Source organism: Anolis sagrei, chromosome 4, assembly GCF_037176765.1.
Source record: "Anolis sagrei isolate rAnoSag1 chromosome 4, rAnoSag1.mat, whole genome shotgun sequence".
NCBI lineage: Eukaryota > Metazoa > Chordata > Lepidosauria > Squamata > Dactyloidae > Anolis > Anolis sagrei.
The window spans coordinates 3474480-3596375 of record NC_090024.1 but is presented as its reverse complement, the minus strand read 5'-3'; the positions used below and the strand labels follow the sequence as shown (position 1 = coordinate 3596375).

Genomic DNA, 121896 nt, shown 5'->3' with positions numbered 1-121896 from the left:
CAGAAAACATAGTATTTTCGTTGGTCATGGGGGTTCTGTGTGGGGAGTTTGGCCCAGTTCTATCGTTGGTGGGGTTCAGAATTCTCTTTGATTGTAGGTGAACTACAAACCCCAGCAACTACAACTTCCAAACATCAAGTCTGTTTTACCCAAACTCCACCAGTGTTCACATTTGGGCATATTGAGTGCTTGTGCCAAGTTTGGTCCAGATCTATCATTGTTTGAGTCCACAGTGTTCTCTGGATGCAGGTGAACTACAACTCCAAAATCCAAGGTCAATGCCCACCAAACCCTTCCAGTATTTTGTATTGGTCTTGGGAGTCCTGTGTGCCAAGATTGGTTCAATTCCATCATTGGTGGAATTCAGAATTCTCTTTGATAATAGGTGAACTATAAATGCTAGCAACTACAACTCCCAAATGTCAAGGTCCATTTTCTCTGAACTCCACTAGGGATCACATTTGGGCATCTTGAGTATTTGTGCCAAGTTTGGTCCAGATCCATCATTGTTTGAGTCCACAGCGCTCTCTGGATGTAGGTGAACTAGAACTCCCAAATTCAAGATCAATGCCCACCAAACCCTTCCAGTATTTTCTGTTGGTCATGGGAGTTCTGTGTGCCAAGTTTGGTTCAATTCCTTTCCACCCGCTACTAAGGAGGCTGTCGAGGTCCTGAACCGGTGCCTGGCTGCTGTGACGGTCTGGATGAGGGCGAACAAATTGAAGTTGAATCCAGACAAGACAGAGGTCCTCCTGGTCAGTCACAAGGCCGAACAGGGTGTAGGGTTACAGCCTGTGCTGGATGGGGTCGCACTCCCCTTGAAGGCGCAGGTTCGCAGCTTGGGTGTGACCCTGGATTCGTCGCTGAGCCTGGAGCCCCAGGTCTCGGCGGTGACCAGGGGAGCATTTGCACAGCTTAGGCTCGTGCGCCAGCTGCGCCCGTATCTTGGGAAGTCTGACTTGGCCACGGTGGTACACGCTCTTGTCACATCCCGCCTAGACTACTGCAACGCTCTCTACGTGGGGCTGCCCCTGAAGACGGCCCGGAAGCTGCAATTAGTCCAACGCGCGGCAGCCATGATTCTAACAGGAGCGGAGCGCAGGGAGCACACAACTCCCCTGTTGCACCAGCTCCACTGGCTGCCGATTTGCTACCGGGCCCAATTCAAGGTGTTGGTACTGGCCTATAAAGCCCTAAACGGTTCCGGCCCAAGATACCTAGCGGACCGCATCTCGGCCTATGAACCCACCCGGACTTTGAGATCTTCCGGGGAGGCCCTGCTCTCGATCCCGCCAGCCTCTCAAGCACGGCTGGCGGGGATGAGAGACAGGGCCTTCTCGGTGGTGGCTCCTCGGCTGTGGAACGCCCTTCCTGCAGATGTTAGGCTGGCCCCATCTCTCTTGACATTTCGTAAAAAGTTGAAGACCTGGATGTTCGTGCAGGCGTTTGAGTAACTGTAGTGCAATTTAGGTAATTTGAACATAGGAACGGACAATGGACGACGAATTTGGATCACGTTTTGGATGATGAGGCGATCGGGGGTGGGTTTTACTGTGATAACTATGTATTGATGTTGTTAATTGCTAGTAATAGAATTGTGTAGTTTAATTGTCATGGTATATTGCTTGCTGCTGTTTTTAGTGTGTTGTTGTTTACTGTCTGGAAACCGCCGTGAGTTGCCCTCGGGCTTGAGATACGGCGGTATACAAGAATAGTAAATAAATAAAAAATAAATAAATAAATTGGTGGAGTTCAGAATGCTCTTTGATATTGTAGCTGAACTATAAATCCCAGCAACTACAATTCCCAAATGACAAAATCAATCCTCCACCCAACCCCACCAGTATTCCAATTTGGTCATATAGGGTATTTATGCCAAATGAATGAAAATACATCTTGCATATTAGATATTTAGAAAACAATTCCTAACAGGAGCAAAATGACAGTTGTGAAGTCGCACCGAAAATAATGTTATGTTTGGGGGTCACCACAACATGAGGAACTGGTTAAGGGGTCGCGGCATTAGGAAGGTTGAGAGCCACTGATCTAGGAGGATCTTTCAGCATTATAATTTAGGAGTGATCCTAGGTTGGAGGTTGAGCTGAGAGCCACACATAGTGGTCTGATGAGGTCTTTGGCCTCACCGAACTGCATCTCCCAGGAAGCCATAGCATTGAGCCCTTGGGGTCAGACGGCCTTCACTCTCCAGTGTTGTTATTTTCCTGCAAGGAGAGCAAGCAAGGTTTAAATTTAGTGATTCCACGCCTGGCTTCTCACCCCTGGAAGCAGCTGCTGTGGCGCCAAAGGTCAAGCCGGCCTGAGAGGCCCATGTGACGCCCGCCCGTCCCCTCCCTGCCTCCCTCCGGCCGCCTGAGTCCTCCTTGCCCAGCCCTGGGAGTCAGTGTCATTGGCCTCAAGCAGGAGGAGGAGGAGGAGAGGCTGGAAGAGAGGACCTCCATCTACCTGTCCAAGCCTCCAGGCCCCACGGCTCCGAAAGCCATCAAGGTGCCCCACCTGAGCAGGTGAGCCTGGGTTGGCCTTGCCAAGGCAATGGGGGGCAATGCGCCACGGCTCCCTCTGCCGCCTGGAAAGGGGAAGGCAGGCTTGGCGCATAATTGGGAAATACCTGGTATTTCCCAATTATTGCTTTTTGCTTTCTGCTTTTGAAATGCCAGGAAAGGAGTTGCAAGTGGTTTTAGGCGTCTACTAGCTGTCCCCTGCCACGCGTTGCTGTGGCCCAGTCTGTGTATATGCATTTCGTCTGTCTGTGTATATATTTGTGTATATATGTGTGGTTTTGCACATGCATTGTAATGTTGTGGGGTTTTTTTTGGCTTTTTAAGTCCCTTCTGCTGTGTTTTTCAGTGCTTTTATGAGTGATGGTCAATGGTCAATCATTGGCCTGATAGGTGTATTGAGTCTGACTGTGAGAGCCGTTCAGCAGTGGAACTCTCTGCCCCGGAGTGTGGTGGAAGCTCCTTCTTTGGAAGCTTTTAAACAGAGGCTGGATGGCCATCTGTCAGGGGTGATTTGAATGCCATATTCCTGCTTCTTGGCAGAATGGGGTTGGACTGGATGGTGGCCCAGGAGGTCTCTTCCAACTCTTGGATTCTAAGATTCTATGAGTCCAAATTTGGTGTCAATTCGTCCAGTGGTTTTTGAGTTATGTTAATCCCACAAATGAACATTAAATTTGTATTTATATAGACTAGACGTCCCCTAACATACGTTGCTGTGGCCCACATGTATGGGAGGTTTGGCCCAATTCTATTGTTGGTGGGGTTCAGAATGCTCTGTGATTGTAGGTGAACTATAAATCCCAGCAACTACAACTCCCAAATGTCAAGATTCTATTTTCCCCAAACTCCACCAGTGTTGACATTTGGGCATATTGAGTATTCGTGTAGAGTTTGGTCCAGCTCCATCATTCTTTGAGTCCACAGTGATCTCTGGATGTAGGTGAACTACAACTCCAAAACCAAAGGACACTGCCCACCAAACCTTTCCAGTATTTTCTGTTGGTCATGGGAGAACTGTGTGCCAAGTTTGGTTCAGTTCCATCGTTGGGGGGTTCAGAATGGTCTTTGATTGTAGGTGAACTATAAATCCCGGCAATTACAACTCCCAAATGTCAAGATTCTATTTTCCCCACACCCCACCAGTGTTGACATTTGGGCATATTGAGTCTTCGTGTAGAGTTTGGTCCAGATCCATCCTTGTTTGAGTCCACAGTGATCTATGGGTGTGCCAAATTCGATCCAGATCCATCATTGTTTGATGTCTGGATGTAGGTGAACTACAACTCCAAAACCAAAGGACACTGCCCACCAAACCCTTCCAGTATTTTCTGTTCGTCATGGGAAAACTGTGTGCCAAGTTTGGTTCAATTCCATCGTTGGTGGGGTTCAGAATGCTCTGTGAATCCTGGCAACTACAACTCCCAAATGTCAAGATTCTATTTCCCCCCAAACTCCATCAGCGTTCACATTTGGGCATATTGAGTATTCGTGTAGAGTTTGGTCCAGATCCATCATTGTTTGAGTCCACAGTGATCTCTGGATGTAGGTGAACTACAATTCCAAAAACCAAAGGACACTGCACATCAAACCCTTCCAGTATTTTCTGTTGGTCATGGGAGAACTGTGTGCCAAGTTTGGCCCAATTCCATCATTGGTGGGGTTCAGAATGCTCTGCGATTGTAGGTGAACTATAAATCCCAGCAACTACAACTCCCAAATGTCAAGATTCTGAAAGGGTTAACAGAACTCAGAAATGTTGAAATTCAAAAATGCAAACCTAAAGCGGGGTTTGTCCCTCTCCTCTGGCCTGCAGAAGACCAAAAGCTAAGAGGATTCCCCCCTGGGCCCGGTCCTGTTCAACATCTTTATTAACGACTTAGATGAAGGGTTAGAAGGCAGGATCATCAAGTTTGCAGACGACACCAAATTGGGAGGGAGAGCCAAGACTCCAGAGGACAGGAGCAGGATTCAAAGGGATCTTGACAGATTAGAGAGATGGGCCAAAACTAACACAATGAAGTTCAACAGCGACAAATACAAGATACTCCACTTTGGCAGAAAAAATGAAATGCAAAGAGACAGAATGGGGGACGATGAGGCCTGGCTCGAGAGCAGTACGTGTGAAAAAGATCTTGGAGTCCTCGTGGACAACAAGTTAAACATGAGCCAGGAATGTGTTGTGGCGGGAAAAAAAGCCAATGGGATTTTGGCCTGCATCAAGAGGAGCCTAGTGTCTAGATCTAGGGAAGTCCTGCTCCCCATGCTCTATTCTGCCTTGGTTAGACCACACCTGGAATATTGTGTCCAGTTCTGGGCACCACAATTCAAGAGAGATCTTGACAAGCTGGAATGTGTCCAGAGGAGGGCGACTAAAATGATCAAGGGTCTGGAGAACAAGCCCTATGAGGAGCGGCTTAGGGAACTGGGCATGTTTAGCCTGAAGAAGAGAAGGCTGAGAGGAGATATGATAGCCATGCATAAGTATGTGAGGGGAAGCCACAGGGAGGAGGAGGGAGCAAGCTTGTTTTCTGCTTCCCTGGAGACTAGGACGCAATGGAACAATGGCTTCAAACTACAAGAGAGGAGATTCCATCTGAACATTAGGAAGAACTTCCTGACTGTGAGAGCCGTTCAGCAGTGGAACTCTCTGCCCTGGAGTGTGGTGGAGGCTCCTTCTTTGGAAGATTTTGAGCAGAGGCTGGATGGCCATCTGTCAGGGGTGATTTGAATGCAATATTCCTGCTTCTTGGCAGAATGGGGTTGGACTGGATGGCCCAGGAGGTCCCTTCCAACTCTTTGATTCTATGATTCTATGATTCTAGGAGATGATGAATCTAGAAGACACAAGATGCTGTATTGTCAATTTCGTCTAGGGAGTACTCAGGGGGGGGTTAACACCCAAAATGCTTACCTGTAACAATAATGTGTGTGTTTACGTAGTTTGTAGAAGGTTAGCAGTGAAAGACACTGAAGTGGCAAAATATGAGAAAAACATGTTTTTGAATGGTTGGTCCGATAAGAGGGGTGTGTGCCCATGACACAGTGAAAAGACATGTATATAAGGAAACTGAAAGTTCCAAATGGCAGAGACAGCTCTCTTTGAAGACACTGGTCTGTCTGGGCTGTTTCTCCCTGTGTGGCCACACTTGAAATAAAGAGATTTTTGCTTCACCTACGGAGACTGCTTGCTTTCTGTCACCAGCCTTGGGGTGCCTAACTAACGATCGCTGCTCAGGTCAGGGTAGACCAAAGGGAGGTGAGAAGGGTACCCTGACTCAACTAGCCACCTCCTTTGCTCACCCAAGACCTCTGCAGGTTTCGTCTACGGGAATGCTCCGAAAAAGGGAAGTCTAAAAATCTACCCCCCAAGGAGGATCGGGCTTGAAGTGCTGATGACAGGAACCAGGCAAGTGTAGTTTTGGGTTCCTAGTTTTGGGGGAGAGTGAAAGAAGTCTAGACTAGAGAGAGAAAGACACGTCAGAAGGGTGGGAGGAGAAATTATCTATTCAGAAGTGCGAACAACGGAATAGATACCACCCTTGAGAGAAAATGGGACAAAAAGGGAGCCAGTGTGTTGACCCATTGGGATCATAGAATCCTAGAATCAAAGAGTTGGAAGAGAACTCCTGGGCCATCATCCAGTCCAACCCCATTCTGCCAAGAAGCAGGAATATTGCATTCAAATCACCCCCGACAGATGGCCATCCAGCCTCTGCTTAAAAGCCTCCAAAGAAGGAGCCTCCACCACACTCCGGGGCAGAGAGTTCCACTGCTGAACGGCTCTCCCAGTCAGGAAGTTCTTCCTAATGTTCAGATGGAATCTCCTCTCTTGTAGTTTGAAGCCATTGCTCCCTTGCGTACTAGTCTCCAAGGAAGCAGAAAACAAGCTTGCTCCCTCCTCCCTTTGACTTCCTCTCACATATTTATACATGGCTATCATATCCCCTCTCATCCTTCTCTTCTTCAGGCTAAACATGCCCAGCTCCTTAAGCCACTCCTCATAGGGCTTGTTCTATGTATCATTTTAGTCGCCCTCCTCTGGACACAGCATTCCAGCTTGTCAATATCTCTCTTGAATTGTGGTGCCCAGAATTGGACACAATATTCCAGATGTGGTCTAACCAAAACAGAATAGAGGGGTAGCATTACTTCCCTAGATCTAGACACTATGCTCCTATTGATGCAGGCCAAAATCCCATTGGCTTTTTTTGCCGCCACATCACATTGTTAGCTCATGTTTAACTTGTTGTCCATGAGGACTCCAAGATCTTTTTCACACGCTCTGCTCTCGAGCCAGGCATTGTCCCCCATTTTGTATCTTTGCATTTCGTTTTTTCTTCCAAAGTGGAGTCTCTTGCCTTTGTCCCTGTTGAACTTCATTTTGTTAGTTTTGGCCCTTCATCTCTCTAATCTGTCAAGATCGTTTTGAATCCTGCTCCTGTCCTCTGGAGTTTTGGCTATCCCTCCCAATTTGGTGTCATCTGCAAGATTTCCATGGCACATGAACTTGGTTTCCAAATGATGCCTGATCTAACAGGTTTCCCCTTGAAGCAAACTTTATATCCCAAAACTCAGAAATTGGTTTCGTTTCCCCCCACATTTCCCCCTTATCAGACGAAGCCTTTTGGAGTGACGTAAACACCGAGTTTGCTGTTGATCCTGGCTAATCTCCAGCTGCCTATTCTTCAGCTCCCTATCTGTCTGCTCATTAAAATTCCCAGGTGTCTGATTGTTTTCTAAATCCAAATCTTGAGAGCTCACAGAGAGAGGGAGTGAACCATCATTGCTAGGCCCAGCAGAGATATTCTCACGAGAAACTGCCCTTTGCACTGGGGCCTCTTTGCCTGAAAATCATTGACCAAACCATCTCAGCCTCGGCACCATCATTTCCCTCATCATTTCCCACATCAGGATCCTGAAACACAAACACAGGCTGATTCCCAACAAAAACTTCCAAATCGCTTCAAAAACAAATCTTTCCGAATTCATTCCGAATTATGAAGATTCCGACCGAGCCTAGAAATCAGTTGCATGGGCAAACTTGGGCCCTACAGGTGTTTTGGACTCCAACTCCCACAATTCATAACAGTTGGTAGGCTGGGTTGCTGTTAAGTTTTGTTCAGGCTGTATGGCCATGTCCCAGAAGCATTATCTCCTGACCTTTCCTTCGACAACGCAAGTTGGTAGGTTGTTAGGACTTGTGGGAGTTGAAGTCCAGAATACCTGGAAGGCCCAAGTTGTCCCATGCCTGGGATAAAGGGTAGATGATTGGTTGCCCATGCCAAGCTGCAACATATTCGCCATAAGGAAGAGGAGGAAGGGCATCGTGGAGAGTGGCCTTGGCCACAGCGGATGAAGGATGGGCAGTTGATTGCCCATTCGAAGCAATGACTTATTAGCACATGGCTTTGGAGAGGAGATTATGGAGTGGCCTCTTGTTTTGTTGGGTGGAAGGTGCATGGACTATGGGGCCAGCTGAGGAAGTGGCTATCCTATGGGGCTGGGTACAGCTCTTTGTGGGTGGAGATCGTGGAGTTTCTATGGGTCTGGGTATAGAGTGCCCACTAGTCTAAATGGGAAAGCCTTTCTTTGGAGGAAATTTCCAATGGGGAAAATTCCAAATGCTCCAAATTCATAAACATCCCAAATGCCCCACATTCAAAAGATGTAAATTGCTCCAAACTGGGGGAATTCCAAACACTCCATGCTTGGAAAGTTCCCAAGGCTCCAAATTTGGAAAATTACGAAGTCAGAAAACTCAAAAGATTCCAAATACTCCAAGTTCAGAAGATTCCAACTTTGCCAGCCTGACAAATATGGGCTCACATGCCAACATCTATGTTGTTGGGTTGGTCCTAAAAGAAACAAAATCAAAGAAAGATAGAATTGGAAGGGTGCCCCAAAGACCATCTAGACCAGCGTTTCTCAACCTGGAGGTAGAGACCATGAAGGGGGGGGGGTCACGAGGGGGTGTCAGAGGGGTCGCTAAAGACACAAGTATGTTCTGTTGATCATGGGTGCTCTGTGTGAGAAGTTTGGCCCAATTCTATAATTGTTGGGCTTCAAGTTTGGTCCAGATCCATCATTGTTTGAGTTCACAGTGCTCTCTGGATGTAGGTGAACTACAACTCCAAAACTCAAGGTCAGTAACCACCAAACCCTTCCAGGATTTTCTGTTGGTCATGGATGTTCTGTGTGGGAAGTTTGGCCCCATTCTATCATTGGTGGGGTTCAGAATGCTCTTTGTAGGTAAACTATAAATCCCAGCAACTACAACTCCCAAATGTCAAGGTCTATTTCCCCCAAGCACCACCAGTGTTCACATTTGAGCATATTGAGCATTCATGCCAGGCTTGGACCAGATCCATCTTTGTTTGAGTCCACAGTGCTGTCTGGCTGAAAGTGAACTACAACTTCAAAACTCAAGGCCAATGTCCATCACACCCTTCCAGTATTTTCTCTTGGTCATGGCAGTTCTGTGTGCCAAGATTGGTTCAAGTCCATCGTTGGTGGAGTTCAGAATGTTCTTTGATGGTAGGTGAACTATAAATCCCAGCAACTACAACTCCCAAATATCAAGGTCTATTTTCCCCAAGCTCCACCAGCATTCACATTTGGGCATATTGAGTATTTGTGCCAAATTCGATCCAGATCCACCATTGTTTGATGTCTGGATGTAGGTGAACTACAACTCCCAAACTCAAGGTCAATGTCCACCAAACCCTTCCAGTATTTTCTGTTGTCATGGGGGTTCTGTGTGGGAAGTTTGGCCCAACTCTATTGTTGGTGGGGTTCTGAATGCTCTTTGATTGTAGATGAACTATAAATCCCAGCAACTACAACTCCCAAATGGCATAATCAATCCCCCTGCCAACCCCACCAGTATTCAGATTTGGGCGTTATTGGGTATTTGTGCCAAATTTGGTCCAGTGAATGGAAATACATCCTGCATATCGGATATTTACATGACAATTCACAACTGGAGCAAAATGACCATTATGAGGTAGCAATGAAAATAATATTATGGTTGGGGGTCACCACAACATGAGGAACTGTATTAAGGGGTCGCGGCATTAGGAAGGTTGAAAACCACTGATCTAGACCAACTTTGCCAGCCTTATAAATATGGACTCACATACCAACATCCATGCTGTTGGGTTGGTCCTAAAAGGGGGGAAAGGTCTTAGAATCACAGACAGAAAGAACTGGAAAGGTACCCCAAGGGCAATCTAGACCAACCCCTTAACAAATTTGTTGTTGTTACTGTTGTTTTTGTTGTTGTTACATTTATTTATACCCTGCCTTTTTTCTCCACAAGGAGACTCAAAGCAAATTTGAAGCTAAATCTCCCATGTCAATGGCTATCTTTATATAAATATTGAACATTTCAGTATCTATATAAATAAAAATGTAATGTTTGTTTGTGGGATTAACATAACTCAAAAACCACTGGATGAATTGACACCAAATTTGGACACAATATCAGGCTAACGAATGTCCATCACTCCCTAAAAACACACACAAAACCTCATCAGAACAGACTTAACCCCCCCCCCCCCAAATACACCATATATACATATGCTCATATACATATACACATGCCACCACATTCATACACACACACATGTATATATATACATAAGCACACACAAATATACATATATACATATACATATCTTATGTCAGTAGAAAAAGGAAAAACAAGGAGGCGATAGGACCTCTTCGAGGAGAAGATGGGGCAATGCTGACAGGGGATAAGGAAAAGGCAGAACTACTAAATACCTTCTTTGCCTCGGTCTTTCACCAAAAGAAAGTCATCTTCAACCTCAGCAAGATGGAGTGGATGAGGGATTGGAGGACATCCAACCCCAAATTGGGAAAGAAGTCGTCCAGGAATACCTGGCCGCTCTTAATGAGTTCAAGTCCCCAGGGCCAGATCAACTACACCCCAGAGTATTGAAGGAACTAGCGGAAGTCATTTCGGAACCATTGGCAACCATCTTTGAGAGTTCTTGGAGAACGGGAGAAGTTCCAGCAGATTGGAGGAGGGCCAATGTGGTCCCAATCTTCAAGAAGGGAAAAAAGGATGACCCAAACAATGACCAATGTCCGGTCAGCCTCACGTCGATACCAGGCAAGATTCTGGAAAAGATTGTGAAGGAAGCGGTCTGCAAACACTTAGAAACAAATGCAGTCATCGCTAATAGTCAACATGGATTTATCCAAAACAAGTCATGCCAGACTCATCTGATCTCTTTCTTCGATAGAGCTACAAGCTGGGTAGATGCGGGGAACGATGCCGTGGATGGAGCGTGTCTGGATTTCAGGAAGGCCTTCTTCGACAAGGTCCCCCATGACCTTCTGGCAAGGAAACTAGTCCAATGTGGGCTAGGCAAAACTACGGTGAGGTGGATCTGTAATTGGTTAAGTGGACGAACACAGAGAGTGCTCACTAATGCTTCCTCTTCATCTTGGAAAGAAGTGACAAGTGGAGTGCCACAAGCAGGGTTCCGTCCTGGGCCCGGTCCTGTTCAACATCTTTATTAATGACTTAGATGAAGGGCTAGAAGGCATGATCATCAAGTTTGCAGACGACACCAAATTGGGAGGGATAGCCAATAGTCCAGAGGACAGGAGCAGAATTCAAAACGATCTTGACAGATTAGAGAGATGAAGGGCCAAAACTAACAAAATGAAGTTCAACAGTGACAAATGCAAGATACTCCACTTTGGCAGGAAAAATGAAATGCAAAGATACAGAATGGGGGACGCCTGGCTCGAGAGCAGTACGTGTGAAAAAGATCTTGGAGTCCTCGTGGACAACAAGTTAAACATGAGCCAGGAATGTGATGTGGCGGCAAAAAAAGCCAATGGGATTTTGGCCTGCATCAACAGGAGCATAGTGTCTAGATCTAAGGAAGTAATGCTCCTCATGCTCTATTCTGCTTTGGTTAGACCACACCTGGAATATTGTGTCCAATTCTGGGCACCACAATTGAAGGGAGATATTGACAAGCTGGAATGTGTCCAGAGGAGGGCGACTAAAATGATCAAGGGTCTGGAGAACAAGCCCTATGAGGAGCGGCTTAGGGAACTGGGCATGTTTAGCCTGAAGAAGAGAAGGCTGAGAGGAAATATGATAGCCATGTATAAATATGTGAGAGGAAGCCACAGGGAGGAGGAAGGAGCAAGCTTGTTTTCTGCTTCCTTGGAGACTAGGACGCAATGGAACAATGGCTTCAAACTACAAGAAAGGAGATTCCATCTGAACATTAGGAAGAACTTCCTGTGAGAGCCGTTCAGCAGTGGAACTCTCTGCCCCGGAGTGTGGTGGAGGCTCCTTCTTTGGAAGCTTTTAAACAGAGGCTGGATGGCCATTTGTCAGGGGTGCTTTGAATGCAATATTCCTGCTTCTTGGCAGAATGGGGGTGGACTGGATGGCCCATGAGGTCTCTTCCAACTCTTTGATTCTAGGATTCTATGATTCTATCTACATATACATATATATGTATACACAAATGTCCACATACATACACATATATACACATGCAAACATATACACATGCACACAACTAGACATATACATATACATACATGCACACATATACACACACAAATATGCATATAGACAAGCACACACATATACACAATATACACCCACACATATAAACACACAAATACACAAATATATACCCATATACGCACACACATATATACACCCACATATACAGTATATATGCAAACAAACATATATACACATATACACAAATATATACACACACGTAAACGCATACATATACATAGACTGAGCCACAGCAATGCGTGGCAGGGGACGGCTAGTTTTAAATAAATACTCAACATCTTCTTCTTTCACAGATTTGTTGAACTCTTTAATACTGAAAATAGCTCAATGTTTACTTTTAGCATGACTTCAATAGTAGCCTGAATGGCCATCTGTTGGGAGAGCTTGAATTGTGCCATCCTGCCTGGAAGAGTATGGTTGGACTGGATGATCTTTGGAGTTCCTTCCCTCTCTATGATTCTATGAACATCCAAGATGGAATGGATGGTGACAAGAGTCTCCGTCTTTGGAGATCTTTATGTGGAGGTTGGATGACCCTCTGTTGGGAAGGCTTGGATTGTCCCTTCCTGCCTGGTTAGACTAGATGACTCTTGGGTCATTTCCAAGTCTAGGAATCCCCGATTTTATGATTCTGTGATCATCTGTTAGGAGGGCTGGATGGTATCTTCCTGCCTGGCAGAAGGGGGTTGGACCGGATGACCTTAGGGAACCCTTTCCAACTCTAAGATGCTATTGTGTGCCAAAATAGAAACTCTTCCCTAAAACAAGATGACTCTTGGGTCATTTCCACATATTTCCAAAATCTGTGATTTTATGATTCCATTATCATCTGCTGGGTGGGCTTAGGTGGTATCTTCCTGCCTGGCAAAAAGGGGGTTGGACTAGATGGCCTTAAGGTACACTTTCCAACTCTAGGATGCCATTGTGAGCCACTTGGGAGTCCCAGTCTCAAGATTGGTACATGGAAACTGTTCCCTTGGGTTCATTGGGGCATATGGCTTGGGTTCTGGGAGTAGCCTTGCGAGACGGGGAATTCTGGGTGCTGCAAATCCCTGGGAAGGACTTTGCCTCCTGGCTTTGAAGGATATGCTCTCCATTGTTCCAGGGTCTCACCTGGTCTGAGTATGACAGAGTCAGGCCTTGGAGGAGGGGTCAAGCCTGGAGGTCCAAGAGGGTCTTGGCATGGAGTCTGGCTGGGAGAAGGCGGGGTGCCTGTGCCCGGTGGTGATAGGCCCATGGCTGAGTTGGATGTGGCAAAGTCTCCACCTGGTCATTGGCTCACAACACAATCACATTGCCACATCAGGTCCTGAGACCAGTAGATCAATGACCGCCTTGTGCTGTCACGAAGCAGCTTTGCATGGAGCAGCCGTGGGTCGTGCAGGACTGCTCTTGTTCTGGGACCCAACCCCCTTTGTAACCACCCTTCTTGGCCTTCCTTCGAGGCCGAGAGAGTGTGACCTCCAAAGGTCAACAAAGAAAGGTGAGGAGACACAAGAGCTGTGTTTATATATTGGAAAGGATATCACATTGAGCTTGTTTTTGGTGCTCTGCAAACTCGAGCACAACAAAGCCATGGGTTCAAACGGCAGGAAAAGAGACATTAGATGGAAACTCATGGCTTCAAGAGCTGTTTGACAAGGCTGCCTTGAACACTGGTGGGATCCCCTTCTCTGGAGGTCAACAGAGCCATAGGTTCAGATGGCAAGAAAAGAGACATAGAGACATGGCAGTTATAGATGTTTGACAAAATTGTGGGATCCCCTTCTCTGGAGGTCTTTATGCTGAGGCTAGATGGCCATCTATCTGGAGGGCTTGAGTGGTGCCTTTCTGCCTGAAGAATGAGTTCAGACCGGATGGCCGTGGAGTCCCCTTGCCATGAACCCAAGTGAGGATTTCCCATCAGAAAGGGGAGGAAAAGGACAAAGGGCATCAAAGGTATGCACAGAAGTGTGTGTGTGTGCTGTATTGATTGCCCAGTGCTGTCCTTGGCTGACCCCAGAGGTCATCCCTTTATGGCCTTATTGCAAGCCAGGAGGGGGCATTGGGGGGGCTTTCTCTCTGAAGGGTTGCTTTGCTGGGAAGCCAACACTTCCCAGGATCAAGAAAGACCCGTTTTGCTCATGGGCAGAGGAGCATGGCTATTATTATTATTATTATTATTATTATTATTATTATTATTATTATTATTAGAAACACAACAAGATGAGTCCACAGCAGACACTCTGCTGGCTGTTGAATTGGATCATAGAATGATAGAATGATAGAATCATAGAATCATAGAATCATAGAATCAAAGAGTTGGAAGAGACCTCCTGGGCCATCATCCAGTCCAACCCCATTCTGCCAAGAAGCAGGAATATTGCATTCAAATCACCCCTGACAGATGGCCATCCAGCCTCTGCTTAAAAGCTTCCAAAGAAGGAGCCTCCACCACACTCCGGGGCAGAGAGTTCCACTGCTGAACGGCTCTCACAGGCAGGAAAGTTCTTCCTAATGTTCAGATGGAATCTCCTCTCTTGTACTTTGAAGCCATTGTTCCGCATCCTAGTCTCCAAGGAAGCAGAAAACAAGCTTGTTCCCTCCTCCTCCCTGTGGCTTCCTCTCACATATTTATACATGGCTATCATATCTCCTCTCAGCCTTCTCTTCTTCAGGCTAAACATGCCCAGTTCCCTAAGCCGCTCCTCATAGGGCTTGTTCTCCAGACCCTTGATCATTTTAGTCGCCCTCCTCTGGACACATTCCAGTTTGTCAATATCTCTCTTGAATTGTGGTGCCCAGAATTGGACACAATATTCCAGGTAACGTGGTCTAACCAAAGCGGAATAGAGCATGGGGAGCATTACTTCCCTGGATCTAGACACTATGCTCCTATTGATGCAGGACAAAGTCCCATTGGCTTTTTTTGCCGCCACATCACATTGTTGGCTCATGTTTAACTTGTTGTCCACGAGGACTCCAAGATCTTTTTCACACGTACTGCTCTCGAGCCAGGCATTGTCCCCCATTCTGTATCTTTGCATTTCATTTTTTCTGCCAAAGTGTTCATTTTTTCTGCCCAAGTGTCTAGGTCTGTGTGATGTTTATTATTATTATTATTATTATTATTATTATTATTATTATTATTGTATTGTCGAAGGCTTTCATGGCTGGAATCACTAGGTTCTTCTGGGTTTTTTCAGGCTATAGGGCCATGTTCTAGAGGCATTCTCTCCTGACGTTTCGCCTGCATCTATGGCAAGCATCCTCAGAGGTAGTGAGGTCTGTTGGAATTAGGACCATGGGTTTATATATCTGTGGATTGACCAGGGTGGGACAAAGGACTCTTGTCTGCTGGAGCTAGGTGTGAATGTTTTAACTGACCACCTTCATTAGCATTTGAAGGCCTGGCTGAGCCTGGGAAAATCTTTTGTTGAGAGGTGTTAAGATGTGCCTGGTTGTTTCCTCTCTGCTGTTTTGCTGTTGTAATTTTAGAATCAAGGAACAGGAAAAGCACTGCAGACTACTTCAACCAGAGAAGTCAGCCATAGCAGAGCACCTGATGAACCAACCTGGACACAGCATATTATTTGAGAACACAGAAATGCTGGACCACTCCAACAACCACCATGTCAGACTACACAGAGAAGCCATTGAAATCCATAAGAAGCATGTGGACAATTTCAACAGAAAGGAGGAAACCATGAAGATGAACAAAATCTGGCTACCAGTATTAAAAAAACTCTAAAATTACAACAGCAAAACAACAGAGGGGAAACAAACAGGCACATAAAATCACTCTCAACAAAAGATTCCCCCCAGGCCCTTCCAAGCCATTGAATTCTAATCAAGGTGATCAGCTGAAACATTCACAGCTAGTCCCAGCAGACAAGAGTCCTTTGTCTCACCCTGGTCATTCCACAGATGTATAAACCCATTGTCCTAGTTCCAACAGACCTCACTACCTCTGAGGATGCTTGCCATAGATGCAGGCGAAACGTCAGGAGAGAATGCCTCTAGAACATGGCCATATAGCCCGAAATAACCTACAACAACCCAGTGATTCCGGCCATGAAAGCCTTCGACAAAACAAGCTTGCTCCGTTCATCCTAGGACGTCCTCTCATATATTTATACATGGCCATCATCGTGTCTCCTCTCAGCCTTCTCTTCTGCAGGCTAAACGTGCCCAGCTCTTTAAGCCGCTCCTCTTAAGGCTTGTTCTCCAGACCTTTGAGAACAAGCCTTTTTGTGTGCTTTCCTTGTCTGCTTTGTTTGCTCCTCCGTGAAAGCCTTCATCATCTTCCCCAGCCACGCACAGACTGCCCTTGAGCTTTCTATAGCCTGGGAAAGAAACCGGTTTGCAGTTGTGCCGGATCCCGTCACTGCCGTGACTTCAGGTGTTTTCCCTCAGTGGCGGCGGCTCCCCTTCCTCTTTCCACTGCCAACAGACCTCACTACCTCTGAGGATGCTTGCCATAGATGCAGGCGAAACGTCAGGAGAGAATGCCTCTAGAACATGGCCATATAGCCTGAAAAAACCCACAAGAACATATTATTATTATTTGAAACACAAGATGAGTCCACAGCAGACACTCTGCTGGCAGTTGAATTGGATCACACATCAGGCACTTCCCAAGTGTCTAGGACTGTGTGATGTATCGGCAAATAATGCATGCAGATCCCAGTAAGGTGGCCAGTGTGCCAATCACCACTGGGACCACCTTGACTGGCTTGTGCAGTTCGATCTTTAAAACCTCACATCGTGTCTGCTTTTCCGATTGTTTCTCTTAAATCCTGTTGTCGCCTGGGATTGCAACATCAACGATCCATAGTTGTCCCCCCCCCCCCCCCACAATTGTGAGGTCAGGAGTATTGTGCTCCAAAACTCTGTTTGTCTGAATGTGGAAGTCCAGAGGAGTTTGGCGTGTTCAGTCTCTTTTCCCAGCTTCAATTTGTTTGCCCTCATCCAGACCGTCACAGCAGCCAAGCACCGGTTCAGGACCTGAACAGCCTCCTTAGTAGCGGTTGGGAAGGAGTGACAGAGTTGGATGTCATCTGCATACAGGTGACACCGCACCCCGAAACTCCGGATGATCTCCCCCAGCAGCTTCATGTAGATCAGGGTTTCTCAACCTTCCTAATGCCGCGACCCCTTAATACAGTTCCTCCTGTTGTGGTGACCCCCAACCAGAACATTATTTTCGTTGCTACTTCGTAACTGTAGTTTTGCTACTGTTATGAATTGTAATATATCTGATAAGCAGGATGTATTTTCATTCACTGGACCAAATTTGGCACAAATACCCGATATGTCCACATTTGAATACTGGTGAGGTTGGGGGGTAGGGATAAAATTTGTCATTTGGGAGTTGTAGTTGCTGGGATTTATAGTTCAACTACAATCAAAGAGCATTCAGAACTCCACCAACAATGGAATTGAACCAAACTTGGCACACAGAACTCCCCATGACCAACAGGAAATACTGGAAGGGTTTGGTGGGCATTGACTTTCGGTTTGGGAGTTGTAGTTCACCCACTTCCAGAGAGCACTGTGGACTCAAACTATGACCAAACTTGGCACAGATACTCACTATGCCCAATTGTGAACACTGGCGGATTTGAAGGAAAATAGACCTTGACATTTGGGAGTTGTAGTTGCTGGGATTTATAATTCACCTACAATCAAAGAGCATTCTGAACTCCACCAAATATGGAATTGAACCAAACTTGGCACACAGAACTTACATGACCCAGAGAAAATACTGGAAGGGTTTGGTGAGCATTGACCTTGAGTTCGGGAGTTGTAGTTCACCTACATCCAGAGAGCAATGTGGACTCAAACAATGATGGATCTGGACCAAACTCTACACAAATGGATGAATGGATTTGAACCAAACTTGGCTCCCATGACAAGTGGAAAACACTGGAAGGGTTTGATGGGCATTGACCTTGAGTTCGGGAGTTGTAGTTCACCTACATCCAGAGAGCACTGTGGACGCAAACAATGATGGATCTGGACCAAACTCTACACAAATGGATGAATGGATTTGAACCAAACTTGGCTCCCATGACAAGTGGAAAACACTGGAAGGGTTTGATGGGCATTGACCTTGAGTTCGGGAGTTGTAGTTCACCTACATCCAGAGAGCAATGTGGACTCAAACAATGATGGATCTGGACCAAACTCTACACAAATGGATGGATGGATTTGAACCAAACTTGGCTCCCATGACAAGTGGAAAACACTGGAAGGGTTTGATGGGCATTGACCTTGAGTTTGGGAGTTGTAGTTCACCTACATCCAGAGAGCAATGTGGATGCAAACAATGATGGATCTGGACCAAACGTGGCATGAATACTCCATATCCCCAAATGTGAACACTGGTGGAGTTTGGGGGAAATAGACTTGACATTTGGGAGTTGTAGTTACCGGGATTTATAGTTCCCCTACAATCAAAGAATATTTTAAACCTCCCCAATGACAGAATTGGTCTAAACCTCCCACACAGAATCCCCATGAGCAACAGAAAATACTGTGTTTTCTGGTGGTCTTTGGTGAGCCCTCTGACACCCTCTCACGACCCCCAGGGGTCCCGACCCCCAGGTTGAGAAACACTGATGTAGATGTTAAACAACATGGGAGACAGTATTGAGCCCTGAGGAACACCACAAGACAATGGTTGTGGGGTTGAACAGGTGTCTCCCAATGACAGCTTCTGGGAGCGACCCTTTTGGACCACACTTCCCAGGCTCTCACAGCTATTGTTTCCAGCTCAGGGATGAAGGGAGTTGCATCATCCACACATAACTCTTGTTCTCTTTGGTTACCCTGGAAATGCCCTGGAACATTCTGCCCAAGTAATTCCACTTTGTTCCATGGTGATGCCTCACGTTCTGGTGCCTCATTCAGCCTCCAACATGGCATGAGGTTGCCATCGGAAAAGGAAAGTGGCCCTTTGGCCACCTGGGCATGAAACACCAGGTGAGGAAAGAGGGCCCTGATGATGAAGTCATGTCAAAAGATCTCAGCCGGCATTTGGAAACAATGCCAGGCATCCTCAGAGGTGCAGGCAAAACGTCAGGAGAGAATGCTTCTGGAAAATGGCCATATAACCCTAAAACCTTACAACAACCACTCTCAGCATTTTCCTCCTGCACCACAGTTCCAATGTGTGTCTCTTCCTTCGCTCAGCCTTCTTTATGGTCCAGGTCACACATCCATAGGTTACTACAAGGAATATTTATTTATTTACAGTATTTATATTCCACGACTGAAAATTGAAATTGAATCCAGACAAGACAGAGGTCCTACTGGTCAGTCGTAAGGCCAAACAGGGCATAGGGTGACAGCCTGTGCTGGACGGGGTTCCACTCCCCCTGAAGACGCAGGTTCGCAGCTTGGGAGTGATCCTGGACTCATCGCTGAGCCTGGAACCCCAGGTCTCAGCGGTGGCCGGGAGAGCTTTTGCGGAACTAAAACTTGTGCACCAGTTGCACCCATACCTTGGGAAGTCTGATCTGGCCACAGTGGTCCATGCTCTTGTTACATCCCGAATAGACTACTGCAACACACTCTACGTGGGGTTGCCCTTGAAGACTGTTCGGAAACTCCAACTGGTCCAGCAAGCGGCAGCCAGATTGCTCACCGGAGCGTCATACAGGGAGCACACCACCCCCCTGCTGTGTCAGCTCCACTGGCTGCCGGTCCAGTTCCGAGCACAATTCAAGGAGCTGGTATTGACCTACAAAATCCTGTACGGTTCCGGTCCAGCGTATCTGTCCGAACGTATCTCCCTCTACGTCCCACCCTGGAATCTGAGATCATCTGGGGAGACCCTGCTCTCGACCCCACCGCTATCACAAGTGAGGCTGGTGGGGACGAGGAGCAGGGCCTTCTCGGTGGTGGCCCCACTCCTGGGGGAAATTAGGGCATCAACATCCCTCCTCTCCTTCAGGAGGAAGGTGAAGACATGGTTGTGGGACCAGGCCTTTGGGCAATCTGACAACTAGATATGGACAACCAGATGGATAGGACAAAAAGAACTGACAATTGTCGCATTGGAATTTGAAATATGAGTTTTGAAACGCTGACCATCAATGAGGAGAAATAGTTTGTATTGGTTTTATTGCTTTTATTGGTTTTATGGTTGTTTTTTGCCTTACAATAATTATTGTGTTCTGTTAATTGATGTTATTGCTAGAATTGCTGTTTTCTGTTAACTGATGTTATTTGTCTTATTACTGTATTGTCGCAGGCTTTCATGGCTGGAATCACTAGGTTCTTGTGGGTTTTTTCGGGCTATATGGCCATGTTCTAGAGGCATTTCTCCTGACGTTTCGCCTGCATCTATGGCAAGCATCCTCAGAGGTAGTGAGGTCTGTCTTATTACTGTTATGTGATGTGGGCATCGAATTGTGCCTTGCTTTTGTAAGCCGCCCTGAGTCCCCTCCGGGGTGAGAAGGGCTGGGTAGAAGCAACCGAAATAAATAAAATAAATAATTAATGTCAGGAGACATTAAGGAAGTAATGCTACCCCTCTATTCTGCTTTGGTTAGACCACATCTGGAATATTGTGTCCAATTCTGGGCACCACAATTCAAGAGAGATATTGACAAGCTGGAATGTGTCCAGAGGAGGGCGACTAAAATGATCAAGGGTCTGGAGAACAAGCCCTATGAGGAGCGGCTTAAGGAGCTAGGCATGTTTAGCCTGAAGAAGAGAAGGCTGAGAGGAGACATGATAATAGCCATGTATAAATATGTGAGAGGAAGCCACAGGGAGGAGGGAGCAAACTTGTTTTCTGCTTCCTTGGAGACTAGGACGCGGAACAATGGCTTCAAACTACAAGAGAGGAGATTCCATCTGAACATGAGGAAGAACTTCCTGACTGTGAGAGCCGTTCAGCAGTGGAACTCTCTGCCCCGGAGTGTGGTGGAGGCTCCTTCTTTGGAAGCTTTTAAGCAGAGGCTGGATGGCCATCTGTCAGGGGTGATTTGAATGCAATATTCCTGCTTCTTGGCAGGGGGTTGGACTGGATGGCCCATGAGGTCTCTTCCAACTCTTTGATTCTATGATTCTATGATTCTATGAAACCTTTACCTTTACCATGTTCCTTCTCAGCCTTTGCTTCCGAAGCCGCTCCTCAGAGCGATCCACAGTTTCCAGACCCTTGACTGTTTTGGTCCCCCTTTCTCGGGACCCCTTCCCTCTGACTCATCTCCTTCTTGCATGGCTTTGTCTAGAGCTGGCTAAAGTGCAAGAGAGTAGTGGGAACGGTACTTCCCTTGATCTCGACACTGCAATCCTACTGATGCAGCCTAGAATCGCATTGGCTTTTTTGGCTGCCGCAACACAAACCCACATTCCCTTTTCGTTGGCAAGTGCTCATGGCTGCTGCCAAGGAGAAGGGGCCCCTCTGCTTCCCCATCCCCAGGCAGGCAATGAGCCCAGAGCCGGTGAAAGGCTCCACGGGGAGCACAAAAGGGACGGAGGGGGCCTTGTTCCTTTGGGCCTTTGTTTGCAGTGGAGTCCCTTTCAGTCCCGGCCAACAATGTGCCCCTTTCTTCCCTCCCCCCCGGAGCCACCGCCTCCTCTCTCCTGCCCTGCATTAAAAGCAGCTGCCGGCTCCCTTTGCTCTTGCATTGCCTTGGAGGAGCTCCTGCTTTGGGTAGGTGGCTCAAGGATGGCGGCCAAGTCGCAAACTGCTGGGTTGGGTAAATGTTTCTCTCTTTAGCTTTGCAAAAATGCCAGCTCGGATCTTGAAATGCAAATATCAAGGGGCCTCCCATTCCTCTCCGCACGGCTCGCCAGTCTGGGAACGGCCAGACCTTTGCCACCTGGGTTGAAGTCCTGCTTGGCCGGACTTTAGCCTCACCTGCAGCGCTTCCGCACAAGAGCGATGCCCAGGCGTGGCACTGCCAAGGCGCTCCTGGGCTGCTTTGCCAGGGTGAATGAGGTGGTGCCCCCTTTGCTCAGCTCTCTGCCCCTCTTTCTCCGCAGAGGCGTGTGCCAACCAGCCGGCCGGGCAAGGATGGCGGAGAATGGTCTTCCCCGCCAGCGGGACAGGGTCCTGACCCTGGAGTCCATGAACCCCTGCGTCAAGAGGGTGGAGTACGCCGTCCGGGGGCCCATCGTCACCCGCGCCGTCCAGCTGGAGAAGGAGCTACAGCAGGTAAGGAAGAGTTGTGGCAGGTCAGGAAGAGCTGTAACAGGTACGAAAGAGATGCAGCAGGTAAGGGAGAGATGCAGCAGGTAAGGAAGAGCTGCAACAAGTAAGGGAAAGTTAAAGCAGGCAAGGAAGTACTGCAGCAGGTAAAGAAGGGCTGCAAGCAGGTAAGGAACATGCAACAGGTAAGGGAGAGATGCAACAAGTAAGGGAGAGCTAAAACAGGTAAGGAAGTACTGCAGCAGGTAAAGGAGGGCTGCAAGCAGGTAAGGAAGAGATGGAGCAGGTAAGAAAGAGATCCAGCAGGTAAGGAAGAGCTGCAACAAGTAAGGGAGAGCTAAAGCAAGTAAGGAAGCACTGCAGCAGGTAAAGAAGGGCTGCAAGCAGGTTAGAAAGAGATGCAACAAGTAAGGGAGAGTTAAAGCAGGTAAGGAAGAGATGCAGCAGGTAAGGGAGAGATCCAGCAGGTAAGGAAGAGATGCAACAAATAAAGGAGAGCTAAAGGAAGTAAGGAAGTACTGCAGCAGGTAAAGGAGGGCTGCAAGCAGGTAAGGAAGAGATGGAGCAGGTAAGGAAGAGCTGCAGCAAGTAAGGGAGAGCTAAAGGAAGTAAGGAAGTACTGCAGCAGGTAAAGGGGGGCTGCAAGCAGGTAAGGAAGAGATGCAGCAGGTAAGGAAAAGCTGCAACAAGTAAGGGAGAGTTAAAGCATGTAAGGAAGTACTGCAGCAGGTAAAGAAGGGCTGCAAGCAGGTAAGGAAGAGATGCAACAAGTAAGGGAGAGTTAACGCATGTAAGGAAGTACTGCAGCAGGTAAAGAAGGGTGCAAGCAGGTAAGGAAGAGATGGAGCAGGTAAGGAAGAGCTGCAACAAGTAAGGGAGAGCTAAAGCAGGCAAGGAAATACTGCAGCAGGTAAAGAAGGGCTGCAAGCAGGTAAGGAAGAGATGCAATAAGTAAGGGAGAGATAAAGCAGGTAAGGAAGTACTGCAGCAGGTAAAGAAGGGCTGCAAGCAGGTAAGGAAGAGATGCAGTAGGTAAGAAAGAGATGCAACAAGTAAGGGAGAGTTAAAGCAGGTAAGGAAAAGATGCAGCAGGTAAGGGAGAGATGCAGCAGGTAAGGAAGAGCTGCAACAAGTAAGGGAAAGTTAAAGCAGGCAAGGAAGTACTGCAGCAGGTAAAGAAGGGCTACAAGCAGGTAAGGAAGAGATGGAGCAGGTAAGGAAGAGCTGCAACAAGTAAGGGAGAGCTAAAGCAGGTAAAGAAGTACTGCATCAGGTAAAGGAGGGCTGCAAGTAGCTAAGGAAGAGCTGCAACAAGTAAGGGAGAGCTAAAGCAGGTAAGGAAGAGATGCAGTAGGTTAGAAAGAGATGCAACAAGTAAGGGAGAGTTAAAGCAGGTAAGGAAGAGATGCAGCAGGTAAGGGAGAGATCCAGCAGGTAAGGAAGAGCTGCAACAAGTAAGGGAGAGCTAAAGCAGGTAAGGAAGTATTGCAGCAGGTAAAGGAGGGCTGCAAGCAGGTAAGGAAGAGATGCAGCAGGTAAAGAAGAGATGCAACAAGTAAGGGAGAGCTAAAACAAGTAAGGTAGTATTGCAGCAGGTAAAGGAGGGCTGCAAGCAGGTAAGGAAGAGATGCAGCAGGTAAGGAAGAGATGCACCCAGGTGAGGGAGTGATGCAGCAGGTAAGGAACCCTAGAATCATAGAATCCTTGAGTTGGAAGAGACCTGGTAGGCCATCATCCAGTCCAACCCCATTTGGCCAAGAACATTGCATTCAAAGCACCCCTGACACATGGCTACCCAGCCTCTGTTTCAAAACTTCCAAAGAAGGAGCCTCCACCACACTCTGGGGCAGAGAGTTCCACTGCTGATCAGCTCTCACAGTCAGGAAGTTCTGAGGAAGAGTGTGGGAGAGATGCAGCAGGTATGAAAGAGCTGCAGCAGGTAAGAAAGGGCTGCAGCAGGTAAGGAATACATACAACAAGTAAGGGAGAGCTAAAGCAGGTAAGGAAGAGATGCAGCCAGGTGAGGGGGAGATGCAACAGGTAAGGAATATCTGCAAAAAGTAAGGGAGAGCTAAAGGAGGCAAGGAAGTACTGCAGCAGGTAAAGGACAACTGCAATCAGGTAAGGAAGAGATGCAGCCAGGTGAGGGAGAGATGCAGCAGGTATGAAAGAGCTGTAACAGGTAAGGAATCCTAGAATCCTATAGTTGGAAGAGACCTGGTGGGCCATCATCCAGTCCAATCCCTTTCTGCGGGAAAATTGCATCCAAAGCACCCCCGACAGATGGCCATCTAGCCTCTGTTTCAAAGCCTCCAAAGAAGGAGCATCCACCACACTCTGGGGCAGAGTGTGGGAGAGTTGCAGCAGGTATGAAAGAGCTGCAACAGGTAAGGGAGAGCTGAGGCAGGTAAGGATGTACTGCAACAGGTAAAGGAGGGCTGCAAGCAGGTAAAGAAGAGATGCAGTCAGGTGAGGGAGAGATGCAGTAGGTAAGGAAGTTCTGTAACAGGTAAGGGAGAGCTGAGGCAGGTAAGGAAGTACTGCAACAGGTAAAGGAGGGGTGCAAGCAGGTAAGAGCTGCAGCAGGAAAGGAAGAGATGCAGCCAGGTGAGGGAGAGATGCAGTAGGTAAGGAAGTTCTGCAACAAGTGAGGGAGAGCTAAAGGAGGTAAGGAAGTACTGCAGCAGATAAAGGAGGGCTGCAAGCAGGTAAGGAAGAGTGTGGGAGAGACGAAATAGGTAAGAAAGGGCTGCAGCAGGCAAGGAAGAAATGCAACCAGGTAAGGGAGAGGTGCAGGCAGGTAAGGGAGAACTGCCACAGGTAAGGAAGGGCTGAATCAAGTAAGGAAGAGATACAGCCAGGTAAGGAAGAGGTGCAACAGGTCAGAAAGAGTTGCAGCAAGTCAAAAGGAGCTGGCCACCAGGACTGCCCCAGTTTTGCCAGGCCCTATCCAAACTCACCTGCCATTTCAGTGTTGCCAACTTACCAGAATAATGCTCTTGGTCTTCTCCTGTGTGCTTTTATTTCACAGTAGTTTAGTGTAAAGCAAAAGTGATGCCTTTCGTAGCACAGGGATGGTCATAATGAACATGAGGAAGAACTTCCTGACTGAGAGAGCCGTTCAGCAGTGGAACTCTCTGCCCCGGAGTGTGGTGGAGGCTCCTTCTTTGGAAGCTTCTAAACAGAGGCTGGGTGGCCATCTGTCAGGGGTGCTTTGAATGCAATATTCCTGCTTCTTGGCAGAATGGGGTTGGACTGGATGATGGCCCATGAGGTCTCTTCCAACTCTAGGATTCTATGATTCTATCACATTCTGCAAAGCAAAGTATTCCTACAAGCACAGGCCCTCAGTAAGTTGGCAACCTTTATATGTAATTTCAATATTTTCCACCCCTCTCCTGGGATCTGGCTTCAAAGTGCATTAGCCCTTCCTTCTATCATGAGTAAACAGAGGCTGCAGATTAGGAAGGGGCCATTAAGAGAGGCCAGCAGTTGTGGCTATGGAAGAATCTGACCAGGAGGAATTCAGGTGTGGCGTGGAAAAGTCTGTCCCTTGACTGGAAGGGAAATGTTCTTTCCAGGTTTTTGGACTCTGGACTCTTCAGGGATTTGCATGAAAGGGGAAAAGCCATGGGCTGGGGATTTTGTGAGCAGAAGGTCCTGAGAGTGTTTTGATGTGCAGGTGACACCACTTCACCTCCAGAAAGTGGCAAAATATTTGAAACAGCCACTGATGCAAGCGAAGGAAGAGAGTGCAAAAGCAAGAGGTTACATTTGCTGACATGGGGTGGACTAGGTGACCTTTAAGGTCCTGATATCGAGCTGCTTTTAGGAGGATCTCCCCAGCGGAGGAGATCCCTGAGGACCGCTCAAAAGGGCCCTAGAACCTTGGTGAGGCCAGCGGAAGCCAATCTCAATGTTAAAGATATTAAAATTAATAAATCTCACCAAAGCGGAAGAAGTTCAGCAATCGAGGTGTCTTTATTAGCGATTCAGCTGAGATCGGATGCATTGTAGGAATAATTCCACCACAAGCATAAAGCTAGGCATGTTACAAGCATTTTTATAGACGAAAATTCAAAGGAAAAGGTTTCAAAATTCCCGCCTGCCCCCTTGCCGGCCGGCTTTTTGCTGATTGGCTGATGGCCGAACAGCTGGGGGGAGGCTTGGCAGCCCGCCCCACTTCCGAGCCAATCAGCGCGCTTCTCCGCCTCTAGAGGGCCAATCAGCGCATTCCTCTCGCTCCTAGAAATGGACGAATCAGGAGAGGGGAGGCGGGACAATCTCAAAACAATGGGGAAATGATGGGATTACAGATAGCTGGCCGGCCGGAATATGGAGTATTGTCCTTGGCTGGCAGAGTGTGAGGGTAGCAAACAAAGATTTCCTGTTCTTGATGGGCTTTTGGGGGGAGAATCAACAAGATCGGGCTTCGGACCTCAAAGGATCAACGTTGCCCTTCGCAATTTCTTAATTATTTCCTTTTCCAAAATCCCATGGAATTCCTTATCTCGCTAGCCGGCTTGGAAGACGAGACAAGGGTTGGTGACTATTGTGTTGTGTAGGTGAATCAATCAACAATCTGGGTTTCGAGGGAGATAGGAATCTTCCTTGAGCCTAGCAGCAGTTTCTGGTGGGGCAAAAGTCAAAAGGAAAGATGGAAAACAGAATACAATTCATACAGCATTATTTTAGACAGGATCATACAAAAAGAATCCCCTTCCCACCCCACATCTTCATTTTTATTAAAGTGTCGAGCTTTTATTTAAAAGAGAAAAAAGGAAACTAGAAATCCCATGCCCCGGCAGAAAGTTCGTGGAAACAGGGGCGGCAAATGGCCAAAATCATGCAGCAAAGAGTCCCTTTTTAACAGGCAGAAGCCAACAGATGGGCGCTGAGTTGAAAAGAGCACCAAAGTCCATCACTCGGTCCTTGGAAACTACAGCTCCCGCAAAGGGCAGAAGTCCCAAGATCCAGCCATTTCCCAAAAGCCTCATGGGGTCCTTGTTGTTGTTAGTGCCTTGGCAATGTGACCAAGACTTAACCCTTGTTGTGTAGTCTGGTGCCCTTGCCCTTTGCAGAACTATGTCACTATCCCTTATTTGGGGGGGGTGGGTGGGTGTGTGCTTGACATCAGTCTCTCCTAGCGCTTTTCCAGGTTTTTGGACTCAACTCAAAGTACAAACCTGACTGTAAGTGTGCTGGTACGGCTGTACCAGGAGCTCCAACTTCCTTTTCTTTCTATTGAGGGTTTGCATATATTCCAAGGTTCCGTGCATTTTGCAGTAAGGTGGCTTCCCTTGGTTTGCAATTATAGGGCCAATGACCTGTCTATCATTGTTAAGTTTTGGTTCTGCCCTTTTTTCCAGGGCTGTGGGAGGGAAAGGGAACCATTTTTAGTTCAGTCTTATAGTGGAAAGCTTAGCTACATGATGTGGATCAGCTCCATCTGTAGACAAGTTTCGTTTCTCACAGCATCCGGGGGAAACAGCTCCACATCTTTCGTGGAAAAGATCCAAAAGAACTCCAGCTGGAGAATCTACAAAGCCTTGGCTGGTAGGTCTACTTGGGTAACCAGAAGCAATTGGAGCCGGGAGTAGAGCCCACCCCAGCAAGCATGGAAAGTAGATTGCCTGGGAGGGGTTAAAAAGGGCTCTTAAAGAAAAGAAACCGTTCACGAAGCCAGTTACCTGTCCATTTGGGCAAGTTAAGAAGCCTTTGTTTGACTTGTTGAAGATCTGAGAAGTGTTTGTTTAAATTGTTGAAGATCTAAGCAATAATAAAGGACTTTGTTAAACTTTTCAAGCATCTAAAGACTTTTGTGTAGGAAAATCCTTAGGGCCTCTCAGCTGAGGCACCCCGGCTTCCCACTGGGCACAAAGAGCCTGTTCAAAAGACAATTATTATAGGCCCAGTGTGTGACAGCACAGTAAGTGATGCCTCTTGCTGGAGATATGAGGCATCACCCAGAGTTGCTCACCTGGCTGCCTTTGTGTGCCCCTGAACCCCTTCCCCATATTGTCTTTCTTCATTGCAGGGGGTAAAGAAGCCCTTCTCAGAGGTCATCCGAGCCAACATCGGGGATGCCCAAGCCATGGGGCAGAAGCCTATCACCTTCTTCCGACAGGTAAGGGCCTTGATCTCTCTATTTCAGGCTTGGCAAACTTGGGCCCTCCAGGTAAGCAGCTAGGAATTGGGAGAGTTGAAGTCCAAAACACCTGGAGGGACCAAGTTTGCTCAAAGTATGGATGCATGTTGGTTGGTTGATACCACAAAGGTGCCTCCATGGCATGACGTATCTGGACCAAACTTGGCAGACAGACCCTTCAATACCCAACTTAAAATACAGAAAGGTGGGAATGTCTTGCCTTCCAACTGTCCCCATTTGGCAAAAAGAATAGCAAGTCATCCTCTGCCATCCCACTTTTTCATCTACTTTTCAAATGCCCCAGCTTCTTACCTTTCCTCCTTTGTCCCCAGCTAACTTCCATTGCTGCAAATGGAGTGACAAGCACAGTATGGTAGACTCTATCCTACTTTTCAAATGTCCTAGCTCCTTCCTCGTCCTCCTTTGCCCTCAGTTCACTTCCATTGCTGCAAATGGAGCGACAAGCACAGTACGGTAGACTCCATCCCATTTTTCAAACGTCCCAGCTCCTTCCTCATCCTCCTTTGTCTTCAGCTCACTTCGATTGCTGCAAATGGAGCGACAAGCACAGTATGGTAGACGCTATCCTACTTTTCAGATGCCACAGCTCCTTCCTCATCCTCCTTTGTCCCCAGTTCACTTCCATTGCTGCAAATGGAGCGACAAGCACAGTATGATAGACTCTATCCCATTTTTCAAATGCCCCAGCTCCTTCCCCTTCCTCCTTTGTCCTCAGCTCACTTCCATTGCTGCAAATGGAGCAACAAGCACAGTATGGTAGACTCTTTCCTACTTTTCAAATGCCCCAGCCCCTTCCTCATCCTCCTTTGTCCCCAGCTTACTTCCATTGCTGCAAATGGAGTGACAAGCACAGTATGGTAGACTCTATCCTACTTTTCAAATGTCCTAGCTCCTTCCTCGTCCTCCTTTGCCCTCAGTTCACTTCCATTGCTGCAAATGGAGCGACAAGCACAGTACGGTAGACTCCATCCCATTTTTCAAACGTCCCAGCTCCTTCCTCATCCTCCTTTGTCTTCAGCTCACTTCGATTGCTGCAAATGGAGCGACAAGCACAGTATGGTAGACGCTATCCTACTTTTCAGATGCCACAGCTCCTTCCTCATCCTCCTTTGTCCCCAGTTCACTTCCATTGCTGCAAATGGAGCGACAAGCACAGTATGATAGACTCTATCCCATTTTTCAAATGCCCCAGCTCCTTCCCCTTCCTCCTTTGTCCTCAGCTCACTTCCATTGCTGCAAATGGAGCAACAAGCACAGTATGGTAGACTCTTTCCTACTTTTCAAATGCCCCAGCCCCTTCCTCATCCTCCTTTGTCCCCAGCTTACTTCCATTGCTGCAAATGGAGTGACAAGCACAGTATGGTAGACTCTATCCTACTCTTCAGATGCCCCAGCTCCTTCCTCATCCTCCTTTGTCCTCAGCTCACTTCCATTGCTGCAAATAGAGCAACAAGCACAGTTTGGTAGATGCTATCCTACTTTTCAAATGTCCCAGCTCCTTCCCCTTCCTCCTTTGTCCCCAGCTCACTTCCATTGCTGCAAATGGAGCAACAAGCACAGTTTGGTAGATGCTATCCTACTTTTCAAATGTCCCAGCTCCTTCCCCTTCCTCCTTTGTCCTCAGCTCACTTCCATTGCTGCAAATGGAGTGACAAGCACAGTATGGTGGACTCTATCCTACTTTTCAAATGTCCCAGCTTCTTCCTCATCTTCCTTTGTCCCCAGCTCACTTCCATTGCTGCAAATGGAGTAACAAGCACAGTTTGGTAGACTCTCAGTTAACTTTCAAGTAAATGGCAAACTTGCATGAAATTGACTTTGTTATTTGCTTTTAATTACTGTACCACTTCGAGTTGCCTTCGGGAGAGATAAAGCAGAGCATAAATAAATACAACAACAACAACAACAACAACAATTATTATTATTGTTATTATTTAGTATTGATGTTAAGTCAATACACAGTTTGTGGTATGGTATAGTATGGGGTATAGTATAGACCCTATTCTTAAGAGTCAAGCAACCGGAAACTACATTTTTCCAGCTTATCCAACACCCTCATGTAAACATCCTGATATTTAACCGAGAGTCTTCCATAGTTTGCACTCCATTTCCCTCCCATGGAGTGCTTTATCTTCACCACCCCAAATCCACTTCTGTTCCTTCGAAATAAAAGCATTCCTGAGCCAAGCAGTGAAGGGAAAGAGCACTCTGCCCATGTGCAGGGTGTGGTTGCTTTATCACAACCAACGTGTATTGTGACAGGGCGAGTGGTGCCACCTATGTATAGAACTGTTAGTTGTAAGACTTAAACTGTTGTATCATGCTTAATCCTGTCCCTTTTTACACTGCTTATGTATAATTGTATGGATTGGTTGCTTATAGCTGTCAATCAGTACTGTTTGGCTCCACCTCTTCCTACAAGAGGGGAGAACTTCCTTTTTCTTCTTCATTCTGCCATCAGAGTTCGTACCAGATGGACGTGAATAAAAGACTTGATTCTAAAGGACCCTGATTTAAGTTACCTCTTAGCATCAGTTCTGAGGTTTTTTACCCCTGGGACTCATGCTTTATGTCCAGATCGTCCTGGACAATTATTGAGGAGTCCCAAGCGCCTTCAAGCCGGTTCTTTTGGCACCAAAGGAAAATCCTGTCAATCAGTATTGTTTGGCTCCACCTCTTCCTACAAGAGGGGAGAACTTCCTTTTTCTTTTCATTCTGCCATCAGAGTTCGTACCACATGGACGTGAATAAAAGACCTGATTCTAAAGGACCCTGATTTAAGTTACCTCTTAGCATCAGTTCTGAGGTTTTTTACCCCTGGGATTCATGCTTTATGTCCAGATCGTCCTGGACAATTATTGAGGAGTCCCAAGCGCCTTCAAGCCGGTTCTTTTGGCACCAAAGGGAGATCCTGAATCTTCAAAACATAGGCCATCTGAACTGAGGTTGTGGTTTGCTCCGGCATTCACAGCCATTGAGGAAAGAGGAAACTTGGTGAGGCTTCTCAGCTTCAAACCCCTTGGACCCAGGACTAATTGAGACTGTAACATATGTTTTCCTTCACCCCTCTAAGGTTTTCCAGCTCATTTCTTTGAAGGAATGACTTTGTGATCAATAAAACTTGAGCTATTTACAGCGTTTTGGGTTTTTGGGAGTTCCAGTTTCCTAAAGGAGGGCAAGAAGCAATCCCCTGGGGGAAAGGTGCCCACGTCCATCCCTCCTTTATTGAGAATAATAGCACCCAGGCGCGACGGCACATGTATTAAAGGGAAACAAATACGTGGATAAGAAGGGAATGAGTGGTGGAGGCGGAGAGGGAGGATGTGCCTGAGATGTTGAAGGCAGTGCTTCACCAGAGCTCTCCCTTTGCAGGTCAGTGCGCTCTGCATGTACCCCGAGCTCTTGAAGGACCCCAACTTCCCAGAAGATGCCAAGGAGAAAGCACGGAGGTTACTGGCTGCCTGTGGTGGGCGCAGCATTGGTGAGCGTTTTCCACCTTTCCTCCAGCATTCCTTCCCTATTAGGAGTCTTCGTAGACAGCTCAAAAAGCCAATGTGAGTCTAGGCTGCAGCATTAGGAGCATAGTGTCCAGAACGAGCAAAGTCATAGTCCTTCAATCTTCTGCTTTGGTCAGACTTCACTTGCAAAGACCTTCTGTCCTGTTCTGAGTAAGACTATTCAAGATGGAAGGTGTCCAGAGAAGGGCAACCAAAAGCATCAAAGGTCTGGAAACTATGAATCTCAGTGAGGAGAAGCTGAGGGAGCTGGCCATGTTTAGCTTGGAGAAGAGAAGGTGGATTTATTTGTCATGTCAGGGCAACCAGTCAATTGTATTGCATTTCTAACAGAACAAAACAAAACAAACAAACATACAAAAGACACAGAGTTTGCAAGTTTGGTAGTTGATTAGATGTCCTTTGACCAGTAGTATCTGGCCCCTTGGAGTGCTTCTGGTGTTGCCGCAAGAAGGCCCTCCCTTGTGCATGTGGCAGGGCTCAGGGTGCATTGCAGCAGGTGGTCAGTGGTTTCCTCTTCTCCACACTCACATGTCGAGGATTCCACTTTGTGACCCCATTTCTGAAGGTTGGCTCTGCATCTCGTGGTGCCAGAGCGCAGTCTGTTCAGCGCCTTCCAAGTCGCCCACTCTTCTGTGTGCCCAGGGGGGAGTCTCTCATTTGGTATCAGCCATGGATTGAGGTGCTGGGTTTGAGTCTGCCACTTTTGGACTCTTGCTTGCTGGGGTGTTCCAGCGAGTGTCTCTGTAGATCTTAGAAAACTATTTCTTGATTTAAGTCGTTGACGTGCTGGCTGATACCCAAACAGGGGATGAGCTGGAGATGTCTCTGCCTTGGTCCTTTCACTATTGGCTGCTACTTCCCGGCGGATGTCAGGTGGTGCAATACCAGCTAGACAGTGTTATTTCTCCAGTGGTGTAGGGTGCAGACACCCCATGATAATGCGGCATTATCTCATTCAGAGCCACATCCACTGTTTTAGCGTGGTGAGATGTGTTCCACACTGGGCGTGCATACTCAGCAGCAGAGTAGCGTAGCGCAAGGGCAGATGTCTTCACTGTATCTGGTTGTGATCCCCAGGTTGTGCCAGTCAGCTTCCGTATGATATTGTTTCTAGCGCCCACTTTTTGCTTGATGTTCAGGCAGTGCTTCTTGTAGATCAGAGTGTGGTCCAGAGTGACTCCCAGGTATTTGGGTGCGCTGCAATGCTCCAGTGGGATTCCTTCCCAGGTGATCCTCAGAGCTCGGGATGCTTCTCTGTTCTTGAGGTGAAAAGCACATGCCTGTGTTTTAGATGGATTAAGGATCAGCTGGGTTTCCCTGTAATAGGCAGTAAGAGCACCTAGAGCTTCGGAGAGAAGGTGGAGAGAAGAGGACATGAGAACCAGGTCTAATGACTAAAATGGACATTCCATTGAGGAGAAGGGAGACTTGTTTCCCAGTGCTCCAGAAACAGATGTGCAATGGAACTATGTGTTCAAATAGCAGAAAAAGGGATTCCTCTAAAATATGTCGTGGATAGCTAGGGTCTCGGGTAAAGGATCTGTGCCTGGTGAGCATATGCTAAACCGAATGGGCCAGGACAGAAAACGCTCACCAGGTTGAAGACAAGCCACAGAGGTTTATTCAGTTCAGCCGAAAGAGATGCAAGCACCAGCAGATGCTTCAAAATGTACAAATATGAAAACAAATAGAGAAAGAAAGATGTCTTATACAGTTTGACAGCTATTCAAAACTCCCACTTCCTTCCCTGATTGGCCAAGAGAAGGGCTGGTATTGCACCCTCATTGGTTGAGAGGCACTGATACTGCAACCTTCAAGTGGGGATTCCCTTTCACGGGGAAATGTCAGCTTGGGATTCACCAACTCAGCTGATGGGATAACCTTGGAAGGAGACATCTTTTCTGAACCCTTCCCTATGCTATCCATATATATATATGGCAAGAGTTGGACTTAAAAGTTGTACTTGTTCCCACTTACATACAAATTCATCTTAAGAACAAATCTACAGAACCTATCTTGTGAATACATTGTTCCATTGCATATACTCTAGTTGTGAACAAGGACTGTCTGTGAAGGTAGGACCGCAGCTAAAAGAATCCATGCCTGGTGAGCGTATGCTAAACCGAATGGGCCAGGACAGACAAATACTCACCAGGTTGAAGACAGGCCAGAGAAGTTTATTCGGTTTGGCCAAAAGAAATGCAAGTACATCACCTAAGACAAAAGGTGTTGATCTCAGCAATCAAGGGTTGGGCTACAAATAAAGATCTTTTTGAATGTACATACTCTGAGCCTCAATTTCCGCAGTCAGCAATCTCTCAGCTTCAAGTTGGTCATTTAACTCAACAAACATTTCCTGGCATATCTCAACTGACACGAGAAACTGTTTGTCTCTGTGTGAATTATGAACAACGAATTATGGTGATTGCTCTGACTGGGAAACAGCCAGAGGGATTTCCCCAACCTTCCGGCTTGGGAAATCTTTCAGTGGGGTTATAAAGAGAGGAATGTCTCTGGGCTGATCTTGCTACATTTTATAAGATAGCTTATCTATATAAATAAAAATATAATGTTCGTTTGTAGGATTAACATAACTCAAAAACCGCTAGACGAATTTACATCAAATTTGGACACAAGACACCTCTCAAGCGAACAAGTGACCATCACTCATAAAAACATTGGAAAACACAACAGAAGGAACTTAATAGTCCAAAAAAGCAAAAAGACGCTACAGTGCATGCGCAAAAACAACTCCCCCTGGCAAACAAAACACACAATAGCACATCCACACTCTCTTCTGGACTACAGCTCCTAGCATTCTCTAGACCAGGCTCTTTAGGAGAGGAGGAGGAACCCAATGCTCTGCTTCCAAACTGCAAGATTTCTTCTCCTTGGATTTCTTTGAGAGCATCCCAATTCCTTCATATTTCCAGTTTCCAATTCCTGGACTGCAACTCCCAGCAATCCTCCAGATAGATGGATTAGATAGAGATAGATAGGTAGGTAAACAGATAGATTGATCAGGAGGATTGCTGGGAGTTGAAGTGCAAGAATAGGTAGAGAAGGAAGAAAGGAGAGAAAGGGAAGGGAAAGAAAAAGGGGTGCTGAAGGAAGGGAAGAGGAATAGAAGGAAGGAAGGAAGGAAGGAAGGAAGGAAGGAAGGAAGGAAGGAAGGAAGGAAGGAGAAAATGAAAGAAAAAAGGGAAGGAAGGAAGGAAGGAAGGAAGGAAGGAAGGAAGGAAGGAAGGAAGGAAGGAAGGAAGGAAAGAGGGAGGGAAGGAAGGAAGGAGAGAAAGAGGAAGGGAATGTTGGCCACAGCAACACATGGCGGGTACAGCTAGTACATTTCATATATAAGAAATGGACGCTGTGCTGTCGCACGTTGGGCCTGTGCATCAGACTGTAGACAGGACATAAATTCCGTGTGCCCAACAGGATGCCGGGGCTGCCTCAGATTAAAGGCTCTTGGATTTCCTTAAAACAGAGTCTTTAGATTGCTTAAAGGTTCAACAAAGTTCTTTATTAATGAAAACAAACAGGTACTTTAAGGCTTTCTTAACAGTCGATTGGCTCTCTCTCAATCTTGTCCACAGGGAACAGGCACTGTCTTCTTAACTGTAACTAATGGGGAAATCTTTAACTACTAATCTGGGCAGTCTGTCTTTGCCTCTGTTGGCGTGGAGCCCCTGCACCCGGTACCAACTACTTCTGGCTTCCGCGAGTGACCCTTACCAAGCAGAGCTTTGTAGACTTCCAGGGGAAAAAGAACTCAGGTTTCCGTGATGGCTGACTGAAGTCCTTCAGCAAAGGAACTGTAGGGCTGTATAATCCCGGCCAAGCCGTAGAAGACGAAGCTTTCTACAGGAGCTCTTGGTATTATGTCCTGCATGAAAGGCTTCTCTGTGTGGACTGAACCCAAACTGGCTCCTATTCCCTCCAAAACCCAAAAAAGGGGGCGGGACCAGTGAACCTAACTATAATTGACAGATGGCTTGCCTTATGATTGCAGGCAAAAGAAGCCACCTATCTGCAGAGTCCCTGAAACTCAGGACTACAACAAACATTCAATGCAAAGCAAACAAAATTGGAGCTCCTGGTACAGCTGTACCTACACAGACGCAGTATATAGACAGATAGAAGTTAGGCAGGAAAAATAGATACAAGATGGAAGAAGCTGCTGCCAGTTAGTTCCCGATCTCCTTTATTGCAAATTAGTGAAAGTTCAAAGAAGTAAAAAATTATATATATATATATATATATATATATATATATATATATATATATATTGTGTAGCCCTTGGTGAACTATACATCTTTTTTGTTGGGGGGGGGGTATTATGAGGACACAGCATGTGCTGTGTCCTCAAGGCCCTTCTCTCCGTCTCCCTTTCAGGGGCCTACAGCGCCAGCCCAGGCATTGAGCTCATCCGCCAAGACGTGGCCCGCTTCATCGAACGCCGTGATGGTGGCATTCCCTGCAACCCAGAAAACATCTTCCTTTCCACCGGTGCCAGTGATGCCATTGTGGTATGCAGAGTCCCCAAAACGAATGTGTTGTTGATGTGTTGAAATGACACATAAGGGAAGTTTAGTGAAGGACTGCCCAGCGCATGGTGAAGAGGGGGCTTCCTTTGTCCTGGAAAAGGGGGTAAAAACCTGCATCTGGGATTGGGGAGAACATGGGAAAATGAACGGATGAGTGAATGAATAGAAACAGATGAATAAGCCTATGTCCATTGGGTTAACGCTGATGGTTTGTATGAACTGAATGAATGTGTGTCCATTGGGTTAAGACTGATGGTTTATAGGAGCTAAGTGAGCTTGTGTCCATTGGGTTAAAGCCGAAGGTTTGTATGAACTGAATGAAAGTGTATCCATTGGGTTAAGCCTGGTGGTTTAGAGGAGTTAAGTGAGCTTGTGTCCATTAGGTTAAGGCAGATGGTTGTGATCCCCAGGTTGTGCCAGTATAAAAGGAAGTGATGGTGGGGGAAAATCAGTAGTGTCTTTCTTTGCTGCAGAGACACAAGCAATACATCCATTTCAAAGCAAGCCGGCTTGTGAGTGGTTATTTACTATTGCTATTTAGATCCTACAGTCTGACAGTCTGTTGTGTTAAGGCTGATGGTTTATAGGAGCTGAATGAATATGTGTGGGTTAAGCCTGATGGTTTTTAGGGGCTAATTGAGCCTGTATCTGTTGGGTTTAGGCTGATGATTTCTGGGTAACTTTGTGTTCATTGGGTTAAGGCTGATGGTTTGTATGAACTTCATGAATGTGTGTCCATTAAGTTAAGACCAATAGTTTATAGGAGCTAAGTGAGCTTGTGTTAATTGGGTTAAGATCAAAGGTTTGTCAAAGTTGAGTGAGCTTGTGTCCATTGGGTTAAGGCTGATAGTTTGTATGAACCGAATGAATGTGTGCCCATTGGGTTAAGCCTAGTGGTTTGGAGGAATTAAGTGAACTTGTGTCCATTGGGTTAAGGTCAAAAGTTTGTAGGAACTGAATGAACGTGTGTCCGTTGGGTTAATCCTGGTGGTTTAGAGGAGCTAAGTGAGTTTGTGTCCATTGGGTTAAGGCAGAAGGTTTGCACATGGTGAGTTTGTGTCCATTGGGTCAAGGCAGATGGTTTGTATGAACTTCATGAATGTTTGTGTGTTGTGTTAAGGCTGATGGTTTAGAGGAGCTAAGTGAATGTATGTGGGTTAAGGCTGATGGTTTATAGAGACTCAATGAGCTTGTATCTGTTGGGTTTAGGCTGATGATTTCTGGGTGACTTTGTGTTCATTGGGTCAAGGCTGATGGTTTGTATGAAGTGAATGAATGTGCGTCCTTTGGGTTAAGACCGATGGTTTAGAGGAGCTAAGTGAGCTTGTGTCCATTTGGTTAAGGTCAAAGATTTGTCAAAGTTGAGTGAGCTTGTGTCCATTGGGTTAAGGCTGATAGTTTGTATGAACTCCATGAATGTGTGTCCATTGGGTTAAGCCTAGTGGTTTGGAGGAATTAAATGAACTTGTGTCCATTGGGTTAAGGTCAAAAGTTTGTAGGAACTGAATGAACGTGTGTCCGTTGGGTTAATCCTGGTGGTTTAGAGGAGCTAAGTGAGTTTGTGTCCATTGGGTTAAGGCAGAAGGGTTAGAGGAGCTAAGTGAATGTATGTGGGTTAAGACTGATGGTTTATAGAGACTAAGTGAGCTTGTATCTGTTGGGTTTAGGCTGATGATTTCTGGGTGACTTTGTGTTCATTGGGTCAAGGCTGATGGTTTGTATGAACTGAATGAATGTGTGTCCTTTAGGTTAAGACCAATAATTTAGAGGAGCTAAGTCAGCTTGTGTCCATTGGGTCAAGATCAAAGGTTTGTCAAAGTTGAGTGAGCTTGTGTCCATTGGGTTAAGGCTGATAGTTTGTATGAACCGAATGAATGTATGTCCATTGGGTTAAGCCTAGTGGTTTTGAGGAATTAAATGAACTTGTGTCCATTGGGTTAAGGTCAAAAGTTTGTAGGAACTGAATGAATGTGTGTCCTTGGGTTAATCCTGGTGGTTTAGAGGAGCTAAGTGAGCTTGTGTCCATTGGGTTAAGGCAGAAGGTTTGCACATGGTGAGTTTGTGTCCATTGGGTCAAGGCAGATGGTTTGTATGAACTTCATGAATGTTTGTGTGTTGTGTTAAGGCTGATGGTTTAGAGGAGCTAAGTGAATGTATGTGGGTTAAGGCTGATGGTTTATAGAGACTCAATGAGCTTGTATCTGTTGGGTTTAGGCTGATGATTTCTGGGTGACTTTGTGTTCATTGGGTCAAGGCTGATGGTTTGTATGAAGTGAATGAATGTGCGTCCTTTGGGTTAAGCCTGGTGGTTTAGAGGAGCTAAGTCAGCTTGTGTCCATTGGGTTAAGGCCAATGGTTTGTCAACGTTGAGTGAGCCTGTGTCCGTTGGGTTAACGCTGATGGTTTGTATGAACTTCATGAATGTGTGTCCATTGGGTTAAGCCTGGTAGTTTAGAGGAGCTAAGTGAGCTTGCGTCCATTGGGTTAAGATCAAAGGTTTGTAGGAACGGAATGAGTGTGTGTCCTTTGAGTTAAGACCAATTGTTTATAAGAGCTAGGTGAGCTTGTGCCCACTGAGTTAAGGCCAAAGTTTTGTCAACGTTGAGTGAGCTTGTGTCCATTGGGTTAAAGCTGATAGTTAGGTATGGACTGAATGAATGTTGTAGGTTTTTCAGGATGTCTGAATGACTTTGTGTTCATTGGGTTAAGGCTGATGATTTGCAAACAGTAAGTTTATGTTCACTGGGTTAAAGCCAAACATTTGCCAGAGTTGAGTGAGCTTGTGTCCGTTGGGTTAAGGCTGATGGTTTGCATGAACTGAGTGAATTGTGACTATTGGGTTAAAGCTGATGGTTTATGGGAGCTAGGTGAGTTTATGTTTGTCGGGTTAAGGCCAAAGGTAGTTTGACAAGGCGTTGAACTTTCTCGGCCAAGAGAATGCTGATACCTCACCAAATTACAAATCCCAGGATTGCATAGCATCAAATTAGAGGTGGCATTCCTCAAACAGGAGCTCCAGCTGTAATATGTGAATCTAATTCACACCCTTTTTTTGGCAAAGCAATTTTAGCCCAAAAAGGTGAGCATTAGATTTGAGTAAATAGGGTAGTAAGGGTGCACTCATGTAGTGACCTGTAGTAGCGGTGGTATGTTTGTGTCCTTTCTGGAGGATGTCAGTAGTTAGCTGTACTTTCAGCAAGTGCAAATTCATATAATCATAGAGACCTCATGGGCCATCCAGTCCAAAACCAGCCTGGGTTGGAGTGAGCTCCCGACCATTAATAGTCTAGCTTGCTGTCGACCTGTGCAGCCCGAAAGACAGTTGCATCTTTCAAGTAGGAAATTTAGGTACCGCTTTATGCAGGGAGGCTAATTTAACTAATTTAAGACACCATAAAACCTTCCAGCAGCATGGATAAGAATGAGGAAGTACTCTATCAAGAACTCGGTGTCACAAGTGGATGGTAAAGTGACAGCTCCCCCTGTGGCTGGAGTTATTAAAATAGACTGGGCTGTGGCACAGCTAATTAGTAGCCAGCTGCATTAAATCGCTACTGACTGAGAGATCATGGGTTCGAAGGCAGTCCGGGTCGGAGTGAGCTCCCGACCATTAATAGTCTAACTTGCTATGCAGCCCGAAAGACAGTTGCATCTGTCAAGTAGGAAATTTAGGTACCGCATTATGCGGGGAGGCTAATTTAACTTACAATGCCATAAAACCTTCCAGCAGCATGGGTAAGAATGAGGAAGTACTCCATCAAGGACTCGGTGTCACAAGTGGACGGTGAAGCGGCAGCTGTGGCCGACATTGAGCATAACCCTCATGAGCCTGAAAAACTGGAATGTTAAATTGCCTCTGTGTCTGTCTATAGATGTTGTATGTCTATGGCATTGAATGTTTGCTATCTATATGTGCATTGTGATCCGCCCTGAGTCCCCTGCGGGGTGAGAAGGGCAGAATATAAATACTGTACATAAATACTGTGCATGAAATGATGATGATGATGATGATGATGATGATAATGTGAATGTATTTCCCACTGGCGAAGGGTTGTTCCATGATGTAACAATTCCTAAACTTCTTGAGGAACATCAGGGCAAATCAGCAGCGTTCTGCCCTGAAAGGAGGCACCAAGTGGATGAGGGTTTCTGATGGCTCAGCACTATCTGAGCCCCCTTTTTGCCGCTCTGGTGTCCTGCCAAAGGCCCAGTCCTGGGAATTTGGATGGCATCACAAAGCCCTCTTTGTCAGTGTCCTTGGCAGCGTCCATCCCTGGTGGAAGCCGGGGACGGAGGGAATTGGGGAGGGTCCGTTAGCAGGCAGGCCCCATTCCCCCTTTCCACGTGGGGCAGGTCAGGGGCCTGGAGAAGCAGCTGGTTGTGTTATGCATTTGGAAAAGGGAGGCAAAGGGAGAAGACAAAACCAGAGCTGCATTTTAAGCCCAGGCTGTGAAGATGGAGAAGGAGCATTTATTTATTTATTATTTATTTATTTATGTACAGTATTTATATTCCACCTTTCTCACCCCGCAGGGGACTCAGGGCGGATCACAATGCACATATACATGGCAAACATTCAATGCCATAGACACACAACATATAGAGACAGAGACACAGAAGCCATTTAACTTCAGCTTCATGAGGGTATTCTGGCCACCGGGGGAGCTGTCGCTTCACCGTCCATATGTGACACTGATGGAGTACTTCCTCATTCTTTGCATGCTTGCTGGAGATTTTTATGGCATCGTAAATTAGTTAAACTAGCCTCCACGCATAAGCGGTACCTAAATTTCCTACTTGACAGATGCAATTGTCTTTCAGGCTGCAAAGTTCGACAGCGATCTACACAATGGTCAGAAGCTCACTCTGCCCTAGGCTGGCTTCAAACTCATGACCTTTCAGTCAGTTATGATCCAATACAGCTGATTCCCAGCCCATTGCACCATAGTCCCGTTGGCAGCATCCTTTATGTGCAGCTCATCCTCACTTGCATTCCAAAACCTTACAAGGTGCAGCTACACTGTAGAATGAATGCAGTTCAATGCCACTTTCACTGTCATGGCTCCATGCTATGGGATCCTGGAAGATGCATTTTTACATGGAATTTTGGTTTCTCTGTCAAAAAGTGCAAGCTACAACTCCTAGGATTCCACCATATTGAGCCATGGCAGTAAATGTGGTTCCTTCTACAGTGTAGAGATGCATATCCCATATCCTCCTTGCGGTGCTGAAACTACAGTTTCTGTTGTTTGACTTCCATATTTTTAGCTGCATTGAACCCTTAGGATGCCGCATTTACTGAAAGGTCTAAAGACCTGTCTAAACTTCAACTCTCAGGATTGCGCAGCATTGAGCTTGGGTAGTTCAAGAGGTGCCAAACTCCATTAAGTCTAAAATGGAGATGCAACCTTGGGCAGAGAAGGTTAAAGACTGAGTAAAACTACTGTTGAAGTGGTTTGAAAATGTGTAATGTAGATTTCAAAGTGTGTATGTATGTAAGTTTAAAATGCAATGCTATGTTCTGAAAGTATTCCTGTGTGGAAAGGGTTAACTGTATCATGAAGGGAAATGGCATTCCTAGAGAGGTCATAAATCAAAGTATATAGAGAAATGGATGCAGCATCCTGCGTCGTACATAGAATCATAGAATCATAGAATCCTAGAATCAAAGAGTTGGAAGAGACCTCCTGGGCCATCCAGTCCAACCCTTTTCTGCCAAGAAGCAGGAATATTGCATTCAAATCACCCCTGACAGATGGCCATCCAGCCTCTGCTTAAAAGCTCCCAAAGAAGGAGCCTCCACCACACTCCGGGGCAGAGAGTTCCACTGCTGAACGGCTCTCACAGTCAGGAAGTTCTTCCTCATGTTCAGATGGAATCTCCTCTCTTGTAGTTTGAAGCTATTGTTCCATTGCGTCCTAATCTCCAGGGAAGCAGAAAACAAGCTTGCTCCCTCCTCCTCCCTGTGGCTTCCTCTCACATATTTATACATGGCTATCATATCTCCTCTCAGCCTTCTCTTCTTCAGGCTCCACATGCCCAGTTCCCTAAGCCGCTCCTCATAGGGCTTGTTCTCCAGACCCTTGATCATTTGAGTCGCCCTCCTCTGGACACATTCCAGCTTGTCAATATCTCTCTTGAATTGTGATGCCCAGAATTGGACACAATATTCCAGATGTGGTCTAACCAAAGCAGAATAGAGGGGTAGCATGACTTCCCTAGATCTAGACACTATGCTCCTCTTGATGCAGGCCAAAATCCCATTGGCTTTTTTTGCCGCCACATCACATTCCTGGCTCATGTTTAACTTGTTGTCCACGAGGACTCCAAGATCTTTTTCACACGTACTGCTCTCGAGCCAGGCATCCCCCATTCTGTATCATCATATGTCACTCTGGAATGCAGGAGGTGTGGACTGCTACTGATAACAGCGTGGTCTGTGTGTGTTTGCGATGTAGCTGTAGGATGGAGAGGAAGCAATTTTATGATGTGCTTAGCTTCTAATGTAAATAGTTTTACAATCAATTAGCTGACAGCCTAAAGGTGACTGTGATCGATGTGTTTTCTTGCCTTGCTGCGCCGTGACGCCAATGACAACTACAACTCCCAGGATTCCATAGCTCTCACCATGGCAGTTCATGGCATCAGGCTGCATTCGTTCTATAGCAGGCATGGTCCAACTTTGGCCCCCAGGTCTTTGAACTCCAACTCCTACCAGCTGTTAAGAATTGTGGGAGATGGAGTTCAAAACACCTGGAGGGCCCAAGTTAGGCCATGCCTATTCTATAGTGTGGATGCCCTCCTGGTTTGTCCACCCAATTTTGTGATGGACTGTGGCGCAGCTGGCATTAAGAACACTACTGACCGAAAGGTCATGAGTCTGAAGCCAGCCTGGATCGGAGTGAGCTTCCAACCATTTGTGCAGCTTTCTGTCAACCTTTGCAGCCTGAAAGACAGTAGGAAATTTAGTTACCACTTATGCAGGGAGGCTAATTTAACTCATTTACGACACCATGAAAATATCCAGCAAGCATGCAAAAGAATGAGGAAGTATTCCATCAGTGTCACGAATGGTGAAACGACAGCTCCCCTGGTGGCCAGAATACCCTCATGAAGCTGGAATGTTAAATAACTTTTGTGTGTCTGTCTATATATGTTATGTGTCTATGGCATTAAATATTTGCCATGTATATGTGCATTGCAATCCACCCTCAGTCCTCTGCAGGGTGAGAAGGGCCGAATATAAATACTGTAAATAAATAAATAAATGGAGGATGGAGTTCCCTAGGGTGAACCAAGCTCGGAGACGTGCGTTTTCCTGGCTCTCATGATAAGGTCTGGGAGAAGCCAGGAATGGGGCCAGAAGGGATAATGCTGCTCCAATCTTTGTCCTCCACGTTTCCATCCGCTTGTCTCTTTCCAGACAATCCTGAAGCTGCTGGTCTCTGGAGAGGGCCGCTCCCGCACGGGGGTCCTGATCCCCATCCCACAGTACCCGCTCTACTCAGCCGCTTTGGCGGAGCTCAACGCCGTGCAGATCAACTACTACCTGGATGAAGAGAAGAGTTGGGCCTTGGATGTCGGGGAGCTGCGGAGGGCCCTGCGCCAAGCACAGGAGCACTGCCGCCCAAAGGCCCTCTGCATCATCAACCCCGGGAACCCCACCGGTGGGTGTCCCAGGAGCAAGGTCACCGGGAAGCGCAGGAGGCAAAAGCCCTTTGTTTGTGGGCTGGAGGCTGGGACTTAGGGGACCCACTCCCATCTTTAGTCCCAACTTCTCATTGTGCTATCCAAAACGCCAAATGTCCAAACTAGTTTGAGAACCTTGGACAGAACCATGGCACTCATGTGTTAGACCTGGAGTGGCTGCAATAGTTGTTTTGGGTCTCTGTCTAGAAGATTATTATGGTTTATTATGCTTACCAGTCATGCCGGCCACATGACCTTGGAGGTGTCTACGGACAACGCTGGCTCTTCGGCTTAGAAATGGAGATGAGCACCACACCCCAGAGTCAGACATGACTGGACTTAGTGTCAGGGGACTATCTTTACCTTTTTATTATGCTTACTATCATCATCACTGTTGGGTTGTTGTGAGTTTCCACTCCCGTCTTTAGTCTCAACTTCTCATTGCGCTATCCAAAACGCCAAATGTCCAAACTAGTTTGAGAACCTTGGATAGAACCATGGCACTCATTAGACCTGGAGTAGCTGCAGTGGCTGTTGTGGGTCTCTATCTAGAAAATTATTATTGTTCATTACGTTTACTATCATCATCATTGTTGGGTTGTTGTGAGTTTCCACTCCCGTCTTTAGTCCCAACTTCTCAAAGCGCTATCCAAAGTGCCAAGTGTCCAAACTAGTTTGAGGACCTTGGACAGAACCATGGCACTCATGGCTTAGACCTGGAGTGGCTGCTATAGCTGTTTTGGGTCTCTGTCTAGAAGATTATTATTGTGTATTATGCTTACTATCATCAACATTGTTGGGTTGTTGTGAGTTTCCACTCCCGTCTTTAGTCCCAACTTCTCATAGCGCTATCCAAAACGCCAAATGTCCAAACTAGTTTGAGGACCTTGGACAGAACCATGGCACTCATGTGTTAGACTTGGAGTGGCTGCAATAGCTATTTTGGGTCTCTGTCTAGAAGATGATTATTGTTTATTATGCTTACTATCGTCATCATTGTTGGGTTGTTGTGAGTTTCCACTCCCGTCTTTAGTCCCAACTTCTCATAGCACTATCCAAAGCACCAAGTGTCCAAACTAGTATGAGAACCATGGACAGAACCATGCCACTCATGGCTTAGACCTGGAGTGGCTGCAATAGCTGTTTTGGGTCTCTATCTAGAAGATGATTATTGTTTATTATGCTTACTATCGTCATCATTGTTGGGTTGTTGTGAGTTTCCACTCCCGTCTTGAGTCCCAACTTCTCATAGCACTATCCAAAGCACCAAGTGTCCAAACTAGTATGAGAACCATCGACAGAACCATGCCACTCATGGCTTAGACCTGGAGTGGCTGCTATAACTGTTTTGGGTCTCTATCTAGAAGATTATTATTGTTTATTATGCTTACTATCGTCATCATTGTTGGGTTGTTGTGAGTTTCCACTCCCGTCTTTAGTCCCAACTTCTCATAGCGTTATCCAAAACGCCAAATGTCCAAACTAGTTTGAGGACCTTGGACAGAACCATGGCACTCATGTGTTAGACTTGGAGTGGCTGCAATAGCTATTTTGGGTCTCTGTCTAGAAGATGATTATTGTTTATTATGCTTACTATCGTCATCATTGTTGGGTTGTTGTGAGTTTCCACTCCCGTCTTGAGTCCCAACTTCTCATAGCACTATCCAAAGCACCAAGTGTCCAAACTAGTATGAGAACCATCGACAGAACCATGCCACTCATGGCTTAGACCTGGAGTGGCTGCTATAACTGTTTTGGGTCTATATCTAGAAGATTATTATTGTTTATTATGCTTACTATCGTCATCATTGTTGGGTTGTTGTGAGTTTCCACTCCTGTCTTTAGTCCCAACTTCTCATAGCGCTATCCAAAACGCCAAATGTCCAAACTAGTTTGAGGACCTTGGACAGAACCATGGCACTCATGTGTTAGACTTGGAGTGGCTGCAATAGCTATTTTGGGTCTCTGTCTAGAAGATTATTATTGTTTATTATGCTTACTATCATCAACATTGTTGGGTTGTTGTGAGTTTCCACTCCCGTCTTTAGTCCCAACTTCTCATAGCACTATCCAAAGCGCCAAGTGTCCAAACTAGTATGAGAACCTTGGACAGAACCATGGCACTCATTAGACCTGGAGTAGCTGCAATGGCTGTTATGGGTCTCTATCTAGAAAATTATTATTGTTCATTATGTTTACTATCATCATCATTGTTGGGTTGTTGTGAGTTTTCCGGGCTGTATGGCCATGTTCCAGAAGCATTCTCTCCTGACGTTTCGCCTGCATCTATAGTAGGCATAGTAGGCATCCTCAGAGGTTGTGAGGTCACTGTTTTTATCCATTTGATCGAGACTCAAAGCAGCTATAGTATCTTCTCAGGAATGGGTGCAATAGCTGCTTTGGATCTCAATCTAGCTGCTATTATTATTATTATTAGAAACACAACAAGATGACTCCACAGCAGACAAGATCACTGTGGACTCATCTTGTTGTGTTTCAAATAACAACAACAACAACAACAACAACAATAATAATAATAGATGATAATGATGATGATGCTCATGATCATTGCGGTCACTAGCCTTCAGCAGATGGCAGGCAATTGCAAGATGATGAATTCCTTTGCTATGATCTATATCCTTCCTTTTCCTGAACTCTGAGACTTGGGGCAGCCTGCAAAAAACATTAAATGTAAACATGTTAGAAGAGTGAAGCCTTCCACTTTTGCAAGGTTTTAGTGACATAGGAAATGAGAAAAAGATGCAAATTTGGAAAATGCTATTTTTTAACCTGAGAGGACACCTGGGATCTCTAGGTCTATCAGCACGATCCCATGATTCATAACATCACTTTGGAGGAACTAAATATTCCCAGAGTCAAATATGTAAATAGCCCACCAGAAACTGACCACATAATCACGCTAGAGGACCTATAAATACTTAGTGAAGTTCCCTCTCTAGAAATCCCCAGATCTTCCAATGTGATTGTTGGGTCAACTTTTGCCAGATGTCTCAAGTGCACTTCAACAAAGGGCTGTGAGATGGGTTTCAGCATCTTGGAATGCTTTTTTGGTATCTAGAATAAGATCTGGAATGGACTTTGTAGCCCACTGACATGGGATATGGGGTTTAGGAGCTGCTAATCCTGGATCATGCGCTGTGCAAACAAGCCTTCAGCTTCCAGGTCCTCACATTTTGGAGAAAGCATTGGAAGTAACCTCTTCCTCTTTTTCTCTCTCCTTTTGCAGGACAGGTCCAAAGCCGAAAGTGCATCGAAGACGTCATCCACTTTGCATGGGAGGAGCACCTCTTCCTCATGGCCGATGAGGTGAGCTTTGGGGTCCGCCCTCCTCAAAGTCTCCTCTCAGTTCCTCCATTTTGCCTTTGTTTCCCAATCGCCCATTTTGTCAGCCAAAGGTATCCATCAAAACATGCCCGAGATCTTCCTGTTCATTGAGGTGGCTTCCCTAAATTGATGTTTGGGGACTCCAGCTCCCATTGCTCCCATTCAGCATGACCAATGGGGAAGATCCTGTGTGTCTAGTTGGATTCTTAGATGTGAATAATTCCCCTCCCTTCAAACAAATGGTTGCTCTGTTCTTCTGGCACGAGCAGAATTCTGGAAAATATAGTTTGGGAAGGTGAGGACCTCTGTAGCAGAGTATTAAAAAGGCCCTGCCCTAAACTACATTTCCCAGAATTCTGCTCACGTCCGAAAAACGGGGCTTTCCTATACTAAACCCCCAATGTGATAATCCCCCTTCTTCTGGCGTGAGCAGAATTCTGGGAAATGTCGTTTGGGAAGGTGAGGACCTCTGTAGCAGAGTATTTAAAAGGCCATGCCCTAAACTACATTTCCCAGAATTCTGCTCACGTCTGAAAAATGGGGCTTTCCTATACTAAACCCCCAATGTGATAATCCCCCTTCTTCTGGCACGAGCAGGATTCTGGGAAATGTAGTTTGGGAAGGTGAGGACCTCTGTAGCAGAGTATTCAAAAGGCCCTGACCTAAACAACATTTCCCAGAATTCTGCTCACGTCCGAAAAACGGGGCTTTCCTATACTAAACCCCCAATGTGATAATCCCCCTTCTTCTGGCACGAGCAGATTCTGGGTAATGTAGTTTGGGAAGGTGAGGACCTCTGCAGCAGAGTATTCAAAAGGCCCCGCCCTAAACTACATTTCCCAGAATCCTGCTCACATCAGAAAAACGGGGCTTTCCTATACTAAACCCTCAATGTGATAATCCCCCTTCTTCTGGCATGAGCAGAATTCTGGGAAATGTAGTTTGGGAAGGTGAGGACCTTTGTAGCAGAGTATTCAAAAGGCCCCGCCCTAAACTACATTTCCCAGAATTCTGTTCGTGCCAGAAGAACAGAGCTGCCAGTATTAAAGCCCAAGTGTAGGTTAATCACATATACTTAAATTGAAATAAATCTTAAAAATCAGTGGATAGACGGATTGTTCTGACACTTGGCAGGCTTGTTGTGTTGCTTATGTTGTTCCACTATGCCACAATGTTAGTGGATCAGTAGATGAATGAATCTTTCTGAAACTTTGCAGGATTGATGCCCAGTTTATGTTTTTTCATTGTGCAGGAATTCAAGGCGATACCTTTTGGAGTTTCGTTAAAATAAAATTGTAAACTCTTTTTAAAATTCCTAAAATTCAGAGGATGGTCAAAACATTCTGAAACGTGGCAGGCTTAAAGTTGTAAAGGTTGACTAAAAGTGTGCCAAGTTTCATCTTGATAGCTGTGAAAGTGATGGAGAAACGAGCCTCACAATTTTCTCATTGCTGCAAATGGAACTGATCTTAACAAAGCAATTATAAAGATTTGGAGATTTGGATTACGAATTGGAAAGGGACTCCTCTGAATCTTTCCTAATCAAAGGAGGGGCCAACTGAACCTCCAAAATGAATTACTAATTGGATTTCAGCCTCTTTGCACACCTCTACTCTGCATGTCTTGATGCCAACCTGTGTCTCTTCTGCCAGGTGTACCAGGACAACGTCTACGCCGAGGGCTCCCAGTTCCACTCCTTCAAGAAGGTGCTCTTTGAGATGGGGCCCAAGTATTCCGACAGCCTGGAGCTGGCCTCCTTCCACTCCATTTCCAAGGGCTTCATGGGCGAGTAAGTGCCACCTCTTTCCTCCTCTTTCTCCTTCCATTCTTTCATTCCATGGGTTGGATTCACACTGGTAGCAGAGCAGTGGAATCACTGGGTTGTTGTAGGTTTTTCAGGCTATATGGCCATCTTCCAGAAGCATTCTCTCCTGACGTTTTGGCTGCATCTATGGCAGGCATGTTCAGAGGTTGTGAGGTCTCTGAGGATTCCTGCCATAGATTAAGGCGAAACGTCAGGAGAGAATGCTTCTAGAACATGGCCATATAGCCTGAAAAACCTACAAGAACCCAGTAACTCTAATAGTTCCAGCTAAGGAACAAGATATCCAGAAAAACAGTTGTTGTGGTCTTTTACTAGAACAACAAAGTATGTGGAGACTGTTGTTCTTTCCCAAATAAGCAGGAAGGCTTTTCTTTCTCCTTTACTGTGGCAGTGTACAAAGTATATACTAAATATACAAACTATACAGCTTCTTCTTCCTCACTATTTACAACAACAGTTCTCCAACTCACTCTCTAAACTACTCTCCATCCCTTATCAAACTTAGTATAACACCAACCTATATGCTACTCCCAATGTATTAACTACCACACTGCAATTACAGTGGCTTAACTCTTCTACAGGTAGTTAGGCCAGAGGTATTAACTCTACTATCACTTAGACCAATGGTTCTCAACCTTCCAAATGGTGCGACCCCTTCATGTTGTGGTGACCCCCAACCATAAAGTTATTTTTGTTGCTATTCCAAAACTAATTTTGCTACTGTTACAAATCGTAATGTAAATATTTGATGTGCAGGATGTATTTTCAGTCACTGTATGAAATTTGGCACAAATACCTGACACGCCCAAATTTAAATACTGGTGGGGTTGGAGGGATTTATGTTGTCATTTAGGAGTTGTAGTTGCAGGGATTTATAGTTCACCTACAATCAAAGATCATTCTGAACTCCACCAACTATGGAATTGAACTAAACTTGGCACACAGAACTCCTCTGACCAACAGAAAACACTAGAAGGATTTTGGTGGGCATTGACCTTGAGTTTGTCATTGCTGGGATTTGTAGTTCACCTACATTCAAAGAGCATTCTGAACCCCACCAACTATAGAATTGAGCCAAACTTCCCACACAGAACCCCTATGAGCAATAGAATATACTGTGTTTTCTGATCATCTTTGGTGACCCCTCTGACACCCCCTCACAATCCCCCCAGTGGTCGTGACCCCCAGGTTGAGAAACACTGACTTAGACAATGTTAGGTAATTTCCAAATCCTAACATTTTCTATATAGTCACCTTTCTTTGTGATACATTTTACCCCAGCATTTTATCAACTTTTTAATGCCATCAGCAAAACATGTTTTGATTAAGTGCATAGCCAGCCACTGATGTACTGAAGTACTGATGTGAATCAGTTCCAGGGTCCTTTTTCATTCCTTGCAGTCGTGGCTGGAGCTGGATGTCCAGAGAACTTCACATCAACCACATTACACTTTTGAACATTTCAATCCACTCATGTATTGCTCTATGAGAGAGAACTTTTTCCTCATACTGAGCACACCTGTGGATATGGGCTTGTGGACCCATGCTTGCCATGGCAGCCATGAAATTCTGAGCTGCACCTGACAGAGCAGTCTTAGCATTGACACTGAAGTCTCCCAGTACCATGAGCCGTTGAGACTCCAATACCAGGCCTGAGACCACTCAGGCTAGCTCAGGTAGGGAGACTGTAGTGTAGTGGGGTGGTCGATACACTAGCAAAATCCCTATCCTGTCCCGGTCACCGATTCTTAGTCCGAGACATTCAAACGTGGTTGACTGTGGGATGGGGCACCTGAGCAGGAGGATAGAACCCTTATAGTCAATTGCGACACCACCTCCCCACCCTCCAGGTCTCGACTGATGCTGTACTAAGTAGCCTGGGAGAGATTACCGCCCCCCCCCCCAGCCTTGTCCAACCAGGTCTCTGTTATACAGGGTGGGTAAGCATGTTCTTCAAGGATTAAATCCTCAATGATTGATGTTTTACCATTAACCGATATACAGACTATATATAGATTGGTTACACAAACAAATAGAGATTATATTTTAGTCAGCATTCACACACACATAAACATTCACTTCTCATGCATACGTTACTATCCCTTCTTCCATCTCCTGGAGAAGAATATCAAAGGTGGGCCAGATCTCATTCTCTGCAAATCTGCCATTCTGTAGATACACCATCTCTATCTGCTCCTTGAAGAAAGAGGCGGGTGACCAGAATGCTGTCTGGCACATTTTTGGAAAATAAGAAAGTCTCATATATCATATTTCTTGCTGTTGCTATTGTAAATGGCTGATAGGTTGCAGCCAAAACTTGCCGACTTCATCAGTTCCAAACAGATGTTAGTTTAACATAAGGAACCATTGTATTTGAGTTCCTTTACTTAAAGAACCATTCTCTTTGACTATGTAAACATGTTGTTTTCAACCACAGTTAATCATTGTCTTCAGTCAAGTCAGCGGTTCAGCAGTTCATTAATTCTTCACCTCCTTTTGTAGTTTTCCATGCTCTAGTCTCATAATGGTGTCTTCACTCTTCGTCAGATCCTGGTTATACACCAGTCATACAATTTCATTCAAACCACTCATCGTATTTATCACACTTAGCCAGAGACCATTCTTCCTGTGGGAAGTGAAGTCAGAGATATTCGTCCCATGATTTAAAGGGTCTCATTCCGAAATGCCTGCTCCCCAAGACTCACCTGACTCTTTCTCTTATGTTCGCAGGTGTGGCTTCCGTGGAGGTTACATGGAGATCATCAACATGGACCCCGCTGTCCAGCAGCAGCTGACCAAGCTGATCTCGGTCCGGTTGTGTCCCCCTGTGACGGGGCAGATCCTACTTGACGTGGTGGTCAACCAGCCCAAGCAGGGAGACCCTTCCTACCAACAGTTCAGCCAGGTAGGCAGCACAAAGGGAAGCTCTGGGTGTGAAGGATAGCTTTGAACAGAAGTATTGATATAGAGTTGGAAAAATCACCTATCGCTATTCCTTTCCTACCTCCAGAAAGGGTTCTTAACACTCTTGAAACTCTATTAAGAAGGTCATCCTAAAAATGGGTGCATCTACACTGTATAATGCAGTCTGACACCAATCTAACTGCTGTGGCTCAGTGTTGCAGAAATCCTGGGATTTGTAGTTTGGTGGCTATTATTTCCCTTGATCGGGACATTAGACTCCTCTTGCAGTCTAGAATTGCACTGGCTTTTTCTGTTGCTTTGTCACAATCATGTTCAGCCTGTGTTCTTCTAAATTCCCTTTATAGAATCATAGAATCCAAGGGACCCCCAAAGGCCATCCAGTCCATCCCACTTCTGCTAGGATCCCATAGCATGGAGCCATGGCAAAGTAGGAATGTTTAAAAACAGCACTCCTTGCAGGTCATGCTTCTCTATATTTTGCAGAGAGCCATTCCTTCCTCTTCTTTCTCAGGGTGCATCTATAGGGTGTTCTGTGCTATGGAATCCTGGGAGATGTAGTTTGGTGATGAACCAGCACACTTTGACAGAGAAGGCAATGTAAAACTACAACTCTAATGAGTCCATAGACTAGAGCTGTGCCAGTCAGAGTGGTATCAAGCTGTACTAATGCCACAGTGTAGATGCCCGCTGAGATCTTGGGGTTTGCTCCTTCCCTTCTGTCCAACTCTGATGTGGATGCCTCTTTTGGCAGGAGAAGCAGGCGGTGCTGAGTGCTCTGGCCAAAAAGGCCCGACTGACTGAACAGACCTTCAACAAAGCCCCCGGGATCCACTGCAACCCTGTCCAGGGGGCCATGTATGCTTTCCCTCGCATGCAGCTCCCTCCTCGGGCCATCCAGGAAGCAAAGGTAATTGGTGGGTGGGTTGGTGGGTGGGTGAATGGGGTCTCCTTCTGGGAGGACTTGAAGCAGAAGCTGGATGTCCATCAGTTGAGAAGGCTTTGGTTGTATTTTCCTACGTAGCAGAAGTAAGTTGGGTTGGTTGGCCATTGAGGTCCCTTCCAACTCTAGGATTCATTATGAGTCTTGCACCAAGTCCAGGACCATCTGATGGCAATGCTGGGCAGGGAAACTATCCCCATTTCAGCATGATTTAATGGGAATGCAGCTCATTTTCTTCTTAAAGGAAACATTTTCTCATTCTGGGAGAAAGGCTGCATATGGTTTTGACCTACGGTCCTGTGTATCTGTCCGAACGTATCTCCCTCTACGTCCCACCCCGGAGTTTGAGATCATCTGGGGAGGCCCTGCTCTCGACCCCACCGCTTTCCCAAGTGAGGTTGGTGGGGACGAGGAACAGGGCCTTCTCAGTGGTGGCCCCTCACCTGTGGAACTCACTCCCGGGGGAAATTAGGGCATCAACATCCCTCCTCGCCTTCAGGAGGAAGGTAAAGATGTGGTTTGGGACCAGGCCTTTGGGCAATTTGACAATTAGATATGGAAACCAGATGGATAGGACTGAAAGGACTGCCAATTGTGGAATTGGAATTTAACTATGAGATTGTGAAACGCTGACCGTCAATGAGGTTTGTATTGGTTTTATTGCTTTTATAGGTTTTATGGTTGTTTTTGCCTATAATAATTATTGTTTTCTGTTAATTGTTGTTATGGCTAGAATTGCTGTTTTTGTTAACTGATGTTATTCGTCTTATTGCTGTTATGTGACGCGGGCATCGAATTGTGCCATGCTTTTGTAAGCCGCCCTGAGTCCCCCCACTCCCCCGGGGTGAGAAGGGCGGGGTAGAAGCAACCCAAATAAATAAATAAATATAAATAAAATAATATAAAATATGAAATTCAGGCAGTCCCCAAAGTATAAACATCAAACTTACAAATGACTCATAATTAAGAACGGGGCTAAGACAAGAGGAAGTGGAAAAATTCTACCCCTCGGAACAGAAATCCACTCCTGGAAGAGTTTTAATGGAGGAAAGGGGTCTCCACTGAAGTTTTATCACCAATCCTTATTTCCACAACAAGCCAAATTTTTCAAAATCCAATAATCACAGGGACAGAAAGTGATGTGAAATCTTCTGAACAGGAACACAGAACAAAATCCCACAGGGGTGCTAAGCTTTCCCTATGCTATCCAAAGCTTAATATATATTCATTTGGATGGAGTTGTATAGTGGTTAGTTAGGACCGCGGATAAGAAGATCTGTGCCCGGTGAGTATGCTAAAGAGAAAAAGCCAGGACAGAAATACAACTCACCAAATTGAGGACAAGCTGCAGAGGTTTAGTACAATTTAGCCAAAAAGCATGCAGGTACAAGCAAAATCCTTTATTTATGTTGTCATGGTAGATTTCTTCCCTGGCAGGGGTTGATCTAAATAGCCTTTGGGGGTCCCTCTGATTCTATGGCCTTGCTTCTTTGTCTAGGCACAAGGCCAGGCTCCGGACATGTTCTTCTGCCTCCGGCTCTTGGAAGAGACTGGGATTTGCGTTGTTCCTGGAAGCGGTTTTGGACAGAAAGAAGGGACCTTCCACTTCAGGTATGGGTCCATTTTGGGGTGGCTCCCTTGGCGTAACAGCTGTCACGAACACCTTAAAATGTACTTTAATCCATTTTCAGTGGGACAGAGTATCAGGCATTGGGAATATACCAGGAAAATAATATATTTGGGCAGGACTTTATGGCACAATGTGGCCCATCTAGGCCCCTAACCTTCTCCTTTCCCGCTTTCTCTCACACCCAGAATGACCATCTTGCCTCCGATGGAAAAACTGGAGATCGTCTTGCAGAAGCTGAGCCAATTCCACGCCAAGTTCACCCAGGAATATTCGCAGCCCCAGAACGAGGCAGCAAGGACGTCCAAGAAGGCCGGCCAGTAATGGCCCAACACTGTTGGCATGGGAGCTTGGGCCCACATTCGGTGCTCAAGTCATCTTTAAAGACTCTAGCAGGAGGCATGTGCCAGTTGGCTGGACTTTTGACCCAGACAGGCACCGCCAGGACCAGCTCCATCCTCTTCTTCTGAGCTCCATTGTCCACTTCTCATGGGACCCTTTTGGCCACAGCAGAGGCCATTGCCTGCCCCAGTGTCCACAGGAAGAACCATCCATCTTCCTCCCCATTCCTCCTTGGTTATCTATCCATCTACCCCCTTTAGAGGTTCAAGTGGGAGGCAAATGCCAATGGCCTGGACATTTGACCCAGAAGGGCCCAAATCCAAGCACCATTGGACATCTCAAGGGAACGCCTTCAGCCATGGCAGAGCCTGGTGCCCAACGCAGAAGGAACCAGCTTGCCCACCCATTGTCCACTTCAGAGCACTGTCTCATGGCTACCATTTGCTGCATCCGAGCCCATTGAACACCACGCTGCCCATAGAAAACTATCCATCTTCCTTCCCATTCCTGCCATGCCAATGGTGCCATCACCATGTCAGTCAACCCCTCCCACATTCAAATAGGAAACACGGGCCAGTTGGCGGGCTCCATCGTCCACTTAGAGCAACATCCCATTGGTTTGACCATAGTAGAATCTAGTGACAGCCACAGAAAGAGGCCACCCAGAAGGACAAGGTCAGGACTGCTTCCATCGTCCACTTCCAAACACTGTCTGACATCCCATGGGTCCTGTTGACCACAACAGACCCTATATTGGCCAACACAGAAAGAATCAGGTTGCCCATCCATTGTCTGTCCCATTCCCAAAATGCCAACGGTGTAATCACCTTTGCATCCATCTCTTCCCTGGTCAACTTTAAGAATTCAAGCAGGAGGCATGTGCCACTTGCTTGGGCATTTGACCCAGAAGGTCACGGTCCATTACTCACTTCCAAGCACTATTCACCATCTCATAGGTACCCCTTTGGCCACAATGGAGGCCAGTGCCCACCATGGTACCCATAGAAGGAGCAAACCCAGGAGACCAAGGTCAGGACTGGCTGCATTGTCCACTTCCAAGCACCATCCAACATCTCATAGGTGCTCCTTTGGCTGCAACAGAGGCCAGTGCCCACCATGGTGCCCATAGAAGGAGCTAACCCAGGAGACCAAGGTCAGGACTAGCTGCGTTGTTCACTTCCAAGCCATCCAACATCTCATGGGTGCTCCTTTGGCTGCAGCATAGACCAGTGCCCACCGTGGTGCCCATAGAAGGAGCTAACCCAGGAAACCAAGGTCAGGACTGGCTGCGTTGTCCACTTCCAAGCTCCATCCAACATCTCATGATTGCTCCTTTGGCTGCAACATAGGCCACTGCCCACCACGGTGCCCATAAAAGGAGCAAATCCAAGAAACCAAGGTCAGGACTGGCTCTGTTGTCCACTTCCTAGCACCATCCAACATCTCATGATTGCTCCTTTGGCTGCAACATAGGCCAGTGCCCACCATGATGCCCATAGAAGGAGCAAATCCAGGAAACCAAGGTCAGGACTGGATGCGTTGTCCACTTCCAAGCACCATCCAACCTCTCATGGGTGCTCCTTTGGCTGCAACATAGGCCAGTGCCCACCATGGTGCCCATAGAAGGAGCTAACCCAGGAGACCAAGGTCAGGACTAGCTGCGTTGTTCATTTCCAAGCACCATCCAACATCTCATGGGTACTCCTTTGGCTGCAGCATAGGCTAGCACTCACCATGGTGCCCATAGAAGGAGCTAACCCAGGAGACCAAGGTCAAGACTGGCTGCATTGTCCACTTCCAAGCTCCATCCAACCTCTCATAGGTGCTCATTTGGCTGCAACATAGGCCAGTGCCCACCATGGTGCCCATAGAAGAAGCGAACCCAGGAGACCAAGATCAGGACTGGATGCGTTGTCCACTTCCAAGCACCATCCAACCTCTCATGGGTGCCCCTTTGGCCGCAACGGAAGTCAGTGTCCACCATGGTGCCCATAGAAGGAGCAAATCCAGGAAACCAAGGCTCTGTTGTCCGCTTCCAAGCACCATCCAACATCTCATGGGCACCCCTTTGGCCACATCCAGCGCCCACCATGTTGCCCAGAGAAAGGCTGCCCTCCCATTGTCCACTTCAGAGTACCGTCCAAGATCTCATGGGGACCTCTGGCTGCAGGAGACATCAGTGGTCGGTATGGTGCCCACAGAAAGAACTAGGCTTCCCATCAGCGCTCTTCCTTCCTGTCCCTGTAATGCCAATGCTGCAATCATCCTTTCTCAGTTATCTATCACCTTTAAAGGTTCAAGCAGCTGGATGAACACATGACCAGAAGGGCATGGTCCATCGTCCACTTCCTAGAACCATCTGACCTCTCATGAGTACCCCTTCAGCCAAGGCAAAGGCCCAACACCTGCCATGGTGCCCACTGGAAGTGACCAACCACCTTTCTTCCCATTCCTGCAATGCCAGGGAGGGAAATGTGCCTTTTGGGGGACCTTCCTTTGGTATACTTAACTTTGATTTGAGGCTTCTCTCCAAGGGGTGTCCAAGGCCTTTATGGATGTGGGTCGCCATCCATGGTGACCCCAAAGAATGAGAGAAGCAGCAGCCAGGCGTGGTCTTGTGGTCTTGTACGGTTTGCCCCAATGTAGTTTTCCAACACGGACATTTGGGCTCAGGTTTTGGGTCTTTGCAGTCGTTTCCTCCTCCTGGTCTTTTAATTTCTGTGAATGAGGGAGATGGACAAAAAAAGGATCAATAAAACCCACTTAGTGGAGAAAAACAAATGGATAACGTCATGGCGGTGCTGTCGAACTTGGAAGGGGGGACCCAGAGGACATCTAGTCCATCCTTCTCCCTGCAAAGATAATGCTCTTTAACCCTGAGAATAACAGAATTGCAAGGTGGTTTTGCAGAATGCATAGGCAAGCTTTCTAACTTGGGGGCTGCATGGCTGGCCGGAGTGGGGTGGGTGGGCTAGGAGGGAGGGGGTTATCCCCAAGCCCCTTTCCTCCTCTTCCTCTTCTCTTTTGGAAGCAGAAAGTGCAGGGAACACGGGAAAAGTTTGGATCCCAAAAGGTTGGCCTTGATCACAATGAGATGGTGGACAGGAGAGGAAAAAGTGTCTCCATTAGATTCCCATATTGCCTACTTCTGACATAGAATCCTAGAGTTGGACGGGACCCCCAAGGGCCATCCAGTCCAACCCCCTGCCATACAAGAAGGCACAACTAAAGCACTCCCAACAGACAGCCTTTGCAGAAAAGCCTCCTGAGACTCCATCACACTCTGAGGCAGCCTCCAATACCTCTCACTCTCAGGAAGTTCTTCCTAATCTTTTCAGCCACATCTCTTTCCCTGTCATTTGAAGCCATGGCTCCCTTCTTGTGCCCTGGTCCCTAGAGCAGCAGAAAGCCAGCCCCGACTTCAATAGGACACCCTTGGAAATCTTAAGACATCTCATGTTCCCTCTTCACCTTCTTTTCTCCCAGCTAAATATTCGCAGGAAGAAAGGAGGAAGGAAAAGGAAAAGGGGGGAAGGAAGGAAGGAAGGAAGGAAGGAAGGAAGGAAAGAAGGAAGGGAAGGGAAGGGAAGGGAAAGGAAGGGTAGGGAAAGGAAGGGAAGGGAGGAGAAGGTGGGAGGAAAGAAAGAAGGAAGGAAAGACAAAAGGGAAGGAAGGAAGGAAGGAGGAAGGAAGGAAAGACAAAAGGGAAGGAAGGAAGGAAGGAAGGAAGGAAGGAAGGAAGGAAGGAAGGAAGGAGAAAGATCAGGAAGGAGGAAAATAAGACCAAGGAAGGAAGGAAGGAAGGAAGGAAGGAAGGAAGGAAGGAAGGAAGGAAGGAAGGAAGGAGAAAGATAAGGAAGGGGGGGAAGGATGGAAGGAAAGACAAAAGGGAAGGAAGGAAGGAAGGAAGGAAGGAAGGAAGGAAGGAAGGAAGGAAGGGAGGGAGGGAGGGAGGGAAGGGAAGGGAAGGGAAGGAAAGGAAAGGCAGGGAAATGAAGGGAAGGGAAGGGAAGAGAAGGAAGGAGGAAGGAAGGAAGAAAAGACAAAAGGGAAGGAAGGAGAAAGATCAGGAAAGGAAAGTAAGAACAAGGAAGGAAGGAAGGAAGGAGAAAGATAAGGAAGGGGGAAAGAAAGGGATGGAAGGGGAAAAAAGGAAGGAGGGAGGTAGGAGGGAAGGAAGGAAGGAAAGACAAAAAGGCAAGGAAGGAAGGAAGGAAGGAAGGAGAAAAAAGAGGGAAGGACGGGGGAAAGAGGGAACGAAGAAAGGGTGGAAGGGAGGGAAGAAGAAAGAGGGAGGTATGGAAGGGAAGGAGAAAGAAAAGAGAGAAGGGAGGAGGGATAGGGTGGTGAAGGAGAGGAGGGCCTGAGAAAAGAGCCCAAGGTCCCCGGGCCTGGATTTGCCCATACATGTTGTACAGGAACCGCACCACAGTTTGGAAAGGAAATATATTTAGGATTAATTCGCAGACATCCCTTGTATTTTGGCACCCCATGTTCCAAGGACTGGGCCATTTGGGAGATCTATCTTATTATAGCCTTGGACTGGACTTTTGGAGCCTTGTCCACTCTGTTGACCAGATGCTGCCCCTTTTTCCTCAATCACTTTGGCGCCATCTAGTGTTGGTTCTTGCACCCGCAAGCTAAAATAGAGATTCAATTGCTTCATGAAGATGTTTACAATGCAACTGATATCCAACAAATTAAAATCTATATAAATAAAAATGTAATGTTCATTGGGAGGTTTAACATAACTCAAAAACCACTGAATGAATTGACATGAAATTTGGACACAATACACTTAACAGTCTAAGGAGTGTCCATCACCCATAAACACAAACACACATGCACGCACGCGCACACACACAACTCCAGCGGAACAGACTTAAAAACCCCAACAATACACCATATATACACATACACTCATATATATATGCACATGCACACATTCATACACACACATGTATATATATGCACAAACACACACAAATACACACATACATATACATACATATATGCATATACACATGCACATATACATGCACACATTCATATATACATATAAAGTTGCACACACATATCCACATACATACATTTATACACACAAATATGCATATAGACAAGCACACACATATACACAATATGCATGTACACTTATAAACACACAAATATATACACACATACATATACATATATACATATACAGTTGCACATACATATCCACATACATACATATATACACACAAATATGCATATAGACAAGCACACACACATACACAATATGCATGTACACATATAAACACACAAATACACAAATATATACCCACACATATATATGCACCCACACACACACACACACATATATATACAAACACACATATATAGACAAATATATAGACATATATACACACACTACACCCATATATACAACCTGGGCCACAGCAACGCATGGCAGGGGACGGCTAGTCAGAAATAAAAAATAAGACCAAACAAAGGAATAAAATACAAAAATAACCCAATAATATTCCCACCCTATAGCTTTCTATAAGCCTTCTCGGCCAAATAGTGCTGATCTCTCACCAAAGAGTAATTCCCAGGATTCCACAACATTGAGACAAGGATATTGGTTAGACCACACCTGGAATATTGTGTCTCGCCTGGAATATTGTGTCCAATTCTGGGCACCACAATTCAAGAGAGATATTGACTCTAAGCTGGAATGTGTCCAGAGGAGGGCTACTAAAATGATGAAGGGTCTGGAGAACAAGCCCTATGAGGAGCGGCTTAAGGAGCTGGGCATGTTTAGCCTGAAAAAGAGAAGGCTGAGAGGAGATATGATGATGGCCATGGATAAATATTTGAGAGGAAGCCACAGGGAGGAGGAGGGAGCAAGCTTGTTTTCTGCTTCCCTGGAGACTAGGACGCGGAACAATGGCTTCAAACTACAAGAAAAGAGATTCCATCTGAACATGAGGAAGAACTTCCTGGCTGTGAGAGCCGTTCAGTAGTGGAACTCTCTGCCCCGGAGTGTGGTGGAGGCTCCTTCTTTGGAAGCTTTTAAACAGAAGCTGGATGGCCATCTGTCAGGGGTGCTTTGAATGCAATATTCCTGCTTCTTGGCAGAATGGGGTTGGACTGGATGGCCCAGGAGGTCTCTTCCAACTCTTGATTCTAGGATTCTATGTCAAAGTGGAGTCAAACTGCATTATTTCCATGGCATACGTGCATTCTGGCACATTTGCAAGGGATGTATGGGCACAGATCCTATATGTACTTGAATAGGGTAAAGCTACACTCATGAGCCCTCGGTGGTGCAGTGGGTTAAACCGCTGAGCTGCTGAACTTGCTGACCAAAAGGTTGCAGGTTTGAATCTGGGGATCCGGGAACCTGCAACACAGTTATACACTACACAACCCTCCTTGAGCGTATTGTTCACATAATCCTCAAGTCCGGCTTTATCCGCAGTGGTGGCCTCTCCCTCCAGACAAATGCTCTTAAGTCCATATTGAAAAACCGTGAAATAGCGAGTCCGCGAAAAGTGAACCGCGAAGTAGCGAGGGACCTTTGTAAAGTGGATTCATCCTCTAGTGTGATGAAGTGCTAACTATCTAAAAGGGTATCCCATTGAGGAGAAGACAAAGTTGTTTTCTGCTGATCTAGAGATGAGGACACAGTGGAGCCGTTGGATTCAAATTGCAGGAAAGGAGATAGATTCCACCTGAATGCTAGGAATCCCTGCTCAGCCTTGGAAACCCGTTGGGTGACTTTGGACAGGCCGCACCATCTCAGCTCCAGAAAACCCAAAGTCTCACTTCTGAAGGCCGGGAGTGGACGAGGTCATAAATATTTAGCAAATGGCGAGTACGATTCTCCTTTCTGTTGTGGAGGAAGACAGGTTCTGAGAGTGTGGATCACCCAAGCTCACCCTGTGCTTTTCCCTGTCTAATTGGGGATTTCAACCCTGATCTCCTGAAGGTCAACCCGCAATTCTCTCCATGTGTTCAAAAATCATCCTGATCTACAGGACTTTGGAGCCCCATGTATGAGGGTTGAATGAAAAGTCAGTTACTTCCGCAAGAATGGGAGTTTTATGAAGGTGGAGGCATTACTTTTCATTCAATCCTCGTGTGTGTGTGTGTGAGAGAGAGAGGGGGGGGAGACAGAGAGAGGGTTGAATGAAAAGTATATATACTAAAAGACAAGGGAGTTACGGATTGATGGGAATTTCTCAAGAGTGAAATACTCAAGGTGCAATTGCAAACTGTGCCAACAAAGAGAAAAAATAGCACAAGTTGCAAAGAAGCCATAATGGATGTCCAAAGAAGTTCTAACTGTGCTAAAACACAAAAGATACATGCACAAGAAGTGGAAAAAGGGAGAAATCACCAAAGAAGAATTCAAACTACACCCAGGAGCAGAATTCAAAACGATCTTGACAGATTAGAGAGATGGGCCAAAACTAACAAAATGAAGTTCAACAGTGACAAATGCAAGAGACTCCACTTAGGCAGAAAAAACGAAATGCAAAGAGACAGAATGGGGGACAATGGCTGGCTTGAGAGCAGTACATGTGAAAAAGATCTTGGAGTCCTCGTGGACAACAAGTTAAACATGAGCCAACAATGATGTGGCGGCAAAAAAAGCCAATGGGATTTTGGCCTGCATCAATGGGAGCATAGTGTCTAGATCTAGGGAAGTCATGCTCCCCATGCTCTATTCCACTTTGGTTAGACCACACCTGGAATATTGTGTCCAATTCTGGGCACCACAATTGAAGAGAGATGTTGACAAACTGGAATGTGTCCAGAGGAGGGCAACTAAAATGTCAAGGGTCTGGAGAACAAGCCCTATGAGGAGCGGCTTAAAGAGCTGGGCATATTTAGCCTAAAGAAGAGAAGTTTGAGAGGAGACATGATAGCCATGTATAAATACGTGAGAGGAAGCCACAGGGAGGAGGGAGCAAGCTTGTTTTCTGCTTCCCTGGAGACTAGGACGTGGAACAATGTCTTCAAACTACAAGAAAGGAGATTTCATCTGAACATGAGGAAGAACTTCCTGACTGTGAGAGCCGTTCAGCAGTGGAACTCTCTGCCCCAGAATGTGGTGGAGGCTCCTTCTTTGGAAGCTTTTAAACAGAGGCTGGATGGCCACCTCTTGGGGCTTTGAATGCAATATTCCTGCTTCTCAGCAGAATGGGGTTGGACTGGATGGCCCACCAGGTCTCTTCCAACTCTTTGATTCTATGATTCTATGATACTACTTTGGAGTCCCAAATGGCTTCAGCACCTTGGAGAGCAGCTTTGAAAGCCCACTTTTCCCAAATACATAGATCGGGAATCATGGAATCCTAGTGTTGGAGACACCAAGGGCCAGCTAATCCAACCCTGCTTTTCTGGGCAGGAAGACACCATCCAAGTCTTTCTGACAGATAGCCATCTAGACGCTACAGAAAAGCCCCCGGAGGAGGAGACTCCATCACATTGAAAGCCTTAAAGTTTTCTCGAAGCTAGTTTTCTCACAAAAATTGGTGCCATCAATATTAGATACGAATTTGGGAACGATTGCTCATGTCCCAGAGGATAGGATCAGGATCCAAAATGAACTTCCTAACAGATTAGCAAGCCGATTGGCCAGAACGAAAAGTGTGTGTGTGTGTGTGTGTGTGTGTGTGTGTGTGTATATATATATATATATATATATATATATATATATTTTAAAACACCAGACAAATTTTCCTATGTAAAGCAGCACTGATTTAAATTAATTTGAAAAGCATTTACAAGCTGGGATCATATCGGTATCTTGTTCCCCTTTGGAAAACATTTGGAAGCAGCCTGTTGAATAGCTGCTTCCATTACGTTAGGGGAAGCAGCATTTGGCACTGATGCGCACAGAGGCGTCCAGGGATCAACAAAGGCTCGTGCCCATTTAGTTGCACATTGGGTCACACTTTCCAACCTTAACCTTCATTTAATTGTGCAACATTGTCATACATTTTAGACGAAGTGTCAGAAGTAAGGAATCACAGTGGAATAGAGTGCAAGAATGGTGGGCTTCAAGGGGGTTGGGCTGGATGGCCTTTGGGGTCTCTTCCCACTCTATTGTTCTTTGATTCTGTGATGACTGACATGGGTTTCCACAGGTTCAACAGCAGAGATGACCTGGGAATACAATGGAAATGGTTGCAAATCAAACACGTGGACGTCATACACATTTGCAAACGTTCTCCCTTATCTCCGGTCAGTGCCAAGACAATGGCTCCGGTGCCAAGAACGCAAGGAGACTTTGTGCAAATAAGCCTCTCCCTCTCTGCAGCCACCTTTGGGTTTTTCTGGGCTGAGCCTTTGCAATCCACAAAACAAGCTGAGCCTTCTCTGCCAAATAGCGCCGGTGCCTCGCCAAACTATAAATCCCAGGATTCTATTGCATTGAGCCATGGCAGTTCAAGTGCTGTCGAAATGCATTAAATCTATACTTTGGGTTGTTGTAGGTTTTTTCGGGCTATATGGCCATGGTCTAGAGGCATTCTCTCCTGACGTTTCACCTGTATCTATGGCAAGCATCCTCAGAGGTAGTGAGGTCTATACTTTGGCAAAGAAGGCTCAAAGTCTTGTAGAACTACAACTTGTAGAACTACAACTTGTTGAACCAAGGCTAAAAATCCTCCAGTGTCAATCACCTTGAGTCACCAAGATTTGTTTGGTTGGATACACTGAAAAAGAATACATTTGTTAACAAACTAGGTGCATTGTTCCTAATTTGCATTGCATATTGCATCAGTTCTGATGCAATGAGGGACTTGGTGGCTTTGCAACATTTCCTCCAAAAAGGGCATTTCTCTTTCCTTTTGCTTATGCTACATGCTTGCATGGCAAGTATTTTGTAGATGAAATAATAATTTCCTTCCTTCCTTCCTTCCTTCCTTCCTTCCTTCCTTCCTTCCTTCCTTCCTTCCTTCCTGGATTTCAGGAAGGCCTTCTTTGACAAGGTCCCCCATGACCTTCTGGCAAGGAAACCAGTCCAATGTGGGCTAGGCAAAATTACGGTGAGGTGGATCTGTAATTGGTTAAATGGACAAACCAAGAGGGTGATTCTCCCCAAGGCTTCCTCCTCTTCGTCCTGGAAAGAAGTGACAAGTGGAGTTAGTTAGTTAGTTAGTTAGGTGATTCCTCGTTGGCCGAGTAGGATAGTCTTCCAGGATCAGAATTCTTGTGAGTCTGTAGGTGGCTGTGGAGCCCTATTCTTGACCTGCATCTTCTTCTGCAGTGAGGGTATAAATAAAGTTTATTTATTTATTATTTATTTATATAGCGCGATGGCTGCTGTGCTGAAACCATGCCCCTCCGCTCACCAAAACTTCTCCGCTGAGTCGGAAGAAAAATGGCGAGAGAAGCTTCGGAAGGGCAAAAGGACTTCCGGTTTCCTTTAAAACTTCGAAATCGTTTCAAACAGCTAATTTTTCTGACTTTATTCCAAATTACGAAGATTCCGACGGTACCTAACCATGCCTAATATACTGTATGCTTAACTGATGAAAAAGTTGGGGAAAAGTTGCAGGCAGCTAAGCCATTGAGCTGATAGATCTGTGGAGCAGAAGACCGGTTTGGTGGAAAGACTCCCTTTGTCTTGCAATGATGTTCCTGTTTCCAAGGAACCAGGTCGATCTGACCTACTGATTGGGTCGGACTTTGTTCCCAGCACAAGAGGAGTCGAGTGATTTGAGTCTCATATATCACCAAATCTAATGCTCCCTCCATTTTCAAATCCTGAAAACAAAAAAAGTATTTGCTGACAAATGCAATGTGCAAAAAGTGCACTGTGTCGTCAAAGGTTTTCAAGGCTGGAATCACTGAGCTGCTCTGAGGCATCTTCAGAAATTGTGAGGTCAATTGGAAATTAGGAAAACAGGGTATATCTATCTGTGGAATGATGTCCAGGGTGGGAGAAAGAACTCTTGTCTGCTTGAGGTAGGTGTGAATGTTGCAAATGGCCACTTTGATTAGCATTGAATGGACTTGCAGCTTCAAAGCCTGGGTGGTTGCTTTTTTTGTTGTGTCAGGAGCAACTTGAGAAACTGCAAGTCGCTTCTGGTGTGAGAGAATTTGCTGTCTTCAAGGACGTTGCCCAGGGGACGCCCGGATGATTTGATGTTTTTATCATCCTTGTGGGACGCTTCTCTCATGTCCCCACATGAGGAGCTGGAGCTGATAGAGGGAGCTCATCCGAGCTCTCCCCGGATTCGAACCTGCAACCTGTCGGTCTTCAGTCCTGCCGGCACAGGGGTTTAACCCACTGTGGATGGTTGCTGATTGGGGGGATCCTTTGTTGGGAGGTGATTAGTTGGCCCTGATTAATCCCTGTCTGGAATTCTTCTATTTTGGAGTGTCCCTCTTTATTTAGGTAAAGGTAAAGGTTGTCCCTTGACATTAAGTCCAGTTGCATCCGACTCTGGGGTGTGGTACTCATCTCCATTTCTAAGCCGAAGAGCCGGCGTTGTCCATAGACACCTCCAAGGTCATGTGGCCACTGGCATGACTGCATGGAGCGCCGTTACCTTCCTGCCAGAGCGGTACCTATTGATCTACTCACATTTGCATGTTTTCGAACTGCTAGGTGTTATTGTTAATGTTTACTGCTTGTTTATGAGTTTATTTATTGTTGTATTGTTGTTGTTGTTGTTTTACTGATGTATTTGGGCTTGGCCTCTTGTAAGCCGCACCGAGTCCTTTGGGAGATGGTAGCGGGGTACAAATAAAGGTTTATTATTGTTATTATTATTATTATTATTAGGTTGGCAGAAGCTGGGGCTGACAGTGGAAGCTCACGCCGCTCCCCGGAATCAAACCTGTGACCTTTTGGTCAACAAGCTCAGCAGCTCAACACTTTAATCTTCTTTATTTACTGCCCTGATTTTAGAGTTTTTAAATACCGGTAGCTGGATTTTGTTCATTTTTATGGTTTTTCCTTTCTGTTGGAAATGTCCACCTGTTTGAAAGAAAGTCAGCCTGTCTTTGATAAGATCTGTCAGCCTGCCACTCAGTTCTTTTCCAATTGGCTCCGCTGCTTTGAACCTCCTTCTGGAAAGAAGATAAAAACCCAGGTTTGCAGGGTTCTCCCCTTTTCGCTTCGGACTGAAGCAGAAGCGCCTTCGATTTGGGGAATGCCTTGGATCTGTTCCCTGGAAAGGAATGGTGTGGCATCCAGAAAGGACCATTGACCCCCAATTGCTGCCCCAAAGGTAAACTTGTTTTGGTCAATAGAGAATGGGACTATGACTTCCCTTGATCTAGACCAGGCATGGGACAACTTGGGCCCTCCCTCCGGATGTTTTGTACTTCAACTCCCACAATTCCTAACAGCCTGCCTGTTGTTAAGAACCGGGTTGTGGTGCAGCTAGTTAGTATCCAGCTGCATTAAATCACTACTGACCAAGAAGTCATGAGTTCGAAGGCAGCCTGGGTCGGAGTGAGCTCCTGACTATTAATAGTCTAGCTCAGTGTTTCTCAACCTGTGGGTCGGGACCCCTGAGGGGGTCATGAGGGGGTGCCAGAGGGGTCACCAGAGACCATCATAAAACACAGTATTTTCTGTATTGTCGAAGGCTTTCATGGCCGGAATCCATGGGTTGTTGTAAGTTTTTCCGGGCTATATGGCCATGTTCTGGAGGCAATTTTTCTCCTGACGTTTCGCCTGCATCTATGGCAAGCATCCTCAGAGGTAATGAGGTCATTACCTCATTACCTCTGAGGATGCTTGCCATAGATGCAGGCGAAACGTCAGGAGAAAAATTGCCTCCAGAACATGGCCATATAGCCCGGAAAAACCTACAACAACCCACAGTATTTTCTTTTGGTCATGGGGGTTCTGTGTGGGAGGTTTGGCCCAATTCTGTCTTTGGTAGGGTTCAGAATGCTCTTTGATTGTAGGTGAACTATAAATCCCAGCAAATACAACTCTCAAATGTCAATGACTATTTCCCTCAAAACGCCTCCCGTGTTCATATTTGAGCGTATTGAGTCTTCGTGCCAAGTTTGGTCCAGATCCATCATTGCTTGAGTCCACAGTGCTCTCTGGATGTAGGTGAACTACAACTCTCAAACTCAAGGTCGATACCCACCCAACCTTTCCAGTATTTTCTTTTTAGTCATAGGAGTTTTGTGTGCCAAGTTTGGTTCAATTCCATCGTTGGTGGAGTTCAGAATGCTCTTTGATTGTAGGTGAAGTACAAATCCCAGTAGCTACAACTCCCAAATGACAAAATCAATCCCCCAACCCCACCAGTATCGGGTATTTGTGCCAAATTTGGTCCAGTGAATGAAAATACATCCTGCATATCAGGTATTTACATTACGATTCATAACAGTAGCAAGATGACACTTATTAAGTAGCAATGTTCTGTCGCCGCTGGATCTGAAATGAAGTGCCTTTAAGAGAGGATGTGCGGCTTAGATCCAGCGGGAAGCCAGGGCCCCTGAAAAGAAGCCTTTAGGAAAATTTCCCTCATTAAACAGTCTTTAGGAGGCTTGAGCTTAAATATAACAGTCTTTTATTGATGAACAAACAGGAATTGTAAAGTTTTCTTGGCAAAAAAACAGTTCTCTCAGACTTGTCCACAGGGAACAGGCACTATCTTCAATAACTTTGCTCAAAGGAAAATTCCCCTTTCTAGCTCCTCCCAGGCTGCTGTGAACCTAGCTCTGAACTGCGTCTCAGAACCGAGCAGATGTACCAGCAGGCCTGTAGTCACTTAGCTGGAGATCTTGATGATTAGAACTGTTATTCCCTCCGGAATTCCTCAGGGCTGTTAGGTTGTTTCCTTTGGGAATCTTTAGAGGCTTAAGACTGTTCTCCCCTGGGAAGTCTTAAGAGATGAAACCTTTGTACAGGAGGACGTCTGTACACATCCTCTGCATTGACTTCCTTTGCTGAGACTAACTGAAAAATGGCCCCTTCCCTCCAAAAAACCCAGAGAGGGGCGGGACCAGGGATCCTAACTATTATTGACAGGTGGCTTGCCCTATGAATGCAGCCAAAGGAAGCCGCCTATCTGCAAAGTCCCTGCAACTTAGGACTATGAACAAACACTCAGTGCAAAACACAAAATTGGAGCCCCTGGAACAGCCATTCCAGAACAAGCAACGAAAATGATGTTATGGTTGGGAGTCACCAAAACATGAGGAAGTGTACGAAGGGGTCGCGGCATTAGGAAGATTGAGAAACACTGGTCTGTGCAGCCCGAAAGATAGTTGCATCTGTCAAGTAGGAAACTTAGGTACCGCTTTATGCGGAGAGGCTAATTTAGCTAATTTACAAAGTAATAAAACCTTCCAGCAGCATGCGTAAGAATGAGGAAGTACTCCGTCAAGGACTCACTGTCATAAGTGGACGGTGGGAGTTAAAGGCAAAAGTATGCCCATGCCTGGTCTAGACACTTTGGTCCTCTTGATGCAGCCTAGAATAGCATTGGCTTTTTCAGCTGCCACATCGCACTGTTGGCTTGCATTCAGCTCCTTGCTCCTTCTCCAAGTCAGCTCTCCTCCTTCCACTTTCAGGATGGCTTTGGTCTGGACCTGGCTACTGGCCGCTGAGCTCCTGGACTGGCCAAGGCAGGCAGAGGGCTGTTTGCCACCCCCAGGAGGTAAGAATCCCTTGGAGTCTCCTTCAATTGAGCACTTTCAAACATAAGTTGGATGGGTTGCTGTGACTTTTCTGGGCTGTTTGGCCATGTCCCAGAAGCATTCCCTCCTGACGTTTTGCTCGCATCTATGGCAGGCATCCTCAGAGGTTGGATGGCCATTTGTTGAGTCTCCTTTGGGGAGAGAAAATGCGAGTCAATAAGAATAAGATTAAGATTAAGATTAAGATTAAGATTAAGATTAAGAATAAGAATAAGAATAAGAATAAGAATAAGAATAAGATTAAGATTAAGAATAAGAATAAGAATAAGATTAAGATTAAGATTAAGATTAAGATTAAGATTAAGAATAAGAATAAGATTAAGATTAAGATTAAGAAGATTAAGATTAAGATAAAGATAAAGATATTAAGAATAAGATTAAGAATAAGAATAAGAATAAGATTAAGATTAAGATTAAGATTAAGATTAAGAATAAGATTAAGATTAAGATTAAGATGAAGATGAAGATGATTAAGATTAAGATTAAGAATAAGAATAAGAATACGATTAAGATTAAGAATAAGATTAAGACTAAGATTAAGATTAAGATTAAGAATAAGATTAAGATTAAGATTAAGAATACGATTAAGATTAAGAATACGATTAAGATTAAGATTAAGATTAAGATTAAGAATAAGAATAAGAATAAGATTAAGATTAAGATTAAGATTAAGATTAAGATTAAGATTAAGATTAAGATTAAGAATAAGAATAAGAATAGAGACAAAGGAGGGCCTGATTCTGGTACCCCAAGAACAAGCTATTAGAGTCAATGCCATCAAAGCCAGAATTGAAAAGTCGACAACAGATCCCAAATGTAGACTCTGCAAGGAAGCAGATGAAACACTAGATCCCATCCTCAGCTGCTGCAAGAAGATCACGCTGACAGACTACAAGCAGAGGCACAACACCGTTGCTCAGATGATTCATTGGAACTTGTGCCACAAACACCATCTGCCTACGACAAAGAACTGGTGGGATCACAAGCCGGAAAAAGTTACAGAGAAGGAACATGTCAAGCCACTCTGGGACTTCCAAATTCAGACAGACAGTTTTGGAGCGCAATACTCCTGACCTCACGATCATGTTAAAAAACAAAGTATGGATTTTTCCCAGTTCCAGCAGACCTCACCTCTGAGGATGCTTGCCATAGATGCAGGCGAAATGTCAGGAGAAATGCCTCTAGAACATGGCCATATAGCCCGAAAAACCCCACAAGAACTGAGTGATTCCAGCCATGAAAGCCTTCGACAATACAAAGTATGGATTGTCGATGTCGCAATCCCAGGTGACAGCAGGATTGAAGAGAAACAACTGGAAAAGCTGACACAATACGAGGATTTAAAGAGTGAACTGCAAAGACTTTGGCACAAGCCAGTCAAGGTGGTCCTAGTGGTGATTGGCACACTGAGTGCAAGTGCCTAAAGACCTTGGCCTGCACTTAAACACAATCGGCGCTGACAAAATTACAATATATCACACAGTCCTAGACATGTGGGAAGTGTCCGACGTGTGATCCAATACAACAGCCAGCAGAGTGTCTGCTTTGGACTCATCTTGTTGTGTTTCAGATAATAATAATAATAATAATAATAATAATAATAATAATAATCCCTCAGTTCTTGTGGGTTTTTTCGGGCTATATGGCCATGTTCTAGAGGCATTTCTCCTGACGTTTCGCCTGCATCTATGGCAGGCTTCCTTACCATGGTCCCAGGTGCAGACACCATGGCACTCATCAACCAGAGGTTCCCAGAAGACATCACGGTGCTGTTTCACCATTGCCTCACCACCAGCTATTTTCAGTGGGACAATGAATTCTACGAACAGAAAGATGGAGTAGCTATGGGGAGCCCTCTCAGCCCAGTCATAGCTAACTTCTACATGGAACAATTTGAAAAACAAGCTCTTGAAACAGCAACCAAAAAGCCCACTATATGGTTCAGATATGTGGATGACACTTTCACCATTTGGAGCCATGGAGAAGAAGAACTCGACAGGTTCCTGGAACATCTGAACAGCATCCACCCTAACATCCAGTTCACTATGGAAAAAGAAAAGGAAGGAAGACTGCCTTTTCTAGATGTCCTAGTCATCCGCAAACCAGATCAACAATTGGGTCACACCGTTTACAGAAAACCCACACACACAGATAGATATCTACATAAAAACTCCAACCATCACCCAAGTCAAAAAAGAAGCACCATCAAAGCCTTGGCAGACCGTGCAAAAAGGATCTGCGCAGCCCACCTCCTCCAAGATGAACTGAACCACCTCAACTGGGCTCTCCAGGCCAATGGAGACTCCACCTCAGACATCAGAAGAGCTGCAAGACCAAGAACAAGCCACAAGAGTCAAGATGAAGATCCACCCAGAGGAAAAGTGTTCCTGCCATACATCAAGGGAACCACTGATCACATAGGGAAGCTGATGAGGAAACACAACATACAAACAATCTACAAACCCACCAAGAAAATCCAACCAATGCTCCGTTCAGCAAAGGACAAGAGGGATCCTCTCACCTCTGCAGGAGTCTACCGTGTAGACAAGTCTACAGAGGGACCACCAAACGAAGCAGCATTGCCCAAACACGAGTCAAGGAACATGAAAGGCACTGCAGACTACTCCAACCAGAGAAGTCAGCCATAGCAGAGCACCTGAGGAACCAACCTGGACACAGCATTTTATTTGAGAACACAAAAATGCTGGACCACTCTCACAACCACCATGTCAGACTACACAGAGAAGCCATTGAAATCCACAAACATGTGGACAATTTCAACAGAAAGGAAGAAACCATGAAAATGAACAAAATCTGGCTACCAGTATTAAAAAATTCTAAAATTAAAACAGCAGAGAGAAAAACAGGCAGGGACATCTAATCACCTTTCAAGAAGAGTTTGCTCCAGGCACAGTCAGCCCATTGTATGCTAATCAAGGTGGTCAGTTGAAAAGATTCACACCTAGCCCAACTTACAAAAGCCTTTTGTCTCACCCTGGTCATTCCACAGATATATAAACCCCTTTTTTCCCAGCTCCAGCAGACCTCACCCTCTGAGGAAGCCTGCCATAGATGCAGGCGAAACGTCAGGAGAAATGCCTCTAGAACATGGCCATATAGCCCGAAAAAACCCACAAGAACTGAGTGATTTCGGCCATGAAAGCCTTCGACAATACAATAATAATAATAATAATAATAATAATAATAAGTAATACAATTTTTGTTCCTCGATTAGAAATGTCATTTCCTCAGTGGTTCTATCACAAAATCATGGGGAAAGTTGATTAAACTGCCAAAACTTTGTCTTTGGCAAAGATTTACTGCAGTTGCAGCTGGTGATTAATCTGCTGGCACAAAAGGATTGGGCAGGGTGGCCCCTTGGGGTCTCTTCCAACTCTAGCCTTCTATAGTTATGCATGACTTAAGGTCGGTAACTACATATGTGATCCTGTATCTTGACCAGTGTCCCTCTCCTGCTGCCCTCTCTCTTGACCACAGCTCAAAACTGGGCCAGGGGTCGTCCGGCAGCCCAATCGTCCACTTTCCCACAACGTGGCTTGGTCTTCAGCCGGGCGGAGAGCGCTGTGGATGGGAACCGGGATGGAGACTGGGACCACGGCTCCTGCAGCCACACCACAAAGGAGCCGGAACCCTGGTGGAGCGTGGACCTGGGCACCCGCCTAGCCGTCAAAGCCGTTGTGGTCAAGAATCGCTCGGACTGCTGCTCGGAGCGGATCAAGGGGGCTCGGATCCACGTTGGGGACTACCAAGACGGCTACGGCAAATGCGGCTCAGTGTAAGATGAGCATGGGTTAAAATTCCAAACCCACTCCAAACCACCCCCAGGTTTCAGAGCTCTAAATAACAGATTGGGAAGGGCCCCCCAGAGACCATCTAGTCCAGTGGTTCTCAACCTTCCTAAGGCCACAACCCCTTAATGTAGTTCTTCCTGTTGTGGTGACCCCCAAGCATAACATTATTTGTCTTGCTCCTTCAATGTAAATGTCTGATATTCAGGAAGTATTTTTATTCACTGGACCAAACTTGGCACAAATACCCAATATTCCCAAATCTGAATGCTGGTGGGCTTGGGAGGGAGGTTTATTTTGTCATTTGGGAGTTGTAGTTGCTGGGATTTATAGTTCACCTACAATCAAAGAGCATTCTGAACTCCACCAACGATGGAATTGAACCAAACTTGGCACACAGAAGTTCCATGACCAACAGAAAACAGTAGAAGGGTTTGGTGGGCATTGACCTTGAGTTTGGGAGTTGTAGTTCACTTACATCCAGAGAGAATTGTGGACTCAAACAATGATGGATCTGGACCAAACTTGGCACAAATTGTCAATATGCCCAAATATGAACACTGGTGGAGTTTGAGGAAAATAGATCTTGACATTTGGGAGTTGTAGTGACTGGGATTTATAGTTCACCTACAATCAAAGAGCACTCTGAACCCCACCAACACTAAAATTGGACTAACAGAACCCCCATGGCCAATAGAAAATACTGTTTTTCCTGATGGTCTTTGATGACGCCTCTGACACCCCCTTGCAACACCCCCCAAGGGTGTTTTTGTGATCTATTTTGCTTCTTGGCCAAGACACAAAAGTAGGAAATAATAATACAGATGTACCCTGAGCATCTATTTTTTAAAAATAATAGATTTATTATCTCTTTCCTCCTCCAGCTGTGGGACGGTCACCAATGGCAGTGCTGGCTCCCTCAGCATCATTTGTTGCAACGGACTCAAAGGCCGCTACGTGAGCATCGTCATCCCTGACCGGACGGAATACCTGACCCTTTGTGAGCTGGAAGTCTATGGCTCCCGGCTGAGAGATGAATGCTAGGGACCCTCGAGGAAGGAAGAGGACATAAAAGCAGGAATGGACAGTTACAGCCAAAGGGGTCCTAAGGGTCATCTAGTCCATTGCTTCTTAAACTGTGGGCCCCGACCCCAAATGGGATCTTTTTAAGACGCGGAAGATTTGGCAAGAGTAAAAGGTTTCTGAACTCCACCTAGTGGTTGTTTTAGGTATTTGCACAATTCTTTTGTAAAGTGCTTCATAAAAAGGAAAACCTGTCACACCTCAGAGTAGACAGAAGTCTTTATAGTTTATTAAAAATAAAAGGTAAAAAGTTCTTAAAAGCAAAGGTAATGTTCCAAAAGATCAATACAAAATAACACTTTGACGCTTGATCCAAAACGGCACCAGCAAAACAGAATCCCAAGAGAGCATGACAAAGTCCTGAAAACATGAACACTTGAACTGCAAGACAATCCAGACAAGCAAAGGCAAGCTTCTTGGTTAAACGAAAAGTTGCTTTAACAAAGGTTTGGTCTCAAACACACTGCTTAATACCCTTTGCAAAACATGAAGGCATTTCTCTGACCTCCTTCTTGTTAGCTATTCTCACACTCCTTCAAACTCTGAATTCCAAATGGTCAGCCCGATCTAAGGTTCCCATTTCTTTAGGGGTCCCTTTCAAATCTATGATATTATATATCTCTCTGTGTGTGAATCATATCTATCTCTCTATATCTATGGCTGGATGGCTCTTTGTCAGGAGGGCTTTGATTACATTTTCTTGCCCAGGTGAAAGGAGTTGGACTCAATGGCCTTAAGTATTTTCTGTTGGTCATTGGGGTTCTCTGTAGGAAGTTTGCCCCAATTCTCTCGTTCGTGAGATTCAGAATGCTCTTTGATTGTAGGTGAACTATAAATCCCATTAGCTACAGCTCCCAAATGTCAAGGTCTATTTTCCTCAAACTCCATCTGTGTTCATATTTGGGCATATGGAGTACTCGTGCCAAGTTTGTTCCAGATCCAGAGGCGGCTCAAACCATTACACAAAGTAAGCATTTGCTGTATAGTTGATTTTGCCCAGGGGCGCTCTTGAGGTGCTCTTGGGGGAAAATAGACCTTGACTTATGCGAGTTGTAGTTACTGGGATGTATAGTTTATTTATTTATTTATTTCATGCATTTCTACCCCACCCTTCTCAACCCCCTGGGGGGGGGGGGGGACTCAGGGCGGCTTCCAACCGGCACATATTTGATGCCTACAATTCAACATAGTAAAATATATAACAACAATAATTATAAATAATTAAAACATTCAATTAATACAATCACAACTAATAGAACAAGAAAAGCCAGTATGGTGGCCAACGTTTCACCGAGTTCTGTAATCCGTAAGTCCATTCAGCATTATCACAATCCTTTCCAAAGCTCTAGTCATCATTGTCCTTGTCAGTCTGCCAAATTACCCAAAGGCCTGGTCCCATATCCATGTTTTTAATTTCCTTCTGAAAGGGAGGAGGGATGACGACGATCTAATTTCCCCAGGGAGTGAGTTCCACAGGCAGGGGGCCACCTCCGAGAAGGCCCTGTCCCTCGTCCCCACTAGCCTCACTTGTGATAGAGGTGGGGCTGAGAACAGGGCCTCTCCAGAAGATCTTAAATTCCTAGGCGGGACGTAGAAGGAGCTACGTTTGGACAGGTACGCTGGGCCGGGCCGTATAGTTTACCTACAATCAAAGAGCATTCTGAACTCCACCAATGATGGGATTGAACCAAATATGGCACACAGAACTCCCATGACGAACAGAAAATACATATCAGTGATTGGTTGGGGGGGGGGGGCACAAAAATACTGTTTGCTTACCGTTGAAAATTACCTGGAGCCGCCTCTGTCCAGATCCATCATTGTTTGAGTTCACAGTGATCTCTGGATGTAGGTGAACTACAAGTCTCAAACTCAAGATCAATGCCCACCAAACCCTTCCAGTATTCTCTGTTTGTCATTGGAGTTCTCTGTGCCAAGATTGGTTCAATTCCATCATTGGTGGAGTTCAGAATGCTCTTTGATGGACTATAGGTGGACTATAAATCCCAGCAACTACAACTCCCAAATGACAAAATTAATTTTGTTTTTGAGTTATGGTCACTCCTTGGGTTAGTAGGTGCCTTGTGGCCAAATTTGGCGGCAATTTGTCTAGTGGTTTTTGAGTTATGTTAATCCCACAAATGAACATTACATTTTTACATATATACATATATAGAGAGAGATTGAACACTGAAACCATTTAAAACATTAAATCTATTAAAATATATTCACCCCCTGGCCCAGTCTTAAAAAATAATAATAATGCAACTCTTCATGTGAGAAAACCCAAGAATTTATTATTTATTTACTTACTTACTTACAGTATATTCTGCCCTTCTCACCCCACAGGGGACTCAGGGCAGTTCATGTGCCATCGCGCACTAAGATGTCTTTGTGACATCTTTCCCCAGGGGATTGCTTCTTGCCTCCTTTAGGAAAACTGGAACTTCCAAGAACCAAAACACTGTAGATAACTCAAAATAGGTTTTATTGTTCACAAAGAGTTATCCCTTTAAGGCAATAAGCTGGAAGTTTCAAAGGGGTAAAGGAAAATATACATTACTGTCTCTGGTTGTCTTGGGTCCAAGGAGTTTTGCAGCTGAGAAGCTTTTCCAGGTCCCTCTTTCTCAATGGCTGTGAATGCCGGAGCAATCCACAACCCCAGTCCAAATGGCCTATGTTTGAAGGCACAGGGTCTTCCTCTGGTGCCAAAAGAACTGGTTTGAAGGCGCTTGAGACTTCCCAACATCGTCCAGGTTGGTTTGAACATGAAGCATAAGTCTCAAGGGTAAGAACCTCAGAATTGGTGCTGAGAGGTAACTTAATCAAGGGCTTCAGAGCCAAGTCTCTCTCTCACGTCCACCTGATAGAAAGTTTGATGGTGGAATGGAAAAGGAAACACTGTCCTGCTCTCTAGGAAGAGGTGGGGTCAAACAATTGAGCAGGAGGAGCAATTCAACTGGTGCAAACAACATTGATTGACAGCTATAAATAACCAATCAATCCAACTATACATTTACAGGGTAAAAAGGCAAAATCAGGCATGATACAACAGTTCAAATCCTGCAACTTACAGTTCTACATATAGGTGGCACCACTCGCGCCATCACAGTTCACAATGCACACATACATGGCAAACATTCGATGCCATAGACACTCAACATATATAGACAGACACACAGAGCCATAGGCATGTGTCCCCATCTTGAACCTCTAAATGGAATAGAGAGATAACCAGGGAGAGGAAAGATGAATGGATTGTTCTGTGGACACCAGGGCAGGCAATGGCCTCTGCTGTGGCCAAAAGGGTCCCCATGAGAAGTGGACAATGGAGCTCAGAAGTGGATGATGGAGCTGGTCCTGGCAGTGCCCTTCTGATCAGCTGCGTGAATCTTTAAAGGTGAGAGATGACTCGGGCACAGAGTTCGGGTCCAAACTCCCACGCCAACACTGTTGGGCCACTACTGGCCAGCCTTCTTGGCTGTCCTCGGTGCCTCATTTTGGTCCTGGGGCTGTGAATATTCCTGAGTGAACTTGGCGTGGAATTGGCACAGCTTCTGCAAGACGACCTCCAGTTTTTCCATCGGAGGCAAGATGGTCATTCTGGGAGCGAGAGAGAGCAGGAAAAGAGAGGGTTAGGGGTCTAGATGGGCCACATTGTGCCACACAAACCTGCCCAAATCTATTATCTTCAGGGGAAGTCTTTTGGCTATCCCATGTTTGCCCTTTTTTTCTTGGTTTCTGCATTCAAAGCTGCTTTGAGACCAAGTTTGCAGGGAAGGACAGGATAAAAAGCAAAGGAAAACCAATTTGCACAATCGCTCTTTTCGTATAGTTGTCCACCAACGTCTAGGAAAGTTCCATTTTTTAGACCTAAACTCTCAAGAAGCCCTCTGCTATCCAGTCTGTATATTCTGGGAGTTGTAGACCAACGTCGTCGTCTCCTGAAAGAACAAATTGCATGACTGCTAAGTCCTGGCAAATGTTAATCGTTCCATTTTTGGACTATAACTTCCAAAAATCTCTGCACCAGAACCTTCTGAGACTCCGGTGGACATTTCCAAGGACCATTATACAAAGCCAAATATGCAAATTGACTTGCCAAGAGAAGACAACATTGGGCTACGATTCCAAAAATGTGCACGCTGGCCGGGAGTCCAAAAAAGGTCCCAAAATATCCCTGCAGCCTCCTTTATGAAGAGAGATATGGGGGAAATTTGGTTCTCCTGGATGTTTGGGGCCATTTTCTGGGTCTCATTCGGCTGTGTGACGAATGGATTGCATGAAATTGTATGATCCAGGTCTGGAAAGGTCCTATTAAGGTCTGGCAAGGCTGAAGACAACATCCTAAAATGGAAAACTGGGTTATGGAGAACAACGGAGGTGAAGAATTTTATTAACCAAGGCATTAAAAGTTGCCTTGTTGTGGCTAATGAGACATCCAGGTAACTGGCCTGAGAACCTGTTTACATAGTCAAACCCAATGTTACCTTAAGACAGAAGCTTAAACAACATCTGTTCTGGGATTCACGAGGCTCCAGCAAGTCTGAGCTGAATGAAGAGGTTATCTAAACAACCAAATAATGGGTAACCAAATCACTACATAAGGAGACCTTTTTCCTCTTCGATGGTGTGGCAGATCTGCAAGTGATGCAGGCAGAATGTCCACCCGCCTCTCTTCTCCAAGCAGCAGGATTCAATGGGGGAGGTTGGTGAGTATGAATGTTGAATGTATGTGAGTGAATGTTGAGTATATATGATGTTTCCCCTTTGTCTGTGTAACCAATATAGCCATTAGGCTTGTTTGATTTAAAAAAATGGTTCAAAACTCATTTCAGATGGTGGTTCGATTCTAAAGTCAATTCTGATTTTCATAGAAAAAATGTTCAAAATTTTTCAAAACTTCCGAGACTTCCGAATCTTTCCTTCCTTAATGGTTTGAAAGTGTTATTTCCTGTTTCATTGGATGGTCTTTACTTTGAAAGTAGTTATTTTACTCCAGAAGTGGGGGGGGGGAAGGGGGGAAGCAAAGGGAGGAAATTCATCCACTCTGGTTTAAAACACTTCCCATGCTCGAGACAGAAGCAAGGGGAGAGGAGAGGGAGGAAATTCATCCACTCTGGTTTAAAACGCTTCCCATGCTTGAGACAGAAGCGAGGGGAGAGGAGAGGGAGGAAATTCATCCACTCTGGTTTAAAATGCTTTCCAGGCTCATGACAGAAGCAAGGGGAGAGGAGAGGGAGGAAATTCATCCACTATGGTTTAAAATGCTTTCCAGGCTCATGACAGAAGCAAGGGGAGAGGAGAGGGAGGAAATTCATCCACTCTGGTTTAAAATGCTTCACAGGCTCGAGACAGAAGCGAGGGGAGAGGAGAGGGAGGAAATTCATTCACTCTGGTTTAAAATGCTTCCCAGGCTCAAGACAGAAGCGAGGGGAGAGGAGAGGGAGGAAATTCATCCACTCTGGTTTAAAATGCTTCCCAGGCTCGAGACAGAAGCGAGGGGAGAGGAGAGGGAGGAAATTCATCCACTCTGGTTTAAAATGCTTTCCAGGCTTATGACAGAAGCGAGGGGAGAGGAGAGGGAGGAAATTCATCCACTCTGGTTTAAAATGCTTTCCAGGCTCGAGACAGAAGCGAGGGGAGAGGAGAGGGAGGAAATTCATTCACTCTGGTTAAAATACTTCCCAGGCTCGAGACAGAAGCGAGGGGAGAGGAGAGGGAGGAAATTCATCCACTCTGGTTTAAAATGTTTTCCAGGCTCATGACAGAAGCGAGGGGAGAGGAGAGGGAGGAAATTCATCCACTCTGGTTTAAAACGGCTTTCCAGGTTTCAGCTGAGGCCAGGGACCAGAAGCGGGGAAACACTGAGTCATTCCCGACTCACTTACTGCTTCGTAATAGAAATGGCGGAAAAAGCTTCAGAAGGGCAAAGGGACTTCCGGTTTCCTTAAAAACTTCAAAATCCCTTCAAAAAGTAAATCTTTCCAAATTTATTCCGAATTACAAAGATTCCAACCGAACCTAACCATGCCTATTAGCTATCATCAAAACCTCTGTTTGTTGTATTCCAAGGTGGCCACCTCAAAGTGGTTCCGTACCTGAAGTGGAAGGTCCCTTCTTTCTGTCCAAAGCAGCTCCCAGGAAGGACACAGATCCCAGTCTCCTCCAGAAGCCGGAGGCAGAAGAACATGTCCGGAGCCTGGCCTTGTGCCTGGAAAAAAAAGCAGGCATTCCTTAGAATTAGAAGGAGCCCCAAAGAACATCTAGATCAACCCCTGGCAGGGAAGGAATCTACCACGACAACACTCTTAGGAAGCAACCATCTACGCTCTCTGTAAAAGACTTCAATAAAGGAGAGTTCGCACGGGTTTGGGACCCGTCTACCTGCGCGACCGCATTTCCATATACGAACCCACATAATCTCTTCGTTCATCTGGAGAGACCCTGCTCACAATCCCACCTGCATCGCAAGTGCGATTGGTGGGAATGAGGGATAGGGCCTTCTCGGTGGTGGCCCCACAACTCTGGAACTCCCTCCCCAAGGAAATCAGGCATGTCCCAACATTGGCAGTCTTTAGAAGGAGCTTGAAAACATGGATGTTCCAGTGTGCCTTCCCAGAATAAGGAATCCCAAGCAATATGTCCCAAATGCACTTTATGAGAGACTTAGGATTGTCTGCACACCCTATCCCTAAAATATCCATCCTATTTCACTTGGATATGCCCAGCATTTTTTTAAATTTTAATCATTACATTTGGCCCTGCCACAGGTTTTTAAAATGCGTCGTGATATTATTGTTATTGTTTTGCTTTATTATGAGTTATTTATTGTTGTATTGCTTGTAGTTGTGTTTTATTGTTTATTGATGTACTTTGGGCTCGGCCTCTTGTAAGCCTCACCGAGTCCTGCGGGAGATGGTAGCGGGGTATAAATAAAGGTTTATTATTATTATTATTATTATTATTATTATTATTATTATTGACACCAAATTCGACACAATACATCTGTCAGGCCAATGAGTAAATCTTTCTGAATTCATTCCGAATTACGACCTCTCAGCGGCCTTCGATACCGTCGACCACTGTATCCTTCTGGGACGCCTTGCGGGGATGGGTCTTGGAGGCACTGTTTTGCAGTGGCTCTGGTCATTCCTAGAGGGCCGGTCTCAGAAGGTGTTACTGGGAGACACCTGTTCAACCCCACAACCGTTGTCTTGTGGGGTTCCTCAGGGTTCAATACTGTCTCCCATGCTGTTTAACATCTATATGAAGCCACTGGGAGAGATCATCCGGAGTTTCGGGGTACGGTGTCATCTGTATGCGGATGATGTCCAACTCGTCACTCCTTTCCACCTGCTACTAAGGAGGCTGTCGAGGTCCTGAACCGGCGTCTGGCCGCTGTGACGCCAGGATGAGGGTGAACAAATTGAAATTGAATCCAGACAAGACAGAGGTCCTCCTGGTCAGTCGAAAGGCCAAACAGAGCATAGGGTTACAGCCTGTGCTGGATGGGGTCACACTCCCCCTGAAGACGCAGGTTCGCAGTTTGGGAGTGATCCTGGACTCATCGCTGAGCCTGGAAACCCAGGTTTCGGCGGTGACCAGGGGAGCATTCATTCGCACAGTTAAAGCTTGTGCGCCAGCTGCGCCCGTACCTTGGGAAGTCTGACTTGGCCACGGTAGTCCACGCTCTGGTTACATCCCGTTTAGACTACTGCAACGCTCTCTACGTGGGTTGCCTTTGAAGACAGCTCGGAAGCTTCAATTGGTCCAACGTGTGGCAGCCATGATACTAACAGGAGCGGCACTCAGGGAGCACACAACCCCGTTGTTGTGCCAGCTCCATTGGCTACCAATTTGCTACCGGGCCCAATTCAAAGTGCTGGCTTTGGCCTATAAAGCCCTAAACGGTTCTGGCCCAAGTTACCTATCCGATTGCATCTCTGCCTACGAACCCACTAGGACTTTGAGATCTCCCGGGGAGGCCCTGCTCTCGATCCCACCTGCAACACAGGCACGGCTGGCGGGGACGAGAGACAGGGCCTTCTCGGTGGTGGCCCCTCGGCTGTGGAACGCCCTTCCCACGGACATCAGATTGGCCCCCTCATTGATGGTATTCCGGAGGAAAGTGAAAACCTGATTATTTGAACAGGCATTTGAATAGGCAGTGCAATGAATTCAGGAAATGGAACTACGGATGACGAGTTTGGATCATGATTCTAGTTATGAGATGCCACTTGAATGTTTACTACTGTTTAATTGTTTAGTCTGCTTCTGGGTTAATTGTTTTTAAGTACCTTGTTGATGCCGCATTGAATTTTTGCTTTGTTTTGCTTTGCTTGATTGATGTTAACCGCTATGAGTCGCCTAAGGGCTGAGAATAGCGGTATACAAATGAAGTAAATAAATAAATAATAAATAAATACGAAGATTCTGACCGAACCTAACCCTGCCTAATAGCTATCATCAAAACCTGAAAAACACAGTGGAAGAGACTTAAAAAGCCAAAAAATAAGAAATACATTACAATGCATGCGTTAAACCACACACATATATACACACAAGCACACATATATGCACATACTGTATACACAAATATATACACAGACATATACACACACAAAACACACATACATAGACTGGGCCACAGCAACGCGTGGCAGGGGACAGCTAGTATTTCATAGAATCATAGAATCAAAGAGTTGGAAGAGACCTCATGGGCCATCCAGTCCAACCCCATTCTGCCAAGAAGCAGGAATATTGCATTCAAATCACCCCTGACAAATGGCCATCCAGCCCCTGTTTAAAAGCTTCCAAAGAAGGAGCCTCCACCACACTCTGGGGCAGAGAGTTCCACTGCTGAACGGCTCTCACAGTCAGGAAGTTCTTCCTAATGTTCAGATGGAATCTCCTCTCTTGTAGTTTGAAGCCATTGTTCCGCGTCCTAGTCTCCAAGGAAGCAGAAAACAAGCTTGCTCCCTCCTCCCTGTGGCTTCCCCTCACATATTTATACATGGCTATCATATCTCCTCTCAGCCTTCTCTTCTTCAGGCTAAACATGCCCAGTTCCCTAAGCCGCTCCTCATAGGGCTTGTTCTCCAGACCCTTGATCGTTTTAGTCTCCCTCCTCTGGACACATTCCAGCTTGTCAATATCTCTCTTGAATTGTGGTGCCCAGAATTGGACACAATATTCCAGGTGTGGTCTAACCAAGGCAGAATAGAGCATGGGGAGCATGACTTCCCTAGATCTAGACACTAGGCTCCTATTGATGCAGGCCAAAATCCCATTGGCTTTTTTTGCCGCCACATCACATTGTTGGCTCATGTTTAACTTGTTGTCCACGAGGACTCCAAGATCTTTTTCACACGTACTGTTCTCGAGCCAGGGATTGTCCCCCATTCTGTCTCTTTGCATTTCATTTTTTCTGCCAAAGTGGAGTATCTTGCATTTGTCCCTGTTGAACTTCATTGTGTTAGTTTTGGCCCTTCATCTCTCTAATCTGTCAAGATCGTTTTGAATTCTGCTCCTGTCCTCTGGAGTATTGGCTCTCCCTCCCAATTTGGTGTCGTCTGCAAACTTGATGATCCTGCCTTCTAGCCCTTCATCTAAGTCATGAATGAAGATGTTGAACAGGACCGGGCCCAGGGGGGAACCCTGCGGCACTCCACTTGTCACTTCTTTCCAAGATGAAGAGGAAGCATTAGTGAGCACTCTCTGTTTTATATTTTATAAAAAAATATTTTCTCTATTTTATATTATTTTATTTATATGCAGCCTTTCTCCCAGAATGGGAGACTGTTTCCTTTAAGAAGAAAATGAGCAACGAACGGCATTCCCATTAACCAATGCTGAAATGGGGATAGTTATTACCCCAACCACCATTGCCAACAAATGGTCCTGAATTTGGTGCAAGACTCATAGTGAATCCTAGAGTTGGAAGGGACTTCAATGGCCATCCAAACCAACCCCCTTCTGCCAGGCAGGAAAACACAATCAAAGCCTTCCTGACAGATGGCCATCCAGCCTCTGCTTGAAGACCTCCCAGAAGGAGCACACACTCACCCACTCATCCCTTACCTTTGCTTCCTGGATGGCCCGAGGAGGGAGCTGCATGCGAGGGAAGGCGTACATGGCTCCCTGGATGGGGTTGCAGTGGATCCCGGGGGCTTTGTTGAAGGTCTGCTCAGCCAGCCGGGCCTTTTTGGCCAAAGTGCTCAGCACCACCTGCTTCTCCTGCCAAGAGAAGGAAACAGGTCAGAGTCAGACAGAAGGGGTGGAGCAAAACCCAAAATCTCAGCGGGCATCTACACTGTGGCCTTGAAGCAGCCTGGCACCACTTTCATTGACAAGGCTCCATGCTATTGACTCATGAGAGTTGTAATGTTGTATTGCCTTCTCCGCCAAAGAGTGCTGGTGCACCACCAAACTACAACTCCATAGCATTGAGCATCCTGAGAAAGGAGAGGAAGGAATTACTACAAAACAGGAGCTTTTTTGTTGAGTTCCAGGGCCAAAGAAGCAGATGGCGGAAACAGAAGAACGGCCTGCCTCAGGGGAGCGTGCTTGCTCCATCCATGTTCAACATCTACACAAATGACCAGCCATTGCCAGAAGGGACAGAGAGTTTCATCTATGCTGACGATCGGGCCATCACTGCTCAAGCAGGGAGCTTTAAGATGGTTGAACAGAAGCTCTCCGAAGCTCTAAGTGCCCTTACTGCCTATTACAAGGGAAACCAGCTGATCCCTAATCCATCTAAAACACAGACATGTGCTTTTCATCTTAAGAACAGACAAGCATCGCGAGCTCTGAGGATGACCTGGGAAGGAAGGCATCCCACTGGAGCATTGCAGCACGCCAAAATATCTGGGAGTCACTCTGGACCGTGCCCTTACCTACAAGAAGCACTGCCTGAATATCAAGCAAAAAGTGGGCGCTAGAAATAATATCATACGAAAGCTGACTGGCACAACCTGGGGATCACAACCAGATACAGTGAAGACATCTGCCCTTGCACTATGCTACTCTGCTGCTGAGTACGCATGCCCAGTGTGGAACACATCTCACCACGCTAAAACAGTGGACGTAGCTTTTAATGAAACATGCCGCATTATCACGGGGTGTCTGCGCCCTACACCATTGGAGAAATTACACTGCTTAGCACCACCTGACATCCGCCGGGTAGTAGCAGCCAATAGTGAAAGGACCAAGGCAGAGACATCTCCAGCTCATCCTCTATTTGGGTATCAGCCAGCACGTCAACGACTTAAATCAAGAAATAGTTTTCTAAGATCTAGAGAGACACTTGCTGGAACACCTCAGCAAGCAAGAGTTCAAAAGTGGCAGGCTCAAACCCAGAACCTCAAAACAAATGAAGGAATCCCCCTGGGCACTTAGAAGACTGGGTGACTTGGCAGGTGCTGAACAGACTGCGCTCTGGCACCATGAGATGCAGAGCCAACCTTAAGAAATGGGGCCACAAAGTGGAATCCTCGGCATGTGAGTGTGGAGAAGAGCAAACCACTGACCACCTGCTGCAATGCACTCTGAGCCCTGCCACATGCACAATGGAGGCCCTTCTTACAGTGACACCAGAGACACTCCAAGTGGCCAGATACTGATCAAATGACATTTAATAGAATACCAAGTATGAAAATTTGTGGGGTTTTTTTTGTTTGATTGATTGATTTTAATGCAATACATTAATACATCATGGGGGGGGGGGGTTGAACTCCTAACACCCCCCTTGTCTACAGCCCTGCTTGAAGGTAGTGTGTGATGCAGCCTCTTGGTATAGAAGCCCATGAGGAGGTTTTTGTGATTTCAATAATGTGCTCATATTCCTCAGGGATTGGGGCACCCAATATTGTTGTGTAATGTAACATACCTGAGAATTTCCACCAAACTATATTTCTGAAGTTGAATCTTCATTTATAATCCAAAAACCATTCCAAAATCAACAGAATAGGTAATCACCAAGGTACCATATTTTCCAGCATATAAGACGACTTTCTAACCCTAGAAAATCTTATGGACGGTCGGGGGTGGTCTTATACGTTGGGTATAAACATGGCAGGGATAAAAAATGCCTCAGTAGGGACGTCCAAGGCACACCGCCACCCGGGGCTGCTGGGAGTCGTAGTCCAGATGCGCCTCCTTAGGCCTAGGTGTGCCCAGTGGCCTTTGTAGATCTGGTGGCCTTGCTTCCTTCCTCTCTCTCCTAGATGTCTGCAAATAGCAACGTGGGAGGATTTGGAGGGCCTTGAAAGTAGAGCGGGGAGGGCGGCGTTGGGGACAAGTCCCTTAGTGGCGTGACCTGAGGAGGACATGCCAGCTGAGGCATTCTGGGTGTTGTAGTTACCAAATCAATAGAATTCTGTTGGAAGAGGGGTCTTATATGACGAGTATATCCCTAACTCTATATTTTAACTTGAAAATTTGGGGGTCGTCTTATACGCCCAGTCGTCATGTATGCCAGAAAATACTGTCAGAGTATTGACGTTTGCCAGTGGAAGGATTGCTAGTTCAGCAGACACTGTGTTTTCAGAAATCAGGACTCTGCAGACTTTTAGTTACAACAGAACACTAAGTTTACTAAGTACATACACGTCTATTCACAGCAAGCATCAGACAGGAACTACAAAGCACAAAACAACAGTTTCTGAACATCTGCTTATCTGACTTCTTGTTTGAGACCAGACCCTCCCACTTCTTCCCAGCCAGGGAACATTTTATCTCATTTCTGTCAAGGTTACTTTTCCTCTGCCTCTCACAGTATTTCTAATTGTAAAGAGGACCTCCGCCAATGGTAATGAAGCTGCCACCAAATTGTAAAGAGACGCTACCAATTAGTGAGGAAGCGCCTAGGTTTAGGAGAGAGGAGCCACTGATTTGTAAAAGGCTCTGGTATTAAAGGCTCTGTTTTTGTTGTGAGGTAATTTTGGTAGAGTGGGTGCACCGAACGTAGAATTAATGGAGAGGAGGCAGTTTTAAAAACCAAAGAGAACAAGTTTATTTTTAAACAAAGCGTATGGTTGCAGTATGAAGATGTTAAGCTTGGCAAATACTTGATGGTTACATGTAACTTGGTTGCGATACAATTCAGACTTTCGATGTTACAACTTATGAACTCTTGCTGTGGTGAGGCACTTTATTAACCAGTGTTCCCTGCAGTGAATAGTCTCTCTATTTGATCTATCCTGGATCAAACTACAGATCCCTAGTCTTTTTCCGACTAACGATCTTAGCCAGCCTCTGTTAGTTCTTTCTAACTAAAGCAACTAACCAGGTTTTCCCCTTCAGCTTCCTAGCTGAAGAAATCTCTACTATTCACGAACACTAAACCCTGACTCTTCACTTCTTCACTCCTCAGAGTCTAAAACCTCACTCTGCTGCTCTCTCAGAGTCTCCAGCCTGACTCTGCTGCTCTCTCAGAGTCTTCCCCCCTGACTCTGCTGCTCTCTCAGAGTCTTCCCCCCTGACTGACTCTAACTGTCACTTTTCAAAACCTTCACTCTCTAAGCTCCTCCCACCTCCTCTTCTGCCTCGTTTCCATGGTAACACATTTCACACAGCTAGGCCGCTCCAGCCTTAGGGCAACCGATGCAAACATAAATACAGTTATAAGCATATTATTATAGACACTTCTGTACACTAATACACAATTGAGCAGAATAGAATCCATTTTGAAATACATCTTAATCCATCTTGAATTACATAGAAACACATTAAAAAACACACATGCATAACTAAATAATCCTGACAAATACGGTACATTCAAAATCCAGACTTTAAAAGCATTTTCAAAGTAAAATCCATAAGCTTGATATTCTTGAGCATAACAACTAACATTGACCAACTCTGAACATAAATCCTAAAATCCCAAAAGGCAAAACAAGAAACTGCATTCCAAGTGTTTCAAAACTTAAACCAAGAGCTATAATCTAAAGTCTTGGAAAGTTGAACAAAGAACTATAATCCAAAGGATTGAAAACTTGAACCAAGAACCGTTATCCAATAGAGAGTCACTGATCTTAAACAGGAAAGCAAGGCACCGAATCAACGGCAAGAACTCTTAACCCAGAGTTCCCAAAACATGTGACTTGACACATGAAAATCCAACGTTGATCTCACAATGAACATTGTTGCACATCGCTCAAGAATTCTATTTCTTACCCGTGACATAACTCTTTCTCACACCAGGGTTCCCTTTGCTTATTTTTCAGCCTCTGGGAAAAACGGAGTTGTCTCTGCTTCATGCTATCTCTTTGGAACTGTAATTGTTGAGTTGTAGGCCAAGTCACTGTCTCCTCTACATTCCTCAGAGTCAATCCCTGTCAGATTCTCAGGAGAACCACTTTCTGTTTCCCTAATAGCATATCTACCTGTAGCATTCCCATCCTCCAAGGAAACTTCCTGAGACCCACAGAAGTAAAAACCTCAGGCCCCACCAAAAGGTTCCCCTTCCTGTCCTCATCCTCAGAGGCTTCACAGGCCTCAACAGGTTGACCTTGATATGGTCTCAAGAGTGCTAAGAACCCTTTCTGGACATAGGGAAGGAAAAAATGATGGGTGATTGTTCCATCTCTATATAAGATACTTCTGTCCAAAGTGCCTCCATACCCAGAGCTTCCTTTTGTGTTGCCTACCTGGATGAACTGCTGGTAAGAAGGGTCTCCTGGCTGGGGCTGGTTGACCACCAGGCCAAGCATGATCTGCCCTATCACAGGGGGATACAGCGAGACCGAGGTCAGCTTGATCAGCTGCTGCTGGGCAGCGGGGTCCATGTTGACGATCTCCATGTAACCTCCACGGAAGCCGCACCTTCAAACATAAGGGAACCAAGGCAGCTGATCTTTAGCAAGTGACACTCTCCCAGCCATCGAGGAAGGCAATGGCAGCCCTCCTCTGAATAAATCTTGCCAAGAAAACCATGAGAAAGTGTCACTCTTAGAGTCACCATTAGGACAGAGAGTTTTCATGTAAAAAAATGTCAGGTACGTTTTGCCTCAAATATGTGCCTTAAAGCAGGGACTCAAACCCTGCTCTCTCAGAATCCAAGGGAAACAAAGATCAAGCCTAGGAGTTTCCTGACCTCAAAGAAAAAGAAAAGGACCAGGGACAAATTGACATTTTAATGCAGCAAGACTCCTGTATCCATAGATGATAGGTTGTCATACTGACTGCAAGTACCTGAAACCACAGATACCCTTAGTGAAATGTGTGTTGTATTACAGGGCAGGAAGCACCTCCATACTTAACTACCACACTTCGGTCCAATGTAATAATAATAATAATAATAATAATAATAATAATCTTTATTTATACCCCGCTACCATCTCCTCAAAGGGGACTCAAGGCAGCTAACATGGGGCCAAACCAAAAATTGTACAGCAAAGTTATTGAAGAATATATAAAAAGCTGTTCAGCAAATATAGTAAAAACATCAAGTCTAAATGTAAGACATAGTCCACAAAATCCATGGTAATATCAAAAACTAGAAATGCAGTAGCATCAGGATACACAAGGCAGCATAAAATCCAATACACAGAATTCAGGAAAAATCCTTAAACTTAGAAGCATGGAACATGAACCACTGGAGACATGAAACTAGAATTTCCTTCGCTGGCTTGACTAGAGATTTGCTTCAAACTCCAACATTGACCAGAGTGCTGAAAAATGTCTTTGGTATCTCTAATAAAGCCATGAAATCATTCCGTTTTCCCTGGCAAACTGATAACGGCCTTTTCTCTAACAAGCACTGTGACCTTCGCTGAGTCTGTGAAGCATTTAGACGTTTGCAAAAACTAAGTCTCCTATCTAACAGCTCATTAACTTCTCCAACTGGCAGTTCATTCTCTGAACTTGCTTCCTTAGAGAAAGACTTCTTTAGGTCCCTCTCTGGAATATGACTTTTGCCTTTACTAACTTCAGGAGATATAGAATGCTGAATTTCAGGAGTTAAAATTTCATGTTGGCTCACAGGGCCCAGAAATCCCATGATCCACTTCTTCATTGACATTAGGCACAATCATTGGCTGAATTACAACAATGTGCTTCACTGTGTTTTAAATTCAAGCACAGCCTGTGAAGAAATGGACTGCAGATGGCTATTAGACATGGTTAGGTACCGTTGGAATCTTCATAATTCGGAATAAAGTCAGAAAAATTGCCTTTTTGAAGCGATTTTGAAGTTTTTTAGAAAACCGGAAGTCCCTTTGCCCTTCCGAAGCTTCTCTCGCCATGTTTCTTCCGACTCAGTAAGTGAGTCGGAAGTGACTCGGAGTTTGGAGGCAAGCAGCTTGCATGCTGGGATGCTTGTCTCCCAGCCAACGAGGGGAGAAGTTTTGGGAAGGGGAGGGCCAGGGTTTCGGCATGGCAGCCATCACGCTATATAAAGGGCAGCACATGGTTCAGGGGCTCATTGTGAGCCCGGGAAGGAAAGGGGAAAGAGAAAGGGAAGGGAGGTTGTGAAGGGAGGTTGGAAGAAGAGCGGTTGGAAGAGCAGGGTAAGCGGAGAAGGGATGGGAGCAGGGCTGTTGCCTGCCTGCCTGCCTTGCAGCTGCTTGTGTGTTGGGTTGTTGTAGGTTTTTTCGGCTATATGGCCATGGTCTAGAGGCATTCTCTCCTGATGTTTCGCCTGCATCTATGGCAAGTATCCTCAGAGGTAGTGAGGATGCTTGCCATAGATGCAGGCAAAACGTCAGGAGAGAATGCCTCAGTCTAGACCATGGCCATATAGCCCGAAAAAACCTATAACAACCCAGTGATTCCGGCCATGAAAGCCTTCGACAATGCTTGTGTGTTGTTGCTGTTGGGGGGGGGGGGGGGAGGAGAGAAGAGCAGGGCAGCATAGAACCAGGGTAGGGAGAAGGGCTGTTGTGCAATCGCGTCTGCCATTAACAAAGCAATTTGGAAATTTTGGAAAGTTCCAATTTTTTTTTGGAAAAATTGGAATTCTTTTCCAAATTGAACCACCAACGCCCCCTACGAGTTTTGAATCCTTTTTTTTTAATCAACCAAGCCTACTGGCTATGCACTTAACCAAAAACATGTTTTGCTGATGGCAATTTAAGAGTTGATACAACGCTAGGTAAAATGCATTGCAAAGGAAGGTGACTATGTAGAAAAGAGATGCAATTTGTTTTTAAAAGTGTGGAAACTTTTGGAAGACCCCCCCCCCCCCCCACACACACACATTCTGTGAAACCACAGGTAAGACTTAATGCCATTCCCCAAAGTGGAATGTGCTCTTCTATCAGTGTTTAAATGTGAATGCAACCGATGGAGGGAAGAAATGGAAGAACAAAGAGGAGTAGAGAGGTAGCACTTACTCGCCCATGAATCCCTTGAAATGGAGTGGAAGGAGGCCAGCTCCAGGCTGTCGGAATACTTGGGCCCCATCTCAAAGAGCACCTTCTTGAAGGAGTGGAACTGGGAGCCCTCGGCGTAGATGTTGTCCTGGTAAACCTGGCAGAAGAGACGCAAGTTGGCATTAAGACATGCAGGGTAGAGGTATGCGAAGAGGCTGAGATCCAATTAGTAATTCATTTTAGAGGTTCAGGTGACCCCTCCTTTGATTAGGAAAGATTCAGAGGGGTCCCGTTCTGATTCGTACTCTGAATCTCCAAAGTTTCGTAATTGCTTCATTACGATTCGCTCCATTTGCAGTAATAAGAAACTTGGAAGGCTCGTTTCTCCTTCACTTTTACAGCTATCAATACGAAACTTGGCACACTTGTAGGGAACCTTTACAACTTTAAGCCTGCCAAGTTTCAGAATGTTCTGACCATCCACTGAATTTTAGGAATTTTTAAAAGTGTTTACAATTTTATTTTAAAGGAACTCCAAAAGGCATCGCCTTGAATTTCTGCACCATGAGACAACATAAGCTGGGCATCAATTCTGCAAAGTTTCAGAAAGATTCATTTGTCTACCAGTTCATTCATATTCTGGCAAAGTGGATAGTTTTAACAATTTTATTTTAAAGAAACTACAAAGGCTATCACCTTGAATTTCTGCACCATGAGACAACATAAGAAGGGCATCAATCCTGCAGAGTTTCAGAAAGATTCATTAATCTACTGATCCACTCACATTGTGGCATAGTGGGACAACATGAGCAATACAACAAGCCTGCCAAGTTTCAGAACAATCCGTCTATCCACTGATTTTTAAGATGATTCACATGCAACTGGACCTACAGCTGCTTCCTCATTTGCTGTGCTGGATGGGAGCAATGGGAGTTGGAATCCCCAAGCAACCCAAACCCTAACCCCCAAGCAACAATTTAGGGAAGCCACATGAATGAGGACGAAGGCCTCGGGCATGTTTTTACGGATACCTTTGGGTAACGAAATGGGAGAATGGGAAACAAGGTAGTTTGAATCCGGGAAGTGGAGTGAGCTCCCGTCTGTCAGCTCCAGCTCCCCATGAGGGGACATGAGAGAAGCCCCCCGCAAGTTGGTAAAAACATCAAAACATCTGGGCATCGCATTGGGCAACGTCCTTGAAGACAGGCAATTCTCCAACACCAGAAGCAACTTGCAGTTTCTCAAGTCGCTCCTGACATTGAAAAAAGGGGCAAAATGGAAGAACGGAGAGCAGATTTTGAGGAAGGCAGACCCCAAGGCACACCTCATCAGCTAGGAGGAAGAGGTGCTCCTCCCATGCAAAGCGGATGACATCTTCAATGCACTTCCGGCTTTGGACACTTCCTGCAGAAGGAGAGAGAACAGAGGAGGAGGATCATTGTCATGCTTTCTCCAAAAATATTGGGACCTGGAAGCTGAAGGCTTGTTTGCACAGCCCATGATCCAGGAATGGCAACTCCTACAACCCACCAAGTCCATTCCTGATCTTATTCCAGACCCCAAAGAAGCATTCCAAGGTGCTGAAACACACCTCACAGCCCTTTATGGAACTGCACTTGAGACCTCTGGCAGAAGTTGACCCTACAATCCCATTGGGAGATCTAGGGATTTCAAGGGAGGACAACCCTCTAAGCATTTGTAGGTCCTCTAGCATGATTGTGTGGCCAGTTTCTGGTGGGCTAGTCACAGATCTGATTAATATGTTAACTCTGGGAATATTACTTCCTCCAAAGTGATGTTATGAATCATGGAGTCACGCTGAACGACCTAGAGTGTTCTCTTGTAAGGGGCTCTGTTTTGTAGGAAATATTTAATCCCTTACCTAGAAAAAAGCCAATGGGATTTTGGCCTGCATCAAGAGGAGCCTAGTGTCTAGATCTAGGGAAGTCCTGCTCCCCATGCTCTATTCCGCTTTGGTTAGACCACATCTGGAATATTGTGTCCAATTCTGGGCACCACAATTCAAGAGAGATATTGACTCTAAGATGGAATGTGTCCAGAGAAGGGCAACTAAAATGATCAAGGGTCTGGAGAATAAGCCCCATGAGGAGCGGCTTAAAGAACTGGGCATGTTTAGCCTGAAGAAGAGAAGGCTGAGAGGAGATATGATAGCCATGTATAAATATGTGAGAGGAAACTACAGGGAGGAGGGAGCAAGCTTGTTTTCTGCTTTCCTGGAGACTAGGACGCGGAACAATGGCTTCAAGCTACAAGAGAGGAGATTCCATCTGAACATGAGGAAGAACTTCCTGACTGTGTGAGCCGTTCAGCAGTGGAACTCTCTGCCCCGGAGTGTGGTGGAGGCTCCTTCTTTGGAAGCTTTTAAACAGAGGCTGGATGGCCATCTGTCAGGGGTGATTTGAATGCAATATTCCTGCTTCTTGGCAGAATGGAGTTGGACTGGATGGCCCACCACGTCTCTTCCAACTCTTTGATTCTATTGTTCTAGATGACTTCAAACTCAAAATCCTGTTTTCCATTAAATTGTTGACAGGACATGTTCTGCCTGACATTTGCTCTTTGCTCTCAAGATAAGGTTGTGTGATAATGTAATAATGACAGTAATAATAATAATTTGGCCTGCTGGATAGTGTGTTGGGTTGAACTATGAACATGTCACCTGAGGATAGTGCAAAACGTCAGGAGGGAATACTACTGGAACATGGCCATACAGCCCAAAAAACCCACAACAACCCAGTTCTCAAACTAGCTTTGGATAGCTCTATGAGAAGTTGGGACTAAAGACAGGAGTGGAAACTCACAACAACCCAACAATGATGATGATAGTAAGCATAATAAACAATAATAATCTTCTAGATAGAGACCCAAAGCAGCTATTGCAGCTACTCCAGGTCTAACACATGAGTGCCATGGTTCTGTCCAAGGTTCTCATACTATTGTTGAAGGCTTTCATGGCCGTAATCACTGGGTTGTTGTAGGTTTTTCGGGCTATATGGCCATGGTCTAGAGGCATTCTCTCCTGACATTTTGCCTGCATCTATGGCAAGCATCCTCAGAGGTAGTGAGGTTTGTTGGAACTAGGAAAATGGGTTTATATATCTGTGGAATGACCAGGGTGGGACAAAGGACTCTTGTCTGTTGGAGCTAGGTGTGAATGTTTCAACTGACCACCTTGATTAGCATATAATGGCCTAACAGTGCCTGGAGCAAACTTTTGTTGAGAGGTGATTAGATGTCCTTGTTTGTTTCCTCTCTGTTGTTTTGCTGTTGTAATTTTAGAGTTTTTTATAATACTGGTAGCCAGATTTTGTTCATTTTCATGGTTTCCTCCTTTCTGTTGAAATTGTCCACATGCTTGTGGATTTCAATGGCTTCTCTGTGTAGCCTGACATGGTGGTTGTGAGAGTGGCCCAGCATTTCTGTGTTCTCAAATAATATGCTGTGTCCAGGTTGGTTCATCAGGTGCTCTGCTCTGGCTGACTTCTCTGGCTGAAGGAGTCTGCAGTGACTTTCGTGTTCCTTGATTTGTGTTTGGGCAATGCTGCTGCGTTTGGTGGTCCCCCTGGAGACACAGCTGCATGGTATCTGGTAGACTCCTGCAGAGCTGAGAGGATCCCTCTTGTCCTTTGCTGAACGTTGCATTGGTTGGATTTTCTTGGTGGGTCGGTAGATAGTTTGTATGTTGTGTTGGGATCCTCTCACTTCTGCAGGAGTCTACTGGACACCATGCAGCACAACAACAGAGAGGAAACAAACAAGGACATCTAATCACCTCTCAACAAAAGATTGTCCCAGGCACTGCCAGGCCATCAAATGCTAATCAAGGTGGTCAGTTGAAACATTCACACCTAGCTCCAGCAGACAAGAGTCCTTTGTCCCACCCTGGTCATTCCACAGACATATAAACCCTTTTTCCTAGTTCCAACAGACCTCACTACCTCTGAGGATGCTTGCCATAGATGCAGGTGAAACGTCAGGAGAGAATGCCTCTAGACCATGGCCATATAGCCTGAAAAAACCTACAACAACCCAGTTCTCATACTAGTTGGGACACTTGGCGTTTTGGATAGCGCTATGAGAAGTTGGGACTAAAGACAAGAGTGGATTCCCTGAGTCCCAGTCTCCAGCCCAAACAAAAAAGGCTTTTGCCTCCCGCGCTTCCCGGTGACCTTGCTCCTGGGACACCCACCGGTGGGGTTCCCGGGGTTGATGATGCAGAGGACCTTTGGGCGGCAGTACTCCTGGGCCCTCCGCAGGGCCCTCCGCAGCTCCTCGACGTCCAGGGCCCAGCTCTTCTCCTCGTCCAGGTAGTAGTTGACCTGCACAGCGTTGAGCTTTGCCAAGGCGGCAGAGTAGAGCGGGTACTGCGGGATGGGGATCAGGACCCCTGTGCGTGAGCGGCCCTCTCCAGAGACCAGCATCTTCAAGACCGTCTGGAAAGAGAAAAGCGGATGGAAACATGGTGGGCCAAGATTGGCAGAAGCATAATCCCTTCTGGCCCCATTCTTGGCCTCTCCCAGACCTTATCATGAGAGCCAGAAAAATGCACATCTCTGAGCTTGGCTCATTTGGGGCAACTCCATCCTCCATCACAAGATTGGGTGGGCAAACCAGGAGAGCATCCATGCCACACTAACAGGCATGGGCAAACTTTGGCCCTCCAAGGGTTTTGGGCTCCAACACCCACAACTCCTAACAGCCGGTAAGAGTTGAAGTCCAAAACACCTGGAGGGCCAAAGTTGGACCATGCCTGTTCCATAGAACTAATGCAGCCTGGGCACCACAATTGAAGAGAGATATTGACAAGCTGGAATGTGTCCAGAGGAGGGCGACTAAAATGCTCAAGGGTCTGGAGAACAAACCCTATGAGGAGCGGCTTAAGGAGCTGGGCATGTTTAGCCTGAAGAAGAGAAGGATGAGAAGAGGCATGATAGCCATGTATAAATATATGAGGGGAAGTCACAGGGAGGAAGAGGGAGGGAGCTTGTTTTCTGCTTCCCTGGAGACTAGGACGCAAGGGAACAATGGCTTCAAACTACAAGAGAGGAGATTCCACCTGAACATGTTCTGTATCAGAAACTAGAGCTGATGTGGTCTATCAAGGCCATTTTCTGAATCAGCACCCCAAATAAACAAACTGAATCTAGTAAAGGTTTTCCCCTTGACATAAAGTCTAATTGAACCCGACTGGTGCTCATCTGAACATTAGGAAGAACTTCCTGACTGTGAGAGCCATTCAGCAGTTGAACTCTCTGCCTCGGAGTGTGGTGGAGGCTCCATCTTTGGAAGCTTTGAAACAGAGGCTGGATGGCCATCTGTCAGGGGTGATTTGAATGCAATATTCCTGCTTCTTGGCAGAATGGGGTTGGACTGGATGGCCCAGGAGGTCTCTTCCAACTCTAGGATTCTATGAATCTATGATTCTATGATGCCACTGCCATGGTGCGATGTATTGGAATCCTGAGAGTTGTAGTTTTACTTGGTCTTTAACCTTCTCTGTCCAAGGGTGTGTCTTGTAGACTTAACGGAGTTTGGCACCTCTTGAACTACCCAAGTTCAATGTTGTGCAATCCTGGGAGTTGAATTTTTGACAGGTCTTTAGATCTTTCAGTAAATGTGGCATCCTAAGGGTTCAATGCTACATCAGGAACACACACAGACCACACTGCTATCAGTAGCAGTCCACACCTCCTGCATTCCAGAGTGACGTATGATGTACGCAGGATGCTGCGTCCATTTCTCTACATACTTTGACTTATGACCTCTCTAGGAATGCCATTTCCCTTCATGATACAGTTAACCCTTTCCACACAGGAATACTTTCAGAACATAGCATTGCATTTTAAACTTACATACATACACACTTTGAAATCTACATTACACATTTTCAAACCACTTCAACAGTAGTTTTACTCAGTCTTTAACCTTCTCTGCCCAAGGTTGCATCTCCATTTTAGACTTAATGGAGTTTGGCATCTCTTGAAGTACCCAAGCTCAATGCTGCGCAATCCTGAGAACTGAAGTTTAGACAGGTCTTTAGACCTTTCAGTAAATGTGGCATCCAAAGGGTTCAATGCAGCTAAAATATGGAAGTCAAACAACAGAGACTGTGGTTTCAGCACCGCAAGGAGGATATGGGATATGCATCTCTACACTGTAGAAGGAACGCAGTTTGATACACTTTTACTGCCATGGCTCAATGTGGTGGAATCCTAGGAGTTGTAGTTTGACAGAGAAGTCAAAATCCCATGAAAAATACATCTTCCAGGATCCCACAGCATGGAGTCCTGGCAGTGAAAGTGGCACTGAACTGCATTCATTCTACAGTGTAGCTGGAGGTTTTGAAATGCAAGTGAGGATGAGCTGCATGCAAAGGATTCTGCCAAATGCACTGGGACTATGTGCAGCGGGCTGGGAATCAGCTGTATTGGATCACTACTGACTGAAAGGTCATGAGTTTGAAGCCAGCCTGGGTCGGAGTGAGCTTCTGACCATTGTGTAGATCGCTGTCGAACTTTGCAGCCCAAAAGACAATTGCATCTGTCAAGTAGGAAATTTAGGTACCGGTTATGCAAGGAAGCTAGTTTAACTAATTTACGATGCCATAAAAATCTCCAGCGAGCATGCCAACTTTTACTTTTACTGCCATGGCTCAATGCGGTGCAATCCTAGGAGTTGTAGTTTGCACTTTTTGGCAGAGAAGCCAAAATTCCATGTAAAACTACATCTTCCAGGATCCCACAGCATGGAGCCATGGCAGTGAGAGTGGCGTTGAATGCATTAGTTGTACAGTGTAGCCGCACCCTGTAAGGTTTTGGAATACAAGTGAGGATGAGCAGCACGCAAAGGATGCTGCCAAATGCTTCTTCTCCATCTTCACATCCCTTGTTTGGGTATCAGCCAGCACTTCAATGACTTAAATCAAGAAATAGTTTTCTAAGATCTACAGAGACACTCGCTGGAACACCCCAGCAAGCGAGAGTCCAAAAGTGGCAGGCTCAAACCCAGAACCTCAATCAATGGCAGATACCAAATGAGAGACTCCTCCCTGGGCACACAGAGGACTGGGCGACTTGGAAGGCGTTGAACAGACTGCATTCTGGCACCACGAGATGCAGAGCCAACCTCAAGAAATGGGGCCACAACGTGGAGTCCACGACATGCGAGTGCGGAGAAGAGCAAACCACTGACCACCTGCTGCAATGCACCCTGAGCCCTGCCACATGCACCATGGAGGACCTTCTTGCGGCAACACCAGAAGCACTCCAAGTGGCCAGATACTGGTCAAAGGACATTTAATAGAATACCAAGTTTGCAAATTTTGTGTTTTGTCTGTTTGTTTGTTTGTTTGTTTTTGTTCTGTTAGAAATGTAATACAATTGTCTGGTTGCCCCTGACTCAATCAATCAATCAATCAATCAATCAATCAATCAATACAGTCTGGGCTCAAATTGCAACTCTGGTTCTCTTTGCATCGAGGTGTTTAACCTGTCATGACTTCCTCCAGTTTTGTCTTCGCCCTTTGCCTCCCTTTTCCAAATGCATAACACTACCAGTTGCTTCTCCAGGCCCCTGACCTGCCCCACGTGAAAAGGGGGAGTGGGGCCTGCCTGCTAACGGACCCACCTCAATTCCCTCCGTCCCCGGCTTCCACCAGGGATGGACGCTGCCAAGGACACTGACAAAGAGGGCTTTGTGATGCTGTCCAAATTCCCAGGACTGGGCCTTTGGCAAGACACCAGTGGCAAAAACGGGGCTCGGATAGCGCAGAGCTGTCCAAAACCCTCAATCAATTATTCATTAAGCTCCTATAAACCATCAGCCTTAACACAATATTTATTATTATTTATTTATTTACAGCATTTCTACCCCACTCTTCTCACCCCTCTAAGGGGAGACTCAGAGTGGCTAACAATGGCAACGATTCGATGCCGCAATAATTACAATAATAAAAGCAAAATAAAATCATACAAGTACAATACATTAAAACAGCATTAGTTATCCAATCGTAAAGGCATTTCCATTATAACAACCATCTGGTCCAATTCACTGTTCAGGGACTCTGTAGATAGGTGGCTTCTTTTGGCTGCAATCATAGGGCAAGCCCCCTGTCAATTATAGTTAGGTTCCCTGGTTCCACCCCCTTTTTGGGGTTTTTGGAGGGAATAGGAGCCATTTTGGGTTCAGTTCTCACAGAGAAGCCTTTCATGCAGGACATAATACCAAGAGCTCCTGTAGAAAGCTTCGTCTTCTATGGCTTGGCCGGGGAGATATGCAGCCCACAGCTTGGCCGGGGTTATACAGCCCTACATCTCCTTTGCTGAAGGACTTCTGTCAGCCATCACGGAAACCTGAGTTCTTTTTCCCCTGGAAGTCTACAAAGCTCTGCTTGGTAAGGGTCACTCGTGGAAGCCAGAAGCAGTTGGTACCGGGTGCAGGGGCTCCATGCCAACAGAGGCAAAGAAAGACTGCCCAGATTAGAAGTTAAGGATTTCCCCATTAGTTACAGTTATGAAGATAGTGCCTGTTCCCTGTGGACAAGATTGAGAGAGAGCCAATAGACTGCTAAGAAAGCCTGAAAGTACCTGTTTGTTTTCAATAAACTTTGTTGAACCTTTAAGCAATCTAAAGACTCTGTTTTAAGGAAATCCAAGGGCCTTTCATCTGAGGCAGCCCCGGTGTCCCATTGGGCACACAGAATTTATGTCCTGTCTACAGTCAAAATAAAATCATACAACACAATACATTAAAACAGCATTAGTTATCCAATCGTAAAGGCATTTCCATTATAACAACCATCTGGTCCAATTCACTGTTCAGGTGCCATTAAATCAATTAGCCAAAAGCCTGGTTCCACAACCATGTCTTCAATTTTCTTCTGAAAGAAAGGAGGGAGGCCACCAATCTAATTTCACTGGGGAGCGAATTCTACAGGTGGGGGGTTACCACCACCTGTCCCTTGTCCCCAGCAGCTGCCTTTGCGAAGCTGGTGGGACCGAGAGTAGGGCCTCCCAGCAGATACTCCACTTTGGCAGGAAAAACGAAATGCAAAGAGACAGAATGGGGGACGATGATGCCTGGCTCGAGAGCAGTACGTGTGAAAAAGATCTTGGAGTCCTCATGGGGAGGAAGTTAAACATGAGCCAACAGTGTGATGTGGCAGCAAAAAAAGCCAATGGGATTTTGGCCTGCATCAAGAGGAGCATAGTGTCTAGATCTAGGGAAGTAATGCTACCCCTCTATTCTGCTTTGGTTAGACCACATCTGGAATATTGTGTCCAATTCTGGGCACCACAATTCAAGAGAGATATTGACAAGCTGGAATGTGTCCAGAGGAAGGTGACTAAAATGATCAAGGGTCTGGAGAACAAGCCCTATGAGGAGCAGCTTAAGGAGCTGGGCATGTTTAGCCTGAAGAAGAGAAGGCTGAGAGGAGATATGATAGCCATGTCTAAATATGTGAGAGGAAGCCACAGGGAGGAGGAGGGAGCAAGCTTGTTTTCTGCTTCCTTGGAGACTAGGATGCGGAACAATGGCTTCAAACTACAAGAGAGGAGATTCCATCTGAACATGAGGAAGAACTTCCTGACTGTGAGAGCTGTTCAGCAGTGGAACTCTCTGCCCCGGAGTGTGGTGGAGGCTCCTTCTTTGGAAGCTTTTAAACAGAGGCTGGATGGCCATCTGTCAGGGGTGATTTGAATGCAATATTCCTGCTTCTTGGCAGAATGGGGTTGGACTGGATGGCCCACGAGGTCTCTTCCAACTCTTTGATTCTAGGATTCTATCTTAGACTATGAGGCGGAACGTAGAGGGAGGTACGTTTGGACAAATAAGCTGGGCCAGAGTCATATACACACAATCATGAAGTTCATACAAACCATTTCCCTTGACCCAATGAACACAAACTCACCATGTGCAAACATTTGGCCTTAACCCGATGGACACAAGCTCACTCCGCTCTGACAAACTTTCGGCCTTAACCAAATAGACACACACTCATTCCGTTCATACAAACCTTTGGCCTTAACCCGATGGACACAAGCTCACTTAGATCCTCTAAACTATCAGGCCTAACCCAATGGACACACAGTCATTCAGTTGATACATATCTTCAGCCTTAACCCAATGGACACAAGCTCACTCATCTGTTTCTATTCTTTCATTCATTCATTCGTTCATGTTCCCATGTTCTCCCCAATCTCAGATGAAGGTTTTTACCCCTTTTCTAGGACAACGGAAGCCCCCTCTTCACCATGCGCTGGGCAGTCCTTCACTAGATCTTCCTTATGTGTTGTTTCAAGCACACATCAACAGCACATTCTTTTTTTTGGGGGGGGGGGCTCTCCATACCACAATAGCATTGGTGGCGCCGGTGGAAAGGAAGATGTTTTCTGGGTTGGAGGGAATGCCCCCGTCGCGGCGTTCGATGAAGCGGGCCACGTCTTGACGGATGAGGTCAATACCCGAGCTGGTGCTGTAGGCCCCTGGGACAGGGAAGGAGAGAAGGACCTTGAGGATGCAGCACATATTTCGGGGGGATGGATCCCCTTTCTTCCAATTTGAACTCGTATCTCCATTGCATCACGCAGCATTATCACACTGGGGTTGTAACACAGGCAGCTCCGTTCTTCTGGCATGAGCAAAATTCTAGGAAATGTATTTTGGGAAGGTGAGGATGTCTGTAGAAGAGTATTCAAAAGGCCCTGCCCTAAACTACATTTCCCAGGATTCTGCTCACGTCAGAAGAACGAAGCTTTCCTACACTAAACCCCCAATGTGATAAGCCCCATTCTTCTGGCACAAGCAAAAGTCTGGAAAATGTATTTTGGGAAGGCGAGGACCTCTGTAGAAGAGTATTCAAAAGCCCCTGCCCTAAACTACATTTCCCAGAATTCTGCTCACATCAGAAGAACAGGGCTTTCCTACACTAAACCCCCATTATGATAAGCCCCATTCTTCTGGCACAAGCAGAAGTATGGGAAGGTGAGGAGCTCTGTAGAAGAGTATTCAAAAGGCCCTGCCCTAAGCTACATTTCCAGAATTCTGTTCAAATCAGAAGAATGGGGTTTTCCTACACTAAATCCCCAATGTGATAAGCCCCATTCCTCTGGCACAAGCAGAAGTCTGGAAAATGTAGTTTGGGAAGGTGAGGACCTCTGTAGAAGAGTATTCAAAAGCCACTGTCCTAAACTACATTTCCCAGAATTCTGCTCTGCTTTCCAACACTAAACCCCCATTATGATAAGCCCCATTCTTCTGGCATGAGCAGAAGTCTGAAAAATGTAGTTTGGGAAGGTGAGGACTTCTGTAGAAGAGTATTCAAAAGGCCCCGCCCTAAACTACATTTCCCAGAATTCTGCTCACGTCAGAAGAACGGGGCTTTCCTACACTAAATCCCCAATGTGATAAACCCCATTCTTCTGGCACAAGCAGAAGTCTGGAAAATGTAGTTTGGGGAGGTGATGACCTCTGTAGAAGAGTCCTAAACTACATTTCCCAGAATTCTGCTCACGTCAGAAGAACGGGGCTTTCCTACACTAAATCCCCAATGTGATAAGCCCCATTCTTCTGGCACAGGCAGAAGCCTGGAAAATGTAGTTTGGGAAGGCAAGGACCTCTGTAGCAGAGTATTCAAAAGGCCCCACCCTAAACTACATTTCCCAGAATTCTGCTCACGTCAGAAGAACGAGGCTTTCCTACACTAAATCCCCAATGTGATAAACCCCATTCTTCTGGCACAAGCAGAACTCTGGAAAATGTAGTTTGGGAAGGTGAGGACCTCTGTAGAGGAGTATTCAAAAGGCCCTGCCCTAAACTACATTTCCCAGAATTCTGCTCACATCAGAAGAACGGGGCTTTCCTACACTAAACGGTTTGGGCCCAAGCTACCTATCCGAACGTATCTCTGCCTATGAACCCACCAGGACTCTAAGATCTTCTGGGGAGGCCCTGCTCTCGATCCCGCTCGCATCACAAGCACGGCTGGCGGGGACGAGGGACAGGGCCTTCTCTGTGGTGGCCCCTCAGCTGTGGAACACCCTTCCCATGGACATTAGATCAGCTCCTTCGTTAATGGTGTTCCGAAGAAAACTAAAAACCTGGCTGTTTGAAAAGGCATTCGGATAAACAGTGCAATGAATACGATGAATATAGGAACGGAATTATGGATGACGAACTGGATCACGATTCTAGTTACGAGACGTTAATGTGTTGTTATTGATGTGTCATTACTTTGTATACTATGCTGTTAATGGTTTTTAAATTGTATGTTGTTATGATTGACTTTTTGCTCTTGTTGTGAATCGCGTTGAGTTGCCTACGGGCTGAGAAACTGCAGTATACAAGCAAAGTAAATAAATAAATAAATAAATAATCCCCAATGTGATAAGCCCCATTCCTCTGGCACAAGCAGAAGTCTGGAAAATGTAGTTTGGGAAGGTGAGGACCTCTGTAGAAGAGTATTCAAAAGCCACTGCCCTAAACCACATTTCCCAGAATTCTGCTCATGTCAGAAGAACGGGGCTTTCCTACACTAAATCCCCAATGTGATAAGCCCCATTCTTCTGGCACGAGCAGAAGTCTGGAAAATGTAGTTTGGGAAGGCAAGGACCTCTGTAGCAGAGTATTCAAAAGGCCCTGCCCTAAACTACATTTCCCAGAACTCTGCTCACATCAGAACAACGGGGCTTTCCTACACTACATCCCCAATGTGATAAGCCCCATTCTTCTGGCACAAACAGAAGTCTAGAAAACGTAGTTTGGGAAGGCAAGGACCTCTGTAACAGAGTACTCAAAAGGCCCTGCCCTAAACTACATTTCCCAGAATTCTGTTCCCGCCAGAACAATGGGGCTTTCCTACACTTAACCCCCAATGTGATAAGCCCCATTCTTCTGGCACGAGTGGAATTCTGAGAAATGTATTTTGGGAAGGCGAAGACTTCTGTAGCAGAGTATTCAAAAGGCCCTGCCCTAAACTACATTTCACAGAACTCTACTCACGCCAGAAGAATGGGGCTTTCCTGCGTTAAACCCCTAATGTGAGAGGGGGGTCAGTCTCCCCACTCCTCAATGAGACAAACTGGCTCTCGTGTCCCCTTCTCTTCACCTTCTCGGAGAAGCTAAGCATCCCAGCTCCCTTAGCTGCTCCTCGCTAGGATTCATAGTTTCCAGCCCTTTGACTCTTTTGGTTGCCCTTCTCTGGACACCTTCTATTTTGAACAGTCATGCTCCAAGGTGGACACAGAGTTTTTCCAAGTGAAGTCTGACCAAAGCAGAAGATTGAGGGATGATGACTTTGCTTGGTCTGGACACTATGTTCCTAATGATGCAGCCCTAGGCTCACATTGGCTTTTTCAGCTGCCGCATCCCATGGGTTCATGTTCAACTTCAGGTCTACTAAGACTCCTTGGTAGGGAAAGAAGGCTCACCGATGCTTCCCCCGCCACATGCAGACAGAAACCTCTGCGCTTTCTCCTTGGCATCCTCTGGGAAGTTGGGGTCCTTCAAGAGATCGGGGTACGTGCAGAGGGCACTGACCTGCGAAGGGATTGCTCCGGTGAAACGCCTGCCTCCAACATCCCAGGCACATCCTCCCTCTCTGCCTTCTTCACTCATTCCCTTCTTGGCCTTCTCATCCACACATTTGTTTCTCTTTGTAGACTCCTTTGTGCCATAAACCAACCAACCAACATGCATTCACTCTTTGACTTTTACAGAGAGAGATTGGTGCCTTTACCTGTCGGAAGAAGGTGATGGGCTTCTGCTCCATGGCTTGGGCATCCCCAACGTTGACTTGGATGACCTCCGAGAAGGGCTTCTTTACCCCCTGCAATGAAGAAAGACAACGTGGGGAAGGGGTTCGAGGGCACACAAAGAGAGCCGGGTGAGCATCACTTGCACTCAGGTTAGTGCTTTGATAACATCTATTATAGAATTCCAGTATGCTGATGACAATGTCATCTGTGCACATTCAGAAGATCTACAAGCCACTCTAAACACCTTCGCAGAAGCATGCGAGATGCTCAGCCTGTCATTGAACTGCTGCAGCTCTCCCTTACCTGCTGCATCTATTTCTTATCTGCTGCATTTCTTCCTTACCTGCTACAGCTCTTCCTTACCTGGCTGCATCTCTTCCTTACCTGCTGCATTTCTTCCTTACCTGCTGCAGCCCTTCTTTACCTGCTGCATCTCTCCCTTACCTGGCTGCATCTCTCCCTTACCTGTCTGCATTTCTTCCTTACCTGCTGCAGCTCTTCCTTACCTGCTGGATCTCTCCCTTACCTGCTGCAGCTCTTCCTTACCTGCTGTATCTCTCCTTTACCTGGCTACATCTCTTCCTTATCTGCTGCAGCTCTTCCTTGCCTGCTGGATCTCTCCCTTACCTGCTGCAGCTCTTCCTTACCTGCTGCAGCTCCTTCTCCAGCTGGACGGCGCGGGTGATGATGGGCCCCCGGACATCGTACTCCATCCTCTTAATGCAAGGATTCATGGACTCCAGGGTCAGGACCCTGTCCCGCTGGCGGGGAAGACCATTCTCCGCCATCCCTGCCCGGCAAGCTGCCCGGCACACGTTTCTGCTAAGAAAGAGGGGCACAGTACTAAGCAATGGGGCATCAAGCTATTCACCCTGGCTAAGCAGCCCAGGAGCACCTTGGAGTGCCACACCTGGGCATTGCCTTTGCATGAAAGCTCTGCAGGTGAGGCTAAAGTCCTGCCAACCAGGACTTCGACCCAGGTGGCAAAGGTCTGGCTGTTGCCAGAAAGGAAGGGGAGGCCCCATGCCATTTGCATTTCACGATCCAGGCTGGCATTTTCGTAAGGCCAGAGAGCAGTGGTTCTCAGGTGTCTTGGTCTACAGCTACAGTTTACCAGCTGTTATGATTTCTGGGAGTTGAAGGCCAAAACATCTGGGGACCCACAGGTTGAGAACCACTTCCAAAGAGGGAAACAACTACCCAACATAGCCGTTTGCTCTTTGGTCACCATGCTTGAGCCACATGCCTCTGCGGAGAAAGAATCATAGAATCATAGAATCATAGAATCAAAGAGTTGGAAGAGACCTCATGGGCCATCCAGGCCAACCCCATTCTGCCAAGAAGCAGGAATATTGCATTCAAATCACCCCTGACAAATGGCCATCCAGCCTCTGCTTAAAAGCTTCCAAAGAAGGAGCCTCCACCACACTCCCTCCGGGGCAGAGAGTTCCACTGCTGAACGGCTCTCACAGTTAGGAAGTTCTTCCTAATGTTCAGATGGAATCTCCTCTCAAAGAGGGGCAGAGAGCTGAGCAATAGGGGTACCAACCCATTCGCCCTGGCAAAACAGCCCAGGAGTCATACATCATACATCATACATACATGCCAGACATCAAGGGAACCACTGACCACAGAGGGAAGCTGATGAGGAAACACAACATACAAACAATCTCCAGACCCACCAAGAAAATCCAACAAATGCTCCGTTCAGCAAAGGACAAGAGGGATCCTCTCACCTCTGCAGGAGTCTACTGTGTACCATGCAGCTCTGGACATGTCTACATAGGGACCACCAAACACGCATCAAGCACCCAAACACGCATCAAGGAACATGAAAGGCATTGCAGACTACGTCAACCAGAGAAGTCAGCCATAGCAGAGCACCTGATGAACCAACCTGGACACAACATATTATTTGAGAACATAGAAATGCTGGACCACTCTCACAACCACCGTGTCAGACGACACAGAGAAGCCATTGAAATCCACAAGAAGCATGTGGACAATTTCAACAGAAAGGAGGAAACCATGAAAAGGAACACAATCTGGCTACTAGTATTTAAAAAAAAACCTCTAAAATTAGAACAGCACAACAACAGAGAGGAAACAAACAAGGGCATCTAATCACCTCTCAACAAAAGATTGCCTCAAGCACTGCTAGACCATCAAATGCTAATCAAGGTGGTCAGTTGAAACATCTAGCTCCAACAGACAAGAGTCCTTTGTCCTGTCCTTGTCATTCCACAGATATATAAACCCTTTTTCCTAGTTCCAACAGACCCCGTTCAGCAAAGGATAAGAGGGATCCTCTCACCTCTGCAGAGCTGAGCAATAGAGGCACCAACCCATTCACCCTGGCAAAACAGCCCAGGAGTCATACATCATACATCATACATACATGCCAGACATCAAGGGAACCCTTTTTCCTAGTTCCAACAGACCCCGTTCAGCAAAGGGCAAGAGGGATCCTCTCACCTTTGCAGAGCTGCAGAGCTGAGCATCCTCTGAGGATGCTTGCCATAGATGCAGGCAAAACGTCAGGAGAGAATGCCTCTACAATATGGCCATATAGCCCGAAAAAACCTACAACAACCCAGCCCAGGAGTCCCTTGCCAGCCTTGGGCATCACCTTTGTGGGGAAGCTCTGCAGGTGAGGCTGAAGTCCGGCCAACCAGGACTTCAACCCAGGTGGCAAAGGTCTGGGCATCCCCAGAGAGAGGAAGGGGGGCCACTTGATATTTGCATTTCAGGGTCTAGGCTGGCATTTTTGCAAGGTCAAAATTGCAGTTTGCAATTTGACCACTATCCTAACCCAGCACCTACCCAAAGCAGGAGCTTCTCCAAGGCAATGCAAGAGGAAAGAGAGCTGGCAGCTGCTTTTAATGCAGGGCAGGAGAGAGGAGGCAGCACCAGGGAGGGAAGAAAGGGGCACATTGTTGGCCGGGACTGAAAGGGACGCAAACAAAAACCCAAAGGAACAAGGCCCTCTCCATCCTTTTTTTTTTTTTAGATTTTTTAAATTGATGTTTTATTGTTTTAAGCCCCCTTCGCTGTGTTTTTCAGTGTTTCTATGAGTGATCGTCCCTCATTGGCCTGAGAGGTGTCTTGTGTCCAAATTTGGTGTCCATTCGTCCCAAGAGTTTTCGAGTTATGTTAATCCCACAAACGAACATTACGTTTTTATTTATGTAGACTAGCTGTACCCACCACGCTTTGCTGTGGCCAGCCTTCCCTCCCTCTTTCTCTCCTTCTTTCCCTCCTTCGTTCGCTCCCTCTTTCCTTCCTTCATTCCTTTTTCTTCTTTCCTTCTCTCCTTCCTTCCTTCTCTATCTGTTTCCTCCCCTCCCCTCTTTTTTCTTCCTCTTTCCCTCCTTTCTTCTTTCTCTACCTCTTTCCTTCCTTCACTCTTTGCTTCCTTCTCTTTCCCTCTTCCCTTCCCTCCCTCTTTCTCTCCCTCTTTCTCTTCTTCCTTTGCTCCCTCTTTCCTTCCTTCCCTTTTTTCTTTCCTTCTCTACCTCTTTCCTTCCTCACCCCTTTTTCTTTTCCTTCCTCTTTCTCTCCTTTTTTCCTTCTCCACCTCTTTCCTTCCTCACCCCTTTTTCTTTTCCTTCCTCTTTCTCTCCTTCCTTCCTTCTCTACCTCTTTCCTTCCTCACCCCTTTTTCTTTTCCTTCCTCTTTCTCTCCTTCCTTCCTTCTCTACCTCTTTCCTTCTTTCCTTCTCTCTTTGCTTCCATGCTTCCTTCTCTCGTGCCTTCTTTCTTTCCCTCCCTCCCTCTTTCTTCCTTCCTTCCTCCCTCCCTCCCTCTCTCCCTCTCTTTCTTTCTTTCTTTCTTTCTTTCTTTCTTTCTTTCTTTCTTTCTTTCTTTCTTTCTTTCTTTCTTCCCTCTTCCCTCCCTCCCTTTCTTTCTTTCTTTCTTCCCTCCTTTCTTCCCTCTTTCCTTCCCTCCTACCCTCCTCCATCCCTCCCTCCCTCCCTCCCTCCCGCCTTCTTTCTTTCTTTCTTTCTTTCTTCCCTACTTTCTTCCCTCCTCCCTCTCTCTTTCTTTCTTCCCTCCGTTCTTCCCTCCTCTCTCTCTCTCTCTCTCTCTCTTTCTTTCTTTCTTTCTTTCTTTCTTTCTTTCTTTCTTTCTTCCCTCCTCCCTCCCTCCCTTTCTTTCTTTCTTTCTTTCTTTTTCTTTCCTCCCTCCTTCCTTCCCTCCTTCCTTCCTTCCCTCCTCCCTCCCTCTTCCTTCCTTCCTTCCTTCCTTCCTTCCTTCCTTCCTTCCTTCCTTCCTTCCTTCCTTCCTTCCTTCCTTCCTTCCTTCCTTCCTTGCTTCCCTCCCTCCTTCCCTCCTCCCCTCCTCCCTCCCTCCCTCCCTCCCTCTTCTTTTTTTCTTTCTTTCTTTCTTTCTTTCTTCCCTTCCTTCCCTCCCTCCCTCCTTCTTCCTTTCCTTTTTTCTGTGTTGTCATTTGGGTTTTTTTGTCATTTAGCTTTTTGGGGTTTTTAAATCTTTTCCACTGTTTTTTTTGGGGGGGGTATGAGTGATGGTCACTCGTTGTTCTGTTATGGGTATAGTGTCCAAATTCTGTGTCAATTCATCCAGTGGTTTTTGAGTTATGTTAATCCCACAAACGAAAATTACATTTCTATTTATGTACATTGCACAGGTGTTGTCGTGTCACAATGACACCCCCTTCATCAGATCACCTATAGTCTGTAGTCGACTAGAGTACAGCAGAGCCATGGGTTGAAATGGCAGGAAAAGAGACGTTGGGTAGAAATTGCAGGCAGGAATTGCTGTTGGACAAGGTGGCCTTGAAAACTGGAAGAATCCCATTCTGCGGAGGTCTTTAAGCTGAGGCTGGATGGGAGGGCTTGGGAGGTGTCTTCCTGCCTGAAGGATAAGGTCAGACTGGATGGCCTTTGAGTCCCCTTCACAGTCCAGGACAAAGATTGCCATGGGCCCGAGTGCGGATTTCCAGGCAGAAAGGGGAGGGCAAGGGCAAAGGGCATTAAAGATATGCGCAGAAGTGTGTGTGCTGTATTGATTGCCCAGTGCTGTCCTTGGCCGACCCCAGAGGTCATCCCTTTATGGCCCCATGCTTAGAGCAGTGGTTCTCAACCTTCCTAATGCCGCGACCCCTTAGTACAGGTCCTCATGTGGTGGTGACCCCCAACCATAACATTATTTTCATTGCTACTTCGTAATGTAAATATCTGATATGCAGGATGTATATTCAGTCACTGTACCAAATTTGGCACAAATACCCAATATGCGCAAATTTGAATACTGGTGGGGTTGGGAGGGTGATTGATTTTTTTCATTTGGTAATGCGGGAGTTGCTGGGATTTATAGTTCACCTAAAATCAGAGAGCCTTCTGAACTCCACCAATGATGGGATTGAATCAAACTTGGCACACAGAATTCCCATGACCAAGAGAAAACACTGGGAAGGTCTGGTGGACGTTGTCCTTGGGTTTTTGGAGTTGTAGTTCACCTACATCCAGAGAACACTGTGGACCCAAGCAATGATGGATCTGGATCAAACTTGGCACAAATACTCAATAGGCCCAGATGTGAACACTGCTAAAGTTTGGAGAAAATAGACCTTGCCATTTGGGAGTTGTTGTAATTGTTGGGATTTATAGTTCACCCAGAATGAAATAGTATTCTGAACCCCGCCAACGATAGAATTGGACCAAACTTTCCACACAGAACCCCCATGACCAACAGAAAATACTATCCCTCAGTTCTTGTGGGTTTTTTCGGGCTATATGGCCATGTTCTAGAGACATTTATGCCTCTAGAACATGGCCATATAGCCCGAAAAAACCCACAAGAACTGAGTGATTCCGGCCATGAAAACCTTCGACAATACAGAAAATACTATGTTTTCTGATGGTCTTTGGCGACCCCTCTGGCACCCCCTCGCGACCCCTCCAGGGGTCCCGACCCCAGGTTGAGAAGCACTGGCTTAGAGGATTGCCATGTTCTTTGGCTGGCTGCTCCTCTGCCTTTCTCAGATGCTTCTTGGAGGCCAAGGAGTCCATGGGCGAAACGGGTCTTTCTTGATCCTGGGAAGTGTTGGCCTCCCAGCAAAGGAACCCTACAGAGAGGAAAGCCCCTCCAATGCCCCCTCCTGGCTTGCAATAAGGCCATAAAGGGATGACCTCTGGGGTCAGCCAAGGACAGCACTGGGCAATCAATACAGCACACACACACTTCTGTGCATACCTCTGCTGCCCTTTGCCCTTGCCCTCCCCTTTCTGATGGGAAATCCTCACTTGGGTTCATGGCAAGGGGACCCAAAGGCCATCCAGTCTGAACTCATTCTTCAGGCAGGAAGGCACCACCCAAGCCCTCCAGATAGATGGCCATCTAGCCTCAGCTTAAAGACCTCTGGAGAAGGGAATCCCACAAGTTTGTCAAACAGCTCTAACTGCCATGAGTTTCATAGAATCATAGAATCATAGGATCCTAGAGTTGGAAGAGACCTCATGGGCCATTATCCAGTCCAACCCCATTCTGCCAAGAAGCAGGAATATTGCATTCAAGTCACCCTTGACAGATGGTCATCCAGCCTCTGTTTCAAAGCTTCCAAAGAAGGAGCCTCCACCACACTCCGGGGCAGAGAGTTCCACTGCTGAACGGCTTTCACAGTTAGTAGAGCAATAGATACATCCTGCTTATCAGATATTTACATTACAATTCATAACAGGAGCAAAATGACAGTTATGAAGTAGCAACAAAAATAATGTTATGGTTGGGGGTCCCCACCGCATTAAGGGGTTACGGCATTAGGAAGGTTGAGAAACACTGCCCTACAGAGAGGAAAGCCCCTCCAATGCCCCCTTCTGGCTTTCAATAAGGCCATAAAGGGATGACCTCTGGGGTCAGCCAAGGACAGCACTGGGCAATCAATACAGCACACACACACACTTCTGTGCATACCTCTGCTGCCCTTTGTCCTTTCCCTCCCCTTTCTGATGCGAAATCCAATAAATAAATAAAGAAGCTTGTTGAGTTTATAGAGAAATTATAGATAGATAGATAGATAGATAGATAGATAGATAGATAGATAGATGATTGATGGATAGATAGATAGATAGTATTGAGCATTTGTCTCCAAAACAACTCTGAGCCAGAGATAGGGAGGAAATACCTCCTTTTTTCCAACCATAGGGGCTCAGGGTTAGGGTAGAAGAATTTCAGAATTCACTATACCTTTTGGAGGAAAGCTAACTCAATTTCTGAATGCAACAAAGCTCATCTCTACGCTTTACCAATTGACTGTTTGTAACGTTGATAAGCCTTGCCAAGTCTACAAAGACTTTGTTAATAAATACCCTGTTTGCTGTTTCATACCTGGAGTGGACTCAGTTACTCAGAAAGTTCGAGCTTTTAAAGAAAGATCCCAGCGGTCCACCCAGACAGAGAGAGCAGCACATCGCAGTTTTGTTTGTAAGGCATCCGGGTGTGATGGCACAAGGTCACTCCATCATCTCCTCTCCAAAGCTATGTGCTAATAAGTCATTGCTTCGAATGGGCAACCAACTGCCCAGCCTTTATCCCCTTTGGCAAAGGCCACTCTCCATGGTGCCCTTCCTCCTCTTCCTTATGGGCTAATACAACATTGATTAGCATGGGCAACCAATTGCCTACGATTTATCCCCTTTGTCGAATGCCTTTGCAAAGGCATTCGACACAGTGAATCGCAGCGCTCTCTGGACCATCCTCCACAAAATGGGGTGCCCAAGCAAATTTGTGAACATTCTGCGGCTCCTCCATGATGACATGATGGCAACAGTCCTGGACAGCAGTGGCTCCCAAAGTGACCCATTTAAAGTGGAATCCGGTGTCAAACAGGGATGTGTTATTGCCCCAACTCTATTCTCCATCTTCATTGCTATGATACTTCACCTTGTTGATGGGAAGCTTCCCACCGGAGTGGAAATCATCTATCGGACAGATGGCAAGCTATTCAACCTCAGCAGACTGAAAGCCAAAAGGTTACAACAACATCTGTTATAGAACTCCAGTATGCTGATGACAATGTCGTCTGTGCGCATTCAGAAGAAGATCTACAAGCCACTCTAAACACCTTCGCAGAAGCATACGAGAAGCTTGGCCTGTCATTGAACATTGAAAAAACCAAGGTGCTTTTCCAGCAGGCACCAGCCAACCCCTCTCCAATGCCAGTGATACAGCTTAATGGTGTAACATTAGAAAATGTGGACCATTTCCGCTACCTTGGCAGCCACCTCTCCACCAAAGTCAACATTGACGCCGAAATACAACACCACCTGAGCTCTGCAAGTGCAGCATTTTCCAGAATGAAGCAGAGAGTGTTTGAGGACCGGGACATCCGTAGGGAGACCAAGGTGCTTGTCTATAAAGCTATTGTCCTCCCAACCCTGCTCTATGCCTGTGAGACGTGGACTGTCTACAGACGTCACATGCAACTCCTGGAACAATTCCATCAGCGCTGCCTCCAGAAAATCCTGCAAATCTCCTGGGAAGGGACGTGGACAAACGTCAGTGTGCTGGAAGAAGCAAAGACCACCAGCATTGAAGCGATGGTCCTCCAACATCAACTCCGCTGGGCCGGCCACATTGTCCGGATGCCTGACCACCGTCTCCCAAAGCAGTTGCTCTACTCCGAACTTAAGAACGGAAAACGGAATGTTGGTGGGCAGGAAAAGAGATTTAAAGATGGTCTCAAAGCCAACCTTGAAAACTCTGGCATAGACACTGAGAACTGGGAAGCCCTGGCCCTTGAGCACTCCAGCTGGAGGACAGCTGTGACCAGCAGTGCTGCAGAATTTGAGGAGGCACGAGTGGAGGGTGAAAAAGTGAAACATGCCAGGAGGAAGGCGCGTCAAGCCAACCACAACCGGGACCGCCTTCCACCTGGAAACCAATGCCCTCACTGCGGAAGAAGATGCAGAGCAAGAATAGGGCTCCACAGCCACATACGGACCCACAAGGAAATCCATAATGGAAGACCATCTTACTCGTCCAACGAGAGATCGCCTAAGGAAGGAAGGATCCCCTTTGTGAAAGGCTGGCTTCCAAGTTACCCGACCCCAACAAAAGTGGCAAACAATAAAACACCCAAGACAGCTTGCAACTTGTTTTCTAGTGTTTTCCACTCAGGGAGCAAAAAGCAGCAGGTATTAAAGAGGTCCTAATTATGGGCCGAAAGCGAGGAGGAGCTGAGGAGCCTTCTAATCAAGGTGAAAGAAGAAAGCGCAAAAGCTGGGTTGCAGCTAAACATCCAAAAAAACCAAGATTATGGCAACAAGAATGATTGACAACTGGGAAATAGAGGGAGAAAACGTGGAGGCCGTGACAGACTTTGTATTTCTAGGCGCAAAGATGACTGCAGATGCAGACTGTGGCCAGGAAATCAGAAGACGCTTCCTTCTTGGGAGGAGAGCAAGGACCAGTCTCGATGAAATAGTAAAGAGCAGAGACATCAGACTGACAACCAAGATCCATTGCCTAGTCAAAGCCATGGTATTCCCTGTAGTCACCTCCGGATGTGGGAGCTGGACCTTCGGGAAGGCTGAGCGAAGGAAGAGAGATGCTTTTGAGCTGTGGTGCTGGAGGAAAGTGCTGAGAGTGCCTTGGACTGCGAGAAGATCCAACCAGTCCATCCTCCAGGAAAGAAAGCCCGACTGCTCACTGGAGGGAAGGAGACTAGAGGGAAAGTGGAAGTCCTTTGGCCACATCATGAGGAGACAGCAAAGCCTAGAGAAGGGAATGATGCTGGGGAAAGTGGAAGGCAAAAGGAAGAGGGGCCGACCAAGGGCAAGAGGGATGGATGGCATCCTTGAAGTGACTGGACTGACCTTGAAGGAGCTGGGGGTGGTGACGGCCGACAGGGAGCTCTGGCGTGGGCTAGTCCAGGAGGTCACGAAGAGTCAGAGACGACTGAACGAATGAACAACAACAATTATGGGCAAAGCCTGCCCTTCCCTTTCCAGGCTGCAGGGGGAGCCATGGGGCATTGCCCACCTCATTACCTTTGCAAGGCCAACTGAGGCTCACCTGCTCAGGTGGGGTCCCTTGATGGGAATGGAAACTCCTAGCCTTCGGAGCCGTACTTGTGGAGTCTGGACAGGTGGATGAATGCCCTCTTTGCCAGCTCCTCCTCCTCCTCCTCCTGTTTGGGGTCAATAATCCTTACTCACTGGCACGGGCAGGAAGCACTCGGGTGACCAGAGGGAGGGAAGGGGGTGGGGGCATCACATGGGCCTCTCAGGCCAGCTTGACCTTTGGCGCCACAGCCACTGCTTCCAGGGGTGAGAAGCCAGGCGTGGAATCACTAAATTTAAACCTTGCTCGCTCTCCTTGCAGGAAAATAACAACACTGGAGAATGAAGGCCGTCTGATCCCAAGGGCTCAATGCTATGGCTTCCTGGGAGCTGTAGTTTGGTGAGGCCAAAGACCTCATAACACTGCATAAGTTCTGCAGTGTGTGGCTCTCAGTTCAATCTCCAACATAGGATTATAATCATATCATCCTAGAGTTGGAAGAGGTCTGGTGGGCCACCTAGTCCAACCCCATTCTGCCAAGAAGCAGGAAAATCGCATTGAAAGCACCCCCAACAGATGGCCATCCAGCCTCTGCTTAAAAGCCCCCAAAGAAGGAGCCTCGACCACACTCCCTCCAGGGCAGAGAGTTCCACTGCTGAACAGCCCTCTCTCTCAGTCAGGAAGTTCTTCCTCATGTTGAGATGGAATCTCCTTTCCTGTAGTTTGAAGCCATGGCTCCATTGCGTCTTAGTTTCCAGGGCAGCAGAAAGTAAGCCTGCTCCCTTCTCCCTACTGATATCGAGCTAGAATTTAGAGGCTCCCACCCAGGGGAGAGTGAAGTCCAGCATCCCCCCCCCCCAACAAGGGATGGTGACTTATAGTTCTGCAAAGGACAAAGGTACCATACTGCACAATAGGGGTTAAGCCTTGGTCAATTTGCCAATACCTTAACAACAATGAGGACCCCATGAAACTTCGGGAATGGCTAGACCTTGGGATCTCTGCCTCTCTCTCTCGAGAGAGAGCTGTAGTTTTCCAAGGACCATGGGACCGGCTTCCATCCCAGTGCTGCAGGGCTTTGTGTCTTGGCCCAGTGGAACTCCATAGACTCCCTTTGGTGGCTTTTTGAATTCTGCTACATTCCTGGACTTCACTCTCTTCAAGGACTCGCTCCCTACCCATGAACTTTCTTCAAGACAACTTATGCTGTGTCCTGATATCGTCTGCTTTTTATAATTGGCATTATTAATTTCTATCTGGGGTCCTGAATGGGAAGATACCTGCATATGATTTCCCTGTGTATAATATCTATATTTTTTTATGTTTCCTTGTATTCCTGACCCTTTGCCCCCGCTCCCTCCAAAGAAATATGTAAGGAAACCCCCTGGCCTTCAGAAACAAATGCCATTAGCGATTACTGAAACCTCCCGCCAAAGACACACTTGCATGGATAAAAGAAGGAAATTCTTATCTCTAGCATCGGAAGATGGCCCACTAGAGTAAAGAATTGTTTGACAAAAGTTTCTGTAAGATAAGGGGAAATCTTCCCCTCTGCTTTTGTTTACTTAGCATTAACCTCAGGCTGCCATCATTGTTCTCCTGTCTCACAGCCAGGAAGGATCTGGATATTTTTACACATGTTGATTCACAACACTCGAAGCAGCCCTGCTTGAGCTCTTTGTCTCGCCGGCCACATGGCATTTTCTTTGTTTAAAGATCATCCCGCCTCCATCTCTCCTGATTGGCTGTTGCCACCAGGTGGCAGAGGTCTCCCCATTGGATCCTACAGACCACTGGAGCTTCCTGATTGGTCCAGAGGCACCGGGGGTGGGAGGGCCACCTCCCAGCTGTTCACCTATCGCCCAATCATGGCGGGGAACAGCAGGGAAGCCGCGGCAGGGAGTTTGAACTCTGCAACTTTGAATTTGCTATAAATATGACTGTATTGGTGTACTCCCCTCATGCTTAGCTTTGGTGAATGATTGCAGCTCTGCACCCATTTCAGCTGAATCGCATTAAACCTCGATGGCTTTTCTTCAACTGGTGAGACTTTTCATTGGGAAATCAGGGAAAAATATGGGATGCTTCTCTGTCTTGCCAGGGAAAAAGTTTGATGAGTCTAATTGGTCTCTGCCTCCTGGCAAAGACCCCTAAATTTTATCTCTACATCAAGAGGAGCCCTTAGATCCACCAAGGAGGATCCGGTACTCTGGCGAGCAAAGAAAAAAAGAGCCAAGGAATTTCCCCTGATTTTTCCCAAATAAATCTCACCAAAGTTGAAGAAAAGCCACCGAGTTGTATTTATTTCGTCCAGTTGGTACGGATGTCAAACACATAGAAGAAGAACTTTATTTTTCTTCCTCGCCTCCATCTCCCTGAGAGGACTTGAGGCGGCTTACATGGGGCTAAACCCAAGGCAACATACAATTAAAAACAGAATAATAACATATTAAAATAGCATAAAACAGCACAAACAATAATAAACAAGCATCATAAGCAGCAACAGACTCATATTTTTTTTGGGGGGGGGAAGGGGGCAATATGCAAAATGAGTTAAAGGATAGGCTGGTCAACAAGGTGGATAGAACGTATAGTAGCATAGGAATTGAGCAATTAAACAGGATCATTTCAACTTAACTTAAAAATGTAGCAAAGCTATTGTCCGCCCAACCCTGCTATACGCCTGCGAAACGTGGACTGTCTACAGCTCCTGAAATGATTCCATCAGCGCTGCCTCTGGAAAATCCTGCAACCCTCTTGGGAAGACAGATGGACAAATGCCAGTGTGCTGGAAGAAGCAAAGACCACCAGCATTCAAGCGATGGTCCTCCACCAACAACTCTGCTGGACTGGCCACATTGTCCAAATGCCCAACCACCGTCTCCCAAAGCAGTTGCTCTATTCCGAACTCAAGAATGGAAAACAGAATGTTGTGGGCAGGAAAAGAGGTTTAAATGTGGGCTCAAAGCCAACCTTAAAAACTCTGAAATAGACACCAAGAACTGAGAAGCCCTGGCCCTTGAGCACTCCAGCTGGAGGCCAGCTGTGACCAGCAGTGCTGTAGAATTGGAAGAGGCACGAATGGAGGGTGAAAGAGAGAAATGTGTCAAGAGGAAGGGGCGTCAAGTCAACCCCGACCGGGACCACCTTCCGTCTGGAAACTGATGCCTTCACTGCGAGAGAACATGCAGATCAAGAATAGGGGTCCACAGCTACCTACAAACCCACCGCCAAGAAGACAATCCTACTTGGACAACGAGGGATCACCTAAATAAGCAAGTAAGTAAGAATGGGATTATTCCTCATGGAGTCAGTTCCACAAAAGCAGCACCTGATGGGCTTGGTCACCAGAGGGCAGCATGTGACTCCAGGCTGAATCCAGAGGAGAAGTGTCCACATTCAGGGAAGTCCACTCTCTTCTGCTTTGGTCAGAATAGCACTGTGTCCACTTCTATGCAAAGTAATACAAGAAAGAGATGGACTGGACTGTCTAAAACAGGCATGGGGCAACTTTGGCCCTCCCTCTAGGTTTTTTAGGAGCAGTGGGTTAAAGCACTGAGCTGCTGAGCTTGTTGACCGAAAGGTTGCAGGTTCGATTCCGAGGAGCGGCATGAGCTTCCGCTGTCAGCCCTAGCTTCTGCCAACTTAGTAGTTCGAAAACATGCAAATGTGAGTAGATCAATGGGTAACGCTCTGGCGGGAAGGTAACAGCGCTCCATGCAGTCATGCCGGCCACATGACCTTGGAGGTGTAGATGGACAACGCTGGCTCTTCGGCTTAGAAATTGAGATGAGCACCACACCCCAGAGTTAGAAATGACTGAACTTAATGTCAGGGGACAACCTTTACCTTTACGTACCAGGTGTTTTGGACTTCCATTCCCAGAATTCCGAACAGCCGGTATTTTAGAAACCCCTTGAATTTTCTATACAATGACACAAGATAAAGGTAAAGGTTACCCCTTGATGTTAAGTCTAGTTGTATCTGACTCTGGGTGTTGGGGCTCATCTCCATTTCTAAATTGAAGAGATGGTGTTGTCCAGAGACACCTCCAAGGTCATCTGGCCACTGGCATGACTGCATGGAGCGCTGTTACCTTCCCACAGAAGCAGTAACTATTGATCTACTCACATTTGCTACCACCTCACCCATTTCATAGGAAATCTGCTACCAAACAGGAGCTTTTTTGTTGAGTTCCAGGGCCAGAGAAGCAGATGGCGGAAACAGAAGAACGGCCTGCCTCAGGGGAGCGTGCTTGCTCCATCCATGTTCAACATCGACACAAATGACCAGCCACTGCCAGAAGGGACAGAGAGCTTCATCTATGCTGATGATCGTGCCATCACCGCTCAAGCAGGGAGCTTTGAGATGGTAGAACAGAAGCTCTCCAAAGCTCTAAGTGCCCTTACTGCCTATTACAGGGAAAACCAACTGATCCCTAATCCATCTAAAACACAGACATGTGCCTTTCACCTTAAGAACAGATAAGCATCCCGACAAGCATCTGATGATCGTGCCATCAATTTTCGTAGAAAACTATACTCAAGGATCTAGCGTGTTTGTCATTTATTTATTGTGTCAGGAGTGAACTGAAACAGTTGTATTGCATTCAAGCTGGTGTTTCTTCCTTGATTTCCTTCAGCAATTTTTTTATTTGTCGTGTCAGGGCAACCCGTCAATTGTATTACATTTCTAACAGAACAAAACAAACAAACAAAACACAAAGTTTGCAGGCTTGGTAGTTGATTAAATGTCCTTTGAGCAGTATCTGGCCCCTTGGAGTGCCTCTGGTGTTGCCGCAAGAAGGTCCTCCATTGGGCATGTGGCAGGGCTCAGGGTGCATTGCAGCAGGTGGTCAGTGGTTTGCTCTTCTCCACACTCGCATGTCGTGGATTCCCCTTTGTGGCCCCATTTCTTGAGGTTGGCTCTGCATCTCGTGGTGCCAGAGCGCAGTCTGTTCAGCGCCTTCCAAGTCGCCCCGTCTTCTGTCTGCCCAGGGGGGAGTCTCTCATTTGGTATCAGCCATTGATTGAGGTTCTGGGTTTGAGCCTGCCACTTTTGGACTCTTGCTTGCTGAGGTGTTCCAGCGAGTGTCTCTGTAGATCTTAGGAAACTATTTCTTGATTTAAGTCGTTGACATGCTGGCTGATACCCAAACAAGGGATGAGCTGGAGATGTCTCTGCCTTGGTCCTTTCACTATTGGTTGCTACTTCCTGGCGGATGTCAGGTGGTGCAATACCAGCTAAGCAGTGTAATTTCTCCAGTGGTGTAGGGCGCAGACACCCCGTGATCATGCGGCATGTCTCATTAAGAGCCACATCCACTGTTTTAGCATCGTGAGATGTGTTCCACCCTGGACATGCATACTCAGCAGCAGAGTAGCATAGTGCAAGGGCAGATGTCTTCACTGTGTCTGGTTGTGATCCCCAGGTTGTGCCACTCAGCTTTCGTATGATATTGTTTCTAGCACCCACTTTTTGCTTGATGTTCAGGCAGTGCTTCTTGTAGGTCAGAGCACGGTCCAGAATGACTCCCAGGGATTTGGGTGCGCTGCAATGCTCCAGTGGGATTCCTTCCCAGGTAATAATCCTCAGAGCTCGGGATGCTTCTCTGTTCTTGAGATGAAAGGCACATGTCTGTGTTTTAGATGGATTAGGGATCAGCTGGTTTTCCCTGTAATAGGCAGTAAGAGCACCTAGAGCTTTGGAGAGCTGTTTGTCATGCTAACCACAAACTAACCTCAAACCAAAGTCTGACCCCCAAGGAGTTGCACTTCCCTTTTTAAAGTAATTTTTATTCAAGAGAGAAAGAACACAAGAGAACGGCAAGATCAATGCGAACAAGCAATGTTTTGTGATCTGAAATGCTAAAGCTGAATGGCTATATTCTACCAACGACCAACATGAGCCTACCATTTGTACAAAAACAACACCCACAAACAGGTCCATCGCCAGGATTTTGATTGGGGGGGGGGGGGGGTGGCTGAGTTTGATGGGGGGGGGGGGGCTGAGTCTGAGTGAAAGAGGGTCTACCCT

At 46.2% G+C, this 121896-nt stretch overlaps 3 protein-coding genes across 3 annotated transcripts; 2 read left to right on the top strand and 1 right to left on the bottom strand.

The window, feature by feature from the left end:
• Positions 1-2374: 2374 nt before the first annotated feature.
• On the top strand, positions 2375-57957 carry LOC132775177 (alanine aminotransferase 1). The gene is given in 13 exon segments (XM_067467220.1): positions 2375-2522; positions 22087-22258; positions 28290-28379; positions 31794-31902; positions 36332-36465; positions 43907-44150; positions 47420-47499; positions 49170-49306; positions 52073-52247; positions 53019-53174; positions 54706-54818; positions 55023-55108; positions 55111-57957. Coding segments are annotated over 12 exon segments (1659 nt in total). The 5' UTR covers positions 2375-2522; positions 22087-22117; the 3' UTR covers positions 55305-57957.
• A 7532-nt stretch (positions 57958-65489) lies between these two features.
• Positions 65490-74721, top strand: LOC132773552 (fucolectin-1-like). The gene is made up of 3 exons (XM_067467001.1): positions 65490-65557; positions 73316-73648; positions 74546-74721. The coding sequence occupies exons 1-3, from the start codon at positions 65490-65492 to the stop codon at positions 74703-74705; spliced, it is 561 nt and encodes a 186-aa protein (XP_067323102.1). The 3' UTR covers positions 74706-74721.
• Positions 74722-76935: 2214 nt separating this feature from the next.
• On the bottom strand, positions 76936-107092 carry LOC132775179 (alanine aminotransferase 1-like). Its single transcript, XM_060776016.2, is given in 12 exon segments — positions 76936-78347; positions 80846-80958; positions 84828-84983; positions 89399-89573; positions 92084-92102; positions 92105-92219; positions 93387-93466; positions 96273-96516; positions 102434-102567; positions 105511-105619; positions 105819-105908; positions 106485-107092. Coding segments are annotated over 12 exon segments (1518 nt in total). The 5' UTR covers positions 106626-107092; the 3' UTR covers positions 76936-78205.
• Positions 107093-121896: the final 14804 nt, after the last annotated feature.

Excerpts from the sequence above, each read along its gene's own strand:
- LOC132773552 (XM_067467001.1), top strand. The coding sequence starts at position 65,490 with ATGGCTGCTGTGCTGAAACCATGCCCCTCCGCTCACCAAAACTTCTCC. Across the intron at positions 65,558-73,315 it reads GCTGAGTCGGAAGAAAAATG|TGTCCCTCTCCTGCTGCCCT; the intron begins GCGAGAGAAGCT and ends TATCTTGACCAG. Across the intron at positions 73,649-74,545 it reads TACGGCAAATGCGGCTCAGT|CTGTGGGACGGTCACCAATG; the intron begins GTAAGATGAGCA and ends TTCCTCCTCCAG.